General features: G+C 36.8%; 3 protein-coding genes and 1 long non-coding RNA gene across 5 annotated transcripts in view; 2 read left to right on the top strand and 2 right to left on the bottom strand.

The window, feature by feature from the left end:
* LOC121374892 (sodium- and chloride-dependent glycine transporter 2-like) overlaps positions 1-24,270 on the top strand; it is an 82,046-nt gene extending 57,776 nt beyond the window's left edge. Inside the window, exons 6-15 of the mRNA XM_041502015.1 lie at positions 7,982-8,120; positions 8,578-8,712; positions 10,743-10,846; positions 11,804-11,928; positions 12,848-12,960; positions 13,770-13,901; positions 14,356-14,455; positions 15,745-15,845; positions 17,323-17,478; positions 19,180-24,270. Of these exons, the coding sequence (XP_041357949.1) occupies positions 7,982-8,120; positions 8,578-8,712; positions 10,743-10,846; positions 11,804-11,928; positions 12,848-12,960; positions 13,770-13,901; positions 14,356-14,455; positions 15,745-15,845; positions 17,323-17,478; positions 19,180-19,365 (1,291 nt within the window). The 3' untranslated portion in view covers positions 19,366-24,270. The remainder of the gene's footprint in view (positions 1-7,981; positions 8,121-8,577; positions 8,713-10,742; positions 10,847-11,803; positions 11,929-12,847; positions 12,961-13,769; positions 13,902-14,355; positions 14,456-15,744; positions 15,846-17,322; positions 17,479-19,179) is intronic.
* A 5,723-nt stretch (positions 24,271-29,993) lies between these two features.
* Positions 29,994-57,525, bottom strand: LOC121374368 (sodium-dependent proline transporter-like). Its single transcript, XM_041501470.1, has 15 exons — positions 57,384-57,525; positions 54,715-54,846; positions 53,547-53,768; positions 52,400-52,550; positions 47,697-47,835; positions 47,291-47,425; positions 44,565-44,668; positions 41,889-42,013; positions 41,318-41,430; positions 36,533-36,614; positions 36,402-36,451; positions 35,389-35,488; positions 32,957-33,057; positions 32,333-32,485; positions 29,994-30,301 (listed from the first exon to the last, which is right to left on the bottom strand). The coding sequence occupies exons 1-15, from the start codon at positions 57,523-57,525 to the stop codon at positions 30,104-30,106; spliced, it is 1,947 nt and encodes a 648-aa protein (XP_041357404.1). The 3' UTR covers positions 29,994-30,103.
* Positions 57,526-69,844: 12,319 nt separating this feature from the next.
* On the top strand, positions 69,845-115,779 carry LOC121376183 (protein mono-ADP-ribosyltransferase PARP14-like). The gene is made up of 20 exons (XM_041504000.1): positions 69,845-69,997; positions 77,467-77,602; positions 78,608-78,850; positions 79,254-80,556; positions 82,157-82,323; positions 85,555-85,696; positions 87,239-87,473; positions 89,433-89,531; positions 89,978-90,112; positions 92,027-92,197; positions 92,547-92,622; positions 93,503-93,521; positions 95,080-95,188; positions 96,795-96,893; positions 99,243-99,377; positions 101,119-101,292; positions 108,013-108,136; positions 108,990-109,217; positions 110,923-111,675; positions 113,193-115,779. The coding sequence occupies exons 1-20, from the start codon at positions 69,953-69,955 to the stop codon at positions 113,465-113,467; spliced, it is 4,668 nt and encodes a 1,555-aa protein (XP_041359934.1). The 5' UTR covers positions 69,845-69,952; the 3' UTR covers positions 113,468-115,779.
* A 9,757-nt stretch (positions 115,780-125,536) lies between these two features.
* LOC121375928 lies at positions 125,537-137,454 on the bottom strand. Of its 2 annotated transcripts, none has more exons than XR_005958373.1 (3): positions 137,365-137,454; positions 126,823-126,972; positions 125,537-125,761 (listed from the first exon to the last, which is right to left on the bottom strand). It is a non-coding gene; the product is annotated as an uncharacterized LOC121375928 (long non-coding RNA). The 2 variants fall into 2 exon arrangements; XR_005958372.1 differs by lacking the exon at positions 137,365-137,454 and adding an exon at positions 130,997-131,602.
* Between the last annotated feature and the right edge of the window lie 6,725 nt (positions 137,455-144,179).

Genomic DNA, 144,179 nt, shown 5'->3' with positions numbered 1-144,179 from the left:
TAGAACGATCGTTTCGTTCGCGCGTTGCTCACACCAATCTAATTTTGCTTAACCTATTTTTTGTTCGTGCAAAATTTGGAGCACCATTTACTTGGATATACATACATACATACATACATACATACATACACACACACATACATACATACATACATACACACACACATACATATACACACACATACATACATACACACATACACACATACATACATACACACACATACATACATACACACACACATACATACATACACACATACATACACACATACATACATACATACACACATACATACATACATACACACACATACACACACACACATACACACACACACATACATACATACATACACACATACATACATAAACACATACATACATACACACACACATACATACATACATACATACAGCTCAGAGTGTATCGTGGTTAGTCTTGCAATTTGCGGGCGAATCGGTGCCACAGGTTCGAGTCCCAGCAACGGCATGGGACAATTTGTGAGGCCAGAAAGGATTTAATTATCCCCTGCGCCAGTGCGTTAATATCTATGTATGCAAAAGTCAACCTCGACATACATACAATATATAGATATTCATACATCAATACATACTAGCCAGTGCCAGGTCTGCCCACTGTTTCATGCACGTAAGCGGGATCGACCGCGTAGATTGTAGGCCCCATGCATATGGTTGAGTTAAAGAACTTCCTTTTTATGGAAGCTTCGATAGCTTAGAGCGTATCGTGGTTAGTCTAGCAATTTGCGGGCGATTCGGTGCCACGGGTTCGAGTCCCAGCAACGGCATGGGACAATTTGTGAGGCCAGAAAGGATTTAATTATCCCCTGCGCCAGTGCGTTAATATCTATGTATGCAAAAGTCAACCTCGACATACATACAATATATAGATATTCATACATCAATACATACATACACACATACACACATACCCACATACACACAATGAAGGATTGTGAAGGCAATAAAGGATTTTAATATCCTCTGTGCCAGTGCGTCATTGAATATATGTATGTTCAAGTCAAAACCCGACATACATACAATAGAGATATTCAAAATATAAAAATACATATATAGCCAGTGCCAGGTCTGTCCACATCTGCATGTAAGTCAAACGTTGCCAAGCCATGGGGCCTTAGAACCGCGTGGTTGTTGGACCGGTACGAATATGGTCGACTAACGATCGTTCTATTTTTGTGGAACGTAGTTGGTCTGATTGGTAGCGTTCCGGCCCAACAATTGCGGGCGATTGGGTGCCACAGGTTCGGGTCTCGGTAACGGCATGAGGAAATTTGTGAAGGCAATAAAGGATTTTAATATCCCCTGTGTCAGTGCGTCATTTGAATATATGTATGTTTAAGTCAAAACCCGACATACATACAATAGAGATATTCAAAATATAAAAATACATATACTCTTCAAAAGAAGAAACGCAAAACCACATTGTCGTAACATTTGGAGAATTGATTTAATTATTGAATGGTGAGTCCGATAATTACCAAATGTTGCAGGATTGTTCACAATTCACTCTAGTCCATTGTGAGTAAGTGATAGGACACACCACCAAGGTCAAGGTCATCTGGAGTCAATACCGGGTGTGGCCTCCGCGTGTGTTGACAACTGCCTGGCACCGCCTGCCCATTGAAGCAACCAGAGTACGGATGACGTCCCGGGGGATGGTGGCCCACTCGGCCTGCAAGGCTGCTGCCAGCTCGGGCAGGGTCTGGGGCTGTGGTTGTCGCTGTCGGAGGCGTCGGTCCAACTCGTCCCATAGATTCTCAATTGGGTTCAAATCCGGTGATATCGATGGCCAAGGAAGGACATTAATGTTGTTGTTCTGTAGGAAAGCCGTTGTGAGACGTGCTGTGTGAGGCCTGGCGTTGTCATGTTGGAACACTGCGTTGGCGTTGGCCATAACTGGAACGATGTGTGGCCGAAGGATCTGGTCAATGTAGCCCTGTGCATTCAGGTTGCCCTGCACGTGGACCAGGTCAGTTCTGCCAGTGTGTGAGATGGCTGCCCACACCATGACACTACCCCCGCCGAATCTGTCCACTTCCTGCACGCAGTTTGCCGCATAACGTTCACCACGACGCCTATACACGCGACATCTTCTATCATGACGTCGGAGCAGAAATCGGGACTCGTCACTGAACCACACCTGTCTCCATAGCAGTTGAGCCATTGTCGATGAATCTGGCACCACTGCAGTCGGAGTCGACGGTGTTGTGGTGTTAAGATGACACCTCGAACTGGACGTCTGGCACGAATTCCTACCTCACGTAGGCGGTTCCGTACGGTCTGGTCGGATATCCTGCGCAAACCTGGTATTGCTGCGGCTGTGGAGGTGGCAGTAGTCAATCGTTCCCGAAGGTGGCGTACCCGGATGTAGCAGTCCTGCCCGGGGGTAGTGACCCGTGGTCGACCGGATCTAGGGAGGTCACGTGTTGATCCATGTTGCTGGTAACGGTCCCACAGTCTGGAGATGGTGCTTGGGGACACATGGAATGCCCTGGCAACGGCCGTTCTGGATTCGCCTGCGTCTAGTCGGCCGATGGCATTGTTTCTCTGCGGTTCACTGAGACGTGGCATGTCCTGGATTGTCAACTGTCGGCCAGATACAGAGGCCAGGCAAGCGAACACCCAGACAACGCACGTGCAGTGGTGACATGGTTTGCACGTGGCTGCGTTTTTGCGAATATTCACATTTTGGAACTTTATTGTACAGTAGCTGCGTTTTATCGAATGTAACCGTGGGAATGTGTTTGGGACATGCAATGACCTTATATTCACAAAGCATGAACCGGTAGGAAACATAAAATCGGAGTTATAACCCATTTGTACCCTTTTGCGTTTCTTTTTTTGAAGAGTATATATAGCCAGTGCCAGGTCTGTCCACATCTGCATGTAAGTCAAACGTTGCCAAGCCATGGGGCCTTAGAACCGCGTGGTTGTTGGACCGGTACGAATATGGTCGACTAACGATCGTTTTATTTTTGTGGAACGTAGTTGGTCTGATTGGTAGCGTTCCGGCCCAACAATTGCGGGCGATTGGGTGCCACAGGTTCGGGTCTCGGTAACGGCATGAGGAAATTTGTGAAGGCAATAAAGGATTTTAATATCCCCTGTGCCAATGCGTCATTGAATATATGTATGTTTAAGTCAAAACCCGACATACATACAATAGAGATATTCAAAATATAAAAATACATACACACATACATGTTTCATGCACGTAAGCGGGATCTACCGCGTAGATTGTAGGCCCCATGCATATGGTTGAGTTAAAGAAACTTCCTTTTATGGAAGCTTCGATAGCTCAGAGTGTATCGTGGTTAGTCTTGCAATTTGCGGGCGAATCGGTGCCACAGGTTCGAGTCCCAGCAACGGCATGGGACAATTTTTGAGGCCAGAAAGGATTTAATTATCCCCTGCGCCAGTGCGTTACTATCTATGTATGTAATAGTCAACCTCGACATACATACAATATATAGATATTCATACATCAATACATACACATACATACATACATACACATACATACATACACACACACACATACATACACACACACACACATACATACACACATACACAAATACGGGTAGTAGAGGACGGGATTTTGGAAACCCGCCGTCCAACAATTCGAAATCAAAAAGCGGGGTTTACCAGTCCGATTCGGCCTTTGCTGGATTGGTTAAACAGCTGTACGGTGTGTTGCAGTGCATCCACCACATTGGGTTACTGGAGGAGAATCTAGTCAATTCGACCCTCCCAAAATCACTAGCAAGGAAGGTGGAGGAGCTTAACTCCTTCATCAAACCGGCAAATCCAAATTTAGATATTACATTCGACTTGAACTTGACAAATCAAAATTGGGCCAATCAAACCATGGACGTGTTGATTAAGCAATATGCTAACTCTCTAAAACTACTGAAGTCTAAGATTATTTCGGCCATGTCATCAAAAAACTTAGACTTCGATCGTGCTCAATTTACTGCTATCAAGTGGGGAAGAAAAAACTACAAAACAAAATTAACCGATTCTAGTCTGTCGGAATTTCCCCGTTATCTTTCGGACCTTCTCCCCAACACAGAGAATAGTGTGGGTAGTTCTTGTCAAACTACTACTCCTCTGCCACAAAGACAAAAACGAGCACGATCCCCACGTGTTAACACTCCTTCCAAACGACGCATTAAAGTCTCCCACCGCCCCGAATCGCAACTCAGGGCGGGATACAAATTTTCGACAAACAAAATTCTATCAATTTCGGCACAACGTTTCGGACAAATCTCAATGGCGCCTTCCTGAAATTAAGAAAAAAACTCTTCTTTTTGGCTCATCAAATCTCTCCAGAATTAATTTGGACACGCATCCTGAGGTGCAAATAGAATGTTACCCAGGCGCCAATTTTAATCACTTTCGGACCATGGCCTCAAATTATAAGGGCAAGTCTCAACCCGAAACCATTGTTCTTAACATTGGTATAAACTCAAAAGATCAAAATCCAACCAGTGCAATAAATCAGTTGCGAAACACGATAAGCTCGATTCGGAAACGTTTCCCTAGGTCAAAAATACTTTTTATCGAGCTTAACTTTTCGGACAGACTTTTGGCTAGTCAAAAAACCTGCCTCAATCAAATAAATTTGGCTGCAAAAACAATGAGGGACATCAAACTTATACCTGCGCTTCACGCATGTGATTTTGAGGTTGGGCAGGACAACATTCACTGGACAGAAACAACTGCCAATAAACTTTATCGCAGTTGGATGAGGTACTTAAATTTAAACTAAGGCCGGGAAAGGGTAATGTCCACCCTGATTTAGGACTAGGAACTAACATTGTTAACCTAACTGGTGACACTAACCTTCTAACATCCGCTGAAAAATGATTACTGGACAGGGGTTTGAATTTTGTTCCCACCCCACAACCAAAATCAGGCTTAGAGGCTAAACTTGACAATGGTGTAATGGATACGGCAGTTTTTGACCACAAAATGAAACTGGCCGACTATTTTCGGCGTTCAACTGGAGAAAAAAATCCCATTCACGGAAAACTCCGGCTGGTTACCCCCAAACTCTAGTGTAGATCCTGAAATCATTAAAGCTCATAAAAGGATAGTGGAAAAAGTGGGTGATATGACAGTTTACACAAATCAGCAAAATCTTTCTGTCATGGAACGTCGTGCTCTCACCAAACTACGCAAAAACCGCAAAATTGTTATAAAACCTGCAGATAAAGGGTCAGCCACTGTCATTCTATCAAGGGAGAACTATATCCGGGAAGCCCATCGACAGCTTAATAATTCAAAGTACTACAAAAAATTAGACAAAGCTATTTGGCCTGAAAATTTTAAAAAGTTCAATGCAATTATTCACTGTCTAAAAGATCAGGGACATATAAATAAAAAACAAGTAAAATATTTAGAAGCCAGGTCACAATCACAAACCCGGAAATTTTATTTACTTCCAAAAATCCACAAGCCAGTCGATACATGGACCGATATTAACACACCACCCGGTCGTCCAATCATTTCAGACTGTGGATCAGAATCGTACAATATTTCAGAATACATAGACTTTCACTTAAAACCAATTGCAAATAGACATGAAAGCTTTGTGAAAAACACTGAAGATCTTCTATTAAAATTATCAAAAACCAAAATCCCAAAAGATTCATTCTTGGTTACCCTTGATATTGACTCCATGTACACCAACATAGGTATTGATGCGGGCATTGATTCAGTTAAGAGAGCATTCGATAAGTACCCAGATACAAACAGACCAGATACGAACATTATTGAGCTGTTAGAATTAAGCCTAAAAGGAAATGATTTTGAATTTGATGGAGAAATGTATCAGCAAGTGTGTGGTTGTGCTATGGGCAAACGTTTTAGTCTAAACTTTGCATCTATCTATGTCGCCGAATGGAAAGAGGCTGCTTTAAAGAAATCGAGTAAAACACCTCTTTTGTACCTCAGATATCTCGACGATATACTTATCATTTGGCCACATTCTAAACAAGAATTTTGGAACTTTTTTGAGCTATTAAATCAACAGGATGACAATATCAAACTTAAGGCCACCATATCAGATAAATCAGTTGACTTTTTGGATGTAACCATTTATAAAGGTACACAGTTTGAAACATCAGGTTACCTAGACTACAAAGTGTTTTTCAAACCCACAGACTCACACCAACTTCTCCACTGCAAGTCTTTTCACCCATGCCACACCTTTAAAGGCATTGTTAAATCTCAGATTATTACATTTCACAGAAATACGAGTAACAAACAGAATTTCAATGAGGCTTGTTCACTTTTATTTAGTGCTTTAAAACCTAGGGGATATTCAAAACGGTTTTTAAGAAAAATTAAATCTGAAACTGTTTGAGAATTAGAAAATCCCTTTAGGGCAACTTAAGACTATAAACCATACAAACTTCAGCATAACCAATCACCTCAAATAAGCACTGGCTCCTCTACTACTTGTGCCAAAACCAGGTGTAGACTTCACAACTTACTTAAAACGCAGTCGACTTTTAAAAGTCAACAGACCAAAATTGAATATCAAATTCGGACAGACATGAACTGTGATTCGAAAAATGTAGTATATCTAATCACCTGTAATTTATGTAAAAAACCAGTACGTAGGACAAACGCAAAACCAACTGAGAATTAGAGCAGTTTGTCACAAGTATGATATTCGGCATGAAGTTGACACCCCTGTCGCCAATCACTTCAATCCATTCGTTTTGAAATAATTCCAATTGAACAACCCCTGATACTTGGTTCAAAAGTCGAAACAGACCTCTTGAGGCTTGAACGAGAGGCCTTCTGGATTCGTACATTACAGACAAAACAGCCGTTTGGAATCAACGTTGAATCTGGTAAAGCTGTAAAAAGAGATAAAATAATTTTTCCAATAATTTACAGTCGACGTAGCGTTGATATTGGTAAACTTATGAAGGAGGAGTTTTTAAATCTGCAAACTGTTATGAAAAACCCTATTACAGCACGTCCGGTTATTGCATATAGAAAAAATCCAAGTCTCAAGGATATCTTAGTCTCCACCCGACTACACGCCGCTTAAGCCTCTAAGCCAGTCCATTTTTCAGTGGTTGGTTTGTTGTTATCCCTTTCCTAACAATTGTAAACAAAACATAGTACTAGCCAAATAAATTTAAAGCAAGACTGACCGAAAAACAGTTATATTTTGTATATCACAACGGTCAATTTAAAATCAATTTCGAATCCCTGGGGCAAAATTAGAAAATAACAATGTTTTAGTTTAAAAAAAAATCCTGAGCCAGTGCGTTCATTCATTCTTAAATACATACATACACACACACACACACATGCACACACGCACGTATCCATTTATCCATTCATACATACATACATACACATACACGCACGCACGTATCCATCCATCCATCCATACATACACACACGCACGTATCCATCCATCCATCCATCCATACACACACACACACGCACGCACGCACGTATCCATCCATCCATCCATACATACATACACACACACGCACGTATCCATCCATCCATCCATACATACATACACACACACGCACGCTCGCATGTATCCATCCATCCATACATACATACATACACACACACGCACGTATCCATCCATCCATACATACATACGCACGCACGCACGCACGTATCCATACATACATACGTACATACATACACACGCACGCACGTATCCATCCATCCATCCATACATACATACATACACACGCACGCACGCACGCAAGCACGTATCCATCCATTCATCCATCCATACGTACATACATACGCACGCACGCACGTATCCATCCATACATACATACATACATACATATATTCGATATGGTTATTGGGGCGGTTTGGAGGGTTGAGGGGTTGTTGTTTTGGAGGTTGGGGCCCCGATATTGATGGTTTGTTTTAATTCCAGCAACTTCGTCCTACGAATGGACCAATCCGTCGGTCTGGAAGACGTGGGAATGGTGAGCGTGAAAAACGTACTCACTCTCTTGGTGGCGTGGCTTTTGATTTTTGCGTGCCTTATGAAGGGGGTCAAATCGTCCGGCAAGGTGAGTAAATTATTTCCTTACATAACAAATCGTGATGCTAATCAGATAAATCAGGCCTAATATATTTATTATAGATGAGAGGAGGGGCAGTTTGCATTCTTCGCGGGATATAAACTTCGTACTAAATATTGGCGAGTTTAGTATGTTATTTATCACCCAGTAATCAATGTCCAAATCCATCGACAGTGTTTGGCGTCATGAACATCTGATGCGGAACATACCACTTCTTAATCGTACGTTAATAGCCACGAGAATAGTCGATGGTGACAGACAGACATTACGAATTTATCGGTTGCTATGCAATCGTACGAGACGCTCGCATCGTGTTGTGTTGCCTTTAGTGGGACATACAATTATGGTATAAATCAAGATATTTGGAACCATACGGGTAATACTACTGTTTTTATGTTCATAACGGTTTTCTATCTCACGCGATCGGTGTGGTGAATTATTTCAGGTCGTGTACTTCACGGCCACGTTCCCCTACATAGTGCTGGTGATCCTGCTCGTACGGGGCGTCACGTTGCCTGGATACATGAAAGGAATCGAGTTCTACGTCATCCCCAAAGTGGAGAAACTGGCAGACTTTACGGTACGTAGCACAAGAATATCTGTTATTATACACCACTGGCCTCAGTAGTGTAGGGGTTAAGCCTGGTAAGGCTCGTAGGGACTGGTTTCGCCTTCAGGTACCGACTCCCGCCCAACTGGGCGAGCTTAACGAGAAGGTACAAGGCGACTAACAACTCATTAACTATTAACACTTCACCATTTTCAAGTAATCACTAACCGTCTCTCCTGGACAGACGGACAGATAGACAGACAGACAGACAGACAGCCAGCCCAGATAGCTGTGATCTGTGTTCTTGATAGCGCACTTGAACCTTCAATGCATATACAACCAGTACACCACAACTGTTCAAAGGCCGTGGTATGTGCTTTCCTGTCTGTGGGAAAGTGCATATAAAAGATACGTTGCTACTAAGACTCTATATCACATCCAACCGGCCTCGGTGGCGTCGTGGCAGGCCATCGGTCTACAGGCTGGTAGGTACTGGGTTCGGATCCCAGTCGAGGCATGGGATTTTTAATCGAGATACCGACTCCAAACCCTGAGTGAGTGTTCCGCAAGACTCAATGGGTAGGTGTAAACCACTTGCACCGACCAGTGATCCATAACTGGTTCAACAAAGGCCATGGTTTGTGCTATCCTGCCTATGGGAAGCGCAAATAAAAGATCCCTTGCTGCCTGTCGTAAAAAGAGTAGCCTATGTGGCGACAGCGGGTTTCCTCTAAAAACAGTGTCAGAATGACCATATGTTTGACGTCCAATAGCCGATGATAAGATAAAAAATCAATGTGCTCTAGCGGCGTCGTTAAATAAAACAAACTTTACTTTACTATATCACATCCAATAGCTGATGATTAATTAATGTGCTCTAATGGTGTCGTTAAACAAAAGAAACAAACTTTAATTGGATATAAGTACAAAATAACTATAAATGAAATTAATTATACATCCGTATATCCATTCCAATAGGACACTAATTACCTCTCTCGTACAACCGCAAGGTGAACTCGTACAATAAAATTCATATTGTAAATATTGTACATGTATAATAACGTTTACTATACCCACGTTGTGTTGAACATTGTTCTCCTGAGGCGTAACTAAATTTTCTTTAGGTACCTCACCACTTTTGCAGGGGTGGGACGTAGGCCAGTGGTAAAGCGTTCGCCTGATACACGGTCGGTCTGGGATCGATCCCCGTCTGTATATTGAGTAGAATGAAGAGAATAGGCAATGTGATGCCATCTTGTCATTTATTTACAATTACGGCCAGAATGTATATAAAGTATTGTTTTACAATATACCTCGTATGCCGTTGAATTACGGCCAAAGTGTATATAAAGTATTATTTAATAATGTACCTCGTATGCCGTTGAATTACGACCAGAGTGTATATAAAGTATTATTTTACAATGTACCTCGTATGCCGTTGAATTACGGCCAGAGTGTATATAAAGTATTATTTTACAATGTACCTCGTATGCCGTTGAATTACGGCCAGAGTGTATATAAAGTATTATTTTACAATGTACTTCCTATGCCGTTGAATTACGGCCAGAGTGTATATAAAGTATTATTTTACAATGTACTTCATATGCCGTTGAATTACGACCAGAGTGCAACACAACTATGTCGATTACCATTACGGGTAGGAAAGGAAAGGCTGTCGACACCGGCACATTTTAAACTACAGTGGGTGTGTACTGTCAGGCATCACATTGCCTATTCTATTCATTTGATTACTTTCATATGCGAGACCATTCAACTACTGAATCCTACTCTTTTATTCTTATTTCAGATATTTCGTTGAGGCGGATTCAAGGAGGAGGGAATAGGGTACCCGCCCCCCTCCCAAACATATTCAAGTGCCCTTTTTTCCCATTGGGATGCCCTTTTGATTCATGTACCCTATTTCCCCATTAATCCTCCCCCTCGCAAAATATGTTGCTGGATCCGCCCCTGATTCCACGAGTATCCTATCGATTAGTCCTCCTCTCAGGTGTCAGGTTGTACAACTGCTCGACTATTGTATTTATTTGTTTTGCTTTTAGGTGTGGGGTCACGCCGCTACACAGATCTTCTACTCGCTGGGGCCTGGCTTTGGCGGCTTGATGACCATGTCTAGTTACAACAAATTCAAAAATAACTGCTATGTGTAAGCTATGTTTGTTTTATTATTATTATTATTATTATTATTTATTATTATTATTATTAATTATTATTATTATTATTATTAACACCGTGGGCAAGAAAAATGTTCTTATTTGTTCTTTTGTTAGTTTGGTCGGTTTTCTTATTCTTTTTTAATTGTTGTATTCATGCATATACTATTGTAAAACCCACTGCACAGAAGGGGGCATATTACTACAACGTCAGGATGCGTCTTTTTCATAAACCATTGGAAATAGTTTGGGTGGTCGTTCAGTAGTCCGAGTATTCTGACCGTAAGAGAACAATGCTGTCTAAACGTCCGCCTTGCTGTCTTAGTACTCGAGTTAGTTGTACAGGATCGCAAAACTGTCGTCTGCCAGATTTTACAAACACGATGACATCAAAATTTCACTACAAGATACCGGTATCTATTTTTTAATAATTATTATTATTATTGTCGTCAGAGCTAGGTTGATAGGGGATGCCACCTTTCTCTCACATAAAGTTTATCACATACAGTTTTAAAATAACTCAATTTGCACCTCTCAGATACTCATCACCTTCCAAAGATACAAAACCCACAAAGACAAATTGTGGGTACCGAACTGCAAGGTTAAGTGTCCTGATTTGTTGTTGGGGGTTTTTTCATGTGCGAGGAACTGAATTATTTTAACTCCGCCCTACCACGAACAACGCCGCTCATATGGAATGCATTTTTGTCAAGTCCGCGTACCGCGCCAGCATCTACGACAAAATCCGCGTACTTGCGAAACTTGCCATAGATAATTTTAGCTATTAACATTCATAATAAACTTATAATCATGTCCAGGGTTAAGTTCAAAGTTAGTATTGATGTTACCGCTGCTGCGCTTCTGTGGTGTGGTGTTTTTGTGTGCTTTTAATGTTCTTTCTATCGTCGTCGTCGTCGTTTTTGTTATGTATATATTGATTACTTCCACAGAGATGCGGTCGTGGTGGCTGTGATCAACTGCAGTACGAGTATTTTCGCTGGATTCGCCATTTTCTCACTGCTCGGCTTCATGGCTGAACGAACAAATCAAGACATTGAGAATGTTGTAGATCAGGGTGAGTTTGCAATCGTAATATACCTCTATCAGATGTAACACAATTTTTTTTTGTTTTTTTGTTTTTTTTAGTATTAACACCTTAAATATGGTAAAACGTAAATATGTATCGATGGTGGAGATGGTAATGATCGTAGTGATGATGGTGTGCTGCTGCTGCTGCTGCTGATAATGATGTGATGATGATGATGATGATGATGATGACGGTGATGGTGGTGGTGATGATGTGATGATGATGATGATGGTGGTGATGATGATGGTGGTGGTGATGATGATTATGATGATGATGATGATGTTGATGGGACTATGTGCGGTAACGGACTATGTGATGGGGCCGTTGTCCACGCTTGTTGACAGTTCAGCTATCTCGATAGCACCCAATCCCGTGGTACTCAGAACCTGCAGGGTCTGCTTGACAATTATCCCCCATGTGGAATGTGGGGACATACACTCGGGAGATTCACGCATAATAGTACACGAGTCAAACTCGAGGTGAGGTCTAGCATCTCATTAGCAGAGCTGACAGTGATTCATGAGTGCACAGCTGTATTTATTCCAGTGAACTCTGTCAGGTGCTAATTTGATTTAGTAAACTAGTCTGGGAGTGACAGGAACAATGTGTTGTTCAATAAAGGATCTCTTCGGGAGTGGATGTCATATAGACTAGATTCAGATGTATTCAATCAATCTCTCTTTTTTATGTTTTACTAAATGCTCATTCGACTTTGCATTGTGCAGAGAGGTACGGTCTTATGCCGAGAAAGCTGGTACAGAATATGGAAAATTCCTCATAGGATTTTCAGCATCTACCAGACTTGAATTCAGAATTCTTGAATTCATTGATATGGTTTTAGTAAGCAAAGCAATAAACGTTTCTGATAAATTCCTAAATAAGTTATATTCTTTGTTGAAATTTACAGGTACTGGACTTGCCTTCATCGCTTACCCAGAAGGCATCGCGCAACTTCCGGCTGCACCTGTGTTCGCCTTCCTATTTTTCTTCATGTTGCTAACTTTAGGACTCGACAGTCAGGTAATACTTTATGTTTGTGTAACTTATTGAAAAGTAAATATCATAATTATATGGATTTTCATGCACGCAAAAATATAGATATAAATAAAACATTCCAAACATCATAATGTACTATCTGTACCTTATTACTATTAGAGTTGCAATATATATACACACACACACACACCTACACACACACACCCTCACACACACACCCTCACACACACACACGCACGCATACACACACGCACGCATACACACACGCACGCATACATACACACTTAATATCTTAACCTTGTTTCAGGTTACTATTAGAGTTGTAATACACACGTACGCGTGCGCACACACAGATATATGTGTGTGTGTGTGTGTGTGTGTTGTGTGTGTGTGTGTGTGTGTGTGTGTGTGTGTGTGTGTGTGTGTGTTTTATTATTTGCTGATCAGTGATTGTTTTGGGGAGCTTTTTTCAAATCGTTTTTTCGTAGCTTTTCATGGCAAGGTATTACATTTCTGTCTGACCGTTGAAATTGATTGTGTTACTATATGACAGTTCAAAGTGATTGTGTTACTATATGACACTTGAAAGTGATTGTTTAACTATTTGGTAGCCCAAAGTGATTGTGTTATGACACTTGAAAGTGATTGTTTAACTATTCGGCAGTTCAAAGTGATTGTATCACTATATGACACTTGAAAGTGATTGTTTAACTATTCGGCAGTTCAAAGTGATTGTATCACTATATGACACTTGAAAGTGGTTGTTTAACTATTTGCCAGTTCAAAGTGATTGTGTTATGACACTTGAAAGTGATTGTTTAACTCTTCGGCAGTTCGCCATGATGGAGACGGTGATCAGCGCGTTTACCGACATGTTCCCCGGAAAGCTTCGAAAACACAAGGTTCTCTTCACACTGTTCTGCTGTACCGTGGGCTTTATAGCCGGAATCCCATTGGTTACAGAGGTAAGAACCTACCAGAATGATCAACGTCTCATTGGTTACAGAATCGTTTAATTTGTTACATAGGTACGAACGTATCAGAACGACCATCGTTTCATTGGTTACACGCTTATGAGAAATAAAAAAATATTTCTAAAGAAAATTACGAAAAAATATATTACTATCAATTTATTGTCACTTATTGTCTTGTACAAGTTAAACAGATAATCGATATCACACATTTTATGAAATTATGTGTACTTAATATATGATTTATTGCCTTTTATTTTATTTTTATTTTTTTCTTACTCTCTTTCTATTTTATTTATCTATTTATTTATTTATTTATTAACTTACTTACATGTATAAACTATAACATATTATAAAAAGGGCAAATATTTCAGGCAACACTAGTTGAGAAATAATGTTGTTGTTTGTTTTTGTTTATTAACCTTTTGTGGACATTCTCGTTTTACAGGGCGGCATATACGTGTTCAATTTGTTTAACTCCTACACTGGCTCCTACCAGCTAATATTGGTATCCTTAGCTGAACTTGTGGCTATAATGTACGTTTACGGTAAGTTGTCGAACACAAGCAGTTGTATGTTTATTTATTCACTCTTATCTTTGTGCTTATATCAGTTAAGGTTCAAGTACTCTGTCCTGGTCCCACTTAATGAAGTTGAGTAGCGGAAGATGTATGCAATGCAGAATAGTTACATTGTCCACAAAAGCGGTATATTATATTGTGTTTGGATTGTACGTGTTGCATCGCGCCAATTTTAAAAGTAAGCTATGTAATAAAATTAAAATGTCACCATCAATATACAATATAATAAAATGTTTTGTGCAAAATGTCAAAGTCAGTAGTCTGCGGTGCATACGTTTTCCGCCAGTCAATTTCAAATGTTGGACTTATATCAATATACAATCAATATACATACATGAATACATACATACATCTATACTAATCTAATTAGCTCCACTGGTTAATTACCTGTGGACCTGTTGGAGCTCATGTCCAGTTGACCTTTCATTCGACCAATTAAAACCTTACTTGCAAAATCATCCAAGTGATTTGAAAAGAATTTGAAAACATTCGGGATTATGCCGAGGGTATACAAAATGATTCGGGTGAATTACGAAGTATGCCCGAAACTAATTTCAAAATAAAATTTTATATAAAATTCGTTTCAAGACGAAAAAACCCAAACCGTGATGGTATAACCATAAAATATGTTTATACTAGTATACAATCCAGAGTTTATTACTGCACTTTTCCCCTGTTTTTTAATGTTGAAATAATTACATCAACAAGTTCGCCTATTGCATAAATAGTATCGCCCGATAATTTTAAAATTTGTATGCTCCCGAATAACGCTATAAAAGACGAAGTGTAATTGGTCGATATTTAAATTGTTATTTATAGATGATATGTCACCTGGACATGGGAGTCCACGCAATGCTGTTAGATCTACTGGTAGACCAGTAGAGCTAATTTTAATCAGATTGCATACATACATACATACATACATACATAAATACACGCATACATACATACATACAAGCTTCGATAGCTCAGAGCGTATCGTGGTTAGTCTTGCAATTTGCGGGCGATTCGGTGCCACAGGTTCGAGTCCCAGCAATGGCATGGGACAATTTGTGAGGCCAGAAAGGATTTAATTATCCTCTGCGCCAGTGCGTTAATATCTATGTATGTAACAGTCAACCTCGACATACATACAATATATAGATATTCATACATCAATACATACACGCATACATACATACACGCATATATACATACATACATACATACATATATGAAATTTACTGCATATACATATGCTTTCTTGTCTCCCTCAGGTATTAATAACTTTTGCAAGGATATAGAAATGATGATTGGTTATCCACCTAATATATACTGGAAGGCGATGTGGTTTGTCATTACTCCAGGTGTTATTGTGGTAAGATTGCTTGATATTTTCCTATCTCTGTAAACCAGTAACATTAGATCCATTTTATGACATGCCCAGTTGTTTCTGTGGGATATAAATAGCTAATACGTGTGTATGTATATATATATATATATATATATATATATATATATATATATATATATATATATATATATATATATATATATATGGAACATAGTATAGTTTGTGAAAGATAAATACTGTGTTAGACACGAATGGCATTTCATTACGAAACTGCACAACGGCCGTTTCCCAGGGTAGCACCCGACTAATTCTTAGAAGGGGGTGTGTGCATTTTCCTCGTTGGGTATTCCATTCATTTTACATGTTGACACTAAGTCTTACTTTTGACATACCCTTTTAAAAGTGTATGCTTTGCCAGTGATTATTTAGGAGTTGGACTATGTGTTTATGTCACAAAATATCTCACGAGTTAAACGCGCGTGTGTGTGTATACACGGGCGTGTAACTTTTTGTAAATTCAGTAATCAGATTTGTGTAATACGCACATGGTTTAAGTTATGTTTAAACGTCTGTGCACTATAAAAGCGAGTAGGCGAAAAAAGGGCTTGGTAAATTCGTTCCCCAACTGTTTGACATCCAGTAGACGATGATCTAGAGGTAATACGTCATACCATTATTTCAGCTGCAAATGAGTGGCTTAGAGTTCCAATGAAAAGAGTGTCCTTTTCTTGATTTCATTGTAATCAGAATTGAATTGACGCTTATGTTATGCAATATTGAGTGGGGATTCAACTCCTATAATTAGGGTGTAAAACAGATCCCTGCATCTAGAATTCAATGCTGGATCATGCACTGTTGCATGTCTACTGAGGTATCAGAGTTGTTTCCCTTTTCGGACCTTTCGCAGTAAAGGGTGGTAATATTTTAGACTCCAGGCCTAAGTTCAGCCAGAAAACTATTTAATTTGTTCCCGATGTGGCCATTTGGTTTACTGTGAAGCACATAAATCAGTCTGCTCGGTCTGACTGAACCCAGCAGATGCCGAACTTGTATATTTTTAGTAGTGACGTCACAGTGGCTATTATTTTCTTCTAAAACAGAAAGGTACCCATTGTTTTTCGCGCTTTAATTGCAATATCGGTTACTGTCTGTACATTCTAAACAATGTGGAAACAGCCGTGCAGGCACGGTGGAAGCTGAGATCGAGGGTGCAAAGCAGTTTCTAGGGGTTCGGGGGTATGCTGAATTGTAGAATTTTGAAAACTAGATGTCATGAAATTTCCAGCATTCTACAAGTAAAATGCATCTCTGTCCAAAGCTTTGTTACCAATAATATTTTTGATTCGGAATTACTGGGGAGGGGAGGAGGGCTAGAGATACCTTTAAACAAAACAAGCTATTCTGTCACGTTTATAAAATGGGTCTTTATTAGCACTCAGTATCCGGTGATTAACTAATGAAATTGTTGAACAAAAAAACATTATTTTTATTTTAATTCCAGTTTATTGTGATCTCATTCGCTTATGGCCATGTTCGGCTGACTTACGGCACATACACCTATCCAGACTGGGGCGAAGCTGTTGGTTGGCTCTTCGTCGCAATCCCACTAATCATGATGGTGGTTACGGCCATCTACATGGTCTTCAAAATGGGCTTGGTAAGTACTAGTAGTGTATAAAACAACACTCAAAGGGGAGAAAGGATTTTGCTTTAGCCAGTTTTATAAAATAGAATTTAAAGGTGGCCGATTGTGTTTGATTATGTATTCTGTAATATATATATATATATATATTGACCAAATTAGGGGGTGCCATTGTAAAGTGCTCGCTTGATGCCATATGCAACAAACCCGACAAACGACAAACTATTCTAAATAATTTGATTCCTTTTATTTGGTGTGTGTATATATATATATATATATATATATATATATATATATATATATATATATATATTATTTTTATACTGTAATAATAATCAGTTAAATCCCTGTTTGAAACAGAACATTACAAACATTTCATTTATACAGATACGATTATTCTAAACAAGAACATGTATTTAAAATGAAATTTTCGTCATCAAAAAGGCTCTGTTAGACGAAAACATCTTACAATGGAAGCAACCCCTTTTACATGTTTGTTCGCTGGAAAGAGACAACAAAACACAGAACAAAACCGAGACTGTAGCCAGAACCGTGCCTGGCAATAAATATATAAATAAATAAATAAATAAGTGCCCTTTCAGTTTAAAATGCCGTTTTCGTCTAGGTAGAGAAAACCTATGATACCGTGCACCGATACTTTTTAGTGAATTCCTAGTTGTTTTCAGCGACGTATGGTCCTGTTACACTGAACAGCCTTGAAAACTAATGTTGTTGGGGTTTTTTTTAACAGGATAAACTTTTTTCTCTATTTTGTTTTAATTTAGTATTCTAATGGTATGCTAAGATGCTGACTATATAATTGTTTTCAATGTTACAAGTCCTAGATAATGAAAATTAATATTAAAATGGAAAATGTAGCTGAAGCGTTTCCCATCATCGGACCATGCTGTTCAGTATATATTAATAACCAGGCTGAACATGTTGCGTATTTTTAGACATCATTTCTAAGAAAAGATAAACTCTTTAAGCATAGAGACTTAAATTTTCTTCTAATCGGTTTTTTGTTTCCCAATAACCATAAGCGTACGAGACAGGGGGTGTTGAGGGGGTGCAACTGCCCCCCTAGAGCTGGAGTAAAACCTCAAATTCGGGCAAAAATGATACACATATTCGGGTGGAATGTGCTAACCTGAGACCTTTTATCATGTATTGCTCTCATTCTAACCGCAAAATTAGTTTTAATCCATGTAAAAATGCGTATTGATTCGTTTGCAACCCTATATAGCTGTTTGGTTAATAATGCTAATATAAATAAATATTATCTAGTTTCGGGCATTTTCGTTTAATTTGGGCAAAAGTCAACCTGCCCCCTACAACAATGGGAGCCAATAACAGGTCAGATTAGGTCATAGGTTTTAACGTGCACATTTAGAACAACATGTTGTAGGTCACGCCCGTCATGGGCGCAGGTGTCCACTTTCGCCGGCTCCTCCGTCCAGAACAGGAAAATGTTTGGGTGTGTGGAAGAGGGGGTCGCACTCGCTGGCATGTGCAAGGGAGCACAAGCAGCCCGGTGGGTCGGTAGCGGACGAGGCGTGGTTTTGGTGATATCGAATTTGCAAATGCCTCGTAGGATTAAAGCCAAGTAGAAAATGTTGCGTAATTTCTTGAAAGTAATTTAGAATGGTAAATTGAAAATGGATCTAATTGGTTGATTTGATTTTGTCACTAACATCGCCTTCTTTTCGTTTACAGCGCGACGCCTTGAGGCCGCTACCCACTTGGGGTCCCGCTATGCCAGAAGACAAAATCGGTCGCTATGCCGCAGTCAACTATGGTTACGATAACGAAGGCGGGGATCTGCCTTTTACCGTAGTGAACGGCAAAGAACCCGTAAACCCCGAAGATGTGAAGCCACATTACATAAATGAAAAACTATGAAAAGATTTTTGAATGAGTTATTTTTTTAACAATGTAAACAGACTGTACAGTTTTAATAGAAAATGTTTTTTTGTTTTTTTTACATGACATTCATAAAAAAAACTATGCACCATAATTTGTTATAACAATACATTGCTTTTTAGATGTACTTTAGTGGAAAGGGGTATATTGCTTTTAAACTAAAATCAATAATATAAATGTTATTATTTTATTATTAAATATTGTATGGAGTAGAAATATTTATTACATGTATTTTTCTAGTTTTGTGTGTTTCATTCACTACTTTGATGTCCGTATCAATCATACAATGTATAAAAGAAAATCTGTGTGTATATATATATATATATATATATATATATATATATATATATATATATATATATATATATATATATATATATGATTATATTTTGTATGTTTGTATGTGTTACCCATACCATATCAGATATTATTTTAGTCTTTAATCTTTGTTTTACATTGCGGGAATACTGCAAAGGCTGTGCACGTTACCTGCAAACAGGTGGTTAAGTATCGAGATAATATAATAAAAATAGCTTCTACAACAATCTGTGTACTGTTATAGAGTACAACATGATGCTATAATATACATTTGTATTGTACAATGACAATGATTACATTTATAGTATGGAATACAATGGATTTTGTTATATGCTCACAAATATAATACCTCACATGACTGTATGATATGAGAAGACGACATAATACTGACGTCCAATAGAAACTTTACAAGGCTTGAAATTGCATTATACAAAACCAACAAATTGTATGGTGGGATATTAAAATATGATGATGCTGAACATCGAAATGTGACAATGCACTTCGTTATACATACAAAATGTTTGTAAGGTGATTTCTGAATTTATTTATTTTTTCAATTAGCAACAATATTTATGAAATAATTCAAATTCTATATATAACAAAGATTCTTTTGGATGTCGGTATACCTTTAACTGGGTTTGTGTAACTGGATGTATTCTGGTAGGCAGTAACTAACCTAAACGTTGTGTACAAGGGTTGGGTCAGGTCAGGTCAGGTCAGGTCAGAGAGTTTAACGTGCACATTCAGAGCAAGCTATTGTAGCGCACGCCTGTCCTGGGCGCAGATGTCGGCCTCAGCCGGTTCCTCCGTCCAGGACAGGAAAGGGGAGGGGAGGGTGAAGGGGGGACCGCCTGCACTGTCAGGTGTAAGGGAGCACCTGCAGTCCGACCGTGATCGGTAACAAGGGTTAGGATTACTGTTTGTTTTATAGCAACCTAACATATCCCATAGCAATAACAAAGAACAATGGGTGGTGCGTTTTCATTGAAGTCCAGTATGTGTCGGGCGAGTCAGAAAAACGTTCCGAGATTTAACGTGTAAAATTTTACATATTATAAGATCCCGATGACGAAGCATTCAAAATGATATATTACTGTTGTTCCTAACTGAATTTCATTCATTTATACTTATTTTCGTGCTTCTAATTAATTAAGGTTCAAGCACGCTGTCCTGTGCAGGCACACGTCAGCTATCTGGACTGTCTGTTCAGGACAGTGGGTTAGTGTTTAGTGAGAGAGTACTACACCTATCCACTACGTTTTCGAACTTAGAACCTTCCAGGCTTAAATCAAAGATGATTGATCGGTTCACCGCCTTTTTTCGCAACGGCTCGCAAACGTTTCTTGCGTAAAGTAATCCTTCATATTAGCCAGATTTCATTAGCCGACGTTATATACATGGTAGCGTTGTAGATAGCCCTCGTATATGTAATGTTCCGCGATAGTCTTATTTTTAAATGAAATATAAATAAACATATATTTTGAATTTTAAGATTGTTGTATTTCATCGCTGTTGTTACTCTTCCGACGAGTGGTAAAACGAAAGGATGTCATGAACTGTAAATGTTGTACAAATTATTCCGTGTTATTTTGTCTGTTTTATTTCATTATATATGGCTCGCTGTATTAATGCACAGTCAAATCTGTGTTAAGCAACCACACAAGTGAGTACAAGAAGAAGACATTTTAGGACATGTGGCTGTTTAATACAGGTAACCTTGTACTTTATTAGATGGTATTGGGAAAACAATAGTGATTTCTTAAGACAGGTGGCTGCTTTATAAAGTGGCCGCTTTAGAAGGTTTTACTCTATAGTGCCCTTGTGTGTAATAAACAAATGCTGATACGTGAACTTGTATGTTTTCAGTATCTTCCTTAATATTCTCTGCGTCTGAATTTTGGATTGTGGCATTATTAAATTAAATGTTCTAGATCGACATTCTGTATTTGTGTTATTGTATTTGTGCGATACATAATAATCATATGAAGATGAGGCTAATATATGTAAACACCTGGATCAATGAATATATATATTCTTCCCCCATCCCATACAGTACGTGTGTGACATAATCCAGGGAGTGCAGGGCGGTGGATTTTCATTTAACCACTTTGATGCTACAACATCTTTAAAATTAGTTGGGGGGGGGGGGGGGGGTTCAATCCCCATCCCTAATAAAATTGCAGCCGTCCACTACTTGTGTTCATGAACATTTTCCTGACAACCTTGTAAATAATGGACTTAGTCGTTATCACTCGACATTTGATTCTGTGTATCTGTTAAAATTTCAATTTGAGACAAAATAACTTTGCATTAATCAAAACAGACGCGGAATGGGGTGGGGGGTGTATTGTGTTTCTGTTTGCATTAGATAATAATAGATATACCATCTTTTTAAACAGGATTTTATACAGAATTTTAATCTTTAATAGAGATTAATTTTGAAAAATAAAATCTATTCGAGTAATTGGCCACGTTTCACTAAGGCTAGGGTCAGACTACCAACCGCCAGAACAGAGTTGACCAACTGTCTGCTAGCAGGACTACGACTGTCCAGTTGCTAGTCTGAGCGCTCTTACAACTCGATTCTCGTCGTATACGACTTCTACGATCAGTTAGTTGTCAATCTGAGCTCACCCATCTAAGTTGGCAGTTGGGGGAAATTACAACACAACTTCGTCGTGTCAGTTGGCAGTCTGAAACTAGCATAAAACATTGGATTTAATGATCGTGTTCACATTTGGAAGGTTGATGTTTTTTTCGACTATGATTTTACAACTCATACTGGCACTTTGTCTTACCTCGGGATGAAGCTTTTGCTAAATGTAAAATAGTCCTATTTTTGTACGCAAACTTTGTTGAAAACTGTCTTTCTTTTATAATAATTCCACATATGTATTAAATCTTTTTATAATAGGAATTAGCATATTTTTAAAGACATTCCACCTTTTTGGTTTTACTATTTAGAGCAGTTTTTGTTCTATGGATATTACTGTTTACAACTATATGAATTTATGTGCTTTTTTTCGGATACAAAATATATATACGTGTATGTAGATAATCTAATATATTAGTACAGTCGTGTTTGTTGCAATAGTCCGTGTGAATTTTCGAAGTTTAGTCTTAATTTCATTTTGATATTGGGTTTACGTCGTGTATACATAAAAAAAAAAACCCGATGCAAATTGTATATTGTAGATATATATGGATGATCATTACAATATTGTTGAACATAGTTGTTTCAGCATTTGAAAATGCACAGTATGTTTGTCTCATTCGCCTTATGCTTGACAGCTAAGTATATTTGCATAAGAATACTTTTCAACAGTATGTGTTTAGGCCTATTTGTTTTTAATCAAAATTCAAAAACAAAAGGATCATGCATTATGCGCAATATGCCTATACTTGAATTTAACGAAATGGGCCATATATAAGATGAAACATCTAAAAGATATCTCATTTTCATCCATATGCAAAGAAATCCCATATTAAAAATAAATTCACGACATGCTACCTAACTCAATGAAACATTTCATTTCAATATGGAAGCGAGGCTTGTGCTTCCATATGTGTTCCATGTTCAACTCATATAATTTATTATATTTCATACACACTATGTTCATTTTAGGTTGTTTACAACTGTTTATACTATTATATTTTTGATATTTTATTTCATTTGTTTCAAAACTATGTCTTAACATTCACACTGTGCAATGTTTCGTCATTTGATTCTGTAATTGTTTTTTTCTTTTCGGTGATCTTAAACAAGCTTTGTTCCATTCGTTCTTTAGGTTACAGTCAATCGAATAAAGCTAAAATAAACAACGTGATAGTTACAAAGTTCAATTATTGATAATACGTACATATCCGGTAGTTGTGGAAACAAGTGAATTCGCAATATAAATAATAGCGTGATACCTCTACAGTTTACGTTTCAGTGAGCAGTTTGGATTAAAGTTTGATGCCTTTTGTCGTCATGTAACGCGGGTTCTTCCATTTGGCTGCGCGGTTTTACGTGTTCTTGTTTAGAATGTTAGTCACAATGTCAGTATATCCAGTGTTTGTATGATCTTACTAATTTTGGCAGTAGCTCAATCTTCGTTTTATTTCCTGATACGAAGTCCCTCAGGACGACGAAAAACACACTGAGTTTACAGACACTAACATTCAAGACAACACAATATATTTGAGATGTAATTCTACTCGATACAAAGGTTCTACTAGTCGATAACATGTTATAGTGGAAGCAAACCCGGGACACTCTCTTTAACAGCTTTGATGTGCAGATCAGCTGCCGACATGATTCGGCTAAATTGTTTTGTCACAGAAACATTTACTATTATCGTCTAGTACAACGCAGAGCGATGTGGGAATATCTATGTTGTCGGAGTTGAACTAAAATAGTGTAATATCTAAATATCCAAGTTATTTATCAGATATATCATGTAAGTGAGAATTGCAGTTTACAGTTCGAATAATCAGAAGAAATGTTTTTAGATTGACATTTAGAACAGTTCATGTGTAATAGAATATCAAAATCGTAATACGAAATAAAGCATTTTATTCAGACGTGTTGTTTTCGTTATTGTTCAATGTTCTCCTATGCTTAGCTGCGTTAGGATGTTCAGAAGATTTATAGTAGTGTCAAGTTACAGAACATTCAATGTCTATGGCTGTCAGAGGGGTTTTTTAGCAATTGGCTGAACATGCTATAACAGGTGATCATTGCTAATTCCAAACAAGCAGCGAAATGTCAAATGGCATTATAACATTAAAATAAGTATGGATGCTATCGAAGAATGCTAAAATGGGCCAAACGAGAGAGTGAACCAGTTGAGTGCCTTTCTGGATGTGTCATGTCGGTACATAATATGTTGTTGGGGGAATGCATAACTATAAACAAAATACTCATTACGTCAAGAAACCCTTTTTGTCACAGCCGTTTGTAGTTTTAAACAAAAAAAGTTCTTTTTCTTGACAGCCTAAGACATAATTATTTGAGTAGGACTAGGTACAATGACGCAAAACATTTGGAAGTCATAATAATTCAATGAGTTCTACGTATATATATATATATATATATATATAATGCCAGAATGTCGCATAAGGAACAAAATATATATACATTTGTTCTTTGCACATTTGGCTTGAATCTAAAGGCTGAGGACAACGTATCCTTTTCTCTAATGGATTCCTGAAAAGCTATACAAAGAAGTTAAATTCTGGAATCCAGAAATAGCACCATCAAATCTGGATGACAAAACTGTTACTGTAATAAAAACGTACCTCTGCATGCAGCAGACAAGAAGAGTTTTGACTGCTATAATGAAATACTGTTGTGTCCGTGCCACACTTCCAGGCAATATATCTTTTCTGGTCCATCTGCAGGAGTACTGCTACCATCTACATATGTTTGGCAAATTTAAACTTGCACAAGACAGAACTATGTGGATATATTTGTACACAGCTGTGATGCCATGCAGTCGTGATGACCGTCAAAAACAGTGATGATATCACGTGTTCGTGAAAGGATATCAAATTCTTCTTTACCAGTGGCACAATCATGAGAACAGCCTATAATTGTCACGTCCGTTGTCTTTATTTTAATGAGAACAAATTTGTACAATATTTTCATTCAAAAAGAAAAACTACATACATGGTCAAAATCGGGTTTAACATGAGACATCATTTCAGTGATTGATGTATCACATATGGAAATAACCTTTAAATATCTTCCTGACAGTGGCGTATCTAGGGTATGGCAGGTATAACACGTGCCTTGGGCGCCACTGAGCAGTTTCTACTAATGTATTTTTACTTGAATGTTTTAGCTGATATTATGGTAAAGTTATCTTTTAAAATGGGTGTCAGATGTTTGGACAGGGGCGCAATTTCAGTGCTTGCCATAATTGCTATTTTCCGTAGATACGCCAATGCTACCAAAAAACATGTTGAATGCCGCGATGAGTACTAATATTTGTCATAACCCTGAAGAACCAACTTCTGTGCCAAGATGATATGGCGCTGTTTGAAACTGTCAATATTGCCGGTAAGGCTTTGAAACTAATGAGATTATTCACATGTATGTTGTCAAGAACTCCAAAGTCTTACTTAAAATTATTCAGTTTCACTCCACATCAACGTTCACCTGTATTAAAACCTTTAATTTGTCAACAGTGTATATAACAAACACTCACGACAAACCTAAAGGAAAATATTTCATACCCAATGAAGAGAGCGTTTGTTATAAGGTAAAGTAAACGAAAAATTATTATCACTATCGTCCGGTGTCTGCAACAGTTATAGAATCTGAAAGTACGTTGAGATAAAAAAAAAAATATATATATATATATATTGAGACAAGAATATGTGACATACTGAAATTGGTATCTCCATGGACATCAATTATAACTTATTATTCGTCGATTTTCAAATAAATAAGAATTTCTAAGGAATCTAGTTAAAACCTTACATTTCATGTTTCGCTGTATTGATGATTTTATATCATTTTAGAATAGAATAAAGATAAGCTTCAATTGATTTACTCACCAGTGTTGGTAATAAAAGACACTACTGCCTGTATCAAAATCGGCACTGGCCTCCATACCAAGTTGAAGGCAAAAGGGATGACTTCAATTTTTCAATAGTCGGTTTTCTCAGTATGGCGAGCAACAGTCCTTGTGTTTTAGCGTTTAAAGGGATAGACCCTAGTTTTAACCCGTGGAAATTAACACTAAGTCTAGTTAATCTACAAACCTGTAACACATTTAAATAAAGTTACAACTGAGTGAAACATGAGTCTGTGACTTTGAAATGATGAAATATCCTCTAAAAATAGACTAAAACTCGACTCCATAACTGTTACTTCTCAGACGCATGTGTGTTTTTAAAAATATGAGAAATGTATTTTGTGATATTAAAAACACCAGTATGACCAAAACCACTTCGAATGTACGGAAATTGATAATCTAAACCATAAAATCTGAGTAAAGTATGAATTCAGTTATCAAAAACGGCTCTAATAGTCAAACATATGTCTTAGTGTTTAAAAAATAGGGTATGTGCCTTTAATGTTTACATATCACAACCTCTTAGACAACTTAGGATATACTAATTATGTGCTGATTTTAAACAATGCCATTTAATTATAGCACAAACGTTATTTTATCAAGGTTATTTAATTCAAGGACTTCCGAAGGCTTTCAAAATATTTTATGACATACATTTAGGGGATGCTTGTTGATATAAGTATGACAGACAAAAATGATCTCTGGTGCTATATAGCCTATAATTATTGAGGTTGTACATGCTTTGTTCATGGTATAGATGAAACAACCAATTAGACCTTTAATAGTTGAAGTCATGAAACAACCAATGAGACATGTACTAGTTGAAGTAATGAAACAACCAATGAGACCTTTAATAGTTGAAGCATTATACAACCAATGAGACCTGTAATAGTTGAAGTCATGAAACAACCAATGAGACCTTTAATAGTTGAAGCATGAAACAACCAATGAGACCTGTAATAGTTGAAGTCATGAAACAACCAATGAGACCTGTAATAGTTGAAGCATGAAACAACCAATGAGACCTTTAATAGTTGAAGTCATGAAACAACCAATGAGACCTTTAATAGTTGAAGCATGAAACAACCAATGAGACCTTTAATAGTTGAAGCATGAAACAACCAATGAGACCTTTAATAGTTGAAGTCATGACGATAACCACAGGTAGGGCAGGTAAAGCTTATATATCCGTTTTTCGCGAACACTAAATAGCACCACTGTATGGGGAAAGGTTTGTTTTGCTTAACGACACCACTAGAACACACTGATCTATTAATCATCGGCTATTGGATGTCAAACATTTGGTAATTTTGACATATAGTCTAAGACAGGAAACCCGCAACATGTTTCCATTAGTAGCAAGGGATCTTTTATATGAACCATCCCATAGACAGGGTAGCAAATACCACGGTCGTGGCGCACTGACTGAAGCGAGAAATAGCCCAATGAGCCCACCGACGGGGATCGATTGCAGACCGACCGCGCATCAAGCGATAGCTCTACCACTGGGCTACGTCAGGCCAACACTACTGTATGAACACGGATTGACGAGACCACGCCATCACAGTCATCTCAAACTTGTCAAGTCAGTTTTGGGTGTATTTATCCAGGGAATAGCAAGCCGTCCACGTGTACACGAAACGCCTGGTGGTGATTATAGACGCAGTCGCAACTTCGTAAAGACTTATTTATGTATAACAAAATAAACCTCAAGTGACAGGATTCGAATCATAGGCTCTAAGTATGAGATACAAATCCCTTGTTTATTATTGCGTATTTATGTGTTCTATGTTCAAGAAACGCTGGACCCCATATTGGCAGCGCTTTGGAAACTGTTTTTACAGACTGAAAATGGCGGGAGGGGGGAATTATTTAATATGGGTGGAACAAAAACAGTAACAACATCGTAAAAATGTTCTTTATGTAATAGATAAATCAATCTTCAGTGAGCGGGCACAGCGGAAGCAAGTAGACACTGGGGGATCACTGAGATCGAGGGTGCAAAGCAAAGTTTCTAAGGGGTTCGGGAGTATGCTCCCCCGTACAATTTTAAAAACTAGAGGTCCTGAAATGCAATTCCCTGCATTCTATATCTAAAATTCATCATTGTCTTAAGATTTACTACCAATAATATTTTTGATTCTGAATTATTGGGGGTAGAGCCCTCTTCTACTCTGCCGTACCTGGTGAAGGGGGTTCCAACCCTGGACCCTCAGTATGAGAGTCCAGCATTTTACCAACTGAGCTAATAAGGAAATGTCAGTAGATTCACCTCCTATCAAGACTACTACATTTCCACTCTTTATCTTGTGCAGGGATACTTTTATACACGTTCATTATTTTGTCGTTTAGGGAGGAATTTGATTGCTATTATTGTCGGTGTTGGTAATGATGTCGACGTTTTATATCCGAGTGCTGTAGTAGAATCTGGATTATTTTTGTTTCTTTACAAAGTATTTATACTTCACCAAGTAACGAGAAGGAAAATATGAAAAGTGTCCTCTTAGTTTAGAAATGCCTCTTTTGTCTAGCTAGGGGAAATTCTAATTTCATTGCACTCCTGTCAATTCAGACTAGATACGGCCTTGGCGAGAATAGCAGCACAGAACAACATATAGAACCGATTCTTTGTTTGTGTTTCAGATATCAGCGGCATAGAACTTGAAGGTAGTACTAAATCAAATAACTTCCGGCTGGCTCAGTTTCGAGGTGCACCCAACTTTTGGTAGAAAAATTACCACCACAAGTCTTGTGATTGGTGATAAATGTGAGTGTGTTAGTTGTACAAAAAAAAATAGTTTTATCTGGTCAAAAACTATATGCAATTTTATTTCATCTAGTACCACTGTGTCAAGTAGCCTTGTGCTTGAAACATGTATGGGGTACCTGTAAAACCCCCAAAACGTACTTAAATTATGTGCAGAACTAGGATAGTCATAGACGCTACCTTTTATCTCTGAAATGAGCAGCTTCAACCCCATTTTTTTCTGATTCACTTTAAGGGTGAGGGGTGGTAATATTTTCATCCATGCTATGTGTGTCGATTGATACGCCACAGGTAGGAGTTTTACTCACATATGTTACTATTGTCGTCTATGGGATTTGATTTGGTAATATACACCCTGAACTATGCAGACGTGAATTCAGGCTATGATAAATCGTAGATCATGTCAGAAACTATTTCACAAGCACCTGTGGAGAGACAAGGACTGTGGTTTGGAGGTGGACAGCAAAAGAAGTTACCAGATCAAGAGGTGGAAATCAAAGAGATAGGAAAGGGGACAATAGGATCAATAAATAAATAAATAAAGATTTTCAGCCACGATGGAAACTGAATCCTTAACGTGACATGCCTTTTTCAGACGATCTTGTCTCAAACCGAAGTTGAGCTACGAATCGTGATTGAACTGTCAACGATAAACCGGATCATGATGTAGTGGATCACACTGGAACACATTTTCATTTATCCAGTTTTCAAATATATAGAGTATATTTCTTGAAAATTATTAAAATGTGGTTAATTTAAGTACTATTTTATTAGCCAAAGACTAAATGTTGGTGCAACTTTGTATAAAAATTAGCAATTGGCAAATTTGGCAATGGAGTAACTATTTATCGGGTTGGCTAATACTGGGACAAAATACTTTTCATTCCTCGGAGGTGTATTATCCAAATGGAATCACATCTGGGATTGTGTCCCAGTCAGTAGTAATTGTGTCAGTAGTAATAACGGAAATAACGCAATGTGTTTATGTCTTTCCAATATCATAGTTTGCTATTAACGTGTTGATAGTTTTTGTCACAAAAACGTCTGTCAGAAAACACAAATATCTTTAGAACTTCGTGACTGACTCATTGCCGATATAATATGTAGCTCCGTCTTTTGTGAAATATCCATTATTCAGCGTCTGTGTTGTCATAGTGATGTTGTCATATTCAAATCCTTCATTTAATACTGCGTATTTATTTGTTCTGTGTTCAGTAGACGCGGGACCCCATTTTGGCACTGCTTTGGCAGCTTTTATTACAGACTGAAAATGTGGATAAAACATTATTTAATACGAGTGGAACAAAAGTTCGAAAATTAATCACTATTAAAACATAAATGTTAAAACTAGTAATGAATAATTATTAATAATCAGTATCTATGCACATCGGGGAAAAAAACACTGACTAGTATGGAACATATTGTAAATACAAAATGAGGCATATTATCATATCATTATTGACATACCTATTATGTTTTTACAAAAATAAAATTTGACATACTGTCAATATAAAATGTGGCATATTGTAAATATGAAATGTGGCATATTGTAAATATACTGAACAGCATTCAAAACGCACCACAAAGAAATGTTTGGTTTCCAAAAGAATACCTGAGCAATAAATGTTTTTGTTGTGAACAGCAATACATGGATGATTGATAATGACAACAAACAAAAAAGGATGCACAATCATTGATTAGTTTTAATTCATCTACGTATGAAAGACACGTGGATCACAATGATAGGTCAATAGCGCGTATGACCACCATCTACAGCAACACAAACCACGCAACGTCTTTTCATCGACCCGATAGGTCTGCGAATAGTGCTCTGGGGGATAGTATTCTACTTCTGCTGTGGTGCGTTTTCCAGTTCTCTAAGGTTATTCATTTGTGCACGACGTGAGATGCGTTGACCAAGGTAATCCCAAAGATGTTCTATTGGCGATAAATCAGGGGACAGTGCTGGCCATTCAAGCAAAGGGACATTATTGTTCACAAGATACTGTGTTGTAACACGTGTTGTGTGCGTTCGGGCGTTGTCCTGCTGAAATGTGTGCATATCCCGATGCTGATGAAAGAAGGGAATGACGTGATTTTGCAAGACGTTATCCCGGTAGTAAATGGCATACATTCTGCCATGGCAAACATGGAGTGCTGTTCGGTGATGATAACTTATCCCGCCCCACACCATAACACTCCCTCCATCCCATCGATCCGTCTGGACAAGGCAGTCATTGTGGTAACGTTCTCCACGCCTACGCCACACCCGCAACTGACCATCAACATTCCTTAAATGGAAACGGGATTCGTCAAAGAATAGCACACCATGCCAACGTTGTAATCTCCAATGACGATACCTTCCTGCCAAACGTCAGAGCGACGCACAGTGTCTGCGCTGATAACCCCTCGTCGGCCTTTAACAGTTGGTGCAGTCCTGGCAGCTGACAGCGTTCGTTCACGAATATGGAGGCGAACAATATGGCGATCTTGTCGTGGTGTCGTAACATGTCGTTGACCTGGACGTGGTTCCTGTCTGCTGGTATCTCCTGTGGAGTCTAGAGATTGTTGAATGGTGGCATCCAAACCACTGTGCGATGACTATTCGAAATGGCGACTTGAGAAGCATGCCTAAGGCACGTTCACATTCTTCAGCTGTCAACCTTGCCATCACTTGTTTAACGTCCCCTCAAAGACTACTTCATAAATGAAAGTGGCTTTTCAGAGACCATCTTTTATAGCCCCAATCAGCATGATTTGCACATTCAATTTACGTTTTTAATGCTATGCATGCAATATGTTGTGTTTTGGTGTTGTGTTTCATGGAGTGTTCAGGCAATCGTTTTTGTAAGTTATTCGTCGTCATGCATGGTCTATGAGGTAGTACGGTACTTATTCATTGATATTTGTAATGCTGATATACGCCCCATTCACATTTGTTATCATCAACTGGTGGTGCGTTTTCAATGCTGTTCAATATATATAAAATGTATCATATGGTATTATGTTATGTTATCAACTACTAGCTATTGTATTTTTTAATATTGTAAACATAAAATGTAGCATATTGTAAATATAAAATATGGCATATTGTGTTATCAAATACTAGTTATTATCGCTTCACAAATATTGTAAATATAAAACTAATCTGCTTGATATGAGATCTTACTGGCACCTAACTGAACTCCAGTTGACCTAACCTAATCCAGAGTCTAGCCGGCCAATCCAAACACAGAACGTGCGATTTAAGCAGCATGTCAGATCCCCTAATATACCAGCATATTATCAAACATACCCCATATCTGATAGTCTGTATTGGCAATCCAAGTAAGATGGCTGCTACCGGAAGTGCCACCATTCCCCATCCAACTTTCTGTGCCCAGCTCTCAAACTCGTAGTCACCGTAGTATGCTGGTTTGTATTGGACTAGGGACAGAATAACCATGGCCTGCAACATACAGTCATATATTAAACAACAACAAAAACCTCTAGTTTAAGGATTGGTGTCGGGGCTGGCCAGTCAGAATTAAAACATTAAATATGTGATGTATCTGCCAGTTGTTGTTGAATTTTTCATTGTAGATTAAGTTTAATCATTTAAGTTTATGTGTAGATGGGAGGTGTTTGAAAACCAAAACCAGCAAACACAGTTTAACTTAACTAAATAATGTATACAGTAAACGAACTACATGGAGGTAAACAGACTCACGTTTACACCAAAAAGGGCACTGTTTCGTATTTTTCTACTCACCCCACCCAGCTAGTTTCTGGCCAAGATTTATAGTAAATTTGTTTCCTACTAAAATAATTCTTCGCCCTACCTAAATGAAGTAATTATTACATAAATTAGATATGTAAAGGAAAGTTATAAAAATAAAGTTCTATGTAAGTAAGATAAATTGAGACCACGTGAACGTACAAGAATAAAGAGTGGAGAAATCACCAGCCACATGGCTTTCCAGTAAATACTGGGTTGAAACCCCAGCATCATCTCTATATCGTCACAAAACCGTCGTAATCCTGGAAATATAACACATAACAACACATAATAATAATAATAATAATAATAATAAACATAATAATAAGCATAACAATAACAACAACAATATTAATAATGATGAAGAAGAAAAAAGAATTTAAACTACTACTACTACTAAAAATAATAATAATACAACTACTACTATTACTACAGTAACTACTACTACTACCTACTACTACTACTACTACAACTACTACTACCTACTACTACTACTACAACGACGACGACAACCACCACCACCACTAGTACTACTACTACTACTAATAATAATAGGATGTATCACTATATAAATAATGACCCTGATAAAATAATATATACCTGTACATCCTACAAAATGTTTATCTTGGCCAGCCCATTGTAGTGAGGCCACAGATGAAGCTGGTGAAATACATTTAACATTTAAAGCATTTAAAGTTATTTTAATTTATGTTAGACCTGTTTTTAATTTGGACTTGTTTGGTGAAATTAGCTGTCTTAGAATAAAGTTAAACTGTTTTAAACAAGATGCTTATTCGCCTGTTATAAATCTCCGCTATTTAAGTTTAAATTTTGTTAGTAGCGGATAATGCATTAATTTGTAAAGATTACCTACTTTTAAATGTTTATTTAAATTTAAACAAAATAATAATAAAAATGCGAAAACTCTCGTTTGTGACGACTTCCCCAGAGTATCATAGTACCTAGTTTCAGAACTATTCTATCAAAACTCTAGAAGAAGATAGACTTTTAACTTTTTAATGTCACATTTCTATTTATTTTTATTCAAAATTTGAAAATAATATCTTTATTAGTTTGTGAAGATTACCCCTGAGAATACTTATGCCAAACTTCAGAACGATCTATTCAAAACTCTAGAAGATATACTTTTAAATGTTCAATGTTAAATTTCTATTTAAAATGTTTAAATTTAATTTTTAAAAATACACAAATTCAAAACTTTCAAAATATATCTGCATTAGATTGGGCAGACTGCAACAGAGAATTAGAACACCAAGTGTCACAACTATCCGATCAGAACACTAGACGAAGACAGACTTTTAAATTGTCAATGTTAAATGTCTTCTTTTTTTTTTGTCAGCGAAATGAAGTTTACTACTGGGATGTATGCGGCCATTGGAACTGATTGAACGCTGGAACGCTTCTCGTTTCGACAGTCTGCACCACCAGGATGGATTCTTTTTTAGCGAGATTCCTTGCCTCCACGTCATTTCTCCGTCTGACTGTCGACTTGGGTTTTTTCGTGACTCGTATGACGGCCATTCTGCAGAACGCCACGGTTGTTCGCGTTTAGTCTCTACATGTCCGAGCCTGTCCTAGCAGCACTGGAATATTGACGCCCCACTCTAAGAAGAAATAGGAAGCGGGGTCGGCCCCTACTACTCTTTTTCTAGACTTTACCTTGCTTTATAGTGATACCATCTCGTATCCTCCGGAGTCGGGCCCGTCCGCACCACTATACCAACCCATGACGACTGGACTATACCCTAGTCTGATACTCTCTCTCGTTCAGACGGATCCGGCTTCTCAAGATCTGTATTTCAGCACAGCACTAAACCTTCAACGTCTATCGACTGTCAATCTAGGGGTTTTCTTGAAGGGATGCAACCCATCTCGTCCCTTTAAGCTGTGCACCCAAACGGCCTTAACGAGGCCACTCGCGTGGACATATCGATCGGACTTTAAACTTTTAGATCTGCGTTCAAAATTTTATGTCGAAATTACTCGTTTTTTTAAAAATATTATTAAATAGTCCGATCCTCTCTTCTTTCTCTTATTTAGTTTTGGACTGTCCTTCTAAAATGCTTCAAATTATGTAAATATTCGGCCGAGCAGTCAATTCTTTTTCTTTTTGGCTTGTAACCTTTTTTTTTTTTTTTTAATTCTATTAACTTTTTTACTAATTGCTATTTTCAAAATTCTGCCCATTTCCCGAGTCAGGCCACCGATCTTATCGGAGGTCGGACTCGGGATGGGCGTGTTCGAAACCCTAGTGGTATATGGGCACGTTAAACTAGTTATCATCATCATCATCTATTTAATTGTTTTTAATTCAATAAAAATTCAATAATACTAAATTTCCAAAATATCTCTCTATTAATTTGTGGAGGGTGTCTCAGAAGATCATTGTACCAAGTTGCAGAACAATGTAATCAACATTGTAGAAGAAAGACTTCAAAGAAACAGTTGATGGATGGACGCCGGACAAATTGGTATCAGAAAAACTGAAAACATAATATAAATAATAAGTTTCTAATTTCACAGAATCAGCCCTAACGTTGAGACGTGATCGTCGTCGGAGAATAACAACTTACCATATATCCACGAGACAGCGATGAGCTCACAGAAACAGACAAACATCAACGAGTAGCTTGCAGAATACCCCTCCATCAGAGTCAACACCCAGATTCCGCCCTGAAACGTGTGGGAACTCAATATCTGTAGATCCGTTTTTTAAAAGGTCGGTTGTAATAAAATATATTCTAAAATGTGTGTATAAAGAACAAAACGTTTTGATTTAATATTCGAGGTAAATATTTCAATAGATACCTTACTGCGTCATATATAGTGTACCAGTATTTAGTAGAAAAAGAATTTCTTATTCTTGCAATGTTCACGTTTATGAAATAATTGTTTTGGGGTTTTTTAAATGAATTATGGTGACTATTAGTACCTTCAAAAAATATAACAAATTATTTATTTATTTATTTATTTATTTATTTATTTTCAAATAGCTCAATAGGACTTTAATGAAAACAAAATATAGTCGAAATTCAGATTTCGGAAAAGTGCTATATTATATACATTTCCAAAATGGCTTCCAGATGGTGCCGGACGTTCGAGTGATGTGTATCGTGCAGATTTGTGATACTAATCCAGTAATCTGTCTAGCACTTACCTTGGTGACCATAGCCAGTCCCAAGGCGAAGCCCAGGATGTGTATTGTGAGCGCTACCAAGGCTTCCAGATGGTGCCGGACGTTCGAGTGATGTGTATCGTGCAGATTTGTGATACTAATCCAGTAATCTGTCCAGCACTTACCTTGGTGACCATAGCCAGTCCCAAGGCGAAGCCCAGGATGTGTATTGTGAGCGCTACCAAGGCTTCCAGATGGTGCCGGACGTTCGAGTGATGTGTATCGTGCAGATTTGTGATACTAATCCAGTAATCTGTCCAGCACTTACCTTGGTGACCATAGCCAGTCCCAAGGCGAAGCCCAGGATGTGTATTGTGAGCGCTACCAAGGCTTCCAGATGGTGCCGGACGTTCGAGTGATGTGTATCGTGCAGATTTGTGATACTAATCCAGTAATCTGTCCAGCACTTACCTTGGTGACCATAGCCAGTCCCAAGGCGAAGCCCAGGATGTGTATTGTGAGCGCTTCCACCCGGACGTTCGAGGTGTGTATCGTGCGATTTGTGATACTAATCGCAGGTGAGCCAGTCCCAAGGCGAAGGGATGTGTATTGTGAGCGCTTCGTACGCAGAGTGGTGGGGAATTCGTCTATGATAGCACTGATGATAGACTCCACCATGGCGAACTACATCGTATAAAAACAATAACTCATATATAACATAAGCTCTTAGTATCAACCTATAAAGTGCTGCGGAATTGTATTAAAGCATTGACGATGGACTTTACCATGGCGAAGTATACAATATGTGTATATGGTCTTAGTATGGAAATAATACTATGGCTCCATTTCTCGTTGACAGTTCAACGACTATTCACTGTTCAAATTCTGTTCAGAGATAATCAATTGAACTTTGCATTTCATGTTAACAATTCAGTTTTGAGTTCCGCTTAAAATCTGTTTGAACTGAATGATTTTATAAATCAAGTTGATATAAGCGTAGTTCAAGATTTCTACCTGTTATATTTGAATCACAGACGAGAAATCGGACCTATATTTATTTAATATATTTCTTTCCGTTGCTTACATGAACTAACGTATTGGTAACTATATGTAATTGAACTGAACGTCAGATGAAACAGCTGAAGAAACATAGATAATCCTGTGCAGAGATACTGTTTTCAGGGTTGTAACTATTATCCTGTTCAATTATTTAGACCCAAAGTTTGTTGCAAATGTTACGTTTATGTCCTATTCGATATTTGTTTTCTTTGCATTTACATGAAAACAAACCCAAACCCCGACAGGTTTTATATACAAATCATCATATAAAATGCACGAAGTTGACTTAATTCCACTTTTTAAAAATCTCTGTGTCTTTTGAATGCACGTTATTTCTCCTATAAATAACTAAGGTCATTTGCATATCAAAACATTGGGATCTGAGGCTACGTGAAGGCCATTATACCTTGTTTCACTAAATCAAGGTTATTATTGTTTTGCAGTGTGTAACAGCATTGTCTAATCTTTCCGTTAAACATAGATGTAAACAAACAGAACATGTAACCCTTTCTTGTAGGTGCATTATATTTAATAAATTTAGCTAATGTATTATGTATTTTTATTTTATTATATCAATTATATATTAGCATACCATACCTAACCTAACACAACTGAGGTGTAGCACAGTAATAAACACAAAACACCTCACACACCGCAGGAATGTGCTTTCCAAATTTATAAATAAATTTAATGCAGGGCCGGACCCAGAAGACCAGGGGGGGGGGGGGATAAAATGTCAAAGGCCACCAACATCAAATAATAATAAAAATGTTATTTAATTTGCCTCTAAATTGGGAACTCATACGTATATATATATATATATATATATATATATATAGTATTTAGGGTGGTGCTAGGGTTTGGGGGTTGGGGGTTACATTTGTAATGCGAAAAACCGAAGGGCTATTGTTCGGACTCGTATGGGTTCAACCACTTTTTCATCCCGCAGACACAGCCCTGAATGTTCAAAATACGATAGCATTGCTTGGTCAATAACATCATTATTTCGATCTATGACTGCACGTGCTATTGTAGCAATGTGTAAACCACGTAAAATACAAGTTAGGTAGGGTATATAAATTCATTGAAAATGTATTAGTCGACATTCTTGTTATTGTTATTTGAGGAAAAATATGGGTAAATCGAAAAACACTTCAGTTGATGTAAAATCGTGTATTAAGAACGTTTTCGATTATGTTGAAGATGAATATCAGCGCGGTAGACCTAGGTATGCTTCTTATCGAATTGTCGATCGAGTTGCCGCTGCACTTAAAGTTTCGGTTTCAACAGTAAAAAGAACTGTGAAAAATCTAAGCTCTACGAATCCAAGCACATAAATTACTGTTAAAAAACGCGACCGAAAACTCATCGATTTATTTGATAAAGATGTTATTAGACGACGAGTATACAGATTTTATAGAGAGGGCGAATTACCTACATTACATAAGATTAACGTGGCTTTAAGGGAGGAATGTGGAATCAACATATCCATATCAACTTTACGAAGAACACTCCATGACCTCGATTTTAAATACCAACATATGTCTACAACCGGAAAAGTGATTTTTGAGGACGCCAATATATCAGACAGGAGACTGTCCTATCTCCATGAAATATCCAGTTTACGAGAACAGGGATATTTAATAGTGTATCAAGATGAGACCTGGGTGAATGTCAACCACACAACATCCCACCACTGGACAGATATCCACCCGGGCACAAGTACCGCCAATCACCTGCCGAAATCAGATGCTGCTGATCGAGTTCCTAAACTCTGTTCGGTGACTGGGAAGGGAAAAAGACTTATTATTTGTCATGCTGGCTGTGATAAATATGGATTGATAGATGGCTGTGAATTGATCTTTGAGGCTAAAAAAAACAGACGGAGACTATCATGGTGAGATGAATCATGAAAATTTCATCAAATGGTTTGAAGAACAACTTATGCCTTCTCTACCAGAACCTTCTGTTATCGTCATGGATAACGCAAGCTACCACAACAAATTAACTGAGATTACACGATGTCCTGCACTAAACGCTAAAAAGGAAGAAATTCAGTCGTGGCTACGAAACAAAAATATACCTTTTGAGAGTAACATGACAAAGCCAGTTCTTTATGAACTTGTGAAAAGTAACAAATGTGCAAAGCAATTTGTTACTGATGATGTTGCTGAACGCCATGGGCACTTGTGTCTAAGACTGCCGCCAAGACATTCTGAACTCAATCCGATAGAACTGATCTGGAGTCAAGTCAAAGGGCACATAGCTCGTCATAATGATGGTAAAATGACCACGGTGCGGAGAGAACTTGCACATGCATTGAACTCTGTCACACCTACACTTCTCTGACGCAGTTAAACATGTAATAAAGATCGAAGAAGATTTTAGAAAACAAAATAGTTTTATAAGAAATAAAATACCCCCTGTGATAGTCCCCCTTAACGAAGATAGTGATGAAGAAATGAGTTCCTCGACTGATTAAGTTATTTCTCCATACCCATCATGAGTATTACTTTAATGTATGCATGAACTCTTTAACACCAAAAACAATTTATTTCCATATCATTCACTATCAAACAACCTAACAACCTATAAACTAATCGACTAGAAATGCATATAGACTACACATACATACGAGAGAAATGTTTATTTAACGACACACTTAACGCATTTGATATACGTTTATGTGGCGTCAGACAAAACGGTTAAGGAGCATTATGACAGTGAGAAAGAAACTCGCTACCGCCACATGGGCCACTGTTTCCGATAAGCAATTTTGATAAGCAATAAGGGACGTTTTATATGCACCATCCCATAGACAGGATAGCACATACCACAGCCTTTATACATCAGTTGTGGTGCACAGGCTGGAACTAGACACAACCCAATGGGTCCACCATGTGGGATCGATCAGTCGACCTACCATGAGCGAACGCTTTACCTCTGAGCTACGTCCCGCTCCATATACAAAAGAAGCCTTAAGTGGGGTTGGGGTTGTACAGAGGGTCACACCTCCACCAATCGCATGCATACCATATTCTTATCTCTCTCTCCCTATAACCATATAACCATAAATTAAAATATGTTGAGTGCGTCGTTATATAAATGACGTCTCTCTCTCTCTCTCTAGAACCGAACATTAGTTTGAAACGCACTATAGAATGATGCTTTTGATATGCAAATGACCTTAGTTATTTATAGGAGAAATAACGTGCATTCAAAAGACACAGAGATTTTTAAAAAGTGGAATTAAGTCAACTTCGTGTATTTTCCTGTCGGGGTTTGGGTTTGTTTTCATGTAAATGCAAAGAAAACAAATATCGAATAGGAAATAAACGTAACATTTGCAAAACACTTTGGGTCTAAATAATTGAACAGGATAATAGTTGGGACAGGAAGGTAGTCTTTTTTTCAAACATATATTGATGGAATGAAATAAGGGATTATAGACCGACAGCTTTGAGAAACTGTAATCAATGCATTCATCCATGGTGTCAAGACTTTAACCGTGTTACACTCAATCCCACATTACATCTTTGTATTATAAAACAAACATTATTGTGCTATTAATGAATTAAATTTGGCCTACAATAACAAGTGTCCCTTTATTTGTTTCGCTAAGTACAAATTAGTGTGCTTTGATTACTGCCCCCACAACCACCATCATCCCCTAGATGTTTTAAGATCATAGGCGTACGGGCACCCATTTTTGTAGGGGGTCAGGCCGAATTCTATGAAAATGCCCGGAATCTAGATAACAACATTTATTCGTAGTAGCATTACTACCAAATAGCTATATATAGCAAACGAATCACTAGGCATGTTTACATGGATTACAACTAAAACTGTGAGTACAATGATGGAAATATAATATTATGGCGATAAGGTTTCAAGCAAACTCATTTTCCCCGATTTTCTCTGTCATGTTTGCCCAAATTTGATTATTGTCTTGCCCCTGCCTCCTGTCAGGTACACTTATGTTTAAAATGAGCCAGTTTCACAAAACATCGTAAGTTTACATTTCCAACTGGCAGCTATACCTGTCGTACGTTTACCTGTGTTTGGCTCCTATTTCACACACACAAATTACATCATTACAGATGGCGGAGCACTGCAAGGACACATGAAATATGTATTCTTCAGACTATATTATTTGCAACTGTTAGTAGTAGTGTGGTTTAGTCGTCGATATAAATTTACGTGAAAAACTAGGGTTATGACGTTTTGTTAAATTGGTCCCTGGTTTGAGTTGGGGGTTATTACCTCAAACATAATACAGTATAATACAGTATAATACAGTAATATGATTAATCACGTGCTTGTCTCACCTGTGAATCCAAGCCCAGACACACCAGCATAAAAAAGAAGAGAAACGCCCAAAGTGGAGCCACCGGCATACGCGCAATGGCTTCTGGGTAAACCATGAACACCAGTCCAGGACCTTTAACACATGCGATATTGTTTTATATCTGACACCGGACTTAGTGCTATGTGAAGCCAGAACTTATACAGTAGTAGTCTTGGTTTTCTCAAATATTCATAAATGACTATTGCAAATTTTAAATAAAGTTTATATATATATATATATATATATTATTTTGGGGTGTGTACAATTTGACTAAAGACAGAGTAAGTTATGGGTTGTAATAAATAAAATAAAAATTTTGACCTTTAATATACATTTGTTTAATGTTTTTCTAATAACTGTGGTCGTTTTTATGTTCATTATTGAATTCAATTCAGTTTTAAACATAGTGACTTATGTCATCAAACAAAAATATGCACGTAAAAATATAATAGAAATATAAACATTTTATATATAAAGTTTATTATATGTACAAGAAACGTGAGTTTTTATACTTTATCTTTGGTTCGAGAATAACTGGTAGCCATGCGTACCGTCAACTGCGACGTCCTCTATGTGTTGATTGGTGATGTGGGCGAGGTAACCAAGGACGGAGAAGATGACAAAGCCCGCAAACACACTAGTTCCGCAGTTAATCAGTGACACCAAGATGGCGTCTCTACAAACAAAACAACAGTCACATTACTATTACATCAAAACCTTTACACCGACATCCGTTGCGTTGTGGTTAAGCTATTTGCCTTAAGCCTGGTGGGCACTGGGTTCGTGCCCTGCTACCGGCACCCACACAGAGCGACTCGAGGAGGAAGTGTGAGGCCACTACACAACCACTAACCATTAACTCCTGTCCTGGACAGACAGTTCAGGTGCGTGCCCAGGCCAGCGTGCTTGAATGTTAATTGTATTTACTTTTGAACATAACGGTTGAGAGGGGCCATATCAGCTGCAACGTTTGTAGCCTCTGACCAAAACAAGGACGGCATTTATTTAGCTCTGTCGGTTGAGTGCTCGCTTGACGTGCTTGCGTCGCAGGATCGAATCACCTCAGTGGATCCATTCAACTGATTGGGTTTTTTCTATTTCCAGTGCACCACAACTGGTCGAAGGCCGTGGTATGTGCTTTCCTTTCTGTAGGAAAGTGCATATAAAAGATTCCTTGCAGCATTAGGAAAAATGTAGCGGGTTTTCTCTGTTGACTACGGGTCAGAATTACCAAATGTTTGGCCCCCAATAGCCAATGTCTAAACAATCAATGTGCTCTAGTGGTGTAAACAAAGCAAACTTTTAACTGACTAAAACAAGCATCCTGAGAGTACTGCTAAGCCAATACACATCCCCTATCAAAGTAAAGTTTGTTTTATTTAACGACGCCACTAGAGCACATTGATTTTTTTATTTTATCATCGGCTATTGGACGTCAAACATATGGTCATTTTGACACACTGTTGTTTAGAGGAAACCCGCTGTCGCCACATAGGCTACTCTTTTACGACAGGCAGCAAGGGATCTTTTATTTGCGCTTCCCACAGGCAGGATAGCACAAACCATGGCCTTTGTTGAACCAGTTATGGATCACTGGTCGGTGTAAGTGCTTTACACCTACCCATTGAGCCTTGCGGAGCACTCACTCAGGGTTTGGAGTCGGTATCTGGATTAAAAATCCCATGCCTCGACTGGGATCCGAACCCAGTACCTACCAGCCTGTAGACCGATGGCCTAACCACGACGCCAGCGAGGCCGGTCCGTCCCCTACCAGGCTCCACAAATGTTCATACCGTTAAAGTTCAATGGCCATAACTCTCAAACATGGATAAATTCCATTTTGACAGAATTATAGCCCTTGAATAGATTACAACGAAAGTCAAACTTCATCTTGCCATAACTATTTTAAGAATGGGTAAATCCATATGAAAGTTATAATGAAGCTATATATAAAATTTCAGCTCAAACTTTTTGAGGCGTTGCGGAAAAAAAGTCTGGCAAACTATATGTGGGACAGAGGGACAGACAGAGAGACAGACCGGACAGAGATAAAACCTATAGTCCCTCCACTTGGACCGGCAAGGGACTAAAAACACGACACAACTATATTTTAAACTTTTCATTAGCTGAAGAAAGAAGGAAGGAAATGTTTTATTTAACGTCGCACTCAACACATTGTATTTACGGTTATATGGCGTCGGACATAGGGTTAAGACCCACACAGATATTGAGAGAGGAAACCCGCTGTCGCCACTTCATGGGATACTCTTTTCGATTAGCAGAAAGGGATCTTTTATATGAACTTTCCCACAGACAGGAAAGTATATGCCACGGCCTTTGATCAGTTATGGCGCACTGAAACGAGAAAGAAAAAAACCAATTAGTTGAATGGATTCACCGAGGTGGTTCGATCCTGCAACGCAAGCACGTCAAGTGAGCACTCAATCGACTGAGCTAAATATCGTCCTTGTTTTGGTCAGAGGCCTCAAACGTTGCAAGTTGATATGGCCCAGTCTTGGTGCACTGGCTGGAGCGAGAAATGTGAAGAAAGAAGTAGCCTGCGTAACGGCAAAGATCTGGCTAAACCAAGTGTCGTAATAACGCTATTTGAGACATTAAACAGCTGTTGAAAACATGATAAGATGTCAAACATTCCTTTCCTTTACTTCCTAAAAAAAATGTTGAGTAGGGTATTAAATGGGTATATATATAATAAGAGCTGAAATATCCATTCAGGTTGACCATATATGTGACTGACGGCAGTATTCAGTGCTGTATTTAAAGTCATTTATTTAAAAGGTTTTAAGCAGGGTGTTCATTGGGTATAGATGTTAAGCGCTAAATTATCCATTCAGCTTAACCATATAATATATCTCACCAACGCCAGTGTTCAGTGCTCTATTTCAAGTTGAAGGCACTTGAACTTTACCAGGTGATATATTATTTGGTATAGTTCTACCTTAACCATATTGTAATGTATCTTCCAGCAAACTCAACATCTAACTGACATGTGACAGTTATGTTTAAACGGGTTGTAATGTATCTTAGTTTTATTTCCAGCACACTCTACATATAACTGACCTGTGACAGTTATGTTTAAACGGGTTGTAATGTATCTTAGTTTTATTTTCTGAAAACTCAACATATAACTCACCTGTGACAGTTATGTTTAAATGGGTTGTAATGTATCTTAGTTTTATTGCCTGCAAAATCAACATATAACTGACCTGTGACAGTTATGTTTAAACGGGTTGTAACTGGCCATCATCAGAAGACTTCCAAAGCCTGGTCCCAGAGAGTACAGTATTTGGGTGGATGCATCCCTCCAAACCTGTCTTAATAAAACAAAACACCAGGGCCCGAATTTACAAACGATATTGTTCCTTAGTCATGTGCAATCTCCAAGACAACTGCATATAAATATATAATCTGATATAAACACGTGTTTACCCAAGCGCACACGGCATATTTTGTTCCTTATTGTAATAATAAAGGCAAAAAAAGACGCCACTAGAGCACATTGATTTTTTTATCTTATCATCAGCTATTGGACGTCAAATATATGGTCATTCTGACACTGGTTTTTTTTAAGGAAACCCGCTGTCGCCACAAAGGCTACTCTTTTACGACAGGCAGCAAGGGATCTTTTATTTGCGCTTCCCACAGGCAGGATAGCACAAATCATGGCCTTTGTTGAACCAGTTATGGATCACTGGTCGGTGCAAGTGGTTTACACCTACCCATTGAGCCTTGCGGAGCACTCACTCAGGGTTTGGAGTCGGTATCTGGATTAAAAATCCCATGCCTCGACTGTGATCCGAACACAGTACCTACCAGCATGTACACTGATGGCCTAACCACGACGCCACCGAGGCCGGTAATAAAGGCAAAAGGTTAAATTATAGAAGACAAAAAGACTCTCCTAGATAATTTTTGTACCCAATGATTTCTAAGCAAACTTGTTAATATATTTTATAGAAATGACTCGGAAAAAGTCAATATTAAAGAAACTGTCCCAAGTTTGCTACTACTGTTACATGTTTTCGGCTGACATCCTTTCTAACGAATTCACAGAAGAGTCCACAGGAAAGACGATCAAAGTCACACTTCACAGTTTAAAGAAATGTTGATTTTAAACGTAGATGCTGCCTTAATATATTTAAATCCACCGCATATAAAGGACATTGCATACTTTACGGGGGGGGGGGGGGGGTACGATGTTATTAATGATATACATCATATAATGTTTTTGTTCTTCTTTCGTTTTCGTTTGTTTTTTAAATGATATAGTTGTTGTTTTCTTTAGTTTGGTCGAGTGGACATTGATCATTATTTACTTAAAGTTAATATATATGTTTGATCAACAATGAAAACTAGAAGAATTAATTGTGTCCTAGTAGAACAACATAACAATTGAACCTGTTTCACAAATACACAATGCAACCATACTGTAGATAGATAAGGATAGTGAAAAATTACATATTAAATACATTTTCTTGTTTAAAATATCAGCATGTGTGTATATACAAAGTGCTAATATTTGTTATAGCTCAAACATCATTTTATTTTCTAATATATATTGTTTTCGATACGAACTAAATTATTACGGTAAAATCGAGGACAAGCTTCTGTAAAGATTTGGTTGAACAGAAACACACTAAATATACAGACATTGATGAAACAAGGAGATGTATTTAATATGCAATTTAAAACATCAGCATTTTTATACATACAAAATGCTAATGTTTGTTATAGCGCAAACATCATTTAACAAGGAGATGTATTTAATATGTAATTTAAAACATCAGCATTTCTATACATACAAAATGATAATGTTTGTTATAGCGCAAACATCATTTAACAAGGAGATGTATTTAATATGTAATTTAAAACATCAGCATTTCTATACAAACAAAATGATAATGTTTGTTATAGCGCAAACATCATTTAACAAGGAGATGTATTTAATATGCAATTTAAAACATCAGCATTTCTATACATACAAAATGATAATGTTTTTATAACTCAAATATCTTTTAACAAAGAAATGTAATTTTACTAGTTATTGATACTTCACCTTCACAACAATTCGAACAATGTTTCTGTAAAATACTTACACTTCTTTGCTTGAAATTTATTATATGCACATATGTGTGCGCCTACAAACATCTCTGTTTACGGAATCTGTAGAATGTTATTGACGTCTTTACTGGCGTCTTCCTACAGACAGAGTTGGAACCATATATAGTGGTCCTCATCAGTTCTTTTCTGTAGAAAAAGCACCTTCCAGTGAATCACGGCTGCATACCCTTAAAACTGTATCATAACGTATTTTGGAATCAGTATTATGCGTAGATATGGTACTGAATATGCTAATGGAAGATTCGTACAGCTACACTCTTTAAAACAAAAGAAAAATTGTTTGGAGTATTACTGGTGAGTGGATTAACGCATACTATTGGCTATTTTATCAGAAAAAAAGGCCGCCCTTTTGAGAACGATATATCTTTTGGAAAGGCTGTATCAATCGGAAACGTTAAAACGGCAACAACCTTCGTACAGTTTCTTTAAATATATACCCCTAAACAAATATTTATTTCCATTTCCATTTCATTTCATTTCCTTTTCTGTTTCTGTCGTTATTGTTGTTGTTGTTGTTGTTGTTTATAATTATATTTCTATATTTGTGTGGTGTTTATCACTAATTTAGTTACTATTTGAATAATAAACACTGTCCTTGGAATTTCACAAATTTGTAAATCGAAATTATGATTTAAATAGTCGAAATTACTATTTAACACAGAACGTGCCAGGGCACATGGTGTTTTTGACTGTGGTCCGTGAAGTGCTAAATACATTCATCTATTTTACGTCGGTAAGACGTGCGTAACGTCACTGTGCGGACGCGGTGGAATCGATGACTACGTGTTTTCCAGTGCTGACTGTTACTCACGGCAACGTCCAGCAGTCGATCCCATTTCGGGATGATGTAGAACTTGACCCCGGCCATATAGCCGTCGAGGGTGAGTCCTCGTGCCAGAAGAGATATCAGAATTAAATACGGGAACGTTGCCATAAAATACACAACCTGAAACAAAAATATAATTAAAAAGACTCTTTACAAATTGAACATTTCTGCAAAATATAATTAAAAGATTTAATTTTAAACTATATAAAATGAACATGATAAAAATATTTATTTACAGCGAGGTTATATATAAATATACAAAACTATGCTCCTGTTATGGACTTCTTTTTTATTCGACCCTGACTCTCTTCTATATTTGAAAAATAGGCCTATTGTATAAACACTATTTCATTTCAGTATTTATAACATGCTAACAGCTACAAATGCAAACCTTTCCTGAAGTCTTCACCCCATTCTTGAGACAGAAAAACAATATTATCCAGGAAATTCCCAAAACGAACGCCAGTTTCAAACTGATGTCTCCTACGTGACGGAAATCGTCTGCTTCTTGCAGACGAAGAACAAATCTCCTGAAAAATGTGTTTTTAATATATGTTATTTTGCCCTGTACCTGGGTTTAAGTGGTCATTCACCAAATCGCAACATAAGAATTGAAGTTAAAGAACATACTTCATTTTAATTCGTTAAAAAAACTAATTCGAAAACGGTGAGTCGTTTGCAAATACACCGCATTTGTTTATGTTGCCTAGATGAAACTTGAATATGGCTACAGATTTTCTTATCACATTCACCAAAGCGAACTCGCTGTATAGCGTTTACCTCCAAAAAAGGAACCAGAACAATATTATTGGCATGAAAACACATACATGTTTTACTTCCATATAAAGGTTATTTATTTACAAAGTCCATGCATAGTTAGTAGGTCTATTAGACGGTAAGTAATATGGACTATATTGTCTAATCAAAGTTCGAAATTAACAGAGAGCAAGCGCCAAATACATAATTTGCTTTTTGATAATAGTTTCACAAGCAAATTTTGCTTTTACAGTTTAATTTTAATAGTATTCTGTGTATATTCAGACTTCCTCGGTATGAATCATCAGTTTTTATCCGCGTTTTCCTTAAGTCTTCCACACTGCTGTTAAAACGTTACAATTCCAAGACTGATTCCTAGCACAGCGTTTCACTTTCTAGCATTTGCTTGCAGATTAAAATAGGAGAATCAAACATTGCTTCCCATTCCACAACATTAATTTCAAGACTTGCAAACTTAAACCAACCTACCAGTAAAACTATTGTTTGCTTCTATCCAATCAAACCGTGAACTAAAATTGATGTCAGCTGATTATTATTTTAGTAATATAATTTTATTTGTCAATTAATTTTTGTTAATAAATTAATATAAATGATCAAACACGTAAATCACAAGTATGGTGATGTCTCTTTGACATTATTTTACTCTTCACTACACACATCCAATATTCTTCATTGACCACTCACGTCCAATAGTCTTTACTTAATACCATGACCAATATTCTTCATTGACAACTCACGTCCAATAGTCTTTACTTAATACCATGACCAATATTCTTCATTCACTACTCACGAATATTCTTCACTCGCTACTCACGTCTAATATTCTTAATTCACTACTCACATTCAATATTGTTTACCCATAATCACGTCCAGTATTCTTCACTCGCTACTCACGTCCGCTATGTTTCACTCACTACTCACGTCCAGTATTCTTCACTCACTACTCACATCCAATATTCTTCACTTGCTACTCACGTCCAATATTCTTCACTCGCTACTCACATCCGTTATGTTTCACTCACTACTAACGTCCAATATTCTTCACTCGCTACTCACATCCAATATTCTTCACTTGCTACTCACATCCAATATTCTTCACTCGCTACTCACGTCCGCTATGTTTCACTTGCTATTCATGTCTAATATTCTTCTCTTGCTACTCACGTCCGCTATGTTTCACTCGCTACTCACGTCCAGTATTCTTCACTCGCTACTCACGTCCAATATTCTTCACTCCCTACTCACATCCAATATTCTTCACTTGCTATTCATGTCCAGTATTCTTCACTCGCTACTCACATCCGCTATGTTTCACTCACTACTCACGTCCAGTATTCTTCACTCGCTACTCACATCCAATATTCTTCACTTGCTACTCACGTCCAATATTCTTCACTCGCTACTCAAGTCCGCTATGTTTCACTCACTACTCATGTCCAATATTCTTCACTCGCTACTCACATCCAATATTCTTCACTTGCTACTCACGTCCAATATTCTTCACTCGCTACTCACGTCCGCTATGTTTCACTCACTACTCACGTCCAGTATTCTTTACTCGCTACGTCCGCTATGTTTCACTCACTACTCACGCCCAGTATTCGTCACTCGCTACTCACGTCCAATATTCTTCACTTGCTAGTCACGTCCAATATTCTTCACTTGCTACTCATGTCCGCGATGTTTCACTCACAACTCACGTCTAGTATTCTCCACTCGCTACTCACGTCCAATATTCTTCACTTGCTACTCACGTCCAATATTCTCCATTTGCTACTCACGTCCAGTATTCTTCACTCACTACTCACGTCCAATATTCTTCACTCACTACTCACGTCCAATATTCTTCACTCACTACTCACATCCAATATTTTTCACTCGCTACTCACATCAAATATTTTTCACTCGCTACTCACATCCAATATTCTCCACTCGCTACTCACGTCCAACATTCTTCACTCGCTACTTATATCCAATATTCTTCACTCGCTACTCACGTCCAATATTCTTCACTCGCTACTCATATCCAATATTCTTCACTCGCTACTCACGTCCAGTATTCTTCACTCGCTACTCACGTCCAGTATTCTCCACTTGCTACTCACGTCCAATATTCTCCACTCGCTACTCACGTACCGTATTCTTCACTCACTACTCGCATCCAAAATTCTTCACTTGCTACTCACGTCCAATATTCTTCACTCACTACTCACGTCTAATATTCTCCACTCGCTACTCACGTCCAGTATTCTTCACTCGCTACTCACGTCGAATATTCTTCACTTGCTACTCACATCCAATATTCTTCACTCGCTACTTACGTCCGCTATGTTTCACTCACTACTCACGTACAATATTCTTCACTCGCTACTCACATCTAATATTCTTCACTCGCTACTCACGTCCGCTATGTTTCACTCACTACTCACGTCCAATATTCTTCACTTGCTACTCACGTCCAACATGCTTCACTCGCTACTCACATCCAATATTCTTCACTTGCTACTCACGTCCAATATTCTTCACTCGCTACTCACGTCCGCTGTGTTTCACTCGCTACTCACGTCCGTTATGTTTTACTCACTACTCACGTCCAATATTCTTCACTCGCTACTCATGTCCAATATTCTTCACTCGCTACTCACGTCCAATATTCTTCACTCGCTACTTACGTCCAATATTCTTCACTCGCTACTCACGTCCAGTATTCTTCACTCGCTACTCACGTCCAATATTCTCCACTTGCTACTCACGTCTAATATTCTCCACTCGCTACTCACGTCCCGTATTCTTCACTCACTACTCACATCCAAAATTCTTCACTTGCTACTCACATCCAATATTCTTCACTCACTACTCACGTCTAATATTCTCCACTCGCTACTCACGTCCAGTATTCTTCACTCGCTACTCACGTCGAATATTCTTCACTTGCTACTCACATCCAATATTCTTCACTCGCTACTTACGTCCGCTATGTTTCACTCACTACTCACGTACAATATTCTTCACTCGCTACTCACATCCAATATTCTTCACTCGCTACTCACGTCCGCTATGTTTCACTCACTACTCACGTCCAATATTCTTCACTTGCTACTCACGTTCAATATGCTTCACTCGCTACTCACATCCAATATTCTTCACTTGCTACTCACATCCAATATTCTTCACTCGCTACTCACGTCCGCTGTGTTTCACTCGCTACTCACGTCCGTTATGGTTTACTCACTACTCACGTCCAATATTCTTCACTCGCTACTCATGTCCAATATTCTTCACTCGCTACTCACGTCCAATATTCTTCACTCGCTACTTACGTCCAATATTCTTCACTCGCTACTCACGTCCAGTATTCTTCACTCGCTACTCACGTCCAATATTCTCCACTTGCTACTCACGTCTAATATTCTCCACTCGCTACTCACGTCCCGTATTCTTCACTCACTACTCACATCCAAAATTCTTCACTTGCTACTCACATCCAATATTCTTCACTCACTACTCACGTCTAATATTCTCCACTCGCTACTCACGTCCAGTATTCTTCACTCGCTACTCACGTCGAATATTCTTCACTTGCTACTCACATCCAATATTCTTCACTCGCTACTTACGTCCGCTATGTTTCACTCACTACTCACGTACAATATTCTTCACTCGCTACTCACATCCAATATTCTTCACTCGCTACTCACGTCCGCTATGTTTCACTCACTACTCACGTCCAATATTCTTCACTTGCTACTCACGTTCAATATGCTTCACTCGCTACTCACATCCAATATTCTTCACTTGCTACTCACATCCAATATTCTTCACTCGCTACTCACGTCCGCTGTGTTTCACTCGCTACTCACGTCCGTTATGGTTTACTCACTACTCACGTCCAATATTCTTCACTCGCTACTCATGTCCAATATTCTTCACTCGCTACTCACGTCCAATATTCTTCACTCGCTACTTACGTCCAATATTCTTTACTCGCTACTCACATCGAATATTCTCACTCGCTACTCACATCTAATATTCTCACTCGCTACTCACGTCCGCTTTGTTTCACTCACTACTCGCGTCCAATATTTTTCACTCACTACTCACGTCCAATATTGTTCACTTGCTACTCACGTCCGCTATGTCTCACTCACTACTCACGTCCAATATTCTTCACTCACTCCTCACGTCCAATATTCTTCACTCACTACTCACGTCCAATATTCTTCACTCGCTACTCACGTCCGCTATGTCTCACTCACTACTCACGTCCAATATTCTTCACTTGCTACTCACGTCGGCTATGTTTCACTCACTACTCACGTCCAATATTCTTCACTGGGGGAAACCAGTCGCCAGCTCGCCGTGTCGTTGCATGATGTGAGATTGCTTTTTAGCAGGTCATAAGTGAGATTTCCGTGAGATATGTTTAGTGAGATCAGGCTTTTGTTGATGCACGTGTGATCCATGTGATCTGAAATATAGTACATATAATAAGCGTTGGATACTTCTCCATTCCCACCCCCAACGTCTAAAGGTAGCACACTGACCCCTCTGTCGGAAGTCGAATTAATGTTACTACAATAACTGACCGACGTCTAGGAATGTGGCATTTGCTTTCTCGACGACTTGGGAAAGTGCATATACATCTGAATAACAAAATCGTGATCAATATCGTATCTCTGCATAAGGCAGAGTCGAAAGGAAAATTTAAGCAAAATCGTGATGATCCATTATCAGGTGCTCGTCCTTATAGGACCGCCATTCTCCTACGAGATCCGTAACATGTTTCATCCCCTGCACACAACTGCCACTCCCAAAACTAGCTTTAAAAAAAAAACAAGTTTGCACAGGATAAAGCTCAACAGAATTATGTACATCTGTGATGACATGCGCTCATGAATCATTGTAAAAACAGTGATGATATCAAGTGTTCGCAAAAGGTGAACCTATCCTGTCCCACTGTGGCACCCGTCATGAGTACAACCTACAGCCATCAAGCGCACAGTTGAAATGTACAGGATTGCATGAGACATCATTTCAGTCAGTGAAACGTCATATCGTGAAATGACCTCCGAGTGTTTTGAAGTCTTTCTGGAGTCTTGGGTGTTACAACCGTGATCAAACAACTTCTCTGCCAGAACAATATGTCGGTCTTTACCATGGGCATATGGTGTGTGTGTGTGTGTGTGTGTGTGTGTGTGTGTGTGTGTGTGTGTGTGTGTGTGTGTGTGTCAGTGCGTGTATGTATGTATGTATGTATGTACGTATTTAAGTCTGTGTATATTTCTATACATTTATGTGTTGATGTGGACGTGCGTGTGTGTGTATGTGTGTGTATGCGTGTGTATTCGCGTGTTGTGTGTGTGTGTATGTGTGTGTATTCGCGCGTGTGTGTGTGTGTGTGTGTGTGTGTGTGTGTGTGTGTGTGTGTGTATGTGCGTTTCACTTTGAGAGTCTGGTTACCTACTGAGAGTAACGTTTAGTTTCTGCACGTCCGTCAAGTTCCTGAAATCGTGTTTGGCCTCCCGCGCGCACGCCGGCGTGTTCCAGGGGTTGTGGCAGTCCATCCAGGGCAGACCTCCGTCCAGGCTGGTGAGCGACACGACCGTGTAGAACATGGCGTAGCAGATGATCACCTGGTAGTAGATGGCCACCATGCCGGAGATCAGCACAGACGCGAAACCAACACCTGGACGACAACACCAAACCAGGGTAAGCCTAGCGCAAGTCACCTGTAGCCCTCCCCTTATTGATATGTTGGGGAGGGGGGGTGTTGCTAGAGAGGACTGTGTGTAATAATTTGGCAAAACGTCGACGACTTAGTGGTAACTAGCTAATGTGTCTAAAATACACATTTTATTCTAAATCTGATGCCACAGAGTTTTAGTTTGATTATTCTCGAGTCCACTCATGACATTAAACTTACATGTTAATCAGTACTTACATATTGTTAACTACAACATATGAATAAGGAGAGGGCTAGGGTAAGCCAAACAAATGTTTGAAAACAGAATGTATATACAGATGTTTGAGAAGATATAATTTTCAATATTATGTTGCAGCAATAAGAAGAAAACAAAAAGAAGAAAACATGTAAAAGAGAGAAAGAGGATATGAATGGTAAAAATAGTAATAACAGTTCCAAAGGGAGGCGAAATCATGTTTTAGGCAAAATAAAAAAGAAAGTTGTGCACATGATTACACTTCTTTGCAAGCCAAGGTAGCATTTAGTCTAACTACTATATACTTACGAAATGCAGTAGTTAGACGAAATGCTGCCTTGCCTTGCGAAGATGATGATGATGACATCAACCAAAGATTACACATTTCTATTGGACACATCCTAAAAGTTCTCTGTGATTTGTGTCCGCCATGAGGTTCATGATATAGTAAGGCCATGGAATTTGCTATTTTTTATAGTTTTTTTAAAAAAGGTTAAAGCATCATTCGGAACCGTTAGGTACAATTACCATATTGTTACACACTACCTCAATAGTTGTTGATCAGACAATACGTATGTTGGTTTGCTGTTGATCAGACAATACGTATATTGGTTTGTTGTTAACCAAATATGTTCTGTCCTCTCAACTGTTAATTTCCACATACCATTACAAGAAGACACACCGATATTATACCTTTAAACAATGGATTGACTCTCCATATGGATATGGGTCCGAGAGAGGCGAACTGACCCAGTGACAGCTCGAAGAAGAACAATGGCAGTCCGGCTAGGATGAGCATCACAACGTACGGAATAATGAAGGCGCCTGGGTAAAACAAATTAAGTAATTAAAAAACAAAGACTTTCAAGGTTTTAAATATATAAAATCGCCTTGTCAATGTACCTCTTGTGTTAGTTGTTTGGGTCGTAAAATTGAACCCCTTTTGCGAACACAATTGTGTATAACGTACAATATCCTGTTTGTGTGAAAGTGCATATAAATGATCTCTTGGTGGTAATGAAAAATACAGCATGTGTCTTCTGAAGACTGTTAAAATTACCAATAGGTAATCGACCAACGGTCGATGATTAAAGGGATGTTCCTGAGTTTGTTGCATTGTAAGATGTTTCCGACTAATAAAATATTTCTACGATTAAACTTACATATTAAATATAATTTCTTGTTTGAGAATATCAGTGTCTGTATATTCAATGTGCTTCTGGTCGTCTTAATATTTGTAAGAAGCTCAAACTTGATTTTGTCTTTAAATAATTTCGTACGTACGAAAATATTATATTTTAGGAAATAAAATGAAATTTAACCTAGTACAAATATTAGAACGATCAGAAACACGTTTAATATACACCCACTAATACTTTATGAAGAAAAATATATTTGATATGTAATTACAATCATTAAAAAGTCTCTGTTAGTCAATAATAATAATAGTCTTTAAAATTGCAGCAAAACTCAGGAATGTCCCTTTAATGAATCAGTGTGCTCGTTTGGTGCCGTTAAGCAAACTAATTTCTGTTCTAATTCAATTGAAATGTCCCCTGTGGAACCACCAGGATAATTCCCCTTCAAATAGTGATCCATGACTGGTATCCTGGAAGATATATATATATGTGTGTGTATATATATATATATATATATATATATATATATATATATATATATATATATATATATATATATATATGGTATGTACATTAAAGCTGCAGTCCCTGGAATATTTTAATTATTTAAGCATATAGAATAGATGATTCAGTTCTGTTTGGTACATAAAAGGTCCACCACATCGCTATAGTTTCGCAATGCTCTCTTATCTACAGTATCTAGGTCAACTACAAACGCAATGGCCAGCTTTGTTTTTCTTCATTTAGCGGTACCGCAGTAGAACTGGGACATTGCGTGATTTGCGCAGGCGCTGAGCTTCTCACGTGATTTTGAACAAATTTAACTGTCTTGATCGAGGGGTTGTCTCATTTCTAAACATATTTATATCCATAGAGGTATGGTACAACACCTTCCCAGGGGTCGGTGGGGGATTTGCCTTGAAATTTTGACAGTGGCCAGCGGTTGGCATACGCGTTACATGTAAGGGGGTGTTATAATTACGTAGCGCTCTAGGGGTAGAGAAAGAGGGTGTTGTGTTCGATTTAGGTAACATTTTTCAAGACTATATGTTATTTTTATTCATTACTTAGACGTAAAAAGGGGGGGGGGGTTAATGCGCGGTCAGTCTAGGATCGATCCCCATCGGCGGGTATATAAAAGGCCATGGTATGTGATATACTGTCTGTGGGATGGTACATATAAATGATCCCTTGCTAAAAAAAAATGTAACGGGTTTCCAAGGCGCGTGTGCAGGGATTTCAGAGGGGTTGGGGTTATAGACTGTGACCCCCAGAAAATATATTTCAATTTTTTTTAAGCTTGGGCAGGTAAGGGTTTCGACCTCCAATACCCTCTCCATGCACATGCACCCGATTCCTCTCTAAGATTATAAGTCAAAATTACCAAATGTTTGACATCCATTTGATGTCGTTAAACAAAAAACAAAACAAAACAAAACAAAAACAAAAACAAAAACAAAAAAAGTACTTTACCCTTTCCAAACGAAAGAATATTTATTTGAATTTGTCAATTTTAACACACGTAAAATTAAGAAGTGAAAACATTCATTGTCTACTTTAGTATATTTTATTTTTAAAATGTATACATGATCAGTGTGTTACAAGTATACAAACTAAACTTTAAAAGTTCTACTAACACTTTATAAAATATTAATTCTGAAATAGGAAGGTACGATTGTCGATAATACATTGTCAAGATCAAACCTGTTTTAATGAAAGACTCTAGTACCGTATCCTCAACTGAACGTTCTTTGTACAGCGCAAGATTTCTCATTTCATTTTTTGAGACGAACCCTACAATTTGGAATCGGCAAACGCACGTGTTAAATGAAACTGACAACAGGCTGTCGTTTGTGCTTTGCCGAGCAATGGCGAAACAGGCGACGAATGGAGCGTATACTTTTGATGATCTCCGTTAATAGCGAACACACATGAGTTTTTTAAAAGGTCATTTGAGCTTTATTTCATATTTGTTCATGATGTTATAATATGGTAACCAGAGACTGTAACTTTAAAATGAGCACGTTAATATATATAAACAAAATATTTAATTGAAAACAAATTGAACTTTTTGTCTCTCCCCTTCTCTTTATTAGCGGTGTAAAAATTAAAAAATCTGCTTCAACTATGATAGTGTTATGTAATGAAATGATAATGATTAGATAGCATGATTCAATTCAGGAGTTTGTGTCAACAGAACCAGTCCATTTAATTGGTATTTACCTCCGCCGTTCCTGAAGCAAAGATATGGAAACCTCCAGACGTTTCCAAGTCCAACAGCGTATCCCACACACGACATGAAGAAATCCAGTTTTCCAGACCAGTTCCCACGTTCCACGTTTTTAACATCCGTATCTGACGTCATCTGTGTGATTTTTAGACAGTTCAGTTCATTTCAATTCATTCTCGTTTGCTTTAATAAGTTGCAATACAAAATGTTAAACATAATGGTGAATCTTGATATACACACATTATAATATTATGTATTAACCATTATCTTACTAAAGACATTATATGTAGGTACCATTATCATTATCAGCATTACTATTATTATATATGTGATGTAACCATTAAATGTACTTATTATGTTGTTCAATATATACCATTTTATATGATTCATATATGAAATAAATTATTTTGAATTGGAATCATATTATATGTTGGTAAGACAAATCTTAATCTATACAAGACACAGCTCTTTGGACTGACGAGTACTCTCTTGGACTGAGCCAGATTGCCGAGAGAATCCTGTTCTATCTCCACCCATTTCCCTTACACCGCTTAGAACACAATTCGATGGATTAGAGACATAATGTCACAAGTGCATGTTTGGCAAACTGAGAAAAACGTTAAAAAAGGTTTAAGTAACCTGGCGTTTACATCTGTAATGCACACTGCAGTTTGTAATTTACTGTTTGTAGCTACATTGTACAACAATAGTTTTATTTTCATTAGATACAACACTCCGAGAATTCATTTTGAACCTTTGAGATACTTACATTATAGATTTGGCATAATCATGACGTGTATGGAAATATAATATATATATATATATATATACACATGTGTATATATATATATATATATATATATATATATATATATATATATATATATATATATATAATTGCAATAGCATTTGCAGCAATTGGAAATAATTATACAAAATCGTGCAAACCTCAAACCAAACTGTTTATTCGTTGCTTTCTGAATAGTTTTCATTTTCCCTGGCATCAGGAATTGAAAGACAGTCTCTTACAAAAACGTACCTTACAATTTTCAACATTTGACCTGTAACAAATATTCACTTATGTCCTTGTGACACCACCAAATAATACTGCCATACATATAATTTTACTGTAGTTATGCACTGAAGTGATGCACGGAAAGCAGGTCCATACTTTGATATATGATAGAACACGCTAAAATACATCGTTCGGTGATGAAATGTCATTTTCACTATTAACAAAAACACCGTTTCTAACCCCTCGAGTCGTGCGCTAACGCTTTCCAGAACCTGTGTCCACGACAGATTTACTTTCAAAAACTTTGTCCGATTACCTTAGCTTGACTTCATTAGCCGCAGTACGTACTCTGCTGTGTTAAATATGTTATTCTTGGTTTATCATATCTCTCGTTCACCTATTGAAGTCAGAGGTCATGGTCCAGCCCAGGGTCGCTCGTATGAGATTCAATGGCTCGCAAGATCAATCGCCCGTGATGAACTTTTTTTCTTTTTGCCCATCCCAACACATTCCCTACGGTTGATATAACAAAGGCTGTGGTATGTACTATTAAGTGCTTATAAGTGATACCTTGTTGCTCTTTGGTAGTAGCTGTGTGATGGCAACCCTTCCCCCCCCCCCCCCTCTCTCTCTCTCTCTCTCTCTCTCTCTCTCTCTCTCTCTCTCTCTCTCTCTCTCTCTCTCTCTCTTTCTCTCTCTCTCTCGCTCTCTGTCTGTCAAGTCAATATCATCGAGAAGACTGGGTACCTAGAATTACCAATGACACGGGCTATATAGTTCATTTGCGTCAAAAGAGAATCGATGAACCGGCAAGTAAAATCTCAGTGTAGTCTCTAAATTACCATCAAAATGCACAGGTTAAATGAAACGGAAGTTGTTCCACGTTTCACGAACACCCGATATCATTATTGTTTTAACAGTGATTCATGAGTGCATGTCATCGCAGTTATATGTATTTCAATGAGCTTTGTCCTGTGCTAGTTTTGGTTTAGTACACCTCCAAACAAGGTCGATGCGATTCAATTTACTCTTCTCTGGGATCGTAGACCATGGCCAAGAGGAAAACACAGAAGATGTGTTAAAAGCTTTTATTAAAAAAGAATTGGAGATCACAGAAGACGTTCCAATTCAGGTCACACACAGGTTAGGACCATTCCGTGAATCCCAAAACAGACATAGAACAATTGTGGCGCATTTCCAAAATCTAAAAGATCAAGACAAAATAAAGAACGCTGCCAAAACACTCGCAGGAAAACCTTTCAGCATAAATGATCAGTTTCCTCGGGAAATTGCCAAACGTAGAAAACGACTATATCCGGTTTTCAGAGAAGCAAGAATGAAAAAAAAAAGCAGTTCTCAAAGTGGACAGATTATATATCAATGGCACAGAATACCTCCCCGAAAACCCTTGGGAGCGAAGACCGCAAGAAAATAAAGAGCCAAGAACAAATTACAAAACCACGCCAGAAAGTGCCAAAGCCCCACCTAGAAAGAGAAACAGAGTCATCACACCAAAAAATGCACCAACATTCGAGGACAATAACCCATACACAATACTCGCCAGCGTAACCTCCAGCTAGGACAGTCGTGGAGCAATACACCACATAGACACCTGGGTTAACGAACTCGTAAATGGCGAACACAGCTGTCACATACCCACTGTTAAAATCGGCAAGGGGAAATTTGAACAAATAGTTGACATAAGAAATACAGATTGTAAACTTGCTTCTACATTAACTATACTTGATACAGCATCACAAAGAAAGGTATATGCTAGCGATGTGCTCTCCAATTCCAGTGTGTATCCACCCAAAATGTGATCTTGTATTGATATGTGTAGTACAGTTAGTGAACCTGTGTCCGATATAACTCTGTCTTGTACTGATTTACAATCTAATATGTATCTACATTATGTGCACTCCGATCCAAATGTGTATATACCACAATTGTTACCTTGTATCGATATGTGTAGTACAGTTAGTGATCCGGTGTCCGATATAACTCTGTCTTGTACAGTTTTACAATCTAATATGTATCTAAATAATGTGCCCCCGATCCAAATGTATATATACCACAATTGTTGTATGCAAGACAAATGTTGTCTTGTATTGATATATGTAGTACAGTTTGTGAACCTTCTAATATCTCTCAGCCGTGTACAGAATTACACTTTAATATGTATTCCAATGATGTGCCCTCGAAACCATGTTTGTATATACCAGAAATGTTACCTTGTACTGACACATGCGCAACAGTTATTGAACCTGTGTCCAATATAACTCAGCCTGTACAAAACTCCATAGAAAACCATTTACCTATGATATGATATAGTAAGTAAGTTAAGTGTGTAAGAACCACAAACTATGCCCTCTGTAGAAATACCTACAGTTTTTAAAACCATTGAAGATATTTACATTGCGGAGTCACCCTTTAAATCAAATCACATGTTACCAAGTAGTCAATTAACGTTCTTGGGTTTAAATGTGTGCGGTTTGTGAAGCAAACTTCATATCCCAGAATTTGTAGATTTTGTATCAAAATTTGATATTATTTGTCTCACTGAAACTAAAAATGACGAACCGTACTGTATATCAAACTTTATACCAGGCTACAAGTTTTAACTTAATAACAGGAAAACACAGCTACGTCCATCGGGTGGGATAGCCATTGTTATAAAAGATTCACTGGTTACCTGTGTTGACTTTAGTTTTACAAATAGTTGTGAGAATATCATTTGGTTTAGCATACCACCCATTATGTCAGGCCTCACTGAGAAACTAACAGTCGGTGTAGTGTATATACCTCCTATCGGGTCACCATATTATAAAAATTATATATATGCACCGAAATAGGCAATCCAATACTTCTTGTAGGCGATTTTAATGTAAGGACAAAGTGTGCCCCTGACTACATTATAACTGACACAGACACGAGAACATTGAATATTATCGAAAATGAAATGGCAGATTTCTTAAACGACGTGTCCAAATTAGAATCGATTAATGTACCTATTGTCAGGATACAGAAAAAATAAATAGTCATGGCACTAAGCTGCTGAATATATGTAAATCATATAACCTTTATATCCTAAACGGTAGAGTAGGAAGTGACAAACATATCGGAAAGGTTACTAGCAAAGATTGTAGTCTGGTAGATTATATCATTGGCACCTATCACATATTCGAAATGGCAAACAGTGTTCAGATAAATGAATATGATTCACTTTTCTCAGACATTCGTTGCCCTATAACTCTTAGGATTAGTACCACACCGACAACAGTTTGCACGACACTACCATCACTAACTTACATAAACATACAAAAATGGGAACCTGATAAAGCTATGAAATTCAAAAATAATATCAATCAAGCCAAACTTGAAAACATGCTCTTAATCCTTAACAACGATTCTGTCGAGATACAAGTGCGCGTTGGTGCAGCAACCGGGGCTTTGAAAGACGTATTTCTTGATGCTGCGGTAAAGACATTAAGCCAAACTCGTACACACACACAAAAAGGGCGACCATCCCATTCGAAAATTAGTTTTTGCTACGGGAAATCTTCTATATGCAGAATCAGTCGCGGTAAATACCATATAGCAAAATCCACATATGCAAAACATAGAACCACTTGTAATAGACTTAGTTTAATAAATGCAAGTAAATCTTATTTAAAAAAAAATATTTATCAAGAGAACATAGAGTTCATAAATTTAAAATGAAAAAAAACTGTTAGCAATTAAAAGGTTAAAAAATGGAAAGCCACCTGGAATAGACAATATTAAAATCGAGTATATTAAGACAACTTCTGACCTTATGCTATCGGTTTTCGTCAAACTTTTCAACATTATTTTGGATCATGGCCTTTTCCCAAATAAATGGCTTGAAGGAATTATCAAACCTATTTATAAAAATAAAGGAAATCGTAAAGCACCAGAAAATTATAGACCCATAACTTTACTTAGCTGTAGCTCTAAACTATTCACCTCCATTCTAAATACACGATTAAATGAATTTATTGAAGATAATAATATCCTGAGCGAAACCCAGACTGCATTCCAAAAAGATTATTCTACCATTGACCATTTATTTAATATTCATGCCATTATCGAAATTCTAAAGAATAAGGGTAAAAAACCATTGTGCATTTGTCGACTTCCAAAAAGCATTTGATATGATATCCAGGGCTTATTTTTGGCAAAAAGGATTAGATACTAAAATTTACGGGAAACTACTCGTCATTATACATAACATGTATCAGGGTATTAAGTCGTGTGTTAGTGTAAATTCAGTACATTCTCAGCTTTTTCCAAGTGACATCGGAGTACGCCAAGGGGAAAATCTGTCACCGATCTTATTCTTCCTCTACTTAAACGTAGATATATTTCTTGAAACCGGTGTATGTCTATTAAGCCTTCTATATGCGGACGATACTGCCTTACTAGCTTCCTCAGCATCTGACCTACAGCATACATTAAATGAATTTTTCGAATATTGCAATACCTGGAAACTCAAAGTGAACATCGACAAAACTAAAGTATTAATATTTAACGGTAATACAAAGGATTACAAGAAAATATTTATGCTTCCGAAATAGAGTAATTAAGAATATAAAGAAGTATAAAATAAAGGAGACACTGCCATACTTGTGTCTGGGGTCAAATAAAAAAATAATTTGAATAGAATATAAAGGAGTACAAATACCTGGGACTAACGCTAAACAAACTTAATAAATTTAACACAACCAAAAAACTGCTAACACAACGAGCAACAAAAGCTATGTATTTAATTTTATCTAAATCTAAAGATAAAAACCTATCAATCCAATGTAAATTAAAACTATTCGACTCTATAGTAACCCCAATCCTTCTATATGGTTGTGAAATATAGGGATATGAAAATACCAATATAATTAAAACTATACATGTAAACTTCATGAGACGCATACTATCTTTAAAAAAGAGCACACCGTTGTTCATGATGCATGGCGAGCTCGAAAGAAAGCCACTCAAATTCATTATACAACAAAAAAATTATTATTAGTTTCTGGGCCAAAATTGTACTGGGAAAACAAAGATTTCATTCTTACTACACGAATTAATGTTGCGTGATCAGTTCTTGAATGAACACAGTTATAAATGGATAAATAATATCAAAGCTATACTTGATAATCTTGGCATGTCAGACACATGGATGTACCGAAACTTTCAATCCACTAAAATATTAGTAGAACAAATAAAATTAAGGCAGCATGACCAGTACAATCAAACCTGGAACAGTGATAAAAATGTATCTTCCAAAGGAAAAAATTACAATATCATTAAAGATAATCTTATCTTACAGAAATATTTTAACATTTTACCCTAATATATCTTGTCCAACCTTATTAAATACAGAACTGTGAACCATTACCTACCAATGGAAACCGGACGATGGAATAATATCCCTTTAGAATACAGACTTTGCACACTTTGTGAAATGAACCACATAGGTGACGAATATCATTACCTGTTTATATGTAATTTTTTCACAGATATCCGCAAACTACTTTTGAAATCATATTTCTATGTTAAACCAAGTACATTAAAGTATAATGTATTAATGAATAACCACAGAATTAGTTATTTAAAAAACACATGCAAACTAATAAAAGAAATCATGAATAAATTTAAGAAGCCGTAAGCTATATTTATATACCATTGATAAAATATCACATTTACTGATTTTCGCATTTGTATTATATCCAATATACTAATTATACTATTTTTGCTCCTGTAAACCATGTCCTACCACTGGAACACATGTCCTCATATGCCGTCCAGCTATTGTTTCTTTACCCGTTGTAAAAATTATATTTAATCTATACCATTTGAAAGAAATTTGTAATAATAATAATAATTATTATTATTATTATTATTATTATTATTATTATTATTTATTTTATAAATTTTGCATTAAAAAATTAATAATATATTTTTGTATAAATTGTATCGTTATTTATTATGTACTAACTGCGATGGATTGTAGGATCCACCCTACTTCCATTATAGCTAGTGCTGCATGTATATCACATGCTGTGGTATGTGCTAGTCTGACCGTGGGGAACTGAACATAAATATAGCTAGCTGCTAGTGTTATGGCGGTATCCAGGTGGCTGCTGTACGTTTCTTCTTTATTATTTGGACAAAGTGTCACCAGTTACTACATGGTACCTCACATTCGTTTTTCAAAAATCCTGGAGTGTGAAAAATCGCACTTCAAAATGAATATAGGAGCGTGCAGCACGGGCGGATCCAGGATTTTCTAAAAGGGGTCCAGGATATTCTAAACAGGTCAATTTAATGTTGTACATTGTGGATGATACAACAACAAAAAAAAAAAATGGGCACCCCAAACGCGGGGGTGTGTATCTGTCATGAAACCCCTGTAAAACCCCTCTGGATCCGCCAATGTGCAGAGGCGCGATTGTGCTCACGACCCTCAACAATCAGTTTTATATGTCAGATTGCGCTAATGAACATAATTTGCTGGGGAGTTATTAATCGAACGCCATATTTCCATCAGACCCCAAACATTAGACACCCCCCCCCCCCCCCCCCCCCCCCCCCCCCCCCCCCCCCCCCCCCCCCACCTCCCCGGGCCTTTATTCCCTTACTAGTAATAACACAAAACCCAGTTGCAGGGCATTAAACACATTCCGGTAACATTAGTATTTAGAAAATGTGTATCCTTTTGATACAATTTATTTATCTCGACCTTTCAAGTGTTGTTTTATCTGTGTTTTGTACACATTGAAACCTGTGACTTCGTCCCTTATCAGTAATTCGCCTACATGTGTGATACGACATGTAACTGTATGGATACCTATATTATCATTTATTCTTGAGAGAGAGAGAGAGAGAGAGAGAGAGAGAGAGAGAGAGAGAGAGAGAGAGAGAGAGAGAGAGAGAGAGAGAGAGAGAGAGAGATTATCTTAGTAGCATATGTAGCACGTGCTACGGTCCCCGCGCCTAAGGGGACTCCGCGGTCATTTGTACATTTATTTCCCCCAGGGGTTTTTTCCACTCTCCCTGAGGGGGTTGCAAAATATATATCCTGGAAAGAGGGACCGCTGTTAGTTGTGCTACAGACCCCGCGGGTTCTTAAACCGGTTCTGCACACACACACACACATACACACACACAGAGAGAGAGAGAGAGAGAGAGAGAGAGAGAGAGAGAGAGAGAGAGAGAGAGAGAGAGAGAGAGAGAGAGAGAGACACTGACACAGACACAAACATACACACACACATACACACACATACGCACACATACACACACACATTTGTAATATGTATGTGTGTACGTGCCCATACATACACATGTATAATTATTAACTTCAAATGCAAATGCAGCAAATGCTGTTCTGATTAAAATATATTCCTTAAAATTGAATACATATCAAAAAATCTAGATTGGTAAGTGGATTATCGTCAAAGAAAATTAAACAATATACACGAACCCCGAGTTCGCAGTACTGACAAAAATAAAATTTAATAATATATGTATACTCTTATTTCAAACTTTCTGATTGTCAAAAATGTGTACTTTGATTTCAAACTTTCTGACTGTCAGAAATGTGTACTTTGATTTCAGACTTTCTAGCTGTCAAAATGTGTACTTTGATTTCGAACTTTCTGACTGTCAAAAATGTGTACTTTGATTTCAAACTTTCTGACTGTCAAAAATGTGTACTTTGATTTCAGACTTTCTGTCAAAAATGTGTACTTTGATTTCAGACTTTCTGACTGTCAAAAATGTGTACTTTGATTTCGAACTTTCTGACTGTCAAAATTGTATACTTTGATTTCGAACTTTCTGATGTTCATTTATGTGTACTCTGATTTCGAACTTGTCGATTGTTATAAACATTTAGATTTAATAACATATACGTACCCCGATTTCGAATTGTCAAAAGATTTTTTAAATTATTAATAAACACGAAACCTAATTTCGAAATTGTTGATCGTCAAAATAAATTAAATTTCATATTATACGCGTACTTTGATTTTGAAGTTGCTGATTTGGCATAATAAGAAATGAGATTTAGTTTTAAAAAATAGGCCTAAGCCTACACGTAGGCCTACCTTGATTTCGAAGTTGTTCCAGTCGAAAATTAGCGTCTCTGCTTACAGCAGCATTCAACATCCGTGTACGATAGAAGTCGTGTTAGTATTTGTCAGTGGTTATCAGTACAGTCCTTGGGCGACTCGGAGTACAATCTTATCTCGGGACAACCAGCTAAGCATAAGGATTACAACATTTCACATGGATTAATTTATGTGAAATAAATTAATGGAAATTTCCGTTAATATTATAAGTGAACTAAACTTTCCATTACTGAATAAATGGCTTGATACATGAGTGCAGTAAACTAAAAAACAAAAATGGAGAACCAGCCTAAGATAGGAAATGTTTACTTTAGCTTCCAATATACAGTGGCGGATGCAGAAAATCCATTTAGGGGGCCGCAAATGACATGAGGCGGAATGTCAATGGAACTTTGGGTGAGGATTGGAGGGGATCGTAAAAAAAAATGAAAATTAATATATACCGTAATAAAATTATAACTATCGCAAAATTTAGGGGAGGGCCGCCCCCCCCCCCCCACACCGTCTAGATCCGCCTCTGGTATATATAATGTTTTATAAAAAGGGGAGGAGCAGTGTACTACAACAGCTAGCTTGTTCTGAATGTGGACGTTAAAACCTATGACTTGACCTCGGGGGATGAGCAGTGTGCTACAACAGCTAGCTTGTTCTGAATGTGGAGGTTAAAACCTATGACCTGACCTCGGGGGAGGAGCAGTGTGCTACAACAGCTAGCTTGTTCTGAATGTGGACGTTAAAACCTATGACCTGACCTCGGGGGAGGAGCAGTGTGCTACAACAGCTAGCTTGTTCTGAATGTGGACGTTAAAACCTGTGACCTGACCTCGGGGGAGGAGCAGTGTGCTACAACAGCTAGCTTGTTCTGAATGTGGACGTTAAAACCTGTGACCTGACCTCGGGGGAGGAGCAGTGTGCTACAACAGCTAACTTGTTCTGAATGTGGACGTTAAAACCTATGACCTGACCTCGGGGGAGGAGCAGTGTGCTACAACAGCTAGCTTGTTCTGAATGTGGACGTTAAAACCTGTGACCTGACCTCGGGGGAGGAGCAGTGTGCTACAACAGCTAGCTTGTTCTGAATGTGGACGTTAAAACCTATGACCTGACCTCGGGGAGGAGTAAGATTTAGTTCAGTCGGTGAAGCGCTCGTCTGAGGTGCTTGGGTTGGAGAACCAAGCCCCCTCATTGAACCCCCTCTTCTTCTTTTTTTTACCGTCCCAAACAGTGCCTGGTTTATTAAAGGTCACGATATGTGCTGTCCTATATTACGGCAATTGGTTTGTGCATTTATTCCGATATATTTCTGTTTAAAATGATGCCTTAAATATAAAATGGTTTGACACATGTGTATGCGGATATGACGAATACAATTCAAAAAATATTTATTACATAAAATGTTACAAACAGAAAAGTAGCAAAATAAATCCAAATAGCCCGGAAAACGTTTCACCGAGCATATTTATTTCAACATTTTCCTGAGAAGCATGCCTCCGAATCCCTTAAAGATCCTACTGTCTTCGGGAGATCAAATGGCTCATAGGGGTACTAGCTCCAATTTTTGTAAGGGAGAGTTGAGGGGAGTCAGGCTGCTTTTTGCCCGAATTAAACGAAAATTCCCGAATCTGGACAACAACATTTATTATATACATAGCAATGAAATATATAGATCTAGAGAAACCACATGTGACATTCGGTGAAAAGTCATATTTTGACTGTATTTTAGTTGTGAACAAATTCATGATTCAGTTATCTCCCTTGTAAATTATTACATTTTAATTATTGAAGTCAATGCATATGATCGTATTTGAAAATTAAAAAAGCTATGTAATTTAAACAAGTATGTCTATAAAGATAGAAAGAACAAAGGATCGTCTTCCTCAGTGTGCACATTTTGTGTTAAATACAATAAAGATATTACCATTGTAAACCACCAGTTTTCAAACTAATTCTGTTATTATGTAAACAAAGTATGTATGTTATCATTAACATTTATAAATATCTATGTTGCTATACAGCAAACCGTCAATCGTTAGAATAGATGAAAATAATTTATATTTATTATTTAATTTTGTATTGCAAATTGGTTTTATACTTTGTATATAATTCATGATTTTATTTAACGTTTTATTGTATATTGTTTTATTCTTATGTGCCGTAGCAAGCGCGTGTGCAGGGGGTCGAAACCCCTCCCTGCAAAATTAATTTTTCTTTTTTATCAATATATTTTCTGGGGGAGCATTCCATAAGGAAATAAAGTAAATTAAATTGAAATGGAGTGTATGCCACACTTATTTGAGTAATCACCTGGAATTGACAGGGAAAGATATATAAATTCAGCTCTTTATACCGTTTTTTCATATTTAGCCTATATCATTTTTATTTTAATGCAAATAATATTGTTCATTCTTTTACCTTTGTTCTGACACCCAATAATCGCTGTATATGTTTGTGCTGTAGTGTTGCGAAACATTAATTCCTCTCTCTCTCTCTCTCTCTCTCTCTCTCTCTCTCTCTCTCTCTCTCTCTCTCTCTCTCTCTCTCTCTCTCTCTCTCTCTCTCTCTCTCTCTCTCTCTCTCTCTCTCTCTCTCTCTCTCTCTCTAAGGTGAAAAATAAAGACAAACGGGATCGCTTTGGTCAATTTCACGAATCTAACCGCGGATGCGCGACAATGAGAGCAGACTAGAACTTTATTATTAAGCTACCTTGAAACAATTGTCTAATGTCTGTATTTATTATTATTTAAACATATATTTATTTTGCTTCTGTACATAAAGGAAACAATCTTCACGGGACTAATGTAGCTGATGAGTGATTTTGACTTCGGCTTACACCGTTTAACCATCGATACTCCGTTTGAAGCTTAAGTTCAGCCAGCCGTTTGTCACTAACGTTCGCTATACTGGTTTTTGCGCTACACAATAAACACATTTACCAATTCAGGAACCAGTCGAATAGGTTACAAACGTTTAGCGACTAACGAATTTTCTGAACGTTGAAAACCCGTATTCCGGTATCACGCGAGGTGTTCCGATTTGCAGTAATATTTATTTTTGTCCCAAATGGAAATACCCTTAGAAATTTACCAGGAAGACGTTTTCTTTCCACATAATTATTTTGTGTATTTATTTTAATATTGTTTTATATCATCTTTTTATATATTTTTGTTAAACAGATATTATTTGAACGTTTATTTTAATTTCTTACTTTTGTTAATATTAGTCACGAGACAATCGTCACAATGTTCACGGAAACTGAAAGTAGAAATTCCAAGAACCCAAGTTATTAGACAAGAAATGTAGCTGGAAAGTCCAGTCTTACTTAAATTTGCTATTAAAATGTGATCGTGTTGTAATAATTGGGTTTCTTTCATCAAATTAATACTCGTGTTTGATCAACAAAATGGCGAGTGCGGCTGACAGTGACAGGAGAAAAGTTGTGGTGAAGGTAGGAATTGGGGACATTTTGTGTTTAGCATTGTGAAACATTGTTGGATGAAATAATGGAATGTTACCAAAGCACAGTTGAAGCTGTGGCTATTAAAGAGACCTACCTGCGTTTACCACCGTGTAAAACGTTTCTGACTAACATTAATGTTGGGTACAGACTACCAACTGCCACGACAGAGTTGGCTAACTTTTGACTCACAACTTCAATGACTGTCCAATTGCTAACTAGTCTGAGGGCTCTTACAACTCAGTTTTTAACCTGTATGATTTCTATGATCAATTAGACTGTTAATCTGAGCGCACCCGTTGTAAGTCGAGAGTTGGGAACATTACCACACAATCATCAAGTTGGCCAACTTGGTTGTGACAGTTGGCAGTGTAAGACTAGCATAACAGGTCCTTTATAACAACTAAACAACTAAAAGACATTTGTTCACAACATCAATGTCTGTATTTGCAATGTGTTTCTCGTTGTCATATTGTTTGTAGTAGTTAAAACTTCATTTTACTTTTTAATACATCAGGGCTCGTGCTGTCGGTAGCCAAATTAGCCATTGGCTAATTTTTACAAAACATGGCTAATAAACTTTGCAAGTGGCTAAAATTTTGGCTAAGCCATTTTCTATCTTCTGATCATGTGAACAAACAGTTACATAATCTATTCAACACCTCAAACATAATAATACCAAATATTCAATTAGCATATAAGTGATCTCATGACCAGTAACAAGAAACAGCATAGGCGTAATGATGTTTGCTTATTTTAATAATCACGGTTATTAATTTAATGGCATGCATTCAACATGTATGACAGCAATATCTGGAAGATCTGTAACTTGTTATTTTAACTTTGTAAAGTCTTTGAACCAAAGTACTAAAAACAGACTGACAATACATGTCAATTTGAATACACATGCCATTTCAGGGCCGAAAGACAAGTAGGTTTTCCCAAGGGCTGAGTTCAGCCAGACCGAGCGAAAACAAAACATTTGCTAGGTTGGTTTGTGCACTTCACGTTAAACTAAATGGACACGACGGACACCAGTCAGATAGTTTGCAAACGTTAGGAAGAACGTTCATTGGCTGAACTGAGGACAGCTCTCAGCGCGAATATATGTCACACTTCAGAGTCAGCTGACACCCACGTGTCAAGAGACATCGTTGCGGACATTAAACAATACGATTACACAGAAGTTAATCTTGATGTAAATTTGTAGAAAAACAATAGTTGTTCACATCAATAAATACCTAACTGCAGTTTCATTTATTTCCTTTGTCTTTGTTATTTTCATACCCATGGTCGAGAGCACGCATGCAGATTTCGATCGCAGGAAATGAACATGCAGTATTTATACAAAGTGCAGTTAAACATACACTGAATAAAATTAGTTTACAATAATCATATTTGCTAGACCGTAAATTTTAATTTTATTAATTTTTTTGTTTTTTGTTTTTTTTATAAATGGAATATACTTTGAAGTCAGCATTCTTAGTCTAGGTATTTTACAAGCAGAAATCACAACAAGTATTTAACATGACGCTGAAATCAACAGCAACCACATGGCACAAATTATGAATTTGTTGGGGGTAGGGAATTGATGGGTTACTTAAAAAAAAAATTCAAACTAACATAAAGATTGCTATTTTTTTTTTAAAAAGCTCAAAACTTTATTTGGGAAAAAAGGAAGAAAGGAAAAACAACACCCTCCATAAACATCCACTCACCCCCATATTTCTGTATCTTTGTTAATTTAATGTCATAGGCCTTAGAAGTGGGGGTGGGTGTACGGGGTACTGGCTTCCCAACTCTGAAGATAATACATTCCCCCCCCCCCCCCCCCCCGCTGAAAAATCGAAGTAATATATTAACTGCCCCTACCCTCATTGCTGTCTTTGATTTTGATCAGGTAATACGGTTTTGTTATTCAGACTTAATCCAGTTTGTACACAATTAGCTGAAAAAGATGCATTTATATATAAAAGATGCATATATAAATACTCTATATAGTAGTGCATAAAACAATTTTGGCTAAAGTATTTTCAATATGGCTAATAAAAATTCCATTTGGCTAATATTTTGGCTACAGGTATTTTTGATCCAGGGTGAGCCCTGATACATATATATATATATATATTTTTTTTTTTTCCTATCTACAAAATTATTGTGAGATGAAATCTAATCTTGAATTCTAAAAAACATTCATGCTATTGGAAACATTTTAAGATCACATTAAGTGCATAACTACCTTCTTGGAATGGGGGAGGGGGGTGCACACAGATCAATATGAACAATATCTGGAGTGGTGGGGCACAACATTTAGTGGTGAGTTCAAAGTAAATCTAGTAGGGGAGGGGGCACACGCCACATTTTTATTTTTGTTAGATAAAGTAGGATACATTTTCATTCTCGGTGGGGGGGCACAATAAAATACATTTCATATATAATTTTAGTCATTAAAAATGCTCTGTCAGAAATGTATTACAGTAACACAGTGGCGTATCTATGGAATATAGCGCCCATGGCAACTACTGAAATTGTGCCCATGACCAAACATCTGACACCCATCATTTAGATAAAGTCTGACTTTAATAGAAACTACTCGGTGGCGCCACCCTTCAAGTGGCACCCAGGGCACATGCCATACCTGCCATACCCTAGATACGCCACTGCACTAACAGTAAACTAAGAACTGTCTCTTTAAAGTATCAAAAATCCAATATTAGTGAAATAAGGGCTAGCTCTGGGTGAGCAAAATGTTTCACCAAATTGTCTATTAAACTTCAAAAATTGCAGAAATCATCAGTTACTTTCTAAAAAAGTTCACTTTTTACATTGTCAAATTAAAATAAAATATACCAACTACTTTTAAAATTGGCAATTGGCAAATTGGCGAGTGCCAGAGCTAGCCCTAGAAATTCAGTCTAAATAATCTGGCCCTAATCTAAAATTGAACAAGCAGGCTACAGACCAGTGGGTGGTAGCAAACCAACGTATCGGTCTATTTATTCATCTAGCTAGGGCAGCTAACACAATGCAGTGTAATTTACTTCTGAATCAATATTAATAGAAAAAACCCCAAACTGATTTAGATGTTTGCTAATTTACATATTACACATTGTAGGCTACACATAAGCATAAGTATTTTGAATGTTTGGCATACGTGTTTTGTAAAATGCTCTGCAGCACACAGGGGTCCAGAAAGTACTTGCCCTCTTGCCAAATGTGAGTAAAAATTCTGACGGACAAGTTAAAAAATGCAACTACCAGTCCGACAAGTGATCTGTCTTTTTCTAATTTATATATTTAAAAAAAAAAATCTTCTTTTCATCGAATCTACGACTCCACATGCCAAAATTCCAAACCATTCAAACAAATGGTTCAAAAAGATGATGGAATGAAGGAAATGTTTTATTTAACGATGCGCTCAACACATTTTATTTATGGTTATATGGTGTCAGACATATGCTTAAGGATCACACCTATATTGAGAGAGGAAACCCACTGTCGCCACTTCATGGGCTACTCAAAAAGATGATGGAAGACACAACAATACATGTACCGAAATGATAACTTCAGACTTTTGAACTGCAAACGCGACATTCCGAAAACAGAGCTGGTCAAAGGTCAATACTTCCTAGAAATGGCTGGTTTACAATGAAAGGATGTTGCCGATGTGTTTTCAATAGATTGTTTTGTTAAATATTTGCGGTATGTCACTTGAATTTTATAAATCTATATGAAAGAAATGTGAAAAACTTAGTCTTTACCAGAATGATTTGTCAATCAAGGTTTGGGTCCTGATTTCATTTGCCACGTGATGTCGATCACTTACCAAGTGTCCTTAATAATGATGTTTTTCATTAAATACATATATACCATGTGAAGTGAAGACAGTGTATTGTTAAACAATAACATATTGTTATATAGGTTGGCAGACTAGTAGAAATTATGGCAGGCTAGCGAATTTTAGTTGATTCTGGTCCGGCGGGCTAGTAAAAAGTTTCAATTTCTGCATCCTTGGCATATGTATTTTGTAAGATGCTTTGCAGCACTTATGTGAAAGCAAAAGTAGGAATAACACTTTTACTGGTTATTGGGAATACAAAGTAGACAGTAAAACATATAGCTCATACAGAGTGCGGCAAATCCACTAACCCCAGTCCAAGCTAGTGAATGTCTGGTCTGGGCTAGTGGAAACCATAGGCTCCCTTTTTGGGTGGGTGGGGCACTTGCAAAAGCTTCTATGAGGGCCATAGGCTCCCTTTTTGGGTGGGTGGGGCACTGGCAAAAGCTTCAATGAGGGCCATAGGCTCCCTTTTTGGGTGGGTGGGGCACTGGCAAAAGCTTCTATGAGGGTCATAGTCTCCCTTTTTTTCTTTTTTTTTGGGGGGGGGGCAAAATCATCAGTTACTTTCTAAAAAAGTTCACTTTTTACATGAAATTATTTCGCCAAATTAAAATAAAATATACCAACTACTTTCAAAATTCACAATTGGCAAATTTGGCGAGTGCCAGAGCTAGCCCTAGAAATTCAGTCTAAATAATCCGGCCCTAATCTAGAATTGAACAAGTAGGAGAAGTGACTTCTCCTTTCCCAGGAGAAAGAGGAGAAAGTTTGATAAAAATAGGCGAAGTGAACATTTATTGATGAGTTTCGCCAGTTTCCGCATTCAGTCTGAAAAATTCTGCATTTTACACTCAGTTTTAATTGTAATATTTTGATATAAAATACTAATTCTGGTAATAAAATTTAAACAAAACAGTTGTATGTTTCATTAAAAACAGGATATTATTAAGTAGTTGAATATGTGCCGTTATGTTAAAATTCAAGTATTAATTATATTTTCTGGCATTACTGAAACGAATGTGGCCGAGAATTACTGTATTTCTTATATAATTACGACTACATTTCAATTCAGTTAATTTCAAAAACTGACAGTGGTAGTAATTTTTTCCCAGCCAAAATAAAAGTTACTAGAGGGTCGTAATTGTTTTATTTTGCCAAAACCAGACAGTCGAGGGCAATACAAAAATTCTGTTATTTGCAAAGTGTAGGCATTGACTATTTCCATTACTTAATGTTAATTCAGGCTTAATTTGTTTTCTAAATTTTAATATAATATTCACATATATTTTGTACTTGCAGAAAGAACGACGCTTTACTATTAAGTAAACTGTCCCACATCCCATTTCTTAATCGCAGGCAGAGTGGTAGCAAACGAACGTATCGGTCTATTTATTCATCTAGATAGGACAGCTAACACAATGCAGTGTAATTTACTTCTGAATCAATATTAATAGACAAAAAACCCTGATTAAGATGTTTGTTAATTTACATATTACACATTGTAGGCTACACATAAGCATAAGTATTCTGAATGTTTAGCATAAGTGTTTTGTAAAATGCTCTGCAGCATACAGGGGTCCAGAAAGTACTTGCCCTCTTGCCAAATGTGAGTAAAAATTCTGACGGACAAGTTAAGAAATGCAACTACCAGTCTGACAAGTGATCTGTCTTTTTCTAATTTTTATATTTAAAAAAAAAAATCTTCTTTTCATCGAATCTACAACTCCACATGCCAAAATTCCAAACCATTCAAACAAATGGTTCAAAAAGATGATGGAATGAAGGAAATGTTTTATTTTACGATGCGCTCAACACATTTTATTTACGGTTATATGGTGTCAGACATATGATTACTGATCACACAGATATTGAGAGAGGAAACCCGCTGTCGTCACTTCAAAAAGATGATGGAAGACACAACAATACATGTACCGTAGACTTCAGACTTTTGAACTGTGAAAACGGGAAATTCCGAAAACAGAGCTGGTCAAAGGTCAATACTTCCTAGAAATGGGTTATTTACGATGAAAGGATGTTGCCGATGTGTTTGGAATAGATTGTTTTGTTAAATATTTGCAGCATGTCACTTGAATTTTATAAATCTATTTGAAAGAAATGTGAAAAACTTAGTCTTTACCAGAATGATTTGTCAATCAAGGTTTGGGTCCTGATTTCATTTGCCACGTGATGTCGATCACTTACCAAGTGTCCTTAATAATGATGTTTTTCATTAAATACATATATACCATGTGAAGTGAAGACAGTGTATTGTTAAACAATAACATATTGTTATATAGGTCGGCAGACTAGTAGAAATTATGGCAGGCTAGCGAATTTTAGTTGATTCTGGTCCGGCGGGCTAGTAAAAAGTTTCAATTTCTGCATCCTTGGCATATGTATTTTGTAAGACGCTTTGCAGCACTTATGTGAAAGCAAAAGTAGGAATAACACTTTTACTGGTTATTGGGAATACAAAGTAGACAGTAAAACATATAGCTCATACAGAGTGCGGCAAATCCACTAGCCCCAGTCCAAGCTAGTGAATGTCTGGTCTGGGCTAGTGGAAATCATCAGCTGTATTACTATAATACAGGGGGCACTTGCAAAAGCTTCTATGAGGGCCATAGACTCCCTTTTTGGGTGGGTGCGGCACTTGCAAAAGCTTTTATGAGGGCCATAGGCTCCCTTCTTGGGTGGGTGGGGCACTTGCAAAAACTTCAATGAGGGCCATAGGCTCCCTTTTTTTTTTTTTTTAAATTGGGGGGGGGGCTGATTTTTTGCCCAAATTAAATGAAAATGCCTGAACCTGGATAACAACTTTTATCATGTAATATCTTACATTTTCAGTGCAATCAAAGTATGTGATGTTTTTCAGATCACATACTTTAAGAATTTGATAACTTTGCAAATTAGATGTCAATTAGTCGAGGTCTCGGCACTAGGTTTATTGACATTTAAGAAAACGTACTTGGGTGACACTCCATGATTGACGTATGCATTCATAGTCATCAAACAAAAACATTTCAATGGCAATTTGACACTGAAAGCTGTCTAGCGTTCAGAAAACAAAAAACGTTAGGCATAACTTTATTTTGATGTAAGGACATCCAAAATGACGTCATTCGAGTTTGACGTCATTTCCATTCAAAAATACACCGCGTCACATATTCTTACGTCATTTGAATATCTAGTAATGGCGGACTGGAATTAAAGTTGCATGTACAGTTTACAAAAACATGTTGTATTAAGCTTGAGCTTATATGATAAGAGATTATTACCCTCGTGTATTTCGGTATCGTCAATATCATATATTAGGAATAAAAATAATGTATTATGCTTGCAAGAGGCTTGCATAATACAATTTTTGTTCCTAATATATGATATTGACGATACCGAAAAACACTGGTAATAACCTCTATTTATTCATATTAGCATAACTGTCAACGAGGAGGTACATGTATATAGAGTGGCAAACAAATTACTGCATTTGTACATGGATTACAAGTAATAAGCATACTTATCTATCATCTGTAATACTGGCAGCCATAAATAACAGCCTTTCCACAGGTTTGTTACATATTCAAATACTTGAATTATACTCTTATCTTTTCTTTTTCAGAATATTAGTGTTACTTGTTCTGAATTCACGCTGCAAAACTTCTTGGAGATTGTGTTTGATAATGAAGTTGAAAGTTTTGAATATTTTGAAAACAACAAAGAAACAGCGCTAGTGTCTTTCACAGAAGATGTTCAAGGTAAAAAAATGTTTTAATTATTTAACAACAATGCTAGAAATCAGTTGTTAAAAATATAAGCTAGAGTTTAATAAATATATATATATATATATATATATATATATATATATATATATATACATATATACATATATACATACGTATACGTATACATATACATATACATATACATATACATATATATATACATATATATATACATATATTTAAGTAGTTATAATACACAGTTTTGGACAAATCAGTTTGTGGTAGATAATAATAGTCACATGTATACAGACAGTGTTTTGGATAAATCAGTTTGTTGTAGATAATAATAGTCACAAACACATAGTTTTGGACAAATCAGTTTGTTGTAGATAATAATAGTCACATACAGTCAGTTTTGGATAAATCAGTTTGTTGTAGATAATAATAGTCACAAACACAGTTTTGGACAAATCAGTTTGTTGTAGAGAATAACAGTCACATGTATACAGACATCGTTTTGAACAAATCAGTTTGTGGTAGATAATAATAGTCACAAACACAGTTTTGGACAAATCAGTTTGTTGTAGAGAATAATAGTCACATACAGACACAGTTTTGGACAAATTGATGCACTCTTGGCCCTGACAAGTGTTCACAATGATTTGAGCCTCTGATTACTTGAGAGAATTTCAACTTGTTCTCAAGGTTCACCATGTAGATTTCAACCAAACTTGGTACAAATGTTCCTCTCATGACTCTGACTAGCACCAGTTTATAGCTTCATTTATTCTATAACTACGTCACAGGTGAAATTAGAATTCTCAAAATAAAACGCATATGCTTTGATAAAAGTGGATCATTTATTGGTTCAGGATATATGTATGCACATGTTCATTTGTTTATTTGTCAAATTAGCAGTCACCAAATGACCATCTGTGATAAAGCATTATTACTATGGTTCACTTTTCAGAGATATAGCCCAGTTAGTTTAATACCAGATGAGTGATTACCGCCTATGGGCCTCTTGTTTTATTTCAGACTTTGATATTTGCTGCCAGAAAGACAAAGTGAAGAAGCCTATTGAAGGTAGTCGAGTGGAACTGATACAAGTTGTTCCGTCTGATAGCATCCTCGTTGAAAACCTGTTGCCTGATATCACTGAAGATGCGTTGACTTTCTATTTTGAAAATAAGAAGTCAGGAGGAAAAAGTGATGCAGTGGTCAGCCTAAAAATATACAAAACTCTCAAAATGGCTGTAGTCAACTTTGTTGATGTTCAAGGTAACTGATCCACATAGAAACTCCAAGATAAATATCACTTTAATAAATACACTGAATGAACGAACGAAACAAACAACAAACAAACAAACGATAAAGGTATATATGACAGTTTTAAGTTAGTTGTTAAAACAATGTAAATTATTATGTATGTGTGTTTAGCAGAACATAAAATTATATTCTTATATTCTGTATTGAAATTAATGAGATACAAAAAGACATACACAGTTGAAAATCTCGTCCTAAGTGAGTTCTGTGGTATTTCTGTCCTTTGACAAGTGATAATCGACTTTGTTTTAGCCAGTCATCTTAATCGGCTAATACAGTGATTAACTGCATGCCTTCCTTTTCTTGCTTGTTTTGGAGATCTATATATATATATATAACTGTGTATACTATTTTACAGTTGCTGCCTCGGTTCTCAGTGTGAAATCCCACGCACCCAGTAAAGACCACGTGGTCACTGTGAAGCCATACATTGAGGCATTGCATCAGGATACCCTGGAAAAACTTTCACAGAAGGCTGAAGAAGAAAAGAGTGCACAAAATGTTCAACACATTTCCCCAACAAACCAAGCAAAGAAAAACATTCAGCAAAATGCATCAGCCAATTCAGTCAAATCACCTCCAGTAGTACCTTCAAAACCAGTAGTAAGTGCAAGTTCATGGAAAAGTAGGTCTCCAGAGCCAGAATTGATGTCTTTATCTGAGTCAAACACAAGTAGCTGTAATTCATCTGGGGAGTTTGTCGATGCTCTAATGACACAAGGCACATGGCAACCCAAAAATGAAGACTGTAATATTAGAGACGCATCAATGTTTCAAGAAAGTCATACTTTTGAAACATCTGAAGTTCAGAAATCTTCAGTTCCGTATGAAACTCCTTTGGCTTCACTTTCTAAACAAAATATATATGACAAGCAAATTCAAGTTGACAAAGCTAGGAAAGAAAGAGAGGAGATAGCAAATGAGATGGAAAGAAAAGCAGAAGAAAGGATAATTGCAGATTCTAGGAGAGAAACTGAAAAACGAGCAAAACCCTCAGAGAAGGTTGTGCACTACAAACGTCATGAAGTAAAATTGATACAGAAGGTCATGTCAGATATGGGATTTCCAGATGGCACAGTGGAGTTTAATGCCAACAAAGGAATTATTACTATCAAAGGACAGGATGATGAAATATGTGATGCATATGTTGTCATAATGGAAACTAAAAATCAGATTGAAGATGTGTCAATACCCCTCCTAACTACAATTGTAAAGATTCTGAAGACGGATGCTGGAAGAGCTTACATGAAGACTGCAGTAATGTCTAAAGACGTTGAGTACACTGTGACAGACACGGAGTTCAAGTGTGCGGCTCTGTCCATCAATAAGGTGCAAGATGTTGTCCAAGGTCTTAAACGCCAGATACAGCAGGACTACATCAACTTTGGTCAAGAACATAACCATTATTTGAGCAGTCCAGCTTGGATGAGCAAAAAGGAGTTGTTGGAGAAGGAATTTAAGCTGATGAGAATTACCTGTGATGGCAAGAAAATTCGGATTGATGGGCTCAATGGAGATGTCAATATGGCCAAGCGGGAAGTTGAGCAAGAACTTAAGAAAAATTCTCACAGGTCAGAAACTTTCAAAGTGACTAAAGCAAAGGCCCGATGTTTTGAGAAGACCTGTCAAAAGGAGATAGCTGATTTGAAAGTTATCATCAGGTAATTTCATCACCAAGATGTATACACTATTATATGTAGTAGAATGTCACTGACTTGAAAGTTGAATATGAGATTGCAAGTCGCCTAACACCCCCACTTAAAATTTTATATATAGGGCCTACAGTGAACCTCTATAAACTGGACCCTCTTTAAACCAGAATTCTGTCAATACCAGACATTTTTATGATCCCTCTTTAACTCCACTATGATATTTGTTATCTTCTCCTTCAGTTTTGATTCACTTGTCCTGAAAATTTGTACTGTTTCCTCTGGAGCACTCTCCACACACTAGTAGAGAGATATTTAGAAATTTTAGAATTTTTATTAAATATTTTTGAAATTTAAATAGAAAATTTGAAAGTCAATCTTCTCTACAGTTTTTATCGGCTACTTCTGAAACTTGGTATTATGTTTCTCTGAGGCAGTCTTCCTAAACTAAGAGATAGAGATATTTTGGAAATGTTTAAGTTTTGAATTTTTATTAAATTTTAAAATTTTAAATAGAATTGATCTTCTCCCAGAATTTTGATTGAATAGTTTTGAAACTTAGTATGAGTATTCTCAGGGGCAGTCTTCACAAACTAATACAGAGATATTTTGGAAATTTTGAATTTGTTGTTCTTCTTTTTTTAAATTAAAAAACGAATAAAATTGAAAATTTGAAAGTCTTTATTCTAGAGTTTTGATTGGATAGTTCTAAGACTTGGTACTATGATTCTCTAAGGCAGTCTTCACAAACTAATGGAGAGATATTTTAGAAATTTTGAATTTGTTATTATTAAGGTTTATTTTCTCCCAGAGTTTTGATTGGATAATTCTGAAACTTAGTATGAGTATTCTCAGGGGCAATGTTTACAAACTAATATAGAGATATTTTGGAAATTTAGAATGTTAGTATTTTTATTAAATTAAAAAAAAAAAATACAAAATTTAAAAATCTATCTTCTTGAGTTTTTATTAGATACTTCTGAAACTTGGTATTATGATTCTCTGGGGCAGTCTTCATAAATCAACACCTGGTGAACCACTGTCACCATCCGGTAAACCACTGTCAAAATCCAGTGAATCACCCGGTGAACCACGGTCATCACCGGGTGAACCTCTGTCACCACCCAATGAACCACTGTCACCACTGGGTGAACCACTGTCACCACCCTGTGAACCACTCACCACCCGGTGAACCTCTGTCACCACCCTGTGAACCACTGTCACCACCCTGTGAACCACTCACCACCCGGTGAACCACTGTCACAACTCTTTGAACCAATGTCACCACCCTGTGAACCACTGTCACCACCCTGTGCACTAATATAGCACCCTGTGGACTATTGTTACAACCCATTGTCCATACTGGAGTTGTATATTTTAAAAAGGTATTTAAACTAAAATTTTATTTTCAACTAAATTACGAGGGGAGCTTCCTTGACCTATGGAGAAAGAAAAGATGAATTTGGTCATACGGACCTCCAGGAAAATGTGTCTTGCACACCATCGAGTCTGGTGGGTGGGGTGAACAATTTACCCATGGGCTTCTTGTTTAAAACATTTTCCAGTTAGTGCAGTGATGTTTCCATAGAATGACAATTGTTTTTCTTTCCAGCAAATACAATGGCAATTTCAAAGAATCCAGTCATGGTGATACCTACACAATCAACTTTAGCGGGGAGTTTGAAGCAGTTTCAAAAGTTTCCAGGTCTTTGGACACTATGGTGAAATCCATTTGGCATGAGGCAGTCGTATTGGTTAAAGATGTAGCAAAAGACAAAGGTATTGTTTACCTGTGTGTTGTAAATGTAGGCAATGATCAGTGCATAGTCTTAACTGTAAGACCAACAGGGTTTAAGCTATTATTTGACAAATTCAAGCAAACTGAACTTGAACTTCATTATTCAATCACCAAGAAGTTAATTCCAAAAATAAAATAATTGTTTAAAAAGCCTATCATATTCAACAAATTGTTAATAATATTTTGGGTCCATTGTAAACTATCGACCAACCTGGATGCAGTTTGTTATCACATTGAGTTTAAAGTTAGTAGGTACTGGACTCGTATCAATACCAGTGCCAACCTACAGTTAGGGGCATTGGTACTCAGTAGCCAGACATAACCATATGCACCAATCACCATTCATGTCGTTAAGACTCAATAGGCAGGTGTAATCCATATGCACCAATCAGTGTTCATACCGTTAGACTCAGTAGGCAGGTGTAATCCATATGCACCAATCAATGTTCATGCACTGTTAGACTCAATAGGCAGGTGTAATCCATATGCACCAATCAGTGTTCATGCTGTTAGACTCAATAGGCAGGTGTAATCCATATGCACCAATCAATGTTCATGCCGTTAGACTCAATAGGCAGGTGTAATCCATATGCACCAATCAATGTTCATGCACTGTTAGACTCAATAGGCAGGTGTAATCCATATGCACCAATCAGTGTTCATACCGTTAGACTCCATAGGCAGGTGTAATCCATATGCACCAATTAGTGTTCATGCCGTTAGACTCAATAGGCAGGTGTAATCCATATGCACCAATTAGTGTTCATGTAGTTAGACTCAATAGGCAGGTGTAATCCATATGCACCAATCAGTGTTCATGTAGTTAGACTCAATAGGCAGGTGTAATCCATATGCACCAATCAGTGTTCATGCCATTAAGACTCAAGAGGCAGGTGTAATCCATATGCACCAATCAGTGTTCATGCCGTTAGACTCTAGAGACAGGTGTAATCCATATGCACCAATCAGTGTTCATGCCGTTAGACTCTAGAGGCAGGTGTAATCCATATGCACCAATCAGTGTTCATGCCATTAGACTCAAGAGACAGGTGTAATCCATATGCACCAATCAGTGTTCATGCCGTTAGACTCTAGAGGCAGGTGTAATCCATATGCACCAATCAATATTCATGCATTGTTTGACTCTTTAGACAGGTGTAATACATACCAATCAGTGATCATGCATTGTGTGACTCTGTAGACAGGTGTAATACATATATTATGCACCAATCAGTGTTCATGCATTGTGTGACTATGTAGATAGGTGTAATACATATATTATGTACCAATCATGCACTGTTGGACTTGGTAGGCAGGTGTAATCCATATTTGGGAGGTGTAATACAATGAGTGTTCGTATGAGATGACAGTACATATGACCGTATGTTAGTAACTTCATGGGAGAATCTAGGAGTTCTGTTAAGATGGAGTGCATCTCATGATCATAAAAGGGAACTCAACTCTCTGTGTCACCAAAAAGGAGGAAGATTTGTGGGTTGTAGTTAGGGTCTCCACGAGTACTCGGACATGGGCCGAGTCTAGCAAGACTAGCCCGTGCAAGGATGAGCAATCTCATGTAATTATCTTTTGTATGCCATTTTGCCGCATGCTTGCTGCCGGTTACATTATAGGGCTATGAGACATGGAGGAAAACAAAAGTCGAATGTGTGAAATGCAATACAATGGCATGATTCGGCATCCATGTTCAGTGCTGGAATTAAGATGCATAATGTTATTTTACTTTATTCCTTAGTTTCATCATTATCATCTAGTGGAGGCCCTAGTGGTAGAGGACGGGATTACTGCCCACTCCAGTATAAAGAAATAAATATTTATACAGCAAACATTATTTTAAAGAGTGTTTTCACATTTTGTTTAGTGTTATCAGTTAATATTGATTTGTGTTATCAGTTAATGTTGTTTGGTGTTATCAGTTAATGTTGTTTGGTGTTACCAGTTAATGTTGTTTGGTGTTACCAGTTAATGTTGTTTGGTGTTACCAGTTAATGTTGTTTGGTGTTATCAGTTAATGGTGTTTGGTGTTATCAGTTAATGGTGTTTGGTGTTACCAGTTAATGTTGTTTGGTGTTACCAGTTAATGTTGTTTGGTGATACCAGTTAATGTTGTTTGGTGTTACCAGTTAATGTTGTTTGGTGTTATCAGTTAATGTTGTTTGGTGTTATCAGTTAATGTTGTTTGGTGTTACCAGTTAATGGTGTTTGGTGTTACCAGTTAATGGTGTTTGGTGTTACCAGTTAATGGTGTTTGGTGTTATCAGTTAATGGTGTTTGGTGTTACCAGTTAATGGTGTTTGGTGTTACCAGTTAATGTTGTTTGGTGTTATCAGTTAATGTTGTTTGGTGATACCAGTTAATGTTGTTTGGTGTTATCAGTTAATGTTGTTTAGTATTATCAGTTAATGTTGTTTGGTGATATCAGTTAATGTTGTTTAGTATTATCAGTTAATGTTGTTTGGTGATATCAGTTAATGTTGTTTAGTATTATCAGTTAATGTTGTTTGGTGTCATTCAGGGCTCACACTGGAACAAATTTTGGTTTAGCCAATTTTCAAATATATAGAGTATTTCCTTGAAAATTATTAAAAAGTGGTTACATTAAAGAATATTTTATTAGCCAAAGACTAAATGTTGTAGCCACTCTGTATAAAAATTAGCCATTGGCTAATTTGGCCATGTACAGGGTGAGCCCTGGTCATTACCAGTTAATGTTGTTTAGTGATATCAGTTAATGTTGTTTCATCAGTTAATGTTGTTTAGTGTCACCAGTTAATGTTTGGTGTTATCAGTTAATGTTGTTTGGTGTTATCAGTTAATGTTGTTTGGTGACATCAGTTAATGTTGTTTATTGTTATCAGTTAATGTTGTTTAGTGATACCAGTTAATGTTGTTTAGTGATACCAGTTAATGTTGTTTAGTGATATCAGTTAATGTTGTTTAGTGTTATCAGTTAATGTTGTTTAGTGTTATCAGTTAATGTTGTTTAGTGATACCAGTTAATGTTGTTTAGTGATATCAGTGAATGTTGTATAGTGATATCAGTTAGTTGTTTAGTGATATCAGTTAATGTTGTTTAGTGATATCAGTTAATGTTGTTATCAGTTAATGTTGTTTAGTGTTACCAGTTAATGGTGTTTAGTGTTACCAGTTAATGTTGTTTAGTGTTACCAGTTAATGTTGTTTTTTTGTTGTAGATTTGGAACTGTTGATCAGAGGACTTGTGCAGACAAATCTGAAAACATTTCAGGCTGCGTTTGAGGCTCAACATTCCTGTTTCCTCGACTTCACCATTCCAACAGTGCCCAGTTCGGCAGTTTCCAGTATGTCTGCTGCAAGGTAAATACTTTTCCAAATACAAAAACAATCTTGAAAACATCCTTCAGTTAGGTTTGGTCTCACCTGTCCCACCATTTAAGTGGTAGGGTGGACATTCAGTTCTCTTTTGTTTTCTTAGGCTACTATCCGAGAACATTATTTTGTACTATTTAATCATTTAGAACACTTGTATGTAAATAATTCACCTATTTAGGTCACCTGAGCCAGGGTTTTTTTATCCATCATCTGTTGTGCATAAACTATTCACATTTTCGACTTCTTATCAGTCACTACATTATCAATTTGAACCAAATTTTTATGGACCCTTCCTTGGCCCAGGGACAAACAAATTTATGAATTTGGTCGTTCAGATCTCTCAGTCTCAAGGAGTGTGACCCAATAGGGAAAATTAAGTCAGTTTTTAAAAATCTTCTTCTCTGCTTCCAGAAATGCTATAACCAAGTAGTCTTCATATGTGTAAAGGTCAATAGGTGATTTATCTAATTTGTTAATGCTATTAATACATACATAATTTGTTTGTTAGTTTTGTTTAACGACACCATTAGAGCACATTGATTTATTAATCATCAGCTATTGGATGTCCAACATTTGGTAATTCTGACATAGTCTTAGAGAGGAAACCAGCTACATTTTCCCATTAGTAGCAAAGGATCTTTTACATGCATCATTCCACAGACAAGATAGCACATTCCACAACCTTTGATATACCAGTCATGGTGCACTGGCTGGAATGAAAAATAGCCAATGGGTCCACCGACGATGATCGATCCCATACCGACCATGCATCACGCCAATACTTTACCACTGGTCTACGTACCACCCCCTAATACATACATACATACATAAGAGCAAAATATGGCAGACACACAAGGCATAAAGTGATGATCATCCTCCCATTTGATCAATTATGGATAAGCTCTGGTCTTAACTGTTGTCTCAGAACTCTAGTGTAAGCAATTTTAAGCTCTAGTCTTAACTGTTGTCTCAGAGCTCTAGTGTAAGCAATTTTAAGCTCTAGTCTGAACTGTTGTCTCAGAACTCTAGTGTAAGCAATTTTAAGCTCTAGTCTGAACTGTTGTCTCAGAACTCTAGTGTAAGCAATTTTAAGCTCTAGTCTGAACTGTTGTCTCAGAACTCTAGTGTAAGCAATTTTAAGCTCTAGTCTTAACTGTTGTCTTGGAGCCAGGGGCAAGGGGGGCCCACCCCCACCCCACCCCCCACCCCAATAATTTTTATTTTTTTTATAACCTTTAAATCTCAACTGAATTTACATTGTTGTAGTGAGACTAACGGATCGAGATTAATGGCGAGAGTTACAGTAATGGGCAAATAACCTTTGAATCATGCCCCCAAATACCTCGCACTTTCGGCGCTCATTCAATTGCCCCCCCCCCCCCCCAATAATGTTCACCATGCTACGGGCCTGGGAGTTCTAGTGTAACCAATTATAAGCTCTAGTCTTAACTGTTATCTCAGAACTCTAGTGTAAGCAATTTTAAGCTCTATTCTGAACTGTTGTCTATGATTTGTTTTTGTTTTCAGAGAACCATCAAGCATTGCACATTCGCAGTCCATGCCGGCTTTTACATGTCAAAGCCTGCCAGAAGAAATAGATTTATTTGACCGTCCACAAAGACGAGTATTTGATGAAAGAGAATCATTCAGCAAACGGTTTGGTGAAAGACCGCAACGCAGTTCTTCATTAGCCAGTTCCATTACAGTACCACCAACCAACTGCAAAATAACTGTCAGCAATGGAGACATTACTAAGCAGAAGGTACTAGCTTTAACATTCAGCCTACTGGATTAATTTTTTACAAAAACCACGTTGAGGGGCTACTTATTTATAACTTTTACTCATATTTTTACTTAAATTTTTTATAAATACATAAAATAAAGTTTATATTTGAATCAGTAAGTATTATTTTCATGTTGTTGTTTTGTTTTTTATATTTAAATCAGTCATTATTGATTAAAATTAGGCAAAAAATCAAAAAAGTTACGTTTACTTACAGGCATTTGTGGCCAGATGTCCAGTACTTATGTCCATTATTTCCAATAACTGTGTTTTCCTGACCAGGATATTTTGGGGAAACGAACAATGTTTCGTATCCCAATATTTCCTGATTTTCGTTGTTGGTAAAATGGTCAAATGTATCATCAAATTAGCTGTCACAATCAACTACTGATTCCTGAAAATTACCACGATGTGTCGTCATTGTTGTCAAGTAAAAATTGAAGTTTTGAGTACAATTCAGTATCTATTTGTGTTTTTGCACAGTTCTTTACACTGTTTTTGTTTAAATCTTGAATTTTTATATTGATGTTGATCATCACTTTATTTATTTGCATTACCATAGTTTGACACCCAATAGCCGATGTATTTTTCGTGCTGGGGTGTCGTTAAACATTCATTCATTCACTCTTTACAAAACTAAAATAAGATTTCCTTGTAACTTTAGCCATTGACATGCAGTTTTAATTTCATAAATACATCTTTTGGAAGGTCAAAAGTTTTAAGTGATTTCATATTTGAACCAATGTCATCATTTCGCATCCTAATTTACATCTCTGCATGTCAAGCGACAGACATTTATGGGTTACAAAATGTCTTAAAATAGTATATTTGACAACAAACGTGTCTTGTATGTATGTATTAATATATAAATATCTATATATTGTATGTATGTCAGGTTTGACTATTATATACGGTACATAACGCACTAGCGTAGAGGATAATTAAATCCTTTCTGGCCTCACAAATTCTCTCATGCTGTTGCTGAGATTCGAACCTGTGACACATTACAGACTTGCCACGATACGTTCTTGGCTATCGAGTCATTCTTGTACATAGTTATGTAAGTATTGTGCGTACAGTTTGAAAATAGATGGTAAGGAATAAACTGCTCTCCTGAAATTATGTAGGAGAGCAAGTGCTCTCAGTGTCAAATTCACAGTCATTTTGAGTGAAATAAATTAACAATATCAGGGTGTGATGAAGCCAGCAGTTTTGCACCCTCATGGAAATTGTTTTGTGCAAGCTAGCAATTCATAGCATTGATCCATAAGGAATTTTTTTATTTTATCATGCATGCTGCAGATAAATTTAATTACATGCATATATTACTTGTATATCACAAAGGAATTAATTATTTAAAGAAATAATGGGTTTTATGCTACATTTTGTTGGTTGGTGTTCCCAAGTAGTGTTTATTACTAAGTGTTTTAATAACTGTACAATCTTTATATGTGTGCCAACAGAAACCTGAATTTACTGTTTCTTATTAAATCTTATTAAATATATTTATTAAAGTAAAAAAAAAAATGTCTTGTTTTCACTTACTAATATTATAACTGTACAGTTATCTGGTATTTTTGGGAAGGCTATAGCCCAATGGTAAAGCACTTGCCAGTGGTCCACATCCTGTCTGTGGGATGGTGCAAATGAAAGTCCCCTTGCTGCTAATCGAAAAGAGTAGTCCTTGGGGTGGTGGCAGTGGGTTTTTCTCTAATTATCTGTGTGGTCCTTAACCATATGTCCGATGCCATATAACAGTAATTAAAATGTGTTGGTTGTGTCTTTAAATAAAACATTTCTTTCTTTCTTTCTTTATCCATATTTATTTGATTATATTATGGTTATGAATGAGTTTTTGACACCAGATATTTAGGTTCTGTTATGCAGCTGTATTAAGGTAATTAAGTAACACTTGTTAAATATTCTCTAATTTTTCAGGCTGACATCCTTGTGAATGTTGTTCCTTCGAATCTCGATCTGGCAAGTACCAAGGTGTCTCAGGCTTACCAGAAAGCTGGAGGACCTGCTTTTGTTAAGGTAATCATTGTGGTATTTAATTTATTTTATCCTGCAACCACTGTTTCTATTGACCAGCAATTAAAGCAAAGTCATATACTAGCAGATTATGATGTCACATTCAAATTGGGAATTATTCTCAAATGAGTTCCATAAATGCCATATGGCACTTCTGCGTCATAATTTATTTATTATCCTCAAAATGTTAAGTATTATTGTAATCACTTCACAGTCAGTGTTATTAACCTTTAATGAAGTCAGTTATAAAGATGCTGAATCATGTCAATTTCACAAACTGCAATTGCTACAGGCCTGTAGGCTTTCAGCTGCTATATAAACTAGTGAGGATATGGGTGGGGGTTTTCCAACTATATATTACTTAAAATGTATGGTTTCTGTACATCTATATATATGTTTCATGCTTATGTAAATAATAAATATGAATATTTTATGATATTTTATTTCAGTCTTATGATGGTGCAAAAGTGCTCTCCCAAGCAGGTGTGATTACAGCGACAGTTGTGGGAAATCTGAGTTGTTCACTTGTGTTTAACATCATCCTGGACCAGTGGGATTCTAACAACCCAAATGATTCAAAACAAGTGAGAAATATTACATTGATTTGCTAGTATTTTCTTCAGACCACTTCAGCTGCAACCACTGTTTGTGTTGACTGACTTTTAAGACTGTTATTGCAAAGTTATAAACTGCCATGTACTAGCAGGTTATTGCTTGTCAAGTTACCTGTTGTCAAGACCCGACTCATTTGTGTTGAATAGATATTCAATTTCAACTAAAATAAAGCTTTGTGTTGTGCTAAATATTTAAAAATTGAATGTTTATTTATGAATTATAAGCCAAGAAGTATTTTAAACATGAGAAATGTTCGGGAACACTTTGTAATGTAGATTCATTTTAATTCACTACTGGTGTAGTAATGTCTTTACCAAATACAAAGATGTAATATATAGGATTGAATTATTTTTGTTTTTTGTTTTTAATACATGTGTTGTAAATGTTTATTGCCCCCCAAAAAACAATAGATAATGTCAGGGTTGGGGCCCCGAATCATTACCGTACATATCAATTATACACCGAATATACCTTGGAGCAAGGAGAGAAAGGGAAGAAAGCTGAAATAAGTATTTCCTCCAAACCAGCAACATTGTAAAACAAACAACCATAAGTCTTTTTTTTTTATAAAAACAAAGGCTGGCCGTTTAAATATTTTCTCAAAATCTTAACCAACATTCCCAGTTTTCGTTGAATTCTTTATGTAAACAATTCTTGTAATACATATATTTTTCTAATAATAGCTTATCTTCAATATAATGTTTGAATCCAGTTTTATTGAGTGTGGTGTTCTGTAATTTTGTTTTGTAAATATAACACGTTACATTTATAATCAACCAATTTACGAAATTGTTTTCCTTATTTAGATCACCAAATAAAATCATAGTTTTGTCAAACTGGAAGTCTTCACCTGTTTGTTGCAACCATTGTTCTATAAGATTCCAGAGTTTGACGACTTTGGGGCAAGCATAAAACAAGTGATCCGATGTTTCTGGCTGGTGATGACAGAAATTGCAGAGATTTGAATCAACATATTTTATTTTATATAAGAAAGTATTCATTGCTGTAATTCTATGTAGGATTTGGTATTGGAACCATAACAGTGTTGGGTCTTTCAAAATCTTAAATGGCAGGCTATAATACTTCGCCCACTCTAAAGGGGAAAAAGCAAATCCTTCAGCAGAGTTTTTAATCTGCGAAGTAGGAAGTATATTCGTGTCGTTGAGTAGTTTATAGATTTCTTTACTTCCAGATTTATTTTTCAAAAAGGGTTTTATTTTAACTGGTAAAATGGGATGCTTTGGAACACCAACTGTTTGGATGTTAAAAGTGGTTTTCTTGCGTATAAAAACTTATAGGATTGAATTTTAGTAATGTATATTAAATCATCAATGTCAATAACACAGTAAACAACCTGACACTATGATTTTGGTTGCAGTCACCATTTGCTGTTACTATTTACACCATATTACAAGAATGATGTTATGATTTTTTTTGTCATACTGCAAAAAGCTTGCTTGTGAAGCTTGAGTATGTTGAAAGTTAAAAATAAACAGGATTTCCCCACTCTTCTTGTTGAGTTGCAGAATAAAGATAATAACAGGTTACTGATACAGGTTATCAGCTTTATTCTGTGCAGGATGAATGGGGAATTCCACTTTGCAAACCTCACAAAAATCTCCTTTTTAACTTCACAATAAAGCTGATAACCTAAGTTATTAACCTGTTTTCTCTATTTTATGATTTAGAACAGACAGTGCACATTACATTTCTTACAGAATGAGCCCTTCTGAATATGGTAATGGTAGTATTTTTGTAACCCTAACCCTGGGTTAATGTGCAAAATTGCAAATTATTGAATATAATAAGTGTTTTGAAACCAACAGTTAATTAATAACTGAATGAGCAATCCTGTCAAGTATTATTTAAATTTAATATTTCAGAAACTGAAGAAAGCAATAGATGACTGTTTTTCTCTGGCTCATGCAAACAAAGCAACAAGCATTGCTTTCCCACCAGTAGGATGTGGTATTCTGTTCAAATTTCCTTCCAAGTTTGTGGCAGCATCTTTTATATCAGCAGCAAAAGCAGCAGCAAACAAAGGACAGCTACAAGTAGGTTTATTTATGGGATGGGTCACAACTTAAAAGTCAAACTCAAAATACACTTATAGTTTCTTTGAAACAAAAATGTCATTTATTTTCCTGAGATGGTAAGTGATCATATTTTATGGTTGTTACATGATTAAAATTGTTAATTTAAATACCCATTATTTGCCTCTTTTTTTGTTTGTCTTTTTGGTATATATCATTCTTCCAATGCGGTAGGAGTAACAATGGGAAATGATTAGGAAATATTTCAAGACCATTGGTCATTGTTCATTTCTGAAAATCATAGTATGTGAAATATATTTTTCTGTGTGTATTTTAAAAGAAAATTACGACATTATTCCTTCTGTTTCAGGAAATCAGTTTCTTTATCTTTGACAAATCAGTGCACCACCAATTTTTGACAGCAATGAACCCATCTCAACATGAAGGTTAGTTATACCCAAACACATGTTTATGAATGCTCAAACATGAGATCTAGATTAATAAACAACACCATACAAACAGCGCGTAGTTTATCTTCAGAATCTCCATGTATGTTTGTACACACTGGTCAGTTTATAGACATGTGTCTTCAGAATCTCCATGTATGTTTGTACACACTGGTCAGTTTATAGACATGTGTCTTCAGAATCTCCATGTATGTTTGTACACACTGGTCAGTTTATAGACATGTGTCTTCAGAATCTCCATGTATGTTTGTACACACTGGTCAGTTTATAGACGTGTAATCTCCATGTATGTTTGTACACACTGGTCAGTTTATAGACATGTGTCTTCAGAATCTCCATGTATGTTTGTACACACTGGTCAGTTTATAGATATGTAATCTCCATGTATGTTTGTACACACTGGTCAGTTTATAGACATGTAATCTCCATGTATGTTTGTACACACTGGTCAGTTTATAGACGTGTGTCTTCGAATGCACCAGTAATGTTTTCACATGTGAAACAAAACAATGCATAAAAACAGAAAATATCTTCGGCTTAAAAATGTAAAAGTTTGTTTTGTTTAACAACACCTCTAGAGCACATTGATTCGGCTATTGGATGTCAAATATTTGGTAATTTTAACATGTAGTCTAAGAAAGGAAACCCGCTACATTTCTCTATTAGTAGCAAGGGATCTTTTTTATTCACCATCTCACAAACAGGATAGCACATACCATGACCTTTGAATCTTTGGCTTAAAGTCAAACTACCATGTTGATCCAAAGACACTTTTAATACAAGAGAAAAGAACTATAATGTAGCGTGTATTCCAGTACTTTATTATTTTTTATTATTATTTATTTATTTATTGTTTCAGACACAAGTTCATATAGCCGGTGAGTTTAGAATTTTTTATATTTTCAGTAGCATGTTCCGGTAGTTATATTAAACCAAGGTACATATTTTAGTGTATTTATATTATAAATATGTATTATTGATATTATATCAACATTTTCACAAGCAAATAAATTGTACCCTAGAGGGAAGGGCTAAATGCCATTGTAGGCTTTTAAAATCATTTTGTTTAATTTCCTGCCAAAATCAACATTTTGTATGCACACTTTAAGGAGAAAGAGGCACTTTGTAGAAATGTAAAATGGCCCTTGAATCATTTTCTATTAGTGGTGTTAATAAACATGTTTAGGCAATTGATAACATTTGCTGATATTGTCAAAAACATGTTACCAAGTTACCTTGCAGGGTGAAATTGTGCTAAATTGCACATTTCCACTAACCTTCAATCAAATTTGTGTCACACTTGCACCTGCATGTACATGTAGATGTTACTTTTAATTTGTAGTTAAAGTTTTTAATTCATAATGTTTTGTGGTTTTTTTATATCTGTAGTCAGTACAAACAAAGGTTACAGTCATTAGTGTGACATAGCTGTGTCACTGATCTTGTCTGTGTGGGAATATAAAAATATTTTGTATTACTTTTGGGCTTTTAATTCTTGTGTTATTGTTGGTATTTGATTTCTTTATACCTAAACCAGCGAATGAATCCCATATGGGAACATATGTCATATGTATGTGAAGAAAAAAAAATAATTGTGAAATAAACATGTTTATGGTGCATAGCTTAGCTCAGTAACTGGTTTAACGTGTCCATATACCACTGGGGGTGCATAACATTTGTTTGTAACAGATGTAGGCTTCCTTTAAAGCCTAGATTAATCAGAAATGGAAAAATCTCCCGATATTCACAAATTCATGATTTTAATACCATACAAAAAACTTGTTCCTATTCTCGTTGTTTGATGAAAAGCTTATAATTAACCAACCTATACTTTTCAAGACCCTGAAAACTTTCCCATATTTTTATTTAATCTCTGATCAGTGTGTTGTTGTTGTTGTTGTTGTTTATTTAATTCCAATGAATTCTTGTAACGGTTGTATCTAATTGTGTTAAAGGGACATTCCTGAGTTTGCTGCACTGTAAGATGTTTCCTACTAATAAAATATTTCTATGATTAAACTTACATATTAAAAATATTTTCCTGTTTAGAATATTAGTGTCTGTATATTCAATGTGTTTCTGGTCGTCTTAATATTTGTAAGAAGCCCAAACTGGATTTTGTCTTCAAATAATTTCATACGTACGAAAAAATTACATTTTAGGAAATAAAATGAAATTTAACCTAGTATACAGCCACTAATATTTTATGCAGAAAAATATATTTGATACGTAATTATCATCATTAAAAAGTCTCTGTTAGTCGATAACATCTTAGAAATGACAGCAAACTCAGGAATGTCCCTTTAAGGTATAAAAACAAATTGTTGTCATGTTTTACCTCCTAGTATACACCTTGGAGATAGCTACCTAGAGTTGATGCTTTATGCCTGTGTGTGATATATAATATATAATATATGTGGCATGTCTTTATCCCAGGGGCTATGGAATGTATTTCGAGGAAGATGAAGAGGAAAGGGGTACAAGTGTTTTAAATATTGGATCAACAACTATTCAAGTAAAGCAAGGGGATCTTGCCAAGTATAAGGTAACATTGATTATAATAAAACTATAGTCCATCACATCATCCCATTAAAGCATGGTCACTCAACAGATCGAGCCTTTGTATGGGCTAAAGTTAGGGAGCAACCACAGGAGACCAACAACGACAGCCACCAAATAGGCTAGGTTCCAATCTGACCTACTATTTCAGCCAAATAACTCACAACTAATCATTAGCTCCCTTTATCTTTCAATGAACCATTCCAAAACGTGCCAAAATTACTTCAAGAAATTTGCACAACCCATTTATTTTTTGTCTTAAATCCTATGTGACATTCAAATTCAATAGCACCGCAAATGCCCCTGCTCTCTTGCACTTGCCAGCGTGGGCAGTTCCCTCCGACAACCCATGCCAACCATTTTCCTGTCCTGGATGAAGGAGCCGGCTTAGGTCAAAATTTCATAATATGAAAAAAGGCGTTCCTTGTGGGATGGACTATAGTTTAGTATGCAACTTTCTTACATACCTGGGGTTTTGGGGGTGGGTTTTTTTATAACTTAAACCAATAACCAATAACACTCATAAGTGTGATATCAATTTAAAGTCATACAGTTGGCTGCTCCTAGATAATGATGTGGTCCGCACAGTCATACCATCCAATCAAATAAGCATGATTGAAATTGATAGATCTGTAATCTTTAAGTTAATCTTAAACTGATTGATTGAAAACCTATTTTACTGTACAAAGAACAAAAGAATCGGGCATAAGTTGACAACTTCTATATACATACAATATACATAATTACTATAATGACATAACTGTATATTTACACTACCAGGTACATTTAAACAGTGAAAGATAACCAGAGGAAGAAAATGTATTATACAAAAAAAATATGAAAAAAGGACAGAACCTCATTGCCCTGTGACACGTAAATTAATTGAAGTGCCATAAATATGTATTTGTTGCAAAAAGACATTTAAATTTTTTTTAACCTAGTTTTTGAGGTTATGTAACAAATGGAATACTACATTTTTGTCCATTAGATACCATTTATGTTACAACTCATTTAAAAACATATTTTACTCATTTGATACATCTTGAAACAACTCGTAAGATAAATGGTATCTAACTGTCACTCATATTGTATTCTGTATTATTACCCCAGTGGTCACTCATAATGGGGGAAATATTTTTTATATTTTCTCAGCGAGAAATATTCTGTGTTTATGTCCCTCGCTGAAGCTCATGACAAGTGAAAATTATTTCACTTTGGACATAAATTTGATAATAACTGGTAACTTCTTTATTATTCTCTATTTAATCAATGCCAGCTTGTATATGAAGAAATTCTAACAATATAGTATTAAACATTTAATTCTATTTGATAAAATATTAAGATTATACAAAGCTGACTTTTTATTGAATAGTTATTGTAAAAAATACAATAAAGTAACTTTTATATCTTGAGCATATTATAAATGAAATACAAAGTTATCTTGTTTATTAATTTTTTGTCTATTACATCATTACCATTATTTTAAGAGATTATTTTCATCAAAATGAAGACACAAACTTGAACTTTTTTGTTTTATTTTGAAATGTATTAATACATAGTTACTGTAATGAAATGTTATTTGATTATTTTAGGCTACAGTTCTGGTGAATGTGATTACAAGTGAATTTGACATGAGGCGCACAGCAGTGTCCCAGGCATTTGTTCATTGTGGAGGAGGAGGTCTTTTAAAGGTATGTTATGCCTAGAATAGTAACACTGACATTTCAGTCTGGTTAGATTTAAATATTGGTACAGGGTATGTTATGCCTACAATAGTAACACTGACATTTCAGTCTGGTAGATTTAAATACTGGAACAGGTCTTTTAAAGGTATGTTATGCCTACAATAGTAACACCGACATTTCAGTCTGTCGATTTAAATATTGGCACAGGTCTTTTAAAGGTATGTTATGCCTACAATAGTAACTCCGACATTTCAGTTTGATAGATTTAAATATTGGTACAGGTCTTTTAAAGGTATGTTATGCCTACAATAGTAACACTGACATTTCAGTCTGGTAGATTTAAATACTGGAACAGGTCTTTTAAAGGTATGTTATGCCTACAATAGTAACACTGACATTTCAGTCTGGTTAGATTTAAATATTGGAACAGGTCTTTTAAAGGTATGTTATGCCTACAATAGTAACACTGACATTTCAGTCTGGTAGATTTAAATACTGGAACAGGTCTTTTAAAGGTATGTTATGCCTACAATAGTAACACTGACATTTCAGTCTGGTAGATTTAAATACTGGAACAGGTCTTTTAAGGTATGTTATGCCTACAATAGTAACACTGACATTTCAGTCTGGTAGATTTAAATATTGGTACAGGTCTTTTAAAGGTATGTTATGTCTACAATAGTAACACGGACATTTTAGTTTGATAGATTTAAATATTGATACAGGTCTTTTAAAGGTATGTTATGCCTACAATAGTAACACGGACATTTCAGTCTGGTAGATTTAAATACTGGAACAGGTCTTTTAAAGGTATGTTATGTCTACAATAGTAACACTGACATTTCAGACTGGTAGATTTAAATATCGGTACAGGTCTTTTAAAGGTATGTTATGCCTACAATAGTAACACTGACATTTCAGTTTGATAGATTTAAATATTGATACAGGTCTTTTAAAGGTATGTTATGCCTACAATAGTAACACCGACATTTCAGTCTGTCGATTTAAATATTGGTACAGGTCTTTTAAAGGTATGTTATGCCTACAATAGTAACTCCGACATTTCAGTTTGATAGATTTAAATATTGGTACAGGTCTTTTAAAGGTATGTTATGCCTACAATAGTAACACTGACATTTCAGTCTGGTAGATTTAAATACTGGAACAGGTCTTTTAAAGGTATGTTATGCCTACAGTAGTAACACTGACATTTCAGTCTGGTTAGATTTAAATATTGGAACAGGTCTTTTAAAGGTATGTTATGCCTACAATAGTAACACTGACATTTCAGTCTGGTAGATTTAAATACTGGAACAGGTCTTTTAAAGGTATGTTATGCCTACAATAGTAACACTGACATTTCAGTCTGGTAGATTTAAATACTGGAACAGGTCTTTTAAAGGTATGTTATGCCTACAATAGTAACACTGACATTTCAGTCTGGTAGATTTAAATATTGGTACAGGTCTTTTAAAGGTATGTTATGTCTACAATAGTAACACGGACATTTCAGTTTGATAGATTTAAATATTGATACAGGTCTTTTAAAGGTATGTTATGCCTACATTAGTAACACGGACATTTCAGTCTGGTAGATTTAAATACTGGAACAGGTCTTTTAAAGGTGTGTTATGTCTACAATAGTAACACTGACATTTCAGACTGGTAGATTTAAATATTGGTACAGGTCTTTTAAAGGTATGTTATTCCTACAATAGTAACACTGACATTTCAGTTTGATAGATTTAAATATTGATACAGGTCTTTTAAAGGTATGTTATGCGAACTTATGCCTACAATAGTAACACTGACATTTCAGTCTGGTAGATTTAAATACTGGAACAGGTCTTTAAAGGTATGTTATGTCTACAATAGTAACACTGACATTTCAGTCTGGTAGATTTAAATATTGGAACACGTCTTTTAAAGGTATGTTATGTCTACAATATTAACACTGTCATTTCAGTCTGGTTAGATTTAAATATTGGAACAGGTCTTTTAAAGGTACATTATGCCTACAATAGTAGTAACACTGACATTTTAGTTTGGTAGATTTAAACATTGTTATTACTCTTTCTGGAGGTCTTTCACAGATATGTTATGTCTAGATATTTCAGTCTGTTTGATTTAAATATTGGTACACTAGCTAGGTCTTTTAAAGGTATGTTATATCTAGAACACTAACATTTCAGTCTGAGACCAGACGTTATGTATTGCAAATGAATGTACAATTAGAAACAAAATGTGGCAATTATAATTATAATAATGGACCTTTAATTGTTATACCCACTTTTAAGAGAGATTTATTAGTGCTCCCTTTTTATACTGATTGAGAAAATTAATATTTATTTCCAGGCATTTGAAAAAGAAACATCGGCCAATCCACAGAAGAGGATCTTTGTGACGTTTGGCTATGATTTAAACTGTGAATATGTCTATCACATTGTGCTTAACAAATACGACCATTCAAACTCTGCTGCATCCAGACAGGTGACACATGTTTCGTAATGTAAAATTATTATAATAAAATTATTATCTATAAGCTGTATCATTTAAAACATTTTTACTGCATACTTAGAGTAAAAAAATGTCTACTTTTTCTTTTACATAAGCATTTCATTTGCTTTGAAAATCATCTTAAAAAATACATATGTTAAATGTTCCAAACTTTATTCGAAAACAAAGATGACATTATTATTCATTACATGACAGATTCGTAAATTATTTTCAGTAAGTCATTATACAGCTGCAGAAAATCCTCATGAATTACATCAGTATTCTAGGGTCGTTTTTCCTTTTATCATATTTACCCCCCCCCCCCCCCCCACTTTGAATGTTTATTCCAAGAAAGAAAATAACAAAAACAATATAATGCACACTGTCTTTTTTAACCACAAAATCGATGGTGAATGCAAGATGTACCGTTTTTTCCCGGTCACCAAAATTAACTAAAAGCGAAAGCAGTGGTATATTCAAGAAACAAGACTTAAGTTAGGTGCTTGCATACATAGACCTACATGTCAAACAAAACATAGGCTAATGACTAATAAATAAATGAAAACAAAAATATAGTATGTTACGTTTGGTTCTCGTGCCTAATGTGAATGCACAAGATTTCTAATTTTATAGTAGCATCGTATATTTCCATTTTGAAGGAATTGGCCGAATTAAATCTCATAGAAATTAAAAATATTATGGTCAATTTTTGTGCACTTTTTGGCGAGGTATGGATGCTTTTGTTACATTTATTTTACATTTATTACAACCAGCACAAGTGAAAAGCGATTTTTAAGAGGGTTTTGTTGTAATGGACACTGTCAATAACCTGTAAAGTACCATAAACTACCGATCAATGATTATTATGGGTGATTGCTGGACATTTTTAAAAGATTTTTTTTTTATTGTTATGTATAATGCGTACCCCCATTTTTAACCTGTATTTTTTTGAAAAAAAGTGTGTATAAATTATACACACTTATACAGTATAATACATGGGAAAATACGGTATGTAGGATTTTCAATAACGTACTTAATGTCATCTCCTGATGTTTGGCTATGACGTAGCGAAATCGTTTTGTGGTCTGGTTTTGACTTTACTTCATTATAAAGTTGACTTTTTAAAGTTCATTTATCTGTGTTTGTATAGTCAAACCTGCTGAACCAACAAACTCAAGGTCATAGAATAACCTTTCTGCTGCGAAATATTTTTTTTTTTTTTTTTTTTAGCCCCCACCACAATGCCTCTAGATTGGTTATAAAAACATTGATATGTGCGGCCGGATTATGGTAGACGTAGCCTATGTGATAGCAGTGGGTTTATCTCTCTAGACCAGCTGTTGAAGTAACCAGATGCCAAATTAGTCACAGGCCTTGAACTTAAGAATTTGTCGCTGATGGCAATTTAAAAAAAAAAAAATCTGTACGTGAAATGACCCACAGACGGCAATTTTGATCCTGCCTATTGCAAATATTTTTCCTATACAAGTAACGCTAAGACCACTCCCGGGTTCCCCTTCTAAACTTATGTAATGTTTCTATACATATAATGTTAAATACCAGAAGATTATGTACCCCAGGTACAAAATTGCCATTTATATCTCAAAAATGGGAATTGCCATCATTATAAATTCAATAGCTGAGTAATAGTTTAAAATGTGCAGATATATTTTCCTTGATTTGGTATGTCTCATTATTTAGTTCTTACTGTGATGTTTTGTTTTGTTTTCTTCAGGAACTGATAGATATCATTGATGAGTGTTTCACCCTTGCTAAGAAATACAAGACCAAGTCGATTGCCTTTCCAGCCGTTGGTTGTGGAGCGCTGTTCAAGTACTCCTCATCATTTGTGGCATCCAGCCTTGTGGCTACAGCAAAACAAGCAGCCGCTGCTTCCAACAGTCTAAAGGTATTCCCATTCTCGCTCATACAACTGTGTTTGTTTAAAGTTAATAAAGGCATGGTTAACCTTCTGGATGCTGCAGTTGAGATATCTCGCCCAATGTCATGCCAGTAGACACATTGTACACTGTATATAGTGCATTCCCCAATTCATATTTCCTGCCGTTTTGCACACAGCACTCACCAGAAATAATAATAGACCAACAGGGAATAGATAAATTGAGACTATGGTGGATTTAGGTTTTTGTTTTTCATTGGAAAATACCTGGGAAGTTTGAGTTTTCAGCGAGTATTTATAGTGGAATGTCGTGGTCATTTGAGGAATTGATAGCTGATTGTGACAGCTAATTTGATAATATATTTGATCGTTAAGTGAAAATATGTGAGTTAGTAACTTGTACCCACTCAACATGGTTTTTGTCACAAATTAATCCAGTAGTCAGAAGGTTAAACCTTTAGAAGGTTCAACAAGTCAATAAGATTGATATCAGTGGTGATTTTTTTTACTCGTGTCATGGAATTCAATCCCTAAAACTCACTAGATCTTGACAAAAATTCCTCAGAGGTCACTGAAGTTTTCAGTCTATATAGCTTGCTAAAGGTCACCCCAGTCTATATGATACCTTTACAAAAAAACCTCTTTATACTTGACCACAATAAAATTAATACATGACACTGTACAATATAATAATACGCATATAGAAAACAAAATTCCATGTAATTTATATATTTCTTTAAACATTACCTGTCCTCAAACAAGGGCACCTCCCCCCCCCCCCCCCCCCAACGAGTGGTCTGGTCCGAACATCCCAACAGCCAATGGGATGGCCTAAATTATTCTACTGCATACTGCTCTCTAGTTCCGGTCACATGACTGTAACTTCCTTCTTTTTCTCTTCGCTAAAGGGTCTGGACGTCCTTTTGCTTGGCTCTGTTTTGGAGTCAACTTTTTTATAAGACCTTTGGTTTTGTATTTGTGTTTGGGTGAAATGGTTTTCACCTTCGTTTTCGTTAGCTTTTGTATGTCTTTTCGCGTATTTCGCTTGACTTTCCAAGCGTTTATTTACATGAAATGTTGTTATATCGCCGGTTGTCGTGTCAGACGCCATTTGCAAAATGGCGTCTTTATTTACCGGCTTTATGTTTGTGTTATGATGGTTTTTCTTTCTTTTCACAGATTGAAAAATTATTATTATCATGTCTGATAATGTTCAGCGACTAGTTCGAGCTTGTTTACGCTGCAAGAAATTTACTGCCGGCGGCGACCCTCATGATTTATGTCCGGGTTGTCGTGTTCCGTGTGGCCTCACTTCAAGATGCGACCTGTGTTCGGGGTTGTCAGATGTCGAGTTCGCGGCTTACCTGAAGGTGGTGTCAGCGAGAACCAAGAAAGTGGAATCTTCGCCTTCAGTTGCTGACTCCGTAGCGGAAGTGTTGCGTTCAATTCTACCGACCATGCTGAAAGAAACAATGGCGTCAATGGCGACCTTACCCAAACCGGCGGTTTCGGGGTCAGGTCCGGTGCAAGTCCCCTCTTCAGGGGGTGCGGCTTCTTCAGCTGTACCGATACCTAAGACTTCGGATGACAGGCCTGCGGTTCCTACGCAGCCCTCTGACAAGCCGGCTCATGCAGTTAGACGTTCCACGGACTCCAAGGCTCACCGATCTTCGGCGGGGAAGTCATCTTCGGCGCATCGGAGCCGGGACCGTAGCCGTTCCCCACAACCTGCACGGCTCCCTACGGGTTCCATGGATCGTCAGCGCCGACCTTCGATTGATGATTAGCCTGTGCTCGAGTGCTCCGAGACTTTGGGGATGCAGCGCCTACAGCGGTTTCTATCATTGATGAGCCTGACTCTCCTGACCATATGACTATGAGGGATTGCTTGGCGGCCGTCTATGACATGTTGCCGTCCTTGTCACATCCACCAACACCGTCCAAGAAGGGACCGACACTGATGATAGCGACTGATGTCCCTCCGGAAGATGTGGTTATCCGTTCCTTGGCAGCCGGTACACTCATATCCGACGTGGCGACAGATTTAGACCGCACCTTTAAAGACACAGCGTCCTTTGTCGCCTTCCTGTCTTGGAATCACCGTATGTATCCGGTGTTTGACATGCCATTTAAAGATGGGGCTCCGTCTGTGGATGAAGATGTTCACCGTCTTGGGAAGTCGTCAACTGTGGATTTGATGGACAAACAGGTCCAAGCCATGAATACTGCCCAGAGACGTTGCTTGTTTGTGTTGTCTTACTTGGATGTTTTCCTTGCTGCGATGGCCACCCAGGCAAAAGATGCATGGTGCTACGGGCTGTTTCAACAATCGGCGCAGATGCTGGCTTTCCTGACGTCTTCGGTTACCTCTATGTCATCGATGTTGATGCAGTACCGTCGCCAGGCATATCTGAAAAAGTCAACCTTGGATTTCCAGCATAAGAAGGAGCTGTTAGCTCAACCGTGGTCTGCAACAAAGCTGTTCGCAGGCAAGGTTTCTGACGTGGTTACGGCCAGTGATAAGGACCAACAGTCAACAGCAACTGTCAAAGCTTTACAACTTATTTCGATGTTGGAATCCATGAAGCGAAAGTCTACTTTCACTGCACAACCACCATCTAAGCGCTGGAGAGGTTCCTTTCGAGGTCAACCTTCTCGACGGTTTCCGGACAGACGACCATCCAGTCCTCCAGCTCGGACCCAGGGGAAGCCTGGTCGACGTTGACACCAGCTAACAAATCTTGGACTGCTCAGATTGTCTCGACCTACGCCCGCCCCTGATTTTGAACCAGAACAACGACTCGGTTTTGACGCTTCCGGTGTGCAACACACCGGTCGAAATATCCATGGTCAGAAGTCGACTTCGCCGTTATTGGCGAAACTGGGAGACACTTTGCCAAGATCTGTTTGTCACGTCGATCTTGAAGACAGGGTATCATCTGCAATTGTCTGCCATCCCTTCATTGACCACTTCACCTCGATAACCGCGGCATTCCGTATCACAAGTCACGGTCCTACAGGAGTCCATCAACAAACTGGTGGAGAAGGGAGCCGTTCGCAGCATTTCGGAAGCACGCCTAACACCCGGCTTTTACTCGGACATCTTCCTCGTACCAAAGAAAGATTCTCCGGAGCTGCGAATGATCCACAACTTGGCGTTTTTCAACGACCACTACCTGCTTCCTCCTCCGTCCTTCAATGTGTTAACGTTGCGAGATGTCCTTGCCGTGATCAAACCGGGGGATTGGCTTGCCTCGCTAGATCTCAAGGACGCCTACCTTCACGTTCCGATGCATGACGATTGTCATCGCTACCTCCGGTTCGTACTACAGGGTCGGCATTACGAATGGACAGTCCTGCCCTTTGGGATATCCATGGCGCCATGGCTGTTCACCAGAATCACGACTCCGATGTCCCACTTCCTGCATCGCAGAGGTATATCCTTTTACCCGCACCTCGACGATTGCCTGATGAAGTGTCAGAGCAAGACAGGGCTTACTGCACATGTTGCCTTCATCATGGACTTTCTCAAGCATCTGGGTTGGATTATCAACATCGAGAAATCTCGACTGGCTCCCTCTCTACAGTTCATAGGCGCTTGGCTTCGACCCGACCTGGGCCTCGTTCAAGTTCCTCTAGACCGTTGGGAGAAGATCCAGACCATGATTGCCATAGCCCTCACCGCTCCAATGACCTTCTACAGTTGGCAGAGTCTCCTGGGTCTCCTCACTTCCGCCCAGGATTTGACACTCAGAGGTTGTCTCCAGTTGCGGCGCTTGCAGATGTTTCTCAACCCATTTGTTCGTTTCAACAATCCGGACTTGATCATCTCGCTCCCGGACAATCTATGCTCCAGCCTGCAGTGGTGGCAGCTCCGATCGAACGTCTTAGACGGTGTCTATGCAGCCCTTCCTAGCCACTCATCACCTGTTCGTCGACCGTCACTGGAAGGTTGGGGAGCCCATCTCAGCAACCAGACTACTTCAGGGCTGTGGTCTCCCGGCGAACTCGGACTCCACATCAACCTGCTAGAGTTGTTGGCAGTCTATTACGCTGTCCTTCATTGGCGACAGATGTTGACAGCGGCCTCTCTCATGGTGGCCACAGACAGTACCACCGCGGCAGCTTATATCAACCGTCAGGGCGGAACCCACTCCAGCAGTCTGCTGCAGTTGACTTATCGTCTCTACAAGCTGGTCGACGAGATTCCGCTGCAACTTCGGGCTCGCCATATTCCAGGGGTTTCCAATGTACTAGCCGACACACTGTCTCGGCCGTCGTCTCCACAGCCGACGGAATGGATGCTCCATCCTGAAGCGTTTCGATGAGTGTGCGACAGACTTTGGACACCAAACATCGATCTCTTTGCCACACGATTCAACCATCAGCTGAGGGTTTACATGTCTCCGGTGCCAGATCCCGAAGCTCTGGATCTCGACGTCTTGGCGATCAGCTGGGAACAGATGGACGCGTACGCTTTTCCTCCACCAATCCTCCTTCCAACGGTGCTTCAGAGGTTTCAGCTGTACCATTGTCGCCTGTTGCTCATTGCTCCGATGTGGCCATCCAGGATGTGGTATCCAGATCTAATATGTCTTGCCGATCCACATCCTTTACCACTGCCAGACTGGGATCATCTGTTGCTGCATCCCACATCAAGACTATACCATCCACGTCCGCAGTTGTTCCAACTGCACGGGTGGACTTTATCTCCAAGAGTTTGAGGAAGAAAGGTTTTTCTTCGCAGTCTACGGCGGCCATTTTGAAAGCGCACAGATCATCTACTACTGCGGCTTACAACGTCAGATGGCTTTGCTTTCACCAATGGTGTGTCCGGCAAAAACTCAAACCTCAGATGATCCAGATACCTCGTCTTGCTGATTTTTTGCTGTATCTGCGGACCGCTTTACGATTGAAGGGGTCTACCATCGCTGGGTACGTTTCGGTCATCGCTACTGGAACGAAGTTATCGGGTATTCCTGAGATCCATAAGATGATCAAATGGTTTCGCCTTGAGGATCCAGTACACTGGTTTCGCCCACCAAGATGGGACCTGAATCTGGTGTTACGAGCGTTATCGACCGCACCTTATGAGCCGATCGAATCCTCTTCCCTGCAAGACTTGACGCGGAAGACAGTGTTTTTACTCGGTTTTGCCACAGCTGCCGTGTCTCAGAACTCCATGCTCTTGATGTAGACTTGGTACGTTTTCACCGAGATCGGCGTGTGGTCAACTTGGGGTTACTCATGAACTTTGTTGCAAAGAATCAGTTACCAGACCAAGCGCCTCGTTCGTATGTTGTGCAGGCCCTCTCCTCTATCGTTGGTCCAGCGGACGTTGAGGACTTGACGTTGTGCCCTGTCAGAGCCCTGCACCAGTACATCGAGAGGACCAGATCTTTTCGACAACATCGCAAGAGACTTTTCCTCTCCTGTAACCAGAGTCGGTTGAGGGATATTACCAAGAACACGGTGGCCACCTGGATCCGGTCTTCTATCCTGACCGCCTATCAGAAGGAGGGTTTACCTGCTCCATCTGCTTCTAATCCGCATGAACTCCGTGCCTTGGCTGCCACGATGTCTCTGCACTGCAACACACCCATTCAGCACATTATCACTGGTTGTTTCTGGGCTACGGACTCCATCTTCGCCAACTATTATCTGAGGGATATCTCCACAGAAGACGTTGAGGGGTTCCATCATCTGGGTCCGGTTGTTGCTGCACAGACTCTGTTGAATACAAGCCGTCCTCGTCGCCGTTGATGTCTGTCTGATTATGGGCTGCATACCGAGATGTCCATCGAATCTGACAGGTGAGGATTGCTTAGACTTTTGTTCTTTTGCACAGTTCACGCACTGGTGCCGGAACTTTTGTCTCGATAACCTTTACCCTGCACTGCATGTGGTTATTTGTTGTCGTTATTGAATTAACAGTTCTTTGGTGTACTAGACAGAAAACACTCGGCGGTCTTGTTCTGTTCAATGTTCTGACGGATGCACCTCATTAGGTTGTCGCTTGTTATTACTAACACTTCAATACGTGAGGGTTACCTAACACCTGCATCCCTGGTGGCTACGACTTCCCACCTGTCAGAAACAGCATGAGATGTGGCTGCCACCTCCTGGTCCTTTGTTCTGGGAGCCGTACCTGCCACTGCTGACGGATGCGACCATTCTGGTTGTTATTACTAACATTACCTGCATTGGTCCGTGACGGGCATCCCTAGGAGGAGAGCTTGCCAAGGTTGGCCTTATTCTTCCACTAGTCAGCCTCTTTCCGGTTCGGGGAGTTATCACAAGCATCTACGGATCTCGGCACCCACCACCATCTGTTGAATGCTGCCCTTGTTTGAGGACAGGTAATGTCTAAAGAAATGGAGAAAACTTGGAGTGTTTTCTCTTTTATAGATACATTACCTGTCCTCAAGATTTCATCCAGCCCGGGCCTCCCCGCTTCCTGTTCTCCGTGCGATGCGCTCAGGGAAAAAGAAGGAAGTTACAGTCATGTGACCGGAACTAGAGAGCAGTATGCAGTAGAAGAATTTAGGCCATCCCATTGGCTGTTGGGATGTTCAGACCAGACCACTTGTGTGGGGGGGGAGGTGCCCTTGTTTGAGGACAGGTAATGTATCTATAAAAGAGAAAACACTCCAAGTTTTCTTCAATTTATACTTAATCATAAAAAAGAAGTAACATATTTTTTTTTAACCATTATTTTATTTTCTTCAGGAAGTGGCATTTGTGATTTATGATCAGCACATCTACAACGATTTTGTCAAGGAGTTATCTTCCATGACATCAAGTGCATATGAATCAGAAGCTGTACGTTCATTTCCTCGAGCATCACAGAGAAGTATGTGTTGGTTTGTTCTGCTGTGTCTGCTCACAACTAGTTTTTAGGCTACATTTATTACAAAACACAGTTTGCACATTCACATAATAAATACATTAAATTAGTTTTAAAGTCTCAGTGAATTAGTCAATTATAGTCCATTTGTGTCAAAAAGGAACCAATACAGTGACTAAATTTAAAATTCATATAAAAATTATATTAAGTTTCAAATTCATATCAAGTCAAATAATATTTTTAAACAATCTTTCATTGTAAATAAAAAACTTTTTCTGTACAAATTGCCATCAAATTGCATAGGATACAAGTAGGAAGGCAACTAATGGAACACCAAGGTAAACCAAGTGCAGTTCTTCCTGTAGTCTATTATTTCGGTGAAGTTGCATATCTTTAGCATTTTGTCTTCACCCCTGTATTCAACATTTTTTAATCATATTTTGACTGTGTATTTTAGAAATCAGATAAATGTTTGATGTTTATGTTTTATGTTTACACTGGTTTAACCAGGGAGTCATACCCCCTCCCCATTACAACCCCTTGTTTTCCTCAACCACCTTTCATATTTGTCTGGTGCACCATAACAGGACTCATAGACATTGTGCGTGTCTATATATAATCCTGGTTATACAAGTGTTCAATTATGATTTTTTTTTTCAATTGTAATTTATGTATTTGGTTTAATAGGCAAGAAATATAATTATGATGTTTGAGAGATGGAAATACAAATCCTTTAAACATTACTGTTTTGTCCAAACCCGCCATGGTCTCTTCCTGACAAACTGTTGTGTTCTTGGGTTTGAATTCCCCCGTTTCCACCAGCACACTTGAAAGATAGATTGATTATCTCTTTTTGCAGATCGAAAACCATCCGAAGAAGTCAAAACAGCAAAAATAACAGTTGTGGCCAAGACACAAGATGTATGTGTGAGTGCAAAAAAAGTGTTGATTAAAGAACTGCAGTCAAGATTTCTACATACCGAGTTTGTCCAGAATGAGGGAATCACAAAATTACCATACACAGCACTCAAAGAACTCGAGACTCTGGCCGAGAAGAAAGGAATATTTATAAAGTTCCCAGACTCAGGTAAGAGTTTTGTACTTTGAAAATAGGTTGCCATTTCTTGCTCTTGGGTTAGGGATGTGTGAAGTATTTGAAAGATAATATTGCTACCTGTAATGGTATTGCTGAATACTGTAATTGCAGATAATTAGCTGGTAATGTAACATACCCAAAGTCCAACTTCAATGGACTTATTCTGTTTAGTTTTTTTCACATATAATGCATAAACCAGACAAACTAGATTGTCTCCTTTTAATACTAGAACATCACACTATATTTCTTCTTGAAGACAAACTTAAATTTGTTAATTCTCCATCCCAGTTCTTGTCTCTCCAATGCCTTATATGGTCATACAGACACCTCCCTTGTACATCAACAGTTGTGCAGGCCTAGCCTGGTCACTTTGTAGTGTCTATCATCTGGCATGACATTGTTGAAGGACATTTGCTACCTACCAACCACTTAGAGCTTACCACGCTCTGTACTACTGTAATTAGAGCTTGCCGCGCTCTGTACTACTGTAATTAGAGCTTGCCGCGCCCTGTACTACTGTAATTAGAGCTTGCCGCACCCTGTACTACTGTAATTAGAGCTTACAATGCTCTGTACTACTGTAATTAGAGCTTGCCATGCTCTGTACTACTGTAATTAGAGCTTGCCATGCTCTGTACTACTGTAATTAGAGCTTACAATGCTCCGTACTACTGTAATTAGAGCTTGCCAAGCTCTGTACTACTGTAATTAGAGAATCTGTACTACTGTAATTAGAAAATCATATGTAATTATAAACAGTAGGCCTATACATGATTGGAAATATGTCTAAATATGTTTGTTTAATCCTTCACATTATCAGTTTTCTGTGATGACATCCCATTTACCGCAACATGTATCTGAGATTTAGTGATGTTAACATTCAGTTTTAGTCTCACCGTCCAGTCAATTTGCCTAAAAGACTTGCACCTAATATATTGTGGTATTTAATATAACTCATGGAGTTTTCTTACACACCCGTTGGTGAGACCACAATGCATTATTTATGATAACACATACCCTGTTTACTGATGTACGTGTGTTAACAATTTCAAGACATATGACTGGCTGCTACTAGGTGATGACCAGGTCATGAATGCCATACGTCCAATAAAAAACAACACGATGGAAATCTATTACAATGTGACATATAGTTAACATGACCATCATGTGTCTTTGACGCGTAAGTCAGCTACATGTTCAAAGGGTTGTAAATATCTTTTAGTCAAAAAAGATGTTAAAATTTGCTTAAAACCTAGAAGGGAAATAACACATTCGTGTCCGTTAGATACCATATATCTCACAACTCGTTGTTTAACAACGTATCAAACTTGTTTTCTCTCGTTAGATACATTTTAAAACAGCTCGTGAGATAAATGGTATCTAACGGCCACTCATGTATTATTCTCTATATACATCTGTAAATGACATGCTGGTGTGTTGTTAAGCATCTATTCATTCATTCATTCATTCTGTTTTAGATAAAAAAAATATCTCAGTATTTTTCTGAAATTTCAACACTAAAACGTGTCCTGTTCTTGTTCTTTGATAAAAAGGTCACAGTGACCCAATACTTTTCAAGATTTTGCAATGTTTTTTACTCTCTTTTTTTTTTATTTAGTGTCATTTTCATCACTGATTTATTAGCTGGCTGAAATGAAATAAAGTTAAAAACAGTTCAGCTAATTTGTTGTTTTAGGGAAGACCCAGGTGCACAAGAAGTCTGGCTTGAAATTGAAAGGGGAAAAGGAAACAGTGATAACTGTCAAATCAAGAGTTCAGGAGATACTACTAACGGAAATGTCAAAAACTAAAAAACAAACTTTTCGACGTAAGAAGCGAGGTGATCCTGACTTTATTCAGGATATGGCAACAACATCAGATCATCGCACCCCAACGTACTGGACATATTTCAAATCAGAAAAATCATTTGGAGATATTCTTAAAGGTGTGTTTAGCAGCACTAAAAAGGCCTGGAGTCTACAAAGTGTACCAGCAGGATCAGATATCTATAAATCTATTAGTGATCTGATTGTTAAAACATGGAAAACTCACTTTGTTGGTCATGGACAGGATGCCAAAGGAATCCTTGCAGGATCTAGTGTACAGTTGGTCAAAGTCGAGAGACTTGAGAATCTGGAACTTTTCCGAGGATATTGTCAACACCGAGCAAAACTTTTTGTAAAAGCTGCAAAGAAACCCATAACACCCATCAAGAGTCTACCCAAGTCTAAAGGTGAGGTGGAAACAACTGCCATGGCTGCCAAACATTTGAGACAAGACATCTATGTGAAGGAGATTAACGAACATTATGTCTTCCATGGTACAAGAGCTGATAATATCAATGCCATCTGTGAAAAGGGTTTAGACAGTCGAGTGGGAAATACCAATGGAATGTTTGGCCCTGGTGTCTATGCTGCAGAGAGTTCCACCAAGGCAGATCAGTATGCAGGTGGGTTAAGTTTGTAAATATGTTGGTTTACATAGTGCTTTTCCATTTTTAAAAAAAGCTATTTTCCATTTCATGTTTTTGTAAATTCCGTTTTAGAATACAATTTGTAATTAACAATTTAACTAAGTTGTGACAAATTAAAGGAGCAAATGTTGTTTCTTTATGATTCTTCTGATACATATTACAATTGTAATGACTTGAACAACCAACCAACTTCATACGGTAACAATGCATCACTATTTGTTGTTAAATATAGTACACGTTAGTAGTGAAAAATTGCATCAGGAACAAAGGTCACAATTATAACTATATAAAGCATAATTGTCCAACATTTAAGTACACTGTTTTATTCAAAGGGGCTCAGGGTTGAGTCTAACGTCATCTGCAATGTGAAGTATCTGCTTGCCACAGTGGAAATAAAGTAACTTTGCTGCATTCAGCCACTCACTAAACATTAGCAAACTATTTTGACTGGTTCCCAAAGTGGTCATTCGGTTTAATGTGTAGAGTAAAAATCAGTCTCCCAAGACAAGCGTGAGCGACAAATGGCTGGCTGAACTTATTCCTGGAAGAAAACTGTCCCGTCTTCTCATGCGCAGTAGATTAAGCAGTAAACCCGGTAAATAAGACACTGCGTGCTTGCCAACAGTACTCTACAGGGACTAATCGTCAGTTTTACAGTGTCTAAAATGGTAATAGGTTTTTTAACTTTATTGAAAATCGTAATTCCGTTTCCAAATGTAAATACTGTTTCCGCAAATTCCATCTGTTTTCCACGATAACAGAAAAACACTGGGTCTAAACATTGTATGAATATTTGTCAAATGTGACATTAAGTAAGTTTAAAAAACTCAATTCACACCTAAAGAACTTCCAACCTAGAAACTGTGATAAAAACAAGTAATTAATAGTTTAACAAAAAACTAAATTGTACACCAAAGAAAGAACAGTTCAAATGTTAAAATATTAATTGCTGTATATTAAACATGCTTCTGATTGTTCTAATATTTGTACTAGGTTAAATTTCATTTTATTTTCTAAAAAAAAAATTGTACCGTACATACAAAAATAATTGAAGACAAAATCTAGTCTGGGCTTTTTACAAATATTAAGATGACCAGAAACATTGAATATACAGACAAAACAAGAAAATATATTTAATATGTAAGTTTAATCATAGAAATATTTTATTAGTCGGAAACATGTTACAATGCAGCAAACTCAGGAATGTCCCTTTAAGGTATCCTTGTTTGCAGAAAAAGTTTGGAATGTTTAGCATATATAGGCCCTATTTTGTAAGATGCTTTGCTGCACTTCAATGAAAGCAAAAGTAGGAATAACACTTTTACTCATTATTGGGAATATAAAGTGTACATACAGTAAAATAGATTTAAACCATGTAGCTCATAGTTCATAATATTATTATAAAGTTAACCTTTAAGATTACCTTTGGGCTTTTTCTTGAGTCAGTCTAATCTCATTGATAATATACCTAATTAAATGTATTTCTATTGTAGATGACAAGTCCCAGAGAACACCTAAAGGAACAAACTTATGTATGATTTTAGCACGTATGGCACTTGGAGAACCATTTGTGACCAGCAACCCAAATTCCCCAAAATTTCGACAGCCACCATGTAAACATACAGGCTGTAACACAGATGGCTGCAAAAAACACACAGAAACATATGATTCGGTGCTGGGCGATGGGAAATGGAACTTCAGAGAATTTGTTGTCTATGAGCGTGATTTGATCTACCCTGAATACATCATAACATACCAGCGGGTGTAATGCAGTAAGAAGACCATAGAACACATGCCACCACAAATTGTGGTGAAGTACTGCATGTTACGGTATTATGTCAAACAGCCATGAGAATGTTAAACAGATGTTTATGGTGAAATTAGACATCACAGAGCCTTTATTGTGATTTTGTTCATTATGCGCTGAAGGTATGATGCTGGTTGCTCGCTGCATATATTAACGGGGAACATTTTGTTCAGTCAGTATCGTGTCGTGATTCACTACGCAAGTTTCAGAGATCGCTACACCATTTTAAAACATTAAACAGAAGTTGCTAATCCATTTTCAGTTGACTAGAGATGTCACTAATGAAACTTTTGAAAACAAAATGTTCCCTGCCTATAAGTAACTTTTACAGACAAACCAGTTTTAAACAGCCACCTCAGGGAGTATTGAAGAAGGAACGTGTAATTCATAGTTATAACTTGTTATTAATTAGTTGCTTTGGGAAAACAAGGCAACTTCATAAAACAGGTGGCTGTTTACTACAAGTCATTGTATATTATATAAGATGATATAGGAGAAGAAAGAAAGAAAGAAATGTTTTATTTAACGACGCACTCAACACATTGTATTTATGGTTATATGGCGTCAGACATATGGTTAAGGACCACACAGATATTGAGAGAGGAAACCAGCTGTCGCCACTTCATGGGCTACTCTTTTCGATTAGCAGCAAGGGATCTTTTATATAGGAGAAGAAGACAGCATCTTAAGTTAGATCAAGCAACATCTTTTATTAGATGATTCTGGCCTCTAAAGACAGGTCATTATAGATAGATATATATATATATATATATATTAAATAATTATGGATTGTTAGGTGGACCCAGTCTGTCCCATTCTTTAAAAACTAATATGATTTTGTAAACCCGCCCAATCTTTCTTCTCATCTTCACGATTGGTTGGGTCTAGAAAACTAGATTTGTTTTAAAAATGATGAAACAGGTTGGGTCTAGAAAAAATATTTCAAAACTATGTAACATGCTTTAAAGGAGTAATATTATAAAAAAATAAGTGTTGGAAAGATGTCTATCCAGAGATCTTATATCAATATATACATTTAAAAATTGAAAAAGAGCATTACCAGAACCGATAAACAAAATCACAATTATTTCTACTTTATGGATGTGGCCATATTTATAATAATAATAATAAAATCTTTATTTATAGAAGGTAACTCAGTTAGACTATTCTTCCCTGAGGCCTTCTTACTAATTATAACAATAATAATAACAGTAATCATATTAATTATTAAAAATAAAAACTAACAAAACCATACATGTATATATACAACCATAAAAGATATTGAGACATAATTATATTATATTATATTAATTTCTAACAAGTGTTTGTAACAATTTTTCTTAAATATATTTAAACTAGTACATTTTTTAACATCATTAGGTAAACTCTTCCAGATACCAACTCCAGAAAATAGAAAGCTTTTCTTGTAGTGCTCTATTTTTGATCGGGGAGCTAACATATTTCCATCATCAGTGGAGTGAAGTTCATAAATTGATGATAATTTATGAAATGAATTATCTCCCCATGACCGGGTGTGACATGACTACCAGAATACGATTACATATCGAGAACCACATCAAAGCCAGTAACAGAAATAGATTGCGAGACAGATTTCACCTGTGACAGCAATTGTGGTGAATCTGCTGTAAAAACCCTGTTTATGGGCAATATATACATGTACATTGCAGGCATTTCGATTTGAGTCTGTATTCACAAGTGATGAATTAGAAGCTAGGAAAATCCTAGTAGGTAAAGATGAGGCAATCAATGTTCATGTTTATGACTGAAATCAAGTGTGTTTGTTGGGAGGAAAAACATGCAACACCAACCCAAAATGACCATGTTTGATCGGCTGTCTCCGAAACTAATGCACCTCCAGCTCGCTTGGTGGTGTTCGTGGTTAAAGGTTGCATCTACTACATAGCAAAACTGTCAGTATTTTGCAGTTATTTAATTAAATATGCAATCCTTTTTCATTGTCACAGCAACATCATGTTAAATCGATGAACATTCAAAGTGGTTTAAAAGACATAGTTTAAAAACAAAACTAAATTTATATGCATACTTTAACAATACATAACTGAATTTATTTTGTTTAACTTTAAATATGCTTGTAGTATTGTTTGTGTAAACTATATTGATACTGTACTTATGTCACATAAGAATGCAAACTTTCATTCATTATTAATTGAATCAGGTGATTTTTTTGTAAATGACGTAGTTTTAAAAAGTTACGCCATTTCCTCTAGCTGCTGTGCATTTTTACGGATCATTTAGTTATATTGGAAGGAATTGTCCTATTCATGTTTAGTTTATATTTTATGAAAGTGAATGAAGGGAAAGTGTCTAACATTTATGGAACCGTTCAGTTTTTACCAACAGCTGTAGAACATTGCTTACAAGTAAGTTACAGGCATGAAGTTTCCTACATGATTTCTCTGGCCACCGACCGAGTCTCATGTCATGATTAGCGAAGAGGGTTTGTTTTTTATTATTCAATGCATATAGATCTACACGTCTACTCTGCTATAGCGTTTTCCATTAATTTATTGTATACATTTTTTTATTGCTTTTGTAGCTTTCATGTGTGTTTTCTTTAAAATATCTAAATATGGTTGCCTGAATAATCCGGCTTGTTGCACAAAAGTAGTGCGCAGTGGGGGAGGGGTAGTAGGCGTGGCTTAAAATTTTTTTGTTCATTGAGATATGAATGAAAAAAGGTGAGCACCTCTGGACCAATCAGATTGCTGTAAAGTGTATAGACTCAAAGAAAATTTTATTATAAAAATATAGCAGTAAAGAAATGGTTACACTCGCATGAGTCGTACTGGTTTTATAAAACTTGTGTCATAGTCTAGAGGCAGAATCCAAAACGTGGCTTAGAAAACGATTTCGTTCTACCCGAGAGAGTCAAAGCAACCCCATGGTTATTCCATGTAGGTTGATGTGCTGCATTATATTCCAGTGGAGGTCAACTTTAAAAAGTGGAGGGGGTCACCAGAGGTCATTAAAGGTCAAGCGGGTACAAATTTCAAGCACAAATTAAATTTTCATTTTCTTCATAATTAGTATCTTCATAGCCCTAATGTTTATGTGGGATTACTTTTAAACACAAACAACACACTGAATTAGCCAAGCTATTGTTTTAAAATTTCTATTTGCATAGTATTCAATACAAAATCTCAACTTTAACGTCAATTGTCTCAGTTAAACTGATTTTTTTCTAATAAAACAAGTGGTTTCAAATACACAATGTAGGATATCATTTTACCAGAGAGAGAGTCAAAGCTACGACCATAGTTGTTCCATGTAGGATGATGTCCTGCATAATATTGTAGTGGAGGTCAGCTTTGAAAAGTGTGTGGAGATCAAGGGATACAAATTCAAAGAAAACATTAAATTTTAATTTTCTTAAAAATATTACCTTCATAGTCCTACCTTTTATGTAGGATTACTTATAAACACAAATAACACACCGAATTAGTAAAATTGTTGCTTTAAAATTTCGATTTGCATAGTATTCAATACAAAATCACAACTTTAACATCACTTTTCTCAGTTCATTGATTTTTCAATTAAAAAAAGAGGGTTTCAAATAGGATATCGATCTACCAGAGAGAGTCAAAACAGTCACCATGATTATTCCATGTAGGATGATATGCTGCAACATATTACAGTGGAGATCAGCTTTGAAAAGTGTGTGTGTGTGGAGATGGGGGGGGGGGGGGGGGGGGTCAAGGTCAAGGTACAAATTAAAATTGAAGCAAAAAGTAAATTTTCATTTTCTTCATAAATATTATCTTCACAGTCATACCATTTATATTGGATTGCTTATAAACACAGATAGCACACTGAATTAGCAAAACTATTGTTTTAAAATTTTGATTTGCATAGTATTCATTTCAACACTAAATATTATCTTTAATGTCAATTTTCTTAGTTCGACTGATTTTTTTAAATCCAAAAGGTGGTTTAAAATAGGGTTTTGTTCTACCAGAGAGAGAATCAAAGCAGCAACTATGATTATTCTTTATAGGATGATGTGCTGCATCATATTCCAGTGCAGGTTAGCTTTGAAAAGTGTGTGGGGTCACCAGAGGTCATTAAAGGTCAAGGGGTACAAATTTGAAGAAAACAGTATATTTTAATTTTCTTCAGAAATATCTCTAGTCATACTTTATAAATAGGATTACTGAAATAGTCAAATTATTGTTTTAAAATTTCAATTATGCATAGTATTCAATACAAGATTACAACTTTAACATTTGTTGAATTAAAATAGCACACCATTTGATACACAGATATAGTTTAACATATTAAACATGTGCCTGCACTTTGAAAGAATATAGGCATGTAAATACAGTTTACTACCATATTAAACATTATTGAAAATAACTAACTTCTAAAATTTAAACATAGCTGTCATTTTAAAGATGGCCACCATATTTTTTTAATTACTTTGAATATGAAGTTATTTTCAACTTTCACTTATGGTATTCGTCTGCTTACGACAGTATTTAGCCTTAGTTGAAGTTTACCACTCACTGGATGCATCCCCAAACAATCTGATTTTTAGAACGCTTGGAGCTGATGAGTCATGCACCTTGTTATGGCCTTTATTTCTTTTATGCGATCAAGATGGACATCTCAGCCATCACCGGGGCAGTTCTTCTGCCTCAAAACGAGCAATCCGAAGATCTCTCAAAACCATTCAATCAGTAAGAAGCGACAGGCAGTGTTTACAGAGGGTAGGCATATAATCAGTGCAACATTCCTCATTCATGGGGAACAATTACAAGCCACAGTTCCCATCACGAGGAAGATTCAACAGGTTTAACACTCATCTCGGCGCAGGGCAGTGTCAAAGGAAGAGGGTATAAAAAAATGCCACAATTTTGTGTTAAGTCATCAAGTAACATAATTTTGCTTACAGCTTTAAGGAGTAACAGTTGAACATTATTTCATAAGGGTTATAAACTCAATATGAAATGGTAGCAAGTTTAATATCCTATTTATTACCTGGTGATTGTGTTTTATGCAATATGTCTCAATGATATTAATATAAGGAATTTTAGACGTACATATTCAAATCCAATGTTGTGTGTGTAGATTAGCCTAATACTGTAAAATATTTTATTTTTGTGGGATCAAATTTTTGTGATTTAATAAAAACAAGTCAGTTCACGAGCATTTATTTTCGCGAATCCGCCATGCCTTGTTACTACTAGTCCCGTTAAATGGAAACTAATGAGATCCGGTCCGACTCTGGTCTAATTGAATGACTTTTTTTTTTTTTCAATGTCCAATTTTCGTCAGCTTTTAATTTCGCGTGGAATTTATTTCACAAATCTTATTCAAACAAGAAAATAAAGTAGTGGAGGTAATTTGCTGGTATATATGTATGACGTATAAAAAAAACTATACCAGCAAAAGTTTCTTCAATTTGTTTTATAATTTGGATAATGAAAATAAAATAGTGGTTAAATATGTTTCTGCTTTCTTGGAGTGAAATTGTGTTCCCAACATACCAAAACACCACTCTCATGAATATATATGTTTTAAACACAAAACATATTTTGGGTTTTTCTTCAGTATAGTCTCTTAGAGTATTGGGATAGTTTCTTTTGGACGTCAGTATATATAACTTTATACTCTATTTTTCATAATTATTAATTAGTGACAGTGTTTTGTAAATACAAATTTATATACCGGTATGTCGTAATATATATTTTTTTTTTTAAATGTTTATTATAACTAATTGTTGATTTAATTTATATAAAACATTTAAGGCATATTGTCATAGACCACTGACCTATTTAATGGTCTAACAAAGTATTACCTGAACAAAAATTATTTGATTTGTCCCTAAATGTACTTTATTCAACCATCTTCATAACCACCATACTCCATTTATTAATTATATTTTGTAAAAATAATTGAATTATGGCAATGGTCCATAATTCAAAACCTAAAATTGCCGAGAGGGTTGACATGGATTTCATTCCATCATGGTTCAGTTAAAGTGATGCGATAGCTAAATTTGGTTTCCAACAATTAATGTAATTTTTATTTATTATCCATTTTTAGAGAAATAAGGTCCTTAAATCCGTGACAGTATGCCTTTAAATAGCTTGTTGTAGACATCATTTTTAGAGATGGCTATGAAGTGTTCACAATGCTTGTTGTTAAATGAATAATGTTTTGCTGTGTTACGTATATGTATATCAATACTGAAATATTCAGGTCTACAAAAAATAAGGCAGGGCACAATGAAAACCTAATTTTCACAGTGGTGGTGGGATATTTTCTGTCTCCCACAGTGTGGAATAAGTCTTTTGAGAGGTCATATGACCTCTGATCAGCTGATTGACTGTATTACATTGTATGACTTAACATATGCTGATGGAAAGAAATAAGGGAACACATCGAACTGTAGACTTTAATTCACTACTAGCGTAATAATGTCTGTATTTCATACCAAGTTGTAATGTGGGACTGAATGTCTAGTGTTGAATGTGCTGCCTATATGTTCCCAGTCAACTTCTGACAATATCAATTGGTTTTTGATGCAGTCATTATTTCTTGTTGCTATCGGTGTAATCCTTTATTTATTTCCATCAGTATATAATAGATCATCATGCAAAAAGTTGTGCACATGGTTCTTTCTATTCATATTTGTCATTTGTTATAATTAATTTCGACCACATAATTCAGTTAGCAAAATACATATTTTAATATTGTTATAATTAATTTTGTCCACATAATTTAGCAAAATACATATTTTAATATTTTTGGTTAGCCTTGAATATGGTACATTTATATTGTTTGTGTGAACTTCTTTCGGAGATGTAGACCTATAGCATAGGAATGTAAATTTTCATTGATTAATGGTTAAGTCAAGTGACCTCCCACTGCCGTAGGAACATCACACTTAAACACAAACTTTCTTTGCTTGAAAAACGTAAATTGTGTGTACATGCTATTTAATGTAAAACAATAAAAATAAAATGCCTTGTTTCCATTTTCAGTTGTTTGTTGGGTTTTTTCACATTAGAAACCTCATGAATAGGTCATATGCTTATTGCAAGGTCATAAACAAACTCCATAAATCACGTTGTCATAAATAAAAGGGGCTATATTCGAACAGACAGAAAGAAAGAAAGAAATGTTTTATTTAACAACGCACTTGACACATTTTATTTACGGTTATATGGCGTCAGACATATGGTTAAGGACCACACAGATCTTGAGAGGAAACCCGCTGTCGCCACTACATGGGCTACTCTTTCCGATTAGCAGCAAGGGATCTTTAATTTGCGCTTCCCACAGGCAGGATAGCACAAACCATGGCCTTTGTTGAACCAGTTATGGATTACTGGTCGGTGCAAGTGGTTTACACCTACCTACCCATTGAGCCTTGCGGAACACTCACTCAGGGTTTGGAGTGTGTATCTGGATTAAAAATCCCATGCCTTGACTGGGATCCGAACCCAGTACCTACCAGCCTGTAGACCAATGGCCTAACCACGATGCCGGTCGAACAGATGTACAAGACATGACACTGGTAGTCAGATTGGGGGGGGGGGGGGGGGGGGGGGGGTGGACTTAGTAATCCTGATACACACTTTATACACACACTTGCACAAACACAATGTTCATTAATTTCTGCATATTTAAAAGCCAACATATATACTGTGATGTGACAGTAATAGTGTGCACAATCTGTAACTAGTTAAAGTTAACTAAATAGTTTGTTTTGTTTAATGACACCACTAGAGCACATTGATTAATCAATCATTGGCTATTGGATGTCAAACATTTGGTAACTGACCGTCTTAGAGAGGAAACCCGCTGTATTTTTCCATTGGTTGCAAGGGATCTTTTATATGAAATTTCTCACTGACAGGAAAGCACATACCATGGCCTTTGACCAGCTGGGGGTGGGACGTAGCCCAGTGGTAAAGTGTTCACTTGATGCATGGTCGGTCTGGGATCGATCCCTATCGGTAGGCCCATTGGGCTATTTCTCGCTCCAGCTAGTGCACCACGACTGGTATATCAAAGGCCGTGGTATGTGCTATCCTGTCTGTGGGATGGTGTATATAAAAGATCCCTTGCTGCTAATCGAAAAAGAGTAGCCCATGAAGTGGCGACAGCAGGTTTTCTCAATATGTGTGTGGTACTCGACCACATATCCAATGCCATATAACCGTAAATAAAATGTGCTGAGTGTGTTGTTAAATAAAACATTTCCTTCCTTCCTTGACCAGTTGTGTGTGGTGCATTGGTTGGAACGAGAAAAAACCCAATCAGTTGAATGCATCCCCCCGAGGTGGTTCAATCCTGTGATGCAAGTACCTCAAGCAGGCACTCGACCGATTAAGCTAAATCCCACCCTGTAACTGGTTAAAGTTAAAAGTTCTCATTAAAATGTTTTGGAACTGAAAGCAATTTAGAAATGTGGAGTTCAAAAGACCACCACCTCATAGGCTAGAGAACAGATGACAGACTCACATGGTGAACACTTGTACCAAATATGGAAGTCATCCATTAAAGTTAAAGTTTGTTTTGTTTAACGATACCACTAAAGCACATTGATTTATTAATCATCGGCTATTGGATGTCACATTTGACAATTCTGACATATAGTCTTAGAGAGGAAACAATACATTTTTCCATTAGAAGCAAGGGGTCTTTTATGTGCACCATCTCAGACAGGATAGCACATACCAAGGCCTTTGATATACCAGTCATGGTGCACGTCCCACAAATGGATCACTACATGTGCACTGGTTGGAATGAGAAATAGCCCAATGAGCCACAGCGCAGACCATCCATTATTACATTTCACTAGTTTATACTTATTTTTGTGTTTATATCCAATTAAGGTTCAAGGACCCTGACCTGGGCGTATGCCTCGGCCATCTGTCCATGGCTGTGGGATAGTGGTTAGAGAGAGAGAAGTCTGTGTGGTGGCCATGGACACTGAGCCATTACAACTTGCTCCAAGTGGGAGCCGGTACCAGGAAGTGAACACAGTACTTACCAGCTTTAAGTCCAATGGCTGAACCACTACACCACCAAGGATTCAAGAGCTAAAAATAAATATTTTGTTTAACGACACCACTAGAGTACATTGATTTAGTAATGATCGGCTATTGGATGTCAAACATTTGGTAATTTTGACATATAGTCTTAGAGGAAACCTGCTACATTTTTACATTAATTAGTAGCAAAGGATATTTTATATACACCATGCCCCAGTCAGGATAGTGCATAACACAGCCTTTGGAAAACAGTCATGGTGCACTGGCTGGAATGGAAAATAGCCTAATAGGCCCACTGACTAAATCGACCGTGCATCAGGCAAACACTTTACCACTGGGCTACTTCCCACCCTCAAGAGCTAAAGGCATTTAACCAAGTTCTTTAAATGACCTTGACCCAGACCTGTCAACCTTTAGTCAAGAGAAAGCAGGAGGTGTGTGTTGAAAAAGCAGGAGATTTTGTCAAAAAACAGATTTTTTAACTTCACACAATTTAACCCAAAATCGCAAGGTTGTTGTAAATATTATTACAATAAGTTATATGAACACTACATAATGTCATATATACTTTTTAACCTTTGATCCTGGCTTTAAAAAAAATAAAAATAAAATAAAATGTGTATATATTTCTTTTTAAAGTTTAAATATTGTTATGATTTAATAAATATTTTTAAAAAAATCACTTTTATCCAAAAATGTTAAGAACATAACAAGAAATTACAAAATTTAATTAGTACATTTACAGCATTACACTTACAGGTTACGTTACATCATCATTTGTGGCTAGTGTACCCAAATTGAAGTATCCAAGACAAATTTATATAAATCTTATAAATTAATATTCAGTTTTTACTATAATGAGGAACAGTGGTGTGGTACTAATTTAAAATCATTATAATGATGCAATAAACATTGTATTTCCATTAATCATAAGTAAAACCTCATAACGGACATTGTGTGAAATATACCGGAATTATACCCATTTCCGTGGATAACTTTATATCAAACACAACATTTATTAATTGTAAAAAAAAAAAAATATATTGAAGTATACCCTTGTTACCAACTGCACAAACATACAAAATTAACTGACACAAGTATGTTTATATAGCTAATTGGTCTTTTCTTTGTCTTGCTGTGACATGTGATTTTAACATTGTGTGTATTGCTGTCAACTCTGGGCCAGAGTCTGGCACTTCAGATCTGTCATAGCTACTTTATGTTATTTTGGCAAAAGGGGATCGATTTTTTTTTTATGCCTACAAAAATGTCATTTAACAGGAGAAATTGTCTCCTGCACAGGTTGTCAGGAGATTTGATCAAATACCAGGTGACTCCTGCCGAATCCAGGAGGGTTGACAGGTCTGCCTTGACCTTGCCTGGAGGTCATATGGCAATATCAGGCTAGTGAATTATGATACCAAATATTAAAGCCATCCATTAAAGGTTTTAAGTGTTAATTAAAGAAACCGTAATTACACCATACACTACATTTAAATTACCTTTACCTTCACCTTCAAACTGGGTCACATTCAGTGGGCTGGGGTTGTGCACTATGACTTGGTGGAATCCATTAAATAAATCTGTTTTATATTTTTAAAATGCAATCAGAAAAACCTTAACCAAATTCTAAATGGCCTTGCCCAGAGTTCACATTCATAGGATAGGGGATAGGCACTTACTTGAAGGATTACCACTTGGTGAGCGACAAATATTTATGGTCCAGGTTTGAGGGATTTCACTGTGGTTCGTACTGAGATAAAAACTCAGTACCTACAATCCTTAAACCCGATGACTACTAAATTATACCGGCCTCGGTGGCGTCGTGGCAGGCCATCGGTCTACAGGCTGGTAGGTACTGGGTTCGGATCCCAGTCGAGGCATGGGATTTTTAATCGAGATACCGACTCCAAACCCTGAGTGAGTGCTCCGCAAGGCTCAATGGGTAGGTGTAAACCACTTGCACCGACCAGTGATCCATAACTGGTTCAACAAAGGCCATGGTTTGTGCTATCCTGCCTGTGGGAAGCGCAAATAAAAGATCCCTTGCTGCCTGTCGTAAAAAGAGTAGCCTATGTGGCGACAGCGGGTTTCCTCTAAAAACAGTGTCAGAATGACCATATGTTTGACGTCCAATAGCCGATGATAAGATAAAAAATCAATGTGCTCTAGCGGCGTCGTTAAATAAAAACAAACTTTACTTTACTTTTACTAAATTATCTACATTTTTGACTTGACTCTAAATAAAAAGCACCTTCATTCCTTAAACCCAATCACTACTAAATTATCTAAGTTTGTGACTTTAATATAATTTGGATGGTTTGTTCATTTGTTTTGTTTAACAACACCACTAGAGCGCATTGATTTATTAATTGGATGTCAAACATTTGGTAATTTTGACAATTTCTTAGAGAGGAAACCTGCTAAATTTGTCTATTAGTAGTAAGGGATCTTTTATATGCATCATCCTAGATAGGATAGCACATACCACAGCCTTTGCAACTTGGATGGAGAATGTAATATAACTAAGACTCCTTTTCCTTTTATTAGATTTCCTTTAATGAAAGAAAGAAGAGTTTTTCCTCTTACAAGTGCAGGTATTGTCAGTATTTTCAGAGTTTTAGACTGAAATACCACAACATTGGAAGAGAAGTAAGTATATGTATCTTGGTCTATAATAAGTACACTGGTGAACGTCGACTTGGGTAACCATTATGTCTAATTTTAGTGGAACTGTTATTATATGGTTAACTACCCGTCTATAATGGGCATTTTTGTTCACAACCAGCTGTATATAAATAGCACACAATCTGTTAACCACATCTATAATACGCACCTTAGATAATACCCTCCTATCTCTAACAGACTGGTTAACTGTAACCTTCCTATAAAGGACACATTGGGTGGTCTTTATAGAGTTGACATTAAATAGACTTTTGATGGTTGATGTACAAAACCACAGTATGGAATATTAAGACAAGTATTAAGAGTATGACAAGTTTATTACTGGAAATATTTACAAAACAGTGCCAAAGATTTGTTGCAAGCATGACCGCTATTTATGAACATTGGCAAACAGCAAACTCTACACACTTAGTGTCAATTAATTATCTATGTCCAAGATGTAGCTCATGTCCAACTGAACACAAAATAACTGATTATCGAACTGGCTGCCATGGCAACAGTAGGTCTTTGTACTTCTTTGGTTCTGAAAAGAAAAAAAATATTGCAAGGAGGGTATTTTGTAAGGATTTTGGAGGGGAGGTGGAATTAGGTATCAAAGTAGTTACTGAATTAACCAATGACTACAGTCTTTTTATACAGACTGGCCAGTAGGGAACGCTTTATTCCTGTTCAGTAATTGGTATATAGCTTTATTTCCTTTTGCATCTTTTAGAAAAATTCTTATACTGAAAGGGAAAATTGGATTTTTCATGAGTACAAATATTTGGTTATCGGTTTTTATGTTGTAAATAAATGTTCTGATTGCTCTTACTAAAGTGGCATATTCTAAAAAAAAAAAAATTATATTGTACCTTGCTTTACAAACTTCATAATCCATAAACTGTCCTTGCTCATTCAATAAATCATGTATAAAAAGGATGCCTTTTTCAATATAGTTTTTGTACAATATGGGTTTATTATATTTAATGATATGACTGTAACACCAAATATATATACTCATTATTTCATCACTGTTTTCCCAAGTCTGTTTTTGTTGTATTTTTATCCAACTCTGTAATACATTTTTAATTACTTTTTGAATAGCGATGTTGAATCATTTTAAATTAATATGATGGAAATTAAATTATCATTCTTGAAGTTAACAAGTCTTCACTTTTTTTCAATTAGGACAACTGGGATGAAACATACTTAAAATGTTCATTCTCTCGGCGGATTAATCACCGAGGTCAGTCCCTATTTTGGGAGGTTACAATTTTTATGATCCCGGCAAGAAATTTGCAGGTTCTGTGCAGGATCTGAACAGAACCTATCGCCGATGCAAAAAAAAAAAACACAACACAACTAGAGCACATTGATTTATTAATCATCGGCTATTGGATGTCAAACATTTTGTAATTTTGACATTTTTAGTCTTAGAGAGGAAACCTGCTTCTTTTTCCCATTAGTAGCAAGGGATCTTTTATATGCATCATCCCACAGACAGGATAGCATATACCATGACCTTTGATATACCAGTCATACTGCATTGGGTTGAGTGAAAAATAGCCCAATGGGCCCACTGATTGGGATCAATCCTAGATTGACCTTGCATAAAACGAGCTCTTAATCACTGGGCTACATCACAAGGGTCCTTCAGGACGTGGAGTTTCTGATGCCGCTGACGAAGAACCCACTTGTCGAGCAACCCACCACACAAATATGCACCAGCTATCAGTATGGCATGCATGTAAATTCCTGGAAAAAACCACACAAAAGCATCTGTAGTAATGAACAGTTTTTTATAGAATGTTTATCTGTTTAATGATGCCTCGCTTAGAACCTTGTTCCATCCATAGGCATACAGGCTCCCACTTTTGTATGGGGGTTGGGGGGGGGGGGGGGGGGGAGAATTTTGCCCAAATTAAATAAAAATGCTTAAATCTGGAGAACATAATTTATTCATATTAGCATTACTGCCAAACAGGGTTGCAAATGAATCACTAATTTTTTTTTTTTTAATATTATTAAATAGTCCGATCCTCTTCTTTCTCTTATTTATTTTTGGACTGTCCTTCTAAAATGCTCCAAAATATTCGACCAAAATTCCTTTGCTATTTGGTAGAGGACATGTCACCGAGCCCAAATCCATTACTTAATAAAAAATATTTTGCGGGAAAGGCTACTTAAGAAAGACTCTAATTAGTACCTAATTAGGGATTTAATTGTTGTGAAAGTTCCATCCCTGGAACCAAATGTAAAATGTAGAGTATTCTCACCCGATTCAGAATTACCAATTTAAGAAAAAAATATTGCAGGAAAATGCACTTAAGAAGAGGTCAAATGCTAATCAGTCAAATGTTTACTACGCACTTCGAACAATTCACCCGATTCAGAATTACCAATTTAAGAAACAAATATTGCAGGAAAGATAAGAAAATGAGGTAATTTCATCATTTCGTAACTACATTATGAAGCATGTCGTATGGTATGCTGATGCCAACATAATACGCATTAGTTAAAAACATGCAATTGCATATAGGTCATTAGCCATTTTTTGCACTAGGCCTTTGACCGATCAACCTGATCTTTTTAATGATGGATTAATCTTATCTAGAGAGCTTATCGAAGATGGCCACTATTGCCAGCCATATTGACTATGGTTTCCTGTGGATTACTCAAGAATGCTGACCCATCAGCCTTAATCTTTTGTGGTTGATTGCTTTCAACTAGACGGATAACGATTTCGATAGTGCCACCACTCACAAAAGATGGCCACCACATGTCAGCCATACTGAATTTGGTTTCCACTGGATAACTCAAGACTGCTATAAATCTTTCAAGGCACTAAGTAAAACAAGGTGTCACTATATATTGTCTTTAAAATATTGGCATGTAGCATGTTAAAAGAAAGGAAACCATGTAAACTACACTAAAATATGCATACATATTTGTTTTGTTGTTGTTTATATAGTAATTTGAAGGTGTGTGTGTGTGTGTGTGTGTGTGTGTGTGTGTGAAATATTCTAACTACCGGTACTAGATGTCATATTTGATCAAATTCACCACAAAGTTTGGACAGTTTCTGTTAAAAAAGGGATATTTAGTGCCTGTCAAAAAGGCTCTGTTCAGTGTAACTCAAATGTAGGGGGTGCACACCTTTCAGCTAGTGTGTACAATGTGGGTATTGACAAAAGCGCAAGTAAGTTTGCTGAGAGATGTGCGCTATCTTGTCACTGTAAAATGGGTTTTTCAGACGACTAATTGGAGACCATCCATAAAGTAATTTTTTTCAAAATCGGGGATTGTTTTATCACCCCTCTCCATGTACACCTTTTGTATATTTGATCATTACTTCCCCCCCCCCCCCCCCCCCCCCCCCCCCCCCCCCCCGCGTGTTCAGGTGTAAATTGATCTTCGACGCTGAAAAGTACATCGGACACAATTAGGAGCATGGACTACATCCATCTGATACCAATAAAATAAGACATTTTGGCGTATGTAGTCCCTCCCCATATAATGCCCGCCCCCTCCCCCCCCCCCCCCCCCCACGTCTGGGTAAATTTACTTCATAGATGGACCCTCGTTGCAAGGCAAAATATATTAAAGATTTTTTAAAGAGTTAATAACAAATAGTTTTCGACCATACAGCCTGTCACACCCCTTGTACCACCAGGATATGTTTGTGTAACATACTGACATGTTTCTGCATAATAGAAAAGCCTTGAAACATTTCAACACCATTTCTTGCAGCGACATAAATGTAATTTTTGACATGCATTACCTACAATAGAATTGTCCACACTGACATCTATCTCTCCATGGGGTGGGGTGGGGTGGGGGGGGGGGCAGGCAGGATCTAACTCAGTCAGTAGAGCGTTCACCTGAGATGCTTGAGTTGAAGGATTGAATCCCTTAGGTGAACCCAAACTCTGATTGTTTTTTTCTGTCTCAATCAGTGCCCAATGCCTGGTACATCAAAGGAAAAGTATAGCGGTTTCCTCTCAGATTATATGACCAAATGTTTGACATCCACTAGCCAGTCATTGAACAAAACAAACGTTAACTTTCTAGCGCTATGTTACTCCAACGAAGAACCAAGAAAACTGTTCATCGTGTGTATTTGGATTTTAGAATGTCCTTCACTGACAGCATCACCTACTTAAAGCAAAATGTGTCTGTACTTGACAAGAAATGTAATAAAGCCTGGAACAGTCTTCCTTCAAGACAGATGCTGTTGTTCTTTGGATTTATTATAAACTAGAAGTAATTTGAAGAAAAGATTATTCATCTTTAAACGATCTGAGAAACAAACCATTCCTTCATAAATATATCATACTTGTCATTGCCCATCTTAATAAGTCTGTTCATCATATCAATGAAAGCTTGGACTTCAATGCCTCATCTGTTTGCTGCTTTCTTTAAATATATTTTCCATATGTCCCAATCTGATATTTCTCAGAAATGTCTTCTGAGTGTATTTGGTCTGTTCGTGGTGTCTGGGACATTTAAACTTTTGACAGATCTTCTACTACCACCTTTCATAGAAGCATTATTCTGCTCATGTTCCTGGTCAATAGCAACAGCAGAGAATGAACAATCTGTCTTGGTTATCAGCATATACATCAACATTTTATTCATGAAGTGTCGCCAAATCTTGCAAATGCACTGAAAGTCACCTAGTTTGTGTTGTTTCAAGAAACCAATAATGATAAAAATAAAGTTTGCTTTTCAAATGCTCAAAGAAAGAGCATTATTTTTATTTCCCACTGCAGAACTGGAAAACAAAATTAGAACAGGGTTCATGATTCAGCTCTGTGATTGCAGCAGTCTTTGACTGATGAAGTATAAATCATACATGTCTTCTACTGTAGGAGGGTGGGGAAGCGTCACATTAGTGGTTTTTGGGAAAGGAGTCTGTCGATCCTGAAGAGGCAACTCCAGCCTATATATACTAGGACATCCACTAATTCACTACCATCAAGAACATAGATCTGCTACCACTTTGAGTGCTGCCATCTTCACGTGAAGGCATCCGAGAAACACAATTAAGTGATATTCACTATGACTTAATAGACATATACATTCAATATGTTTGTCATTGGCATACAAAGGGTGGTCCAGGATAATTATGAATATTTGTTTGGGATTCAGAATACAAACTTTCGTTTTCAATACACACACTGAGTGATGAATAGGCAGCGTTACAAAAACAGGAATACAAGAGAAATGATAGTCACATTCCTTTCAGGGTGGTACTCCCTGGCTGATGGTTATCGTGGAATATAGCCACGAAATAATCTCATCTTCATCAAAACCATACCATTCAAAAAGTATTCCTGGTACATTGACTCACATGACCTACGAGGTTCATGCCTGCAATATGTGCATTGGGCATATGTACAAACCAGTGTAATATGAATCCTGCGAATTTTTTAGTGCTGCAACGATAAACCGGTATACCGGTATACCGTGATAATTTATCAGCTCGATACGAACCGCGGTACAGTTTTGCGTATCGCGATTTTTACACGCTATCTTTTTCCGTGTATTTTATTTGACTTGAAATAAGCAAACAAACAAACAAACGAAAACACCCATCATTTTATTAATTGGTGATGACAGAAAATGTAACAACCACGTCAAGCGTCGTCGGCTTTCTTGTTGGCATACGAAGTTATAGGTCGATTATACTTGGTTCTAACTTCTAAACAAAACGTGTTAAAGGTCCAATAAAAATAACCAGTTAACGATAATTACAAATAAATGTTTTGTTACTTACACATTATTATTCATTGTTCATTCACAATGGAATACGGCTACAGCTATCATATTCAAAGAAATAAACCAATAAGTGAGAATCGCACTTAGCTGTTTTTCCCTGAACTCGGAATACTTCGGCCGATCATTCAAAACACCTCGGCCAATATTACCTCTGGTTCGGTCGATCTGCCGAAATATTGCGATTCAATATGTACATTTCTGTGTCAAGCGAGCAGCAACGGAAAAGCCCGATAGCAAGGATTTCAAAATGTGACAATTTAAAAACAGTTTGACATCGTCACACCGGTGTTCTAGTAGACTAGTATTTTGTTAAAAATAAAAATGACCACGAAGAACATTATGCTACTAATAATTATATGTCGTGGTTTATATAATCATTTACGTTCTATGATGGAATCAATATTACAAATATTTCGATTTATATACTTAGTATTACTTATTTAACTCAAACTAGGTATGTTAAGTTTTATTCACGAAAAACGCGTGCAACAATTATTTAGCAACTGACCATCAAAGAAACGCCGACGTGTTTGATGTTTGTGATGATGGGTTTAGCCTGACAGCTGAAACTAATAAAGATCATTAATAAGTTTATGCATTCTGCTTTCATTAAAAAAAACACCCATAAATATTAAATTTAAATAATATCAACTATATTGCAATACATATTGCAATACGGTTTCTTATATCGCAATATATCGCAATACGGTTTTGACCGTATCGTTGCACCCCTAGAATTTTTGCAACATAATTAAATATGTAAGTCACTTTCCCCAAAGAGATCAGGTGGACATAATCCTTCTCTTCTTCTTCTGCGTTCAAACACTGTTGGTTATGGCTCTTAATTTAGATCAGGATTTGTATGTTCCTGATGAACTGTGTGGTGTTGATCAGTTCAGCTTTGGTTCCCCATAGCTTGTCTCTGAAGTGCATCGGTATTGGCCAAGAGGTGTTCTCCAATAAATAGTGTTTGGCGCCATTAATACTGATGCTGCCCTTGAAATACTAGTCTAGTATAAACTATGTAAATATTTAATGTTAGCTATTTTAAAAAACAAAAAACCCCGTGAAATTGTCATTAACCAACTACAAGATGTGTAACGGACTTATATATGTAAATCTGTGTTATTAAGTGTGTAAATAGCAATAAATACTCATATGTTCAATTCTGACACCTACACTGGCTTTCATGGCAGCCAAAGTGGCCATTTTGAAAAATGGCTGCCACAACAATCACCGAATAAATCTCCAATGTTCCTATTTCAAAAATATTTCCTAAGATATGTCCTAAAATGCAAAATGGCATGTTTCTATCGTCAAAGACACACATTTGACCTTGATGGTGATGAATCGGATGATGATGTTAATACTGAGGAAAACCTTTTAGTTGAAATGCACACATAATATTTAAGGGCAGGTAATATAGTATGCTTATTATAATACAAAATGTTGTATATTCCCTTAATTTACCCAAGAAACAGAAATAATTTAGGCATATATAAATTGTATACCGGATAATATAAACTAAATCCGCATAGGTTTTTAGAAGGGAATTTTTTTTAGATTTTTTAAAACTATATATAATTAAAAATGGCTATTAACATGTTTTATGACTCTGTATACCATATTCATACATAATATTGACTTATCTGTACAATACTCACCAAAAGCTATCCATTAATATACATGTCCATGTTCTAAAGAAAAAAACCATCTGTACAATACTCACCAAAAGCTATCCATTGATATACTACATGTCCATGTTCTAAAGAAAAAAAAACATCTTTCACATTGATGCTGTAAGTTATTATCTTATCTTTTCTGCAATATGTTTTTCTTAAAGCGGCAGTCCCTGGAATATTTTTATTATTTAAAGCCGCACACCCTAGTTCCATCCAGCGAAAATAAATTATAATTTGGTTAATCTACAAACCTGTAACACACTTAGATCACGTTTTTATCAAATGGAGTGAAAAAGCAGATTTTATATCGATAAATACCATGGGAATCCCCATGTCCCAATTGCTTGAAATAATTTTGAAAGTTAGTATTCTGATGTCACCGGCAGATGTCGCTCGAAGCACAACAATGCCTACGTCACGACAAATTTCACAGACTTGGGGTGCGTTCGTTTCACCTCTCCTGGATATGTTCCAACTGTTCTGTCCTGGTTGTATCCCCTCTCCAGATATCGTAAGACTTAGCAAAATTATTGGTTTTAAGGGTTTGTAACGTTTTGTATTGAGACACTTACTTGTCTGAACTTTATTGTTACTGAAAATGTTCACGAACTGTGAAAAAAATCTCACAAATGAACAACAACAAATCGGATGTTTATTGCGCGAACCGTGCACGAGAAAACAAAACGAACCAAAATGATAACGGTCACGTGATATATCAACGTCTGTGACATTAAAAATAGATTGGACCTCGCTTGCTTAACGGTTTTTTCTCGACAGAACGTCTTGTGAAAAAAATGCAAAAAATGCATTTCGTGGTTTTACAAACATCAGGATTACCAAAAAGCACTTCAGGTGAATGGAAATGTGTATTCTAAATAATAAAATGTAAGTAAAGTGCAATTTTATTTGTGAAAAATGGGGTTTAATAGCGAAAAACAACGCCGTAATGGTTAACAAATAGCCGTAACTAGGGTGTGTCCCTTTAAGCATTTAGAACAGTTAATCCAATCACATTTGGTGCATATAAGACACCGCACTCCGCATTGGATTCGCTACGCTGGCTTTTTCAAGTTAAAAATAAACCCAGTATTTTGAAAGTGGGACACTTTTGACGGGCTCCTACCGACGTCAAATACGGCTAAAAATAGCACAGTTAACTACTGTTGCATTACAAAATGGCGAAAATTGTTCGAAGTGCGTAGTAAGCATTTGACGATATGCGTTAATGGCGACAACTCGCGAGTGAATTAAAAGTGCAGTTATGCTTGTATTTGAACTTAGAACTTGATTTTATAAGACTGAAACCAGAGATGGCAGCTATTCTGAATCGGGTGAGCATTCTCTACATTTAACATTTGGTCCCAAGGATGGAACTTTCACAACCATCAAATCGCTAATTAGCACTAATTAGAGTCTTTCTTAAGTAGCCTTTCCCACTAAATATTTTTTCTTAAGTAGTGGATTTGGGCTCAATGAGATGTCCTCTACCAAATAGATATTTATTTTGAAAACACAAAACATAAGATATTTAATTTAAAAATCATTACTCCTCAAACTTAATCATGTTCATGGGTGCAATTCCTCTCGGTCTCTTGCCTCCAATTCTGATTATTTTGAGGGGTGCGATTTTTCCCTCCTCTGCATTTTGAGGAGTGTCATTTCTACTCCCCTCGTAAGCATTTTGAGGAGTGCGATTTTTAGCACTCCTGGGTTTTTTAAAAACGAAGGTCTGCTCTTCTTAAGTGCACTTTCCCGCAATATTTTGTTCTTAAATTGGTAATTCTGAATCGGGTGAGCATACTCTATATATATTCTTTATTCCTCTTAAAGAGAGTTGTAATAACAAAAACAACAGATATACAGATATACATACAAAGAAATAATTACAGCACAGAGACAAACAAGTATACATATTAGTGATAACTACAGAGAAGAAAGAAAAGAAAACGAGTTTCAAAATAAACATATAATATTAAATGTGTTTTACAATTGTACATGCACACAAGGTGTACCGTTTTGCTGTGTACTGTATCTCATTTATTAATTAACGTGTTAAAATATGTTTTACTTGAATAAATATATGAATTCTACGACAATCTCAACATGGTTTCGTGGTATCTTTATCAAGGTCTAAGGGCGGATTAGACCAATATCTAAGATTGAACACCAAAAGTCATCTCTGGTTTTAGATAAATACTGACAGCTAATTATAACATGTATAAGAAGATCTGAGTAATGTAACAAAGGGAACAAAAACCTTGAGATAACCGTGGCCTCCATGTAGCGCATATACTTATAACATGATGGAGAACCAAGCCCCCTCATTGAACCCCCTCTTCTTCTTTTTGTTACCGTCCCAAACAGTGCCTGGTTTATTAAAGGTCACGATATATGCTGTCCTATATTACGGCAATTGGTTTGTGCATTTATTCGGATATATTTCTGTTTAAAATGATGCCTTAAATATAAAATGGTCTGGCACATGTGTGTATATATATATGCGGATATGACGAATAAAATTCAAAAAATATTTATTACATAAAATGTTACAAACAGTAGCAAAATAAATCCAAATTGCCCGGATAAAGTTTCACCGAGCATATTTATTTCAAAATTTTCTTGAGAAGCATGCCTCCGAATCCCTTAAAAATCCTACTGTCTTCGGGAGATGAAATGGCTAATAAGGGTACGATTTTTGTAAGGGGGAGAAGTAGGGGGAAGGCTGATTTTGCCCGAATTAAACGAAAATTCCCGAATCTTGATAACATTTATTATATACATAGCAATGAAATATCTACAGAAACCACAAAAGTGATATTTGGTGAAAAGTCATATTTTGACTGTAGTTTAGTTGTGAACAAATTCATGATTCAATTATCTCCCTTGTAGATTGTTACGTTTTAATTACTGCGGCCAGTGCATATGATCGTATTTGAAAAATTAAAACAAAATATGTAATTTAAACAATTATGTCTTTAAAAAATAGAAAGAAAAAAAGGATCGTCTTCCTCCGTGTGCACACTGCCAGTGAACACCGACTGTGATTTGTAAATTCTGGCATTGAAGATCAGTTTCATTTTACACTTGTTGTTTGCCCACGATTCAGTGAATTTTGTGTTAAATAAAATAAAAATATTACCATTGTAAACCACCAGTTTTCAAACTAATTCAGTTATTATGTAACCCAAGTATGAATGTCATTACTAACATTTGTAAATATCTATGTTGCTATATAGCAAACCGTCAATCGTTAGAATAGATGAAAATAATTTATATTTATTATTTAATGTTGTATTGCAAATTGGTTTTATACTTTGTATATAATTCATGATTTTATTTAACGTTTTATTGTATATTGTTTTATTCTGTTTTTTTATCAATATATTTTCTGGGCGAGCATTCCATAAGGAAATAAAGTAAATTAAATTGAAATGGAGTGTACGCCACATTTTAGTGGAGTAATCACCTGGAATCGACCGGGCAAGATATATTTAGTAAAAGAAATGCGGAGGAAATGTTTAAATTACACCCATAATTATTATTAAAATTTTAAAATAATTTTAATTTCTATAGGGGCCTACCAAGATTTAAAATATATACTTACATGTAGTAGGCTATTTTAATTTTGTAAAAATGTTCTCTCTATCTCTCTCTCTCTATATATCTCTCTATCTCTCTCTCTCTCTCTCTCTCTATATATATATATATATATATATATATATATATATGTCTCTCTATGTCTCTCTCTCTATCTATCTCTCTTTTTCTGCGCCCCTCTTTATTTTCCAGCACCTAGCTCCGTTATTTCCAAATGCACTTTTTTTCCCACACATAAAAAAAATCCACAACGATCAGTCTGCACACTGGACATCAAAGGAAACAAGCCGCGTTGTGTACGAAAAAGTAACTGACGAAACATTTACTACAGTTACCGTAACGTAATTTAATAGTATTTTTAACAGCCTCTATTTTGTCCCATACCTGTATCCATTTGTATGTTTAATACACACAATAAAAGTTATATTTTATTTGAGCAATGAAAACATTTTTATTTTTTATGGATTCAGCAATCTCCGACTGAAAACCCACACTTATTTGGCGCCAAATTTGTCACGTGATCAGAACGGTCACACAACCTTTTGTTTCCACTAACTGTCGTCTGATATTTTGTCCTCAGTTACAGATATAATTGATTATAACTGACGATTTTTACTTTCTGTCATTCTGTTTATTCAGCAGTTCTTATAACATATTGTAAACTTTTCATTTTGGGGGGATATGACCGCTTATAAAATCAACGGAAGTGGTATGTTTAGCATTAAAATCATTCATCTTGGGTGCCAAATAATATACACCGCCACTACAAAAACGAAACTATTTTTTTATCAGCTGGCGATAATATTTTATCACAACGATCGATTCATTCGATGAAGGTGGAAATTTAAAAAATGTTTTCGACATTAGGGGATCACGCAAACGTCTTTTTTTGTTTTTCGTATATCTTGAAATCTGTATTAAAATAATAATATTAAAACTTTGATCGGTTCAGCAAAACCGGAACTGCCGTGAATATCAGACCGATAACATCTTCGGTTCAATTAAAATACGAGTTTGCTTGTATTTCGTATACACTTTTTGTAATCAAAATAAGGAGTATGTCTTTCCACAAAGTCTATCAACACACAACAACATGGTAACCACCAAGCTCTTCCCCCAACCATTGGATTTTGTTTTCGTTTTTTTTTTTTTTTTTTGAAGGGTGTGGTGCTGCGCGGCCGCCCTCCTTTAATTTTCACCCAGCGAGAACACTGATATATATATATATATATATATATAGAGAGAGAGAGAGAGAGAGAGAGAGAGAGAGATATATATATATATATATATATATATATATACACGGGATCTCCTTGGTCATTTTGAGGAATCTAACCGCACATGCGTGACAATGAGAGCAGACTAAAACTTTATTATTAAGCTCCCTGGAAACACTTGTCTAATGTCTGTATTTATTATTATTTAAACATATTTATTTTGCTTCTGTACATAAGGAACAATCTTCACGAACTAACAGCTAATGAGTGATGCTGACTTCGGCTTACACCGTTTAACCATCGATACCCCGTTTGAAACTTAAGTTCAGCCAGCCGTTTGTCACTAACGTTCGCTATACTGGTTTTTACGCTACACAATAAACACAATTACCAATTCAGGAACCAGTTGAAATAGTTTACAAACGTTTAGCGACTAACGGATTTTCTGAACGTTGAAAACCCGTAGTATTCCGAATCTTACATTCGGGAGTATTTCGTCCGATTACGGATATTCCGGTATCACGTGAGGTGTTTCAATTTGCTGTAATATTTATTTTTGTTCCAAATGGAAATACCCTTAGAAATTTACCAGGCGTGGCATGGTGAAAAGGGAGACGTTTTCTTTCCACATAATTATTTTGTATATTTGTTTTAATATTGTTTTATATAATTTTTTAAATATATTTTTGTTAAACAGATATTATTTGAACGTTTATTTTAATTTCTTACTTTTGTTAACATTAGTCACGAGACAATCGTCACAATGTTCACGGAAACTGAAAGTAGAAATTCCAAGAACGCAAGTTATTATTTAAGATAAGAAATATAGCTGGGAAGTCCAGTCTTACTTAAATTTGCTATTAAAATGTGATCGTATTGTAATAATTTGTGGGTTTTTTCATCAAATTATTACTCGTCTTTGATCATCAACATGGCGAGTGCAGCTGACAGTGACAGGAGAAAAGTTGTGGTGAAGGTAGGAATTTGGGACATTTTGTGTTTAGCATTGCGAAACATTGTTGGATGAAATAATGGAATGTTACCACAGCACAGTTGAAGTTGTGGCAATTAAAGAGACCTAACTGAATTTACTGCCGTGTAAAACGTTTCTGACTAACACTAATGTTAGGCACAGACTACCAACTGCCATGACAGAGTTGGCCAACTTTTGACTCTCACGACTTCAATGACTGTCCAATTGTTAACTAGTCTGAGGGCTCTTACAACTCATTTTTTAACCTGTATGATTTCTATGATCAATTAGACTGTTAATCTGAGCGCACCCGTTGTAAGTCGAGAGTTGGGGGAAATTACAACACAATCATCAAGTTGGCCAACTTCGTTGTGACAGTTGACAGTGTCAGAGTAGCATAACAGGTCCTTTATAACAGCTACCGGTAAAAGAAATTTGTTCACAACATCAGTGTCTGTATTTCCAATGTGTTTCTCGTTGTCCTATTGTTTTTAGTAGCTAAAACTTCATTTTACTTCCAAATACATTGGGGCTCACGCTGTAGGTAGCCAAATTAGCCATTGTCTAATTTTTTTTTAAAAATGGCTAAAAAATTTGCAAGTCGCTGAAATTTTGGCTAGCTTTGTAAAGTCTTTGAACCAAAGTAATAAAAACAGACCGACAATGCATGTCAATTTGAATACACATGCCAGTTCAGGGCCAAAAGACATGTAGGCTTTCCCAAGGGCTGACTTCAGCCAGACTGAGCGAAAACAAAACGTTCGCTAGACTGGTTTGTGCGCTTCACGTTAAACCAAATGGTCACGACAGACACCAATCAAATAGTTTGCGAACGTTGGGAAGAACGCTCATTGGCTGAACTGAGGACAGCTCTCGGTGCAAATATATGTCACGCTTCAGAGTCAGCTGACACCCACGTGTCAAAGAGACATCGTTGCGGACATTAAACAATACGATTACACAGAAGTAAATCTTGATGTAAATTTGTAGAAAAACAATAGTTGTTCGCATCAATAAATACCTAACTGCAGTTTCATTTATTTCCTTTGTCTTTGTTCTTTTCATATCCATGGTCGAGAGCACGCATGCAGATTGTGATCGCGGGAAATGAACATGCAGTATTTATACAAAGTGCAGTTAAATGTACACTGAATAAAATTAGTTTACAATAATCATATTTGCTAGATAATGTTAGATATAAATTTATAAGACTGAGGTGATATTTAATAAGTTACCGGGATTTTAAAAAGACCGTAATTTTAATTATATTAAAAAAAAATATTCAAAGTAATATATTAATTGCCCCTACCCCCATTGCTGTCTTTGATTTTGATCAGGTAATACGGTTTTGTTATTCAGATTTATTCCAGTTTGTACACAATTAGCTGAAAAAGATGCATTTTCTTATTCATATATAAATACTCTATATAGTACTGTGTAAAACAATTTTGGCTAAAGCATTTTCAATATGGCTAATAAAAATTCCATTTGGCTAATATTTTGGCTACAGGTATTTTTGATCCAGGGTGAGCCCTGATACATGTATATATATTTTTTCCTGTCTACAAAACTATTGTGAGATGAAACCTAGTCTTGAATTCTCAAAAACATTCATGCTATTGGAAAAAATTTAAGATCATATTAAGTGCATAACAACCTTCTTGGAATGGGAGTGGGGGAGCACACAGATCAGTAATACTGTATGAACGATATCTGGAGTGGTGGGGCACAACTTCTAGTGGTGAGATCAAAGTAAATCTAGTAGGGGAGGGGGCACACGCCACATTTTTATTTTTTGTTAGATAAAGTAGGATACATTTTTCATCTTCGGTGAGGGGCACAATAAAATACATTTCATATATAATTTCAGTCATTAAAAATGCTCTGTCAGAAATGTGTTACAATAACACAGTGGCGTATCTATGGAAAATAGTGCCTATGGCAAGTACTGAAATTGCGCCCATGACCAAACATTTGACACCCATCATTTAGATAACGTCTGACTTTAATAGAAACTGCTCAGTGGTGCCCCCCCCCCCCCTCAAGTGGCGCCCAGGGCAAGTGCCATATCTGCCATACCCTAGATACGCCACTGCAGTAACAGTAAACTAAGAACTGTCTCTTTAAAGGTCTACATTTATCAAAAACGTAATTTACTATTGTTTGGTATCTACTTATACCTTTTTCAATATACATGTATATGAAGTATCAATAAAATAAAATAATATTTTTTTACCCATTTTTAATATATTCGCAATAAAAAAATCGCGTTTTTCCCATCACTTGCCAAAAAGCCTCTGATCCCGTGACGCGCTAACCAGCATAACATGAAGGCGTGATTCGCAGCCTTTCAGTCATTTTACATGGAAGAGTATTTTTAAAACGCGAAAATGTTATTCTATTAAATTGAATAATATGTTTGGAATGTTATTTTCAAGATATCTTTCAAATGTGAAACATGGTGAACCATTGTTCGGTGTATGGATATACAAAAGCTGCAGTTAAAGGCAAAAGAATTTGCATATTTTTCCGAAAGACAAACCGACATTGTTTGCACAGAAGCAGTTCTTAAACCGAACACATGCATATTGGAAAGGACTGTCAAGATGGGATTCGATTTGCAGTGACCACTTCACACCTGGGGATTACGACAATTATCTAAGATGGTGTAAATTGTTCATATTTGGCACAAAGATACACCTCAACATGATGCATTTATATATGTTAAAAAAATAAATGTAGGAAAAATATTTTTTAGAAAAAATAGCATTTTTCATGTTCAGGCTGTACATAACGATATCCCGAACATCGCTTGAAGACAAAAACAGATAGGCCTACCAAATGTTAATGCGATTTTTTCTAAAAAATATTTTTCCTACATTTATTTTTTTAACATATATAAATGCGTCCGATAAGAATGAGCTATTTTCCGAAGAATCATTACATGCTGTCGCCATGCTAACCTACTAATGAATGAGTGGAATTTACCTGTTGCTACGTCACAGGTCATATGCAGGTCAAATCGACTGGATCAGTGTTTTTTCCCCTGAGCGTTTTACAAAAAGTCGCTTTATTAATAATTGGGGTGGTATTTTTTTTATTTTATGGTTAATAATGTAATCTTTATGGGTTTTTTTTTTAATATACTGTGTATTAATAATGTGCCATGATTGTGGACCTTTAAAGTATAAAAATCCAATATTAGTGAAATCAGGGCTACCTCTGGGTGAGCAAAATGTTTCACCAAATTGTCTATTAAACTTCAAAAATTCCAAAAATCGTCGGTTACTTTAAAAAAAAAAGTCACTTTTTACATGAAATTATTTCGCCAAATTAAAATAAAATTTGCCAACTACTTTCAAAATTCACAATTGGCAAATTTGGCGAGTGCCAGAGCTAGCCCTAGAAATTCAGTGTAAATAATCCGGCCCTAATCTAGAATTGAACAAGTAGGAGAAGTGACTTCTCCTTTCCCAGGAGAAAGAGGAAAAAGTTTGATTAAAATAGGCGAAGTGAACATTTATTGATGTATTTCGTAACGTTTCCCCAGTTTCCGCATTCAGTCGGAAAAATTCTGAATTTTAAAACTCTGTTCTAATCATAATATTTTGATATAAAATACTAATTCCAGTAATAAAATTTAAACAAACAGTTGTATGTTACATTAAAAACTTGATATTATTAAGTAGTTGAATATGTGCCGTTATGTTAAAATTCAAGTATTAATAATATTTTCTGGCATTACTGAATTGAATGTGGCCGAGAATTACCGTATTTCTTCTATAATTACGACCACATTTCAATTCAATTAATTTCAAAAACTGACAGTGGTAGTAATTTTTTCCAAGCCAAATTAAAATTTACTAGTGGGTCATAATTTTTTTATTTTGCTGAAACCAGACGATCGAGGGCAATACAAAAATTCTGTTATTTGCAAAGTGTTGTGTAGACACTGACTATTTCCATTAATTAATGTTAATTCAGGCTTAATTTGTTTTCTAAATTTTAATATAATATTCACATACATTTTGTACTTGCAGAAAGAACCACGCTTTACCATGAAGTAAACTGTCCCACATCCATTTCTTAATCGCAGGCTACAAATCAGTGGGTGTTAGCAAACCAACGTATCAGTCTATTTATTCATCTAGATAGGACAGCTAACACAATGCAGTGTAATTTACTTCTGAATTAATATTAATAGGACAAAAAAACAAAAACCTGATTTAGATGTTTGCTAAATTACATATTACACATTGTAGGCTACACATAAGCCATAAGCATAAGTATTTTGAATGTTTAGCATACCGGGTAAGTGTTTTGTAAAATTCTCTGCAGCATACAGGGGTCCAGAAAGTACTCGCCTGCTTGCCAAATGTGAGTAAAAATTCTGACGGACAAGTTAAAAAATGCAACTACCAGTCCGACAAGTGATCTGTCTTTTTCTGACTAATTTTTATATTTAAAAAAAAACACTTTTTTTGATCGAATCTGCAACTCCAAATGCCAAACTTCCAAACCATTTAAACAAATGGTTTAAAAAGATGATGGAATGAAGGAACTGTTTTATATAACGATGCACTCGACACATTTTATTTACGGTTATATGGCATCAAACATATGATTAAGAATCACACAAATATTGAGAGAAAAAACCTGATGTCGCCATTTCATGGGCTACTCAAAAAGATGATGGAAGACACAACAATACATGTACCGTAATAATAACATCACACTTTTAAACTGCGCAAATGCGACATCCGAAAACCGAGCTGGTCAAAGGTCAATACGTCCTAGAAATGGCTGATTTACGATGAAAAGATGTTGCTGATGTGTTTTCAATAGATTGTTTTGTTAAATATTTGCGGCATGTCACTTAAATTTTATAAATCTATATGAAAGAAATGTGAAAAACTTAGTCTTTACCAGAATGAATTATTTTTTTTATTGATTTGTCAATCAAGGTTTGGGTCCTGATTTTATTTGCCACGTAATGTCGATCACTTACCAAGTGTTCTTAATAATGATGTTTTTCATTAAATACATATATACCATGTGAAGTGAAGACAGTGTATTGTTAAACAATAACATATTGTTATATAGGTTGGCAGACCAGTAGAAATTATGGCAGGCTAGCGAATTTTAGTTGATTCTGATCCGGCGGGCTAGTAAAACTTTTCGATTTCTGCATCCCTGGCATATAATTTTTGTAAGATGCTTTGCAGCACTTATGTGAAAGCAAAAGTAGGAATAACACTTTTACTGGTTATTGGGAATACAAAATAGACAGTAAAACATATAGCTCATACAGAGTGCGACAAACCCACTAGCCCTGGTCCAAGCTAGTGCATGTTCGGTCTGGGCTAGTGACAGTTCGGTCTGGGCTAATGACAGTTCGGTCTGGGTTAGTGACTGTACGGTCTGGTGCATGTTTGGTCTGGGCTGGTGACTGTTTGGTCTGGGCTGGTGACAGTTTGGTCTGGGCTGGTGAAAGTTTGGTCTGGGCTGGTGACAGTTTGGTCTGGGCTAGTGCATGTTCGGTCTGGGCTAGTGACTGTTTGGTCTGGGCTAATGAGTGTTTGATCTGGGTTAGTGAGTGTTCGGTCTGGGCTAGTGAGTGTTCGGTCTGGGCTAGTGACTGTTCGGTCTGGGCTAGTGACTGTTCGGTCTGGGCTAGTGAATGTTTTGGTCTGGGCTAGTGACAGTTTGGTC

Source organism: Gigantopelta aegis, chromosome 6, assembly GCF_016097555.1.
Source record: "Gigantopelta aegis isolate Gae_Host chromosome 6, Gae_host_genome, whole genome shotgun sequence".
NCBI classification, from domain to species: Eukaryota; Metazoa; Mollusca; class Gastropoda; order Neomphalida; family Peltospiridae; genus Gigantopelta; species Gigantopelta aegis.
Note: the sequence above shows the minus strand (reverse complement) of the source record. Positions and strands in the feature narration are given on the sequence as shown.

Coding starts and splice junctions, on each gene's coding strand:
- LOC121374368 (XM_041501470.1), bottom strand. CDS start 57,525: ATGACGTCAGATACGGATGTTAAAAACGTGGAACGTGGGAACTGGTCT. Junction 47,426..47,696: donor GGGTGAAGACTTCAGGAAAG/GTTTGCATTTGT, acceptor TTTTTGTTTCAG/GTTGTGTATTTTATGGCAAC. Junction 32,486..32,956: donor TTTCTCCACTCTTTATTCTT/GTACGTTCACGT, acceptor TGTATGTTGCAG/GCCATGGTTATTCTGTCCCT.
- LOC121376183 (XM_041504000.1), top strand. CDS start 69,953: ATGGCGAGTGCGGCTGACAGTGACAGGAGAAAAGTTGTGGTGAAG. Junction 89,532..89,977: donor GAGGACCTGCTTTTGTTAAG/GTAATCATTGTG, acceptor ATTTTATTTCAG/TCTTATGATGGTGCAAAAGT. Junction 109,218..110,922: donor TATAAAGTTCCCAGACTCAG/GTAAGAGTTTTG, acceptor TTGTTGTTTTAG/GGAAGACCCAGGTGCACAAG.